This window comes from Galendromus occidentalis, unplaced genomic scaffold (assembly GCF_000255335.2).
Source record: "Galendromus occidentalis unplaced genomic scaffold, Mocc_1.1 scf7180000077487, whole genome shotgun sequence".
NCBI classification, from domain to species: domain Eukaryota; kingdom Metazoa; phylum Arthropoda; class Arachnida; order Mesostigmata; family Phytoseiidae; genus Galendromus; species Galendromus occidentalis.
In genome coordinates this window covers 666,425-801,649 of record NW_003805475.1, presented here as the reverse complement: position 1 = coordinate 801,649, position 135,225 = coordinate 666,425, and the positions used below count along the sequence as shown (strand labels likewise).

General features: G+C 51.5%; 17 protein-coding genes and 1 non-coding gene across 18 annotated transcripts; 8 read left to right on the top strand and 10 right to left on the bottom strand.

The window, feature by feature from the left end:
- Nucleotides 1-270: 270 nt before the first annotated feature.
- BRWD3 (bromodomain and WD repeat-containing protein) lies at nt 271-11,171 on the bottom strand. Its single transcript, XM_018640537.1, has 10 exons — nt 11,126-11,171; nt 6,556-6,644; nt 6,353-6,412; nt 4,064-6,236; nt 3,778-3,978; nt 3,491-3,648; nt 2,200-3,368; nt 1,890-2,110; nt 1,099-1,767; nt 271-944 (listed from the first exon to the last, which is right to left on the bottom strand). Exons 1-10 carry the CDS (start codon nt 11,169-11,171, stop codon nt 271-273), a joined length of 5,460 nt encoding a protein of 1,819 aa, XP_018496053.1.
- Nucleotides 11,172-11,490: 319 nt separating this feature from the next.
- tst (superkiller complex helicase subunit twister) lies at nt 11,491-15,417 on the bottom strand. The gene is made up of 3 exons (XM_029112227.1): nt 15,265-15,417; nt 14,294-15,105; nt 11,491-14,141 (listed from the first exon to the last, which is right to left on the bottom strand). Exons 2-3 carry the CDS (start codon nt 15,102-15,104, stop codon nt 11,491-11,493), a joined length of 3,462 nt encoding a protein of 1,153 aa, XP_028968060.1. The 5' UTR covers nt 15,105; nt 15,265-15,417.
- Nucleotides 15,418-15,964: 547 nt separating this feature from the next.
- On the top strand, nt 15,965-17,728 carry LOC108864568 (uncharacterized). Its single transcript, XM_018640535.2, has one exon. The coding sequence runs from the start codon at nt 15,965-15,967 to the stop codon at nt 17,258-17,260; it is 1,296 nt and encodes a 431-aa protein (XP_018496051.1). The 3' UTR covers nt 17,261-17,728.
- A 1,337-nt stretch (nt 17,729-19,065) lies between these two features.
- On the top strand, nt 19,066-27,136 carry Ack (activated Cdc42 kinase). Its single transcript, XM_018640534.1, has 8 exons — nt 19,066-19,332; nt 21,446-21,664; nt 21,798-22,033; nt 22,198-22,469; nt 22,579-22,851; nt 22,964-23,207; nt 23,300-23,599; nt 23,701-27,136. The coding sequence occupies exons 1-8, from the start codon at nt 19,066-19,068 to the stop codon at nt 26,381-26,383; spliced, it is 4,494 nt and encodes a 1,497-aa protein (XP_018496050.1). The 3' UTR covers nt 26,384-27,136.
- Nucleotides 27,137-27,317: 181 nt separating this feature from the next.
- Nucleotides 27,318-34,058, bottom strand: LOC100899930 (3'-5' ssDNA/RNA exonuclease TatD). Its single transcript, XM_003745980.2, has 5 exons — nt 33,902-34,058; nt 33,575-33,780; nt 31,659-31,780; nt 30,035-30,266; nt 27,318-28,615 (listed from the first exon to the last, which is right to left on the bottom strand). The coding sequence occupies exons 2-5, from the start codon at nt 33,739-33,741 to the stop codon at nt 28,270-28,272; spliced, it is 867 nt and encodes a 288-aa protein (XP_003746028.1). The 5' UTR covers nt 33,742-33,780; nt 33,902-34,058; the 3' UTR covers nt 27,318-28,269.
- An 8,193-nt stretch (nt 34,059-42,251) lies between these two features.
- On the bottom strand, nt 42,252-45,563 carry LOC114828373 (uncharacterized). The gene is made up of 3 exons (XM_029112243.1): nt 44,310-45,563; nt 42,914-44,270; nt 42,252-42,865 (listed from the first exon to the last, which is right to left on the bottom strand). Exons 1-3 carry the CDS (start codon nt 45,561-45,563, stop codon nt 42,252-42,254), a joined length of 3,225 nt encoding a protein of 1,074 aa, XP_028968076.1.
- Nucleotides 45,564-49,441: 3,878 nt separating this feature from the next.
- Nucleotides 49,442-72,566, bottom strand: Patronin (calmodulin-regulated spectrin-associated protein patronin). The gene is made up of 16 exons (XM_029112242.1): nt 72,426-72,566; nt 69,991-70,086; nt 69,677-69,895; nt 69,120-69,353; nt 68,596-68,929; nt 68,191-68,443; nt 67,960-68,069; nt 67,640-67,750; nt 66,933-67,520; nt 66,237-66,539; nt 65,846-66,123; nt 64,890-65,049; nt 62,682-62,969; nt 58,310-58,488; nt 51,752-52,042; nt 49,442-49,762 (listed from the first exon to the last, which is right to left on the bottom strand). Exons 1-16 carry the CDS (start codon nt 72,564-72,566, stop codon nt 49,442-49,444), a joined length of 3,906 nt encoding a protein of 1,301 aa, XP_028968075.1.
- Nucleotides 72,567-81,809: 9,243 nt separating this feature from the next.
- Nucleotides 81,810-89,963, bottom strand: Atg2 (Autophagy-related 2). The gene is made up of 12 exons (XM_029112241.1): nt 89,793-89,963; nt 88,310-88,560; nt 87,888-88,151; nt 87,583-87,763; nt 86,748-87,385; nt 86,301-86,652; nt 85,163-86,148; nt 84,761-85,051; nt 84,436-84,602; nt 84,031-84,317; nt 83,662-83,953; nt 81,810-83,526 (listed from the first exon to the last, which is right to left on the bottom strand). The coding sequence occupies exons 1-12, from the start codon at nt 89,961-89,963 to the stop codon at nt 82,127-82,129; spliced, it is 5,280 nt and encodes a 1,759-aa protein (XP_028968074.1). The 3' UTR covers nt 81,810-82,126.
- A 1,815-nt stretch (nt 89,964-91,778) lies between these two features.
- Nucleotides 91,779-94,802, bottom strand: LOC100899716 (dolichyl-diphosphooligosaccharide--protein glycosyltransferase subunit 1). The gene is made up of 4 exons (XM_003745978.1): nt 94,460-94,802; nt 94,277-94,329; nt 92,982-93,547; nt 91,779-92,856 (listed from the first exon to the last, which is right to left on the bottom strand). The coding sequence occupies exons 1-4, from the start codon at nt 94,688-94,690 to the stop codon at nt 91,919-91,921; spliced, it is 1,788 nt and encodes a 595-aa protein (XP_003746026.1). The 5' UTR covers nt 94,691-94,802; the 3' UTR covers nt 91,779-91,918.
- Nucleotides 94,803-95,783: 981 nt separating this feature from the next.
- Ipo9 (Importin 9) lies at nt 95,784-100,615 on the top strand. Its single transcript, XM_029112240.1, has 13 exons — nt 95,784-95,913; nt 96,197-96,387; nt 96,584-96,743; nt 96,897-97,039; nt 97,154-97,463; nt 97,659-97,795; nt 97,914-98,234; nt 98,321-98,448; nt 98,553-98,781; nt 98,903-99,130; nt 99,237-99,467; nt 99,591-100,220; nt 100,327-100,615. Exons 1-13 carry the CDS (start codon nt 95,784-95,786, stop codon nt 100,567-100,569), a joined length of 3,081 nt encoding a protein of 1,026 aa, XP_028968073.1. The 3' UTR covers nt 100,570-100,615.
- Nucleotides 100,616-102,145: 1,530 nt separating this feature from the next.
- Coq8 (ubiquinone biosynthesis protein COQ8, mitochondrial) lies at nt 102,146-107,782 on the top strand. The gene is made up of 10 exons (XM_029112239.1): nt 102,146-102,294; nt 102,427-102,582; nt 102,670-102,907; nt 103,006-103,190; nt 103,280-103,481; nt 103,589-103,736; nt 103,874-104,119; nt 104,204-104,416; nt 104,509-104,624; nt 105,928-107,782. The coding sequence occupies exons 1-10, from the start codon at nt 102,234-102,236 to the stop codon at nt 107,780-107,782; spliced, it is 3,420 nt and encodes a 1,139-aa protein (XP_028968072.1). The 5' UTR covers nt 102,146-102,233.
- Vha14-1 (V-type proton ATPase subunit Vha14-1) lies at nt 104,639-105,597 on the bottom strand. Its single transcript, XM_018640544.1, has 2 exons — nt 105,447-105,597; nt 104,639-105,219 (listed from the first exon to the last, which is right to left on the bottom strand). Exons 1-2 carry the CDS (start codon nt 105,520-105,522, stop codon nt 104,942-104,944), a joined length of 354 nt encoding a protein of 117 aa, XP_018496060.1. The 5' UTR covers nt 105,523-105,597; the 3' UTR covers nt 104,639-104,941.
- Nucleotides 107,783-107,924: 142 nt separating the features above from the next.
- LOC100899572 (nucleoporin Nup43) lies at nt 107,925-113,256 on the bottom strand. Its single transcript, XR_003777125.1, has 6 exons — nt 113,220-113,256; nt 112,786-112,958; nt 112,041-112,151; nt 109,100-109,171; nt 108,353-108,987; nt 107,925-108,205 (listed from the first exon to the last, which is right to left on the bottom strand). It is a non-coding gene; the product is annotated as a nucleoporin Nup43 (transcript).
- On the top strand, nt 109,505-111,721 carry Cog1 (conserved oligomeric Golgi complex subunit 1). The gene has a single exon (XM_003746023.1). The coding sequence runs from the start codon at nt 109,505-109,507 to the stop codon at nt 111,719-111,721; it is 2,217 nt and encodes a 738-aa protein (XP_003746071.1).
- Nucleotides 113,257-114,214: 958 nt separating the features above from the next.
- Ubc7 (ubiquitin conjugating enzyme 7) lies at nt 114,215-117,446 on the top strand. Its single transcript, XM_018640543.1, has 3 exons — nt 114,215-114,337; nt 116,561-116,770; nt 116,892-117,446. The coding sequence occupies exons 1-3, from the start codon at nt 114,259-114,261 to the stop codon at nt 117,119-117,121; spliced, it is 519 nt and encodes a 172-aa protein (XP_018496059.1). The 5' UTR covers nt 114,215-114,258; the 3' UTR covers nt 117,122-117,446.
- On the top strand, nt 114,749-116,312 carry LOC100905983 (charged multivesicular body protein 7). The gene is made up of 2 exons (XM_003746022.2): nt 114,749-115,842; nt 115,947-116,312. Exons 1-2 carry the CDS (start codon nt 114,955-114,957, stop codon nt 116,208-116,210), a joined length of 1,152 nt encoding a protein of 383 aa, XP_003746070.1. The 5' UTR covers nt 114,749-114,954; the 3' UTR covers nt 116,211-116,312.
- Nucleotides 117,447-117,575: 129 nt separating the features above from the next.
- Nucleotides 117,576-120,393, bottom strand: LOC100905690 (uncharacterized). The gene is made up of 5 exons (XM_029112245.1): nt 120,019-120,393; nt 118,900-119,140; nt 118,565-118,792; nt 118,274-118,427; nt 117,576-118,144 (listed from the first exon to the last, which is right to left on the bottom strand). Exons 2-5 carry the CDS (start codon nt 119,064-119,066, stop codon nt 117,899-117,901), a joined length of 795 nt encoding a protein of 264 aa, XP_028968078.1. The 5' UTR covers nt 119,067-119,140; nt 120,019-120,393; the 3' UTR covers nt 117,576-117,898.
- A 2,912-nt stretch (nt 120,394-123,305) lies between these two features.
- On the top strand, nt 123,306-127,680 carry Usp16-45 (ubiquitin specific protease 16/45). The gene is made up of 10 exons (XM_029112230.1): nt 123,306-123,509; nt 123,928-124,162; nt 124,273-124,502; nt 124,549-124,880; nt 124,961-125,242; nt 125,344-125,649; nt 125,755-126,055; nt 126,163-126,515; nt 126,832-126,962; nt 127,235-127,680. Exons 1-10 carry the CDS (start codon nt 123,443-123,445, stop codon nt 127,626-127,628), a joined length of 2,631 nt encoding a protein of 876 aa, XP_028968063.1. The 5' UTR covers nt 123,306-123,442; the 3' UTR covers nt 127,629-127,680.
- Nucleotides 127,681-135,225: the final 7,545 nt, after the last annotated feature.

Here is a 135,225-nt window from a genome sequence, read left to right as displayed (position 1 = left end):
ATATTTATGATTGTAGAGAATTTACAAAACACGCACGCACATCCTTACCAACCCGAATATAGAGTCTCTATCGGTACTATGTATATCAGTCTTCAAGGCTTTCTCTGTACACAAAACGAAAAAAAAACAGCCGATCACAGCCATGGCAGCAGTTTCAAGTCTTCGTCATCATCCATGATCTCGCAAGAGGTCAGAAGCCCGGATTTCTCCAACGAACAAGAATGAGAAATCTTGAAAGACCCAATGATGCGACACATCTCTCCCGCATCATCAATCAAAGAAATGGTTCGAATTGCTTCCGTTCGACATTCGCGTCCGACTCCGCTTTGGCCTCGACGACGCGATCTCTTCGTAGTCCTTGTCATAGTCTTCGCTGTCCTCGTCCAACGTCAGAAGGCGTTTCGATCGAGCTGCTCTTACAGGTCTTTCGCTCAGAGCTCCGCTACCGACGTTATTATTGACATTGCGTTTTGACGGAACGGGTTTCTTCTGTCGGGACGACCGTCTCGGGGGCGTCGAGTCGTCGCTCGTCTCCCGCGTTGTCGTACGACTAGCGGTTTGAGATCTCCGAGCTCGAGTCGAGCGTCGATCGTGAGCCCCCGGAGACTCCTCGGTGGTGATTTCTTCGGATGACGCTGCGTCGTCCTCCTCCTCCTCGTCAGCACCCGCTTCCTCTTCTTCTTCCTCATCATCATCGTCATCATCCTCTTCGTCGTCGTCTTCGTCTTCTTCTGTTGATACTTTGATCCTCCGTGGTTGAACGCGAGATCTTTCGTTGTTGGACGTTCTACGATTGTTCGAGGATGCTGACGCAGCCGGGGTCGCTGCCGACCTCTTCCGCGGACTAAGGCTGGAATCATCCGAGGTACTCGTCGTGGGACTATTACCCGAAGTATTGGACGCGGCCGACGAAGACGTTGAGGCACTTGTCGAAGAACGGTTGCCTAGAACTGATCATTCCGTTTTTTAAAATATTTTCAAGGGAAACAGAGGGGGGGAGGGGGAGAATTGATTCGACTCGGGGCTCTCCGAAACGGCCCGAGATTTTTCCAATGGGAAATTTCTACCCCACGGCCGTACGAAGCCTACGATACTCACGTTTGACTGTCCGTCCACTACGGGTGGTGAGAACCCTGGGCCTGACCTCCTCAGAACTCAAATCTTCTTTTTCGTCTTCCGTCTCCGTGGTAATTTTCCGTTTCCGGGATGCCATGGATCGGGTGTCGGTCCTCGTTGATCTTTGGCGGTCTTCGTGTTCTTCGTCACTCATCGACACCATATCGTTGAAACGAGTGGGTCGCACAACTCGCCCAGATCTTGTACTGGTGGTTTTTGTGACGACCTCCTCATCTTCTTCGGTCTCGACAGGGCGCCGGCGCTTCGTGAAGGAACTGCTGCTACCACTGCTGTGTGTCTGACTGCTGCCGCTGCTATGGCCGTTCGTCTCCGCAGGTGACGGCTTACTCCGCCTCGGATTGGATCTCTGAAGTCTAGTATGGCTTCTTTTGGAATACTTCTCTTCGTCGCTGTCCTCCTCCTCTTCATAAGTTTTCCTAGTTTTAGAGCGTTTCATAGCAGCCTTGTGATCGAGGATAATGCCGTGCATGTGGGTCTCGAACATAGCGGATAATCTAAGCGTCATCGTGTAGATCCGAGAGCGTTTATCCGTGTTATAGGTTCGCGAGTTAGCAAAAATTATCTGCATGTCTTTCGCGAAGTCCTCAGGCGTTCCGTAAATTCCATTCGTCAATTTGTCGCTCACAGTACCTGCGGAGAAAGGATCAATGACGTCATCCAGATGAAGTCATCATCTGCGGAAATACCTCATCGGGCGCGTCAGCGTCCGCTATCGGCTCGGATCGCAAGAGAAAGCGTTCGGTTGCACTCACTGAGATCCATGGGGGTTTTGATGAGTTCAGCGTAATCAGGGAACTCTTCGAGATCAGGGGGCGCTCTGAACGGCTCGGAATCTTCCTGCTGGATGAGCAGCGCCACGAGTGTAGCGCACTGTTCTCTCCAGTTCGAAGTCGTGCGTGTGGTCGGCCGTCGAATTTCTTCTCTGCTTTTCTTCCCTGGACTTTTCGAATCGTTGTAACCATTCAAATATAATCTGTAACGAAACCATCGGAATTAATCTCCGCTCAGGACGGCACAGCGCATAATAGCGGGACAATCTGGGGGTCATGGTCTAGGACTCACTTCCTGCTCGGGCCTGGTCCCCCGGAGTCGTCGGAGCTCAGATCGCCTCGGGTGGTCTGGTCTCCACTCGAGAGCCTCTGATAAATAGACAGCGGGTCTTCGGAATTCACATCGTTAATGAACTGCAGCAACACTCTTGTCAACAGCCTCGCTTGCTTCACTATCGCAGACGAGGATTCGTTGAACTTCTCCGCGTTGTATCCAATGTAGGATACATCGAACTTGATTCCCTCCTTGCGTCGGTAGAAATTGTTATCTAAACGCGACCTGATCGTCGTCAAATCCATCGGATAAGCCACCACCGTCGCGTATGCAGGATAGCTATTGAGATCAACAGGCACCAAAAACGGTTCCGCTATGGACAAGGTCATGATTACGTCGAGACCCTTCATCATGCGAGTCCGGAACGCGTCTCGGGACTCGGTGTCGAAGTCCTCTTGAGACGGAACGTACTGCAGAGCCTCTCGTTCTCCCGGAGTGATGTCGACCCCGCTGCCCTGGGTCACGGGCAGTCGAGTGTGATCCACGGGCTCGAAGTCCCAAGGACTCATCCGCTCTTCTTCGCCGTTGTCCCATTTCACCATGAAACACTGGAACATGGAGTCGGGGAATTCGGGCTGGATGGGTTCGTGTGTTTTGATGGTGCCCAACCACCACTGATCTTCGATGATTGAGCGGAAACGGTCTCCTGGTTTCCAGTCGCGCTCCCTGGCAGTTTGGAAAATTTGATGGAGGACTAGGAAATCGATGACGTCCGAACAATCGTGATAACGTATCCAGAAAGCGTCCGCGCTGTTCGGACTGCCCGGATCGGTACACTCGACCTTCACACAACACAATCTCGGCGGGAGGAGCTCGAATTTCACGTCGAGCACCCGAACCTTCTCCTGCTCTCGGAGCTTCTTGTTCCAATGGAATTGATGCTCTTTGCCCAGTTTGTACAGACGCCGACGGCGAACCGCTTCACAGTACAGCTCGTGCCCCTGCTGGAAGTACATGAGAATGTCTCCCACCTGGGGAAGGTAAGGCGTTCTCCGAGGCATAACGTCCGTCAGCCAATCGGGGGGACGGAACTTCTCCTGCAGCTCGCGAGGTCTCCGCCGAGACGAAGGTCCAGCCTGCTCGATTTCCTCCTCGTCATCGTCCTGCTCCTGGTCGTCTTCTGCCTCCTCTTCGTTCGATTCCGTTTTTTATCGGCACCCTTCTTGAAACGCGACGATTTTCTCTCTCCGGTCGCTGAACGACTCTTCGCTTTCTTCTTCGAGTTTCTTTGGCGAGCCGATCTTCGCACCGTGCTGTCCTGATTCTGTTCGGAGTCCGAACGCTGATCCTCCTCGGCATCGTCCTGGCTGCTGCCCTCGGAGTCCTCCTCGTCCTCCTCGGTTCCCGAGGTTGAAGTTGGCGCGCTATGAGCCTCTTCGCGGACCACGAGGCGGCGACTGCGCGTACCTGGACAGAGGGAACAACGTTGAGCATAGAACGAATTTATGGGGCAAACATACAGGGTCTATGAAAGGATAATGAATTTATGAGTGTTCATTCATAATTCATATTAAATAATAGCTCGACTGCTCTCACCTCCTCGACTGGAGCTGGCAGCTGCGGCGTGACCGTTCTGTCTGGCACCGTTCCTCTCGGTATCCCTATTGCGGGAGCGGCCGGTGCTGGTCCGCTCCCGACCAGGCGAGTCTTGCTCGTAGTCGGAGTCGCTCTCGCCGACCTCATCGAACTCATCGTCGTCGATTTCCATGTCTTCGATCGGGGCCGAGCTCCGGAGTGCTGAGGAGAGAAAAAATGTTTGAGACACGATCTCGACACTTCCATCATCAAGATGAGACTCATCCATCGGACCGGGAGAACCAACCTCGACCACTCGATCGGTGGAGATCATTGAGAGTGACGACCCCGCGACGACTTCTCGAAGAACCGTTGGTCAGAGAACTCCTATCCTTGTTCTGCCGCAAACCGTAAGCTTTGGCGCTGCTGGCCTCGAGCTGTTCCCGTTTCTTTTCCCTATGGAAATCTACCATCTCGAAATCAGCGAGGATGGAGGTCCGATTCAACTCGCGTTCGATCTCCGGCGCACTCAGGGGCGGGACCACAATCTTCTTCCTCGGGACATTCATGGCGTTGTTCGCTTGACCCCAATTGCCTCCCTGTCGAACTCCTTCGACCTCGCCTTCGCGACGCATGCCTCCTCTGCTCGAAGGCGTCGGAGGAGCCCGGCCGGCTCTCGCGTTGTTTCCCTGTTGATCCTGTAGTCTCTGGATCATGTCGTCGATGTTCGGCCGTCGGTTCGGGTCTTGCTCCTGATTTTGATCTCTCGCTTCGACGGGGATCAACAACTCGTCCGGGCAATTCTCTCTGCCTGGAACGAGCCTCTGATAATTCGGTGGATAAGGTCTGAGATCGATGTTGACGAGGAAGGGCGCCGGCATCAGATGCGGAGCGACCTGCGTTTGCTCGTCGAGAACGTTTTGGTTCGCGTCCCGGATTAGCGGTTGGTAGTCTGTGTGGAAAAACTGCTCGTCTGGCACTTTCGCGTACGCTTCACCATTGCCCAGGCCGTAGAGCGAGAGATGACCGTGTGAGTCTGTCGCACAGAATGTCAATCCGTCAGGCGAGACCTTCAGGTCGAACATGGCTCCGAAACCTTGGCCTTCGAAGAAGTTGAGGAACGTCTTCAGCGCTTTGCCTGCCGTCATGTCCCAGATGATCACTCTGCCGTCATGGCCTCCCGTGTAGAGGATTCGCCGATCAGTCGGATGACATTCGAGGGAATAGACGTCGTCTTCGTGGCCTTTGAGGACCCGGAGCAGCTGACCCGAACAGCTGTTCCAAATTTTGACCGAATGATCGCTGACGGTTGTGAGGACATTGCTGTCGTCTTTGGTCCAGGCTACCATGTTGACTTTCATTTTAATTTTCACTAGTTCTGAATGAGCGCCCTCATCGTCTCTCGAGGTGCCTTCGAGGTTGGTGGTCATTTTGAGCGTGATGTTCGTCCAGCGATTCGCCTTGAACGTCCAGATATTCGCGGTGCCGTCCCGCGAGCCAGAAATGAGTCTCGTATCGTTGTTGGCGAACTGTATCGAGTCCACGCGATCGGTATGCGCGGCCAGCTCCGCGATACGTTCCGGTTCCCGTCGACAGCTGAGAGTACCGCTCGGCTTGAAGATCTGATAGATGCGAACGAAGTGGTCCGCGGATCCTGTGGCCAGCAGGGACCCTCCTGGACTGAACGATTGACACAGGAGTTGAGCACCGGCTTTCGCGCGGTCGGTGAAGCGCCGTGGTTCTTTCTGGAACTCCTTCTTCTTGGCATCGTATTCCCAGAAGCACAGACTGCCGTCGTTGCCCGTCGACGCCAGGAAAGACCTATCGTAGAGGACCGACGGACAGAATTTCAGGGAGGTGACCATCGACGTGTGTCCGATGAGAACGGCAACCGGTCTGAGAGTTTTCAAACACCAGACTCGGATGGTTTTATCGAGGGATCCGGACGCGATCATGCTGTTATCGGGACTGAGCGTCAGGTCTGTGAGTGCGGACGCGTGACCTCTGAGGGTCGCCACGAGGCGGCCGTCGATTGCGCTCCAGATCTTCACCAGATCATCGTCGGCTCCCGTGAAAATGAATTTTCCAGTGTGATCGTATAAAACGCAGTAGACCGCTGACAGATGGCCAGCGATTCTCCGGAACAACGATGAAGAACTGTACATGCTGACGGGCGCGATGCCGAGCAAATTCCTGCTCGACGTCAGTTTCCGGGTCTCGGTCAGGAGTGCGATCGACGGACACAGGGTGGTTGCAGGGTTGAGAATTTTCTGACCGCGCCGCTCCATGAACGGTTCTGTTGAGAAGAAAGGCCGCCGTGAGACGACGCTTTCTTTCGTACGGAGCGCGCTGTGACGCCCGGTTCCGAGAAGAGTTCGCGGAGCCTTCGCGAGCGCTGTTGGAACAGCTGTGTTGAGCGCGGTACAGAGATTCTCGCATAGCCGTAGCAGATAGTCCGACTCGATCGGACAGAGCCGCTCCTGGAAGCGAAACAAACCATCCATCAATCTGAAGAACTCGTTCGCCAATTCCAACGGAGAGGAACTTCCATCGAGAATAAAATTCGGTTCTCATCCGCCGACTCCGGAAAACTCACCATGTACTGCACTGTGATGTCATGTTTGTTGCCGATCCAATCGGTGCGTTGAGAGAGTAACTGCGGTATTCGTTCGCGACTTAGTTCTGTGTTTTTCTTTTTCTATGTCCCTCGCACGATTCCTCCGAAACAACAGATTGGCAAAAAAAACACCGGAGCTTCACGGAGCCCGTCAGACCTTGCGATAATTCGCACATACGTACCTTGTGCTCATCGATTTCCTCACGAATTGCTTGAGCTGCACGCTTGCATGGGCCGCCCTCGAGGAACTTGGCAATCAAGTAGTACAGTTCTGGAAGCGAATAGTTCGATCAAATTCCCTTCATGGAGCGAATTTCCGGAGCTCCGAGGTCGAAACTTCATGTGGGAAGCCCGATGTATCAAATAGGTCACAACGTTTGTCTCAGCTCCCTCGATTCTCGGGCCGCGGAACAGCTCTCCTAGGAGTCCGGTATCATGACTTCACGGTCTCTGATGTGTCCGAGCCCAAAATGTCGCAGACTCTGAACAAGGTAGTTCGAGATTCGCATATTTTGTTTCAAATGCAATCACGGTGACCGTTAGCGAAAATTTCTCGTACAATCGGAAGCCCGCTCTCTACTTCAGAAGCGACTAATTTGCGTCGGTCATGGTTCGAGAGACCATGTGGAATTAGCTCCCCCAATACGCTCGCGGAAATCTCCGAGCCCCGTTCCGAATTCGAGCTCTCGAATCTCAAAACAAGCTGCTTTGTGGGTTTGTACAAGCCTAACGGACGCTTCAGGCGTCTCATATTTCTGAATCACTCACCTTGCTTCAATGAGTCAGAGTCCGCCATAATGGAGAAAAGTTTCACAACCCATTCATATTAAAGCCACCTATACCTGGAAATATCTTTTCCAACAGACAAATTCACCACAGATAACTTCACTCACACAGGGAGATTCACATTGACTACATGCACCACGGCGACCCGGCCGCGTCACAGCGGTCATGAGCGAACTGCGATGCAAAGTAGATCCTCGCCTCGAGGCTGTAAGGGGTTCTCAACAGACTCTGAACTCAATAACTCCATCGCGCTTGCTTCATCACGTCTGTTCAAAACCTCCCGTCTGAGAATGAAGACGATGAACGCCTTTCGACAAACAGCTTGAAAGCCTACCGAGGCCCTTCGTGATTTCGCTGTCTTGCAGGGCCTTGCTGGAAACGCACGTGCGTTTGTTTACATGCCGTACTCTGATTTGACTTCTGACCAATTTATAGACTGATCTAGTCCCCCCGGTCTGTGTCCAAGTGATCAGGGGAAGCCGGTGACTTCATTTGACAAAAATTACGTGAAAAGGTCATGTACTGTCATTTTCACGGAACTTGTGATAATTTCCCTTTCCCCCGAGGGTCAACGTTCGTAGAGGACGTCTTGGTCGTTTGGGTCGAACCTGTCGGACCCAGGGCATATGACCCCTCAAAATTCATCTCTCGGAACGGACAAACCAGCCTGGCGAATTTCGAGAATCGAGAAAATCGCCTGGAAAAAACGCTTATACGGCTCTTTTCTAACGCAAGCCAGCACCGCAGTGGTCGGTCGAGCCCACATAGCGAGAACCGAGCTCTTCTCTGTCCCCCTTCGCGAAAATACCTCTCCCCGGTACTCGGTAAACGTTTCGGAGGACTCCAGATTCCACCTACGCTTCATACATGAGACATCATCGGTGCAGAAAAAAAAAGATTGACTTCATGTCACCGATTGGTAAACTATTACCGGAGGCCAGGTAGTGCCTAGTACGATTATACAGTTCACGTGACCCGTGGGATACGCGAAACCTTGGAAGGGAGCCGAAGTTGCTTGGATGACGGACGGGGTTTCAGTGAGCCATCGAGCAATCCGGAATCAAACGAAGCTCGGATGGAAGCCTCTGCAGATTCCGATTCTAGCATAACCCTCGGCGGAGCGATATTCGCGGCCAGCTGCTCGTTCGCACCCTACGGATTGCTTTCTTCAACTAGGCAAAGGTCCGAATAATGATGACGATGATTCTTGCTGGAAAGTGTACCGGCGTCGGGCAGTCCCATTAGCTCAATTCCAACCCCATATTTGCGCCACAAACAGGAATTTCTCATCCAGTACATTCGATCAGAGGACCTCGCGAGTTGACACCCAAAGGACGAGACCGCCCAGTTCTATATCTTTGCAACTTCAGCTTTTAGTTCGGCAGGGGCTTTTGACACCTCGAGCTCTGGAGCCTAACAGACGGAGCTCATTGGCGACTGCATGCGGTGGTCTGCAGTGTTCGAATTCTTGTGCCAGGTTTCGGATGTGCGAGAAACTATCACGACACTATCATTTATTCTTTCTTTTGCGATGCAGTTGAATGTGGAGAAGGGATGTGTCGAAGGGGGAAATTATCCTCGCTCAGGGAGTGGGTTCGTCAGTCGAGTTCGGAGGGGCTGAGGAAGAGTTGGATTCTCCGTCACTCCGATCGTGAGGAATCGAAGGAAGTCTCGGGAGGAGTTCCTACAAGGGCGGCGTGGGTTCATCGCGCGGAAGAAGTTCCCCCCTTACGATCGTCTACGAGAGAAGGGAGCCCAAGTTGAGGCGCCAATTCGACGCTGGACTCTCTTGATGAGCGAGCCCCGGACTTTTAGGATACTCCTGCGGAAACACCGGGTCCTTACGCAGCGAGCGCTCTGTCGGTGTCCGCTGCGCTACGCAACTAAACATAGAGCCACTCCGTTTCCCATCTCCCTCCGGGTTGGCAAGCTCAAGTCCATCCGAATCCGGACGCGTACTTAATCGGGTGAGCGTATTGGGGACGAGATTCCATCCCGCCTGCAATAGGGATTGCGGTTCCGGCGGTGATCCAGCTTCTGGCGATTCCCCCTGACATCCTCGATAAATTTTCGTGTATCGAGACGTCGAAAGATGTACGAATTGCTGGATTTGCTGCATTTGCATCCCCACGATATATTTCGGCAGAGAATCCTATGCTTCTGCGACGCTCCTATCGCCGAAGCTAGGCACACGATGGAACTCAAGGTGTGAAATGGGGTCGGCGAACCCATGCTTTTGGAACTTATCTCGCTTGAATACCATCTCGGGTAAAATACGATGGTCCACCTGGAGGCAGACTATATTTTCGATGATGTGAAATGCCCGCATCAGGCCGGTGTCGAATACTAAGTGAAAGGGACTCCGAGTTCTCACGAAATTTTCTCGTGCATCGGCACTGACGAACGATTTGGTGCGGTTGTTCCCCCGCCGATTATGCCTATTTCGCCCAGTTTTTCGGCCTGTTCACTTGAGGATTTCCATTGCCATTCTGCCTGCCTTCTCTTGGTATTTTTTCGTGCTTGGACCTCCGAGCTCGAGCGAGCTCCGCTTCCGGGGGAGCTGGCTCGCAACTAGATCAGGGGCTATGTCACAGAGTTCGCAGAGACGCAGCTCGGGACTTCACTCACAGTGTTCGTGTTCATCTCCACATCATTAATACCTTAGCGTAGCTTGAATACAGATCCGGTGATGGGAGTGAGAGCTGTCCTTCGGAAGGATGCTCGATTTTTCCGGTTATTCAAGTCCGACTCTCAAGGGGTCTGAGCTCGAGGGCGAAGAACCTGATTCCGAGAATCGATATGGGTTTGCTTGAGAACGCCGACTCGATAATTCGATTATTGATCATCCGGGAGTCTGGAGGTCTGGAGTTCGACCACCGACATCCAGGCTTTGATATCGAGGTCAATTGCCCATATCTGCTTGCCTCGTCTCGCGCCGTTTGAAAGAAGCACCCTGTATAAATTCCATCTCCGAACTCCGAATTCGGGGTATCTTGTTGATGAGTATTTGAATCGTGCGCGCTGCCTGGCGCTCCCCACTGAGCGAGCCGATGCCTGGGGTTCGAAGTCGGAGTCCGAGTCCGGATTCCGGAGTAGTGATCGGCTGCTTGGACGCTTCTCACGAGCTCCTGAGCTGCGAGAGACGGGGTGCGGGCTCCGTCGATTTACTCCGGAGAATTCTGAAAGAATCGGGGGATCGTAGATTGGTGGGTCCGTAGATTCAGCACGACATCGAGACCCGGCACGGTGATCTATATGAAGGAGAGAGGGAGCGAGAGTTTCAAGATGGTGAAGCAAACACGCCAAGACTATCGGATCTGGGATCGGGGTCCTCCCCGATAATCGGGGACTCCCATCCCAAGGATCACTTTTGTTAGATTGTATCTTCTCAAGCGATTGAAGAATATATCCCATCCACCGGTCGCATATTCAGGCTCGTCTTGAGGGTCAGTCATTGCAATATTCTCGGACACTTCCGGGTGCAGGTGAGAGTCTGCGGCCTATAGCCACACGTTTCGAACGGCAAGCATCGAATCGCGCACCGCACACTGTGTTCCATCCGAGTGGTGCCGGATAAGTTCCTTGTCCCCTTGACTTGAGAAGCTCTGCAGGACCGCGATGTTCCTCCGGATAGTCCTGGAACTCAAGGGCTGCGCTAATCGACCCTTTTACCACATAATGGCCGCGAGAGTACCGCGCAGAGGCGGCCATCCGGAGGTCCTGGAACAAATCGGGAGTTTCGATCCGATGCCGAACGAGAGAGACGAGAAGTTGGTCAGCTTGAACTTCGAAAGGTACTTTCTCTATCGAGCTTCACAGGCATCTGGAGTGCTCAAGCATCGGCTCATGCGAGCCTCGTCAGCCCGGGGGCCGCGGATGTGAGCGGTTGCTCCTCATGTGATTTGATTGAACGATCTCCAATTACAGATTAAATTATTGGTTCGGACAAGGAGCAACTCCCAGTACCGGAGTCGGCCAACTGCTCGGCTACGCGGGCTATACCGGTATTCATCCGTACTCCTACAAGAGAGCTTGGGAAGCGCGGAGAGCCGCCCTGAAAGCAGAAGCCGAAGCTTCAGAGCCGGCTGTGCAGGAGGCCACGAGCTGAATTTCTATTCCCACGAGCAGAAAGTAATCTAGGATCCTGTAAATAAAAAAGATTTCTGACGCCTACATCGCGGGCTGTTTCCCGATTTCCTGGAACCTTCCGTGTGACGTACGCTGCGAAGAGTAAGAAGAAAGCGAGCGCAAACCCAGAGGCCCAGAGGGCACGACAGCTCTCTCATCCGCAAAACTCTTTTATTCGACTCTTTTCGCCTCTCTCGCATCCTTTACTCCAAGTACAGACTAGCAGCGAATACTATATCTCTCCGGATCAAAACAGAAGCCTGCTCTACTTTGCTATGCAGTTCTGGGTTGCCAATAACCTTTGCCGCGTCTCTGACGTGACCGAGCAGTTCGTCAAGTCTCTGTATACATCTCACTATCGTCCCTTCCTGCTGATTCTCCGCGATCTGCATGATCTGGCCGAAAGTCATGCCACTGGCCCAGTTGTAAACGACATTGACCAAGCCTCGGTTGTACTGGTCGAGGTACGTCTGGGGATCTTCGTCGAAACCGCATTCTCTACGCACCGCACCGATGGACAGCGCGAGCGCCTTGAACTCTTGCATGATTTCTTCGACAGGCTCCGGGATATCGGCCTCCTCGTTTTCGTCCGATTTTCCCTGATATACGAAGACGGACAGGAGCGCTGCCAATTCGGCGGGCTTGCATTTGATGAGGACATCCCCTACCAGAAGTTCCGAGAGCAGAATTTCATGGTTGCTCATCGCTCGAGCAATTCTTCCTTTGAGTTTTAGCGGTCCATTTGGTTCGAGATAGCCGAGCCTCTCTAGGAGCGCGAGATGTTTATGATATTCAGGCATCATCCTCATTCCTTCCTCGGACAACATGAGATTCACTCTATCCAGTTCCGACTGAACGGATATGACTTTTTGCGCCATTCGAGAATGGCTCTCGAACAACGGACACTGAGCACAGGAATGGGAAAGCACACGTTGTTCCCAATAGTTTGACGTTTGAAGTTGTTCGGCGAGATCGAGACCAGCTCCTTTCAGCTCCTTGGAGATATTGAATTTTGTGAAATCCCACCGCTCAACCATTTCGAAAACGTTCTGGCCCGCTTCGCGAAGACCTTTCGGCGTTCCGAGGCTTTTCACATCGATACGGACGTCGGTTGTTGAGAGATCGAGAATCTCGCCGGCTCCGATCGTGAGCTGCTCGCATTTCGGATTAGAGCTCGTGGTGATCTTTCTGGAAGCCGGCCAGTAGCACTCGGATTCCGCCTTCTCCGCCAATGAGACGACAGAGATCTGTTTCTGTTTCGAGTTGAACGATGCGATGACCCCGAGTCGCGGCGCTTCGCCGTCTCTGCGGAATACGAGAACTCTTCCGGTCGGCAGGAGTTTGGGGGCTGAGGAAAACTCGAGAATTTTGTCCCAAAGCGCTCTCCTGTTCGCCGCCAGTTGCTCCAATGTGCTCAGGCAACTCTCGATGTCGACACAGCTGTCGCATTTCAAGCTCTCAATGTTTTCGAGATCCGTCCTCAGCTTGTCGCGGGTCTTCACCATCTGATCGACTTGGGACTGGTTCTCATCCTCGATGAAAGATTGTCGCATCAAATCCTCAACTCTCCGCTGAAGTCCTGCTTTAAGATTGAGTATCATCGCGGTCGTCACTTTGAACTTCGATTGGAGACTATGCGGCTTGCCCATCATCATCGTTTGCAGAGAGCCGGAATCTGGCACATCGGAGTGAATCATGATCAAGACCGTTCCGACCGTGTCTTTCCCTCTGCGCCCGGCCCTGCCCGCCATCTGAATGTACTCGGCCGGTAGCAGATCACGGAATTGACATCCATCGTATTTCCGAATTCTGTCGAATACCACTGTCCTCGCGGGCATGTTGACGCCCATGGCAAATGTTTCGGTCGCGAAGAGAATTTTTATCAAGCCTCTCTGGAAGAGCATCTCGACCACCTCTTTCATGATCGGCAGAATTCCGCTGTGATGAACTCCGATTCCGTTCTTCAGAAGAAGCTTCAGCGTCTCCACTTGGGGAAGACGGCGATCCTCCGAAGACAGTCGCGCCGTACACTGGGCTATGAAGCGATGAATCTGCGACTTCTCCGTTGCCGTTGTCATGTCGACGTTGGCGAGTGACGCCGCATTGTCGTCGCAACGCTTGCGTGATAAAGTGAAGAGAATCGCGGGACAGGCGTCTTTCTTCTGAAGGTATTGCAGCAGCGTCAAGTAGCGACTCCTTTCGTCAGGCCCCCTCCAATTATTCGACGTTGACTTCTTCGCTGCGCAGACCTTGAGGTAATTTTGACTCTTGAACTGTCCGGCAGAATCCAGGATGAGCAGCGCCTGGTCCGGTAACTTGACCGCCTCGGGAGTGGCTTTGGCCTTCAGTGCTTGTTTCTGCTCGCTGCTGGCACCGATCCGGCCGACATATAGGTAGTGCTCGAGTGGGACCGGACGTTTCGTGGTCGCTATCACATGGATGCGCTTTTGCTTGATGCGGCCAATCCAGTCGGCGAGATTCAAGGCGTTGGGAACCGTAGCGGATAGCAGGACCAGATTAACGTGCGACGGCAACATGATTAGTACTTCTTCCCAAACTACCCCGCGCTCGGCATCGTTTATGTAGTGGCATTCATCGAATATCACCCATTCAAGATCGTCAATTATCGAGGCTTTGTTGTAGAGCATCGAGCGAAGAATTTCCGTGGTCATGATCAGGGTTGCGGCGTCACGATTGATCTGAACGTCCCCGGTCACGATTCCGACCTCATCGAATGTCTCGCGAAAATCTCGGAATTTCTCGTTCGACAGTGTTTTTATAGGAGACGTATAGATAGCTTTCGTCATGTGCCTTCGGCTGAGAGCGATTGCGTATTCCGCGACGACCGTCTTGCCTGCAAGGGAATAAATTTCTTGAAGCGTCTGGACCGCCTGAGGGAGACCGACGCGGACGGTCTCTGACTCGGACAGCAATAGAGATAGCTTGACCGCATTCCCGAACTTCAAAGCGAGATAGAGTGGAGTTCATTCGTGAATTTCAGGATACCTGCGGATGTGTGCGCAGAAACGAAGACATTCTCGCCCTTCTCCATGAGGAGTACGGCTTTCTTCTGAAAAGTGTCCAGTTCGAAAGACCACGAGTAAGCCGGGTTGGGATTGAGTTCTTCATAATTGGTCACTGGCTGCGAGATATCCACGACCTCCGCCCATCTGGTTTTGGTGGGAAGAGTAGGCATGTCGCTGATATGGAGAACTTCGTTCAGCTGAACGTCGGGGATACGATCCAACTCCTCGGATTTCTCGAGCTCAACCACATTGTCTGCGTCAGGACTAGCTTTGGAATCTTCGACGACTTCCACCAGATCCGGCAGAGTGGCCAGGATATCTTGCAAGTTGTCCAAACGGTTCTCCCTGGCTGGGCTGCCCCTCTCGACGATATCGGAAGATTTCTCGAAGTCCACATCACGCTCGAATCCCGGAGGTCTGGAGAGGAGCTCGTCGAAGTCCACTTCGACGGGTGCCGACGGCGGGATGACTTCAGAAATTCCTTTCACGTCCCCAGTCGCGAGATCTCTGATCGGTTTCAATTGGATGCAGGACGGCTGAACGTCGGCTCTCAGTAGATCGTACACATCGGGTATAACCCTGGGCAGATCTAAAGCAGGCGGCTTCAGAAGGAAATTGGATATGTCTTTTTCCAAATCCTCTTGCTGAGTCGATTCGAAGAGCGGGGGCGGAGGAAATGGGGTGCTACCGACGGTTCGCGGCAGCGATCCAGGCTCGTAGAAAAGGTCTACGCGGTCAGGATTCGATTGTGCGACCAAACGGAGATCCTTCGGGTCGAAAACTAAGTCCATCCTGAATACAAGATGAAATTTTTGAAGTTCGAACAAGTCCTGATTAGATATTGGGAGAATCTAATTTCGTCGCCGGCGTGTTCTATCCCCGGACATCTACCTACTGTAGATGTTGAGACGGGGTTTATGAAGCAGGAGGGAACTCTCGGAAAAAATTCACCTGTGGTGATCCCGGCAATGTTTTGTTGATAACGGATGGTGACGTCCTGTCAGAACGACGGAAGCTCATCAAGTATCGACTGCTTGTAGCAGGTGGCGAGCAAATCAAGCGCTCAAAAAAGTTTGCCGATCATCTCGGAGGATTGAAATCGCCAAAAATGCCAAGCGCATGCCAATCAGCTGTTTGCCAAAAGGGAGAGGGTATACGCAACGGAATACCAAACATTCGTTCTGACTCAGAACTTCTGAGTAACTGCCTTCCCAGACGATTCACAGCGTTCATTTTAGCCTGTGCCCATCGGATATGTGATTTTGTGTAAGTTAGACGATTCGTACATGGGCTCAGGCGCCAAGCACTTCCCTGTGCGATTTAGACGGTGAGCGCGCGCTTCATTCGAGTCAGACGACGATAACCGACAGCTCCGTGTAAACAGAATTCGAATTCCGTTCGGACGCGAAACGCGAACCAGGCCGCTCTCCCTCGGTTTGGGCCATCTGTTTCCCGTATGAGATCATATGGCACCCATAGAGGTATACAACAACAGAGCGTTGTGAATCGGCTCATCCTCCATCTCGTCGTTCGAATCCATGAGAAGTCTGCGAGGACTCGCTCCCTTGGAACGATCGAAACCCGCAAAGCGTGAGTGGGAGGGCATGTCCCAGCAGAGCAAAGTCGCGGCGTTTCCCAACTCTCACCTGACATGAAGAAACTACCAGTGAAAGTGACGGGCATGTGTTCCCTCTTGCCGTTCATTTTCCCCGCGGTTTTTGCGTCCTTGCAATTGGAGATTCCTCTATCTCATGGAGAAAGACTGCTCAACGAACTTCGTGAGAACATCGTCGCCTATGGACCTTGCTGGCAGCGCGCGGTTGAAAATCTTCACGAGTCGTGTTCTTCTCTGAGCGAAGATGCACAGCACCGCATGGCATTGGAATTCACCTCATGTTTCGTTCAGAAACTCGGTCATTCGGGATATAAATGCGCAAATCCCGGCAGCATCGAGGGCTGTGACGACTTTCGGGAACTGTCGTCGAGCCCCCATCTCGGAACCTACTCCAACTTCTTCACGCACAGTCAGGTGATCTGCTCGTTTTTACAGCAGCAGAAGTGGCAGGGCAACACTCTGAAAGTTATCAATGCCCTCTCGGATTCTTCCGTGGAGCTCTCTTCGAAACTCAACGACCTGAACAGCGTTATGGATTCGACTCGCGAAGATCAAGACCGTCTGCAAGAATTAACGCGAGTTGCGCTCTCCGCCAACCAAGAGCTCTCATCGAAAATCGTCTCCCAGGGTTCATCATTGTCGGTGATGCTCGACCAGATTCATTATGTGAACACGGTGATCGCTGGGCACGCGTCGACGCTTTCATCTTTCGCCTACTTCATCGGTGGAGTTTTGATCTCGTTCCTGATCACAACGCCCGAACAAACTCGTCAAGTCAGGTCGTGGCTGATTTTGATGTTCACAACGAACCTGCTAATAGAGTTGGCCATCCTTCAGTGGGCTCTGGAGTTCGCCGGTTTAAGCCATGAGTATTTCAAGGCGGAGAACCCGATCAATTTCAGATTACACCTCTCTCGGAGGGTATTCTGTTGTCTTAGCTTTGTCGCCTATATTTATAAAGCCATCACGTATCGCTCGCCGGAGGAGAGATCCCACTCGCTCTTGCTCGAAATGAGTACGGCAGTGAACCAATTGGATTCTAGGATGCAGCGAATCGAAGCCGCAATGACCATAGCGGCTTCCCGAATGCGGAAGACCTATGATTTCCACGATCAGCGCGATTCTCCCATGAGATTCAGAGAATCGACGCCTCTTACAGCGCCGCCAAAGAAAGGCTTCGAGAAACGATTCCGGGACGAACCTGAAGAAACCACAGAAAGAATCTTCAAGGCTCGCATTGAGGTATCGAAGGATCCGCCTGAGCAGATCCCGCGCTTACGGAGAAGTAATAGAGTAAGATCTCCTCTGTCGAGTAGCGCCATATGGAAATAGTCATCCTACGAGCGACGCGAATCTGTCGTGCTGTGTGAGGAACTAAAAACATTTTACGTATATGGAGGAGACTGGACATGAGTACATGGTTGCAGGATTAGCCTTCCTCGAACTTATCTCGATGATGGCCTGAGGGAAGGTGGGACTCATCAGGTGTCTCCTCGGGCCCCTGCATTTGATACCCAAATCCCCTCGGGCGCCGTCGAATCGTCCCGGTTGCATATTTATACACGAGAACTCTTTCGTACGGATATACAGTACCTTATCAGTTGACCGTTTTTGACTAACTCAGGCTTATTGCAGGTTCAGAGAGTGATCACGCTATATTTTGAGGGTTTTCAGTTCGGCCATAGTCCTGCGTCGGATCTTAGGGAGCTTATAGGGAACCAGAGTTCGCTTTTCCGGAGATTTTTTCCGCCCTGGCAGCCCCAGGAACAAAATCTTGTTAGTAGACTAAATCGAGCCGCCAAATATGATTTTGGAGGCTCTTATCTGGAGAAAAATAAATTTATTGATTCAGGGATAACTATCCGGGATGGGCTCATTTACTTGCTTGCCTGCTTGTTCGATCCACGCGCCGAGCTGGTGTGAAATCGTAGAATAGTCAAGGTCGCGACCGTAGGGTTTTGAGCCGAAACGGCGAGGACTTCCAGCTCCAATGCTCTATGCTAGTCTGGGGGGACCTCTGAGCCGAGTGCTCCCGCTCATCAACCTTGATGAGTTTTCGCTTATGTTAGCTGATAGGGGCGGCAACCGCTGCAAATTCGGGTGAGGAGGCACGGGGAGGGAAAATTCGGCTCAACTCCTGGATGTCCACTTGTTGGGAATTTTTTATCCGGCGAAGTTAGCGGAAGATTCGGAACTTTTTCTCGCTCATTCTTAACTTCTCAGTCCCTAGACCGCAAACCAAACCACCGCATTGCCTCTCAGCGAGAAGAGATGTGCGGCAGTGAAAGGTACTCCCAGAGTCTCCCGCATAGATCCTAGTTCGATTGGTCGCGCCGTGCCATCCAGCGAGCGTAAAGGCCTCCCGGTCCTGCCGCAAGTTCGGAGGATTGGGGAGGAGGAGAAGAAGGATTTCCCTTGCTGCTGCTGCTGCCGCTGCTTCTCGGTTCGTTCATTCATAGAAGCAGCACCGACGAGCAAATGTTCTCCGTGTAACGACAACGGCGTAATGCTCTGAGTGGGTCGCTGTCAGAGTGATAACTCTGCGTGAGAGAGATGTTGTATCCCTAAATGTGGCCTGGTCGAACACCCAGCTCCATGCCGGAGCAGCTCAATGACAGCTGAGAGCTGAGGTAAAGCTAATCCCGATCCCGCACCTGTATTCGCCTGCTCCTAAGATGCACCCAAATACTACCTGTCCACGAAAGAAGCACCCACAGTTTCGTTAAGTGGAACTTTAGATCCGAGAACTCGTCGGAAGCCAGTGAAATCGATGGCCTTCAGTTTTACGTCAAAACCCACTCCACCCCCGTCCCGAAACGTCCCAGTTTTTCAGGGCTTTGCCGTTGGGATTCGAAACGTGTTGTTCACCGGGGGCGAATTTGCGCGTTGTGCTCCGGTTGTTCCGATGTGGACTACTTGATAACTTGGGTCGAAAGCCCGTGTGGTGTGTGGTTTCGCACTTGTGTCCAAGTGGTGTTCGAACCGCAGAGGAAGCGGCTGTGCTGTTCCAAGCAGGTGCTAGACTCCAAGCTCCGGAGTCATTCGATCCCCTGCCTCCCCAAATCCGCGCTATCTCAAGCATGCTCCGATTTTCCCTCACGATCCCGATTTGGATTACAGCACCAGATATCGCTCCCATGGAGTCCACCGACTGGCTGGTGGATCTGTGTCGCGATGTTCAGTTGGAACAGTTCGCGACCAAAATTCGCGAGGATCTCCAGATAACCCGCATCCAGCATTTCGACTTCGTCGCGGCCGAAGACCTCGAGAAGATTGGCATAGCCAGGCCAGCCGCCAAACGTCTCCTGGATGCCGTCAAGAAGTGCAAGGGAGGATGGAGGAAGAGCATTTTCAAAAACATCAAACCGGAGAAGAATGCATCGAAAAGCGGCAAAAGCAGTCCAGTCAACGTGGTGAGTATCAACTATCACGCATCGTAGATGCAGTCCTACGACAAGCTCCCCCTCGCGTGAGAATCACGTAGTCGCTTCGGAGACGGTAGAATGTGCCGGACCCGCGACTCGGAAGAATTGAAACCGTTACGTCAGGGGTTCAGTGTTGTGGAAATAGAGTCTTTTCGCCGGTATCCGCTTCTGAATGAGGCAAAAGTTCCGCTCCGCGGAAGCACGCTGCCACATCACTATCGAATGAATATTGGTAGCGAATCTATCCTTGTGGGTCCACTTGTCAGTAGACACCGGGTCAGGGCAAGCTTGGCATAGTCGACCCGCCATTAATGTCACTCATATTGAACAAACCAACACCGACCACATGAATCCTGTATGCATTCCTAAATGACTGGAGCAATTTATCCGCTCGATTTTCGACCATGAGGCCGCAAATGTGATTTCGATTCTGCGGTTGTGCCTCCGCCATTTCCGGTTCATTAATGGTGATCGAGACCTGAAATCCCGCCCGATTATCGCCCTAGCCGTGGGTGACGCACCAGCTCAAGTATTTTCTCGGCGGAGCGTACCGCCAGATTTCTCGAGGTGGAGGAGCCGAGCGATAGATTCTAGAGCGAGGATCGCCATAGCCCAATATACACTTACTCGGGAATGCCGCAATCGTGGCTCAGTCTGTCGGAAGCGACTTTCTGGTCGGTAAAGACTGTTTTTTTATTTACCGAATCGGCAGCCAAGAGAGGCGTTTCGATGAGGGCGACGTAAACTACCGTCGGACGAAGGACGAGAACCGACGGATAGCAGTGCAGGCTCTCCTTCCAGTTTAGATGCCACCGGTTCGTCGGTGTGACGTCGGTCGGCTGTGTTTGTGGTTAGCTAGTCGATGGGATTTACAGGCGGATGGGTGGCGTGGGTCGCCAGTCGGTCAGACAGCTGGACTTGTTCCGGTGTGCGCGCGCGTTTTCCCACCTGACTATTCGATGTCTGACTGGCTTGCGGCGGACTTCATGGACTGGAACTCGATTCGTGGAAGCACTCGTCGCATTCGCGTCGTCTGAATCGAAAGAGAAGTTTCCGGTAGACTGACATTGAGAGCTTCAGCCGACATGAGAACGGCCGTATTCGTTCTCTTTTCACGGTAGGTTCTCATCACCACCACGAGCAAGACATCACATCGGTCTCTCCTCAAACGTTCTCGACACCAATCCTCTCGGATCGAGGCGGAGTACTGTTTGATGTGATTCATCGCCTCTATGATGGGACGGTGAAATGTTCGATCCGTCCCTCGACGCGGTCATTGCAGGCATGCCGAACTTGAGCGCGTTGACCGTGAGGAGTCATCCGTTCGATTCTTCGAGGTGGTCTACCATCGACTGTCGGTGAACGAGCCTTGCTAATTTCTCGCGAATCTCTGCCACGCTCAACCTTTGACAAGCCGATGTAGTCTAATATTCCGATTGTAAGGCGTCAAAAAAGACTTCGGTTCCGCGGGCTCGGGGAACCGCGGCGTCGACGACTATGATACGATGGCGACTGCAAAAGTAGTGGTGTTCTCGTCGGGATAAATTCGTAATTGCCTCCACAGTATAACTTTTTGCGATGGGTCTCACCCTGGCGCCAGACTCGATCTGAGAATGATCATTAGCTGTCGAGGTGTATCATTACAAACAAAACGAATTTCTATAAAAGATCGTCCAGGTCACGCGTTAAACTTGTTTAATCAATGCGATTTAGATCGTACACGGGTCGTGCCTTGCCGGAGTAGACTTCTTGTGGGCGAGGCTTGATCTCTATTCACGGCAGATATATGCTGATCGCGATTTGCTACGATGTGAGAAATACGCTGCCGTAAGAAGCAATGAGGCTACAGGTGCGCTGCCATCGAATCCATACGAGTCAGAAACTCTCCGTCAGAAATCAGTTTTCCGATGAGCCCGATCACTTGGCTCAGGCTATACTTTCAAATAATCTCTCCGAAATGGTCGTAGACGACCGGAGAGTGGCGAAATGTCCCTTGCACTAATATTCTCCGGGCCTCCCGTCACGGTCGATATCCTCCAGGTCCAATCCTCTCGCAAATAGGTCACAGAGACATTTCTTTTTCTATCCGCAGATTCAACCTAGTCCAGCTGGCGCGCAACCTTCTGAAAACTTGACATGTCTCATCTCCGAGAAGGAAATCACCCTGAAAACCAAATTAGGAGGTGGGACGTTCGGTGTCGTGATGATGGGGGAATGGACGACTTGTACGGGAAGGATTGTCGACGTCGCTTGCAAAATTCTCAAGGAAGATCCGAAGCAGACGGGCACCTTCGACGACTTCATCAAAGAGGTGGGAAACGTCGCGTTGCCTCGTCGTGAGGCTGGGTTCTGAAGCGATATCGATGGGACTGGACTAATTTTCGGAAAAGAGTAGCGTAGGAGATCGAGAAGGATTTGGCTCTTATTCTCTTCGCGATTCCCAGGTTGGGTCTATGCACGCGCTCAATCACCCCCATCTTGTCAAACTATACGGCATCGTACTGGGCTCACAGCTTATGATGATCACCGAATTGGCTCCCCTGGGTTCGTTGAGGGATCACTTGAAAAAGCACGGATCGAAAGTAGCCATCACCCGATTATTCGATTACGCGGTACAAATAGCTGATGGCATGGCATATCTAGAAGAGATGCGATTTATCCATCGAGATCTAGCATGCAGGTAAGTGATGTCCGTGGATACCTACCCGGATGAGGGGAGTTGCGAACAGCGCGTGGGCGGCACAAATTCGACGCTGCGATCCTATGACATTGAGGAGTTTCTGCCAATTAGCTGTGCTCCCGTCAAAACATCACGAGGCATAATGATGTCATCGCTATCTGCAGGAATATTTTGTTGTCATCGATAGAGAAGATCAAGATTGGCGATTTTGGTTTGATGCGGAATCTCAAGGGCGATCAGGATTGCTACGTGATGACGGAGCACCACAAGGTTCCAATGCCCTGGTGTGCTCCTGAAAGCCTCACGTCCAGAATCTTCTCGCACGCATCTGACACGTGGATGTACGGAGTCACCTTGTGGGAAATGTTTTCGTTCGGTCGGGAACCTTGGAGCGGGCTCAACGGGGCAGAAATTCTGAAGAGGATCGACGCTGAAGGTGGGTCCCGCCTGGCGATCAGCTGAGAGTGGCTCAAACTGGGATCTCGGCTTCCTCTTTCAAAAAGTTAGAAACAATTTCCACGAGGAATTTTCTCCCCATATTTCAGGAGAACGCCTCGAGCATCCTTCAGGCTGCTCCAACGACCTTTACCAGCTGATGCTACAGTGTTGGCATGAGACCCCGGAGTTAAGGCCAACTTTTGGGGCTCTTAAAGACTTCATATCCGCAAACCAACCCCAGCTGCTGAAACTTATCAAGCTTCCCCAAACCCCTGGAGGATCTACGGCGCTCCAGGATAATGAATTGCGTATGAAAGACGTCGTAGAAGGAGACATCATCGCCGTGATCGAGGGTAGAAACGATTACTACTGGTGGAAAGGTCGGCGAAGATTTTTTGCTCATATCATGCTCTATCGATCGCTGTGAGCGGCCCTCCCCCGCTCGAAGAACACTTCCAACTCTCGGCATCTAAACGATCTCGCGGTCCCCAGGTCAGAACCTTCGAACCTTTGAAGTTGGTCTCTTCCCCCGAAATCATTGCGAATCGACCTCGTCAAAGAACTCCAAGGATATCTCCGCCCCCTTGCGGCACTCGTTCATCCACACGGGCCATTGCGACGCCTCCGGCAAGAAATGGGGAAGTCCGGGGCACATCGATCAGATGTACCTCTGTAACCCAGCTCAGCCCGAAGACTTGCTAGGCCTACCCCCACTGCCAAAAAAGCCTGCCTCATGGTTCGCATATACCTACTCTCAGTCAATTCTATAGAAATTCAATAATGCTCGTGGAATGGCAGGAAGGCGACGGTGAGCTTCATTGATTCCAGGTTGAAGGATCTACCGAATAGATCCAAGAGCGTGAAACAGGCGAAGCAATTCAGTTATATACACCTAAAGAATGAGCTCTCGTCTCCGAACGAGCCGCCTCCTCCACAATCTGCGTCAAGCTGTTCGCCGAAAAATCTGGAGAACCGCAATTTCAATCAGCCAGCAGCGGTACCGAGCGCGGATCTACTGTACGGCGAGAGCGAGAGTTACTTCGGTTGCGATTCTAGTTTTGACAGCGTCACTTACGAAGCTCAGACCGAGTATCAAAACGTAGACTCGAGGAACGATCAGTCGTCAAGGTCAGTCGATGGAGATCTATCTTTGTGAGTTTTTTTTCGCGATTAGAGTATGTTCCACCGATCGTGCAAGCAGCTCACCCTCTTGCGGTTTCTCTCGACAGGTACTATAGCGCAGTTCCCGAACTGGAAAATTTGGCGAGTCAGGCTTTCGGTATGAAAGCTCTGGTCCACGAAACCAACCGGATCGATGCGGACGACGAGGAAGACAGAGATCACGCCTACATGAATGTGTGTGACGTTCCCTTGCCAAATGGAATGAAGAGGAACCCACAGGAACCGAGCAAGGTTATAAAAGCGCCCGCCCCGCCAGCCGTAAAACCGTCTACCCAACCGAGCACGTTCCAGGAGTTCGTCGCTAGAGAAGACCAAAGATTTAATGACTGCAAATCGCCAACCGAAGCATCGGTCTACACGGCGTACAGCTCGAACTTTTGGGGCACAGAATACGATCCTCCATTGACAGACGACGAGGGTTATCGGAACATTGAGTCAGCTTTGGACGAAGTCCCACCCGCCACCTACCTCAACATTCAAGAAGCTCTGCCTGACGATAATCGTAGGGAACGGCGAGAGTTCCCTCCCGATGTGGATCTGTCGAAAATCTCCGATGAAACCCCGCCCGTCGTATCCCGGCCGAAGTCCGAGACCGCTTCCTTGCCGAGACTCTCGTCCGAAATCGTAGCCCAGAATACCATGTCACGATTCAACCTCCCCTACCTGAAGAGCGGTAAGAAAGAGCCGGACAGCAGTACTGACAGCAAAGTGCCAAAAAATCAAGCACAAAACGGTCACAGGGATCCTCCGCCGATACAGCTCCCGAAACCGTCCCAAGTCTCAAGTCAGAAACCTCCTCGAAACTCTCCGCCGATGCAAGCCGTCAAGCCAGAACCGCATCAGATCCCATCGGTGATCCCGAACAAAACCGCCGATGAGCGCTGGACGGCTTTCGACGAAAGTCCAGATGATTCCCCCGAGGACACGAAGAATTTCATGGTGAACATAAGAACTTCGATGTCGCCCACCAAAGACCCTCTCAGAAGCTCAACGGGAGCGCCTGCAGTGATTCCGAAGCTTCCGCCCCCCGAAAAGAAGAAAGAGGCTACGAGGTCTTCGTCGTCTTCCGCCGTAACGGACTTGTCTGCGGTCGTATTTCCGTCGCCCCCGGTATTCGTACCACCAGCGAATGCACTCTCTCCCTCAGGTACGGCGAGTTTGTCGGCTATCATGGCATCTCCCGTCGCAGGCGAGAATTTATTCCCCGCTCAATTCGGAGCGAGTCTACCTGCTACGCCTCAGCCGCAGAACTTCGCTCTGAAGACATCTTATTGCCCAGCGCCGTCGAATCAGCCTTTGATTCCGGCGCCGCAGACCCCGGACAAGGAATCCCAGGATTTAGAGAACCGGCTCGAGAATTATCTAGCCGCCAAACAACGGACCAGAACACTCGAAGAGAAGGCGAAACGCGAGCAAGAGGCTGCGCGTAAGCACGAAGAAGCGCTGAAAGCTCTGCAAGCACAAAAGATCACCTGTCAAAAGCAATTCCTCTCTCAGGCCAAGTCGCTTCAATCCACCCAGCACGAGAGTTTACCTCCTTCGGGGAGCAATGGTACGGTGAATGGCTTCGAGGACTCCTTCAACTCGTTGCAGCTGGAAAAGACGAAACCGAATGCTGCAGCTGAGAATTCGAAAGCTGAGCTCCAAATGCGAGCCCTCGCGAATGACTTCAATTCCTCGGTGAAATCACCAACGGCATCCGCGGCCGCCGGGACCATCTCGGCTCGGGCTCCGACAAACCTTGCCGAGAGCTCGGCCTGCAAACTCAGCAAGGTTCTACCGAATGGTAATGCCCTTCTCCCGGCTAGCATCGCCAAGACTAACGGACACCAGCCCACGGCAACCGTAGCCTTGCCTACCGCTCCTATTTCTACGCCTGGCCCAGCCAAATCGAACCCGGCCTCGAAGACTCTTGCCGGATCGTCCGTGCTGCTCGGAGCCACCGCAAACCGCCCTCTACCTCCTTCGTCAGTGCCACTCGTGCCTACTCCGGTCCCGGCCGTGGCCGAAGTCAGGGGACAGAACCTCGGTGCTTTCTCTGGAAGCTTAGGTGATTTGTTAGCTCCCGGTTCGAAGTCCTCAACCCTCACGCTGGAGGATTTAGCTAAGGGCTCAAAACCCTTCGGTCAACTTATGAATTTCGGAAACAATTTGAGTCGGTCTCAGGAAACGCTCCACAAACCGGCGCCGCAGCAAACAGCGTTCGTGCTGCCGTTGAAATCAGCGAGCTCTGCCTGCAATCCACGTCTCGCCGCAGGACCCAGTGGTCAAAATGTGAATATTTTCTGCAACCAGCAACCTTTAGTTCCGACCCCTGTAAATGTGAATTCTCAGCGGAAGACGATCCGATCCTTCGACGAACTCAACGGCGCAGTGTCCCTCATGGGAATCGGGAACCCGACCGCCGAAGTGAAACCCTTCATGGTGAGACCCCCTCCCCCACCGCCGCGGCAACCCGAGCTCGAGAATCTCAAAACGTCTCCCACGCTCGTACAGCCGAGTAACACCGAGATTCTGGCGATGCAAACGCTTCTACCGGGCTCGTCAAGGGAGGAGTGTCTCGCCGCGATCATGGCGAACCCTGGTAATATCGAAGGAGCTCTACGTCAAATCAAACTGGATCATTTAGTGAGACTCGGTATCGCGCCAAGGCAGGTCTGTGAGAACGCTCTCAGAAACCATCAATGGAATGTCGATCAAGCCGCCTCCGCTCTTTTGGACTCAAGATGATCTTCACAGGCCAGTGCGAGACCGATTAGCGGTTGCCGTCGTCGGAAAAGCCGTATGAGCGCTGTCGAAACATGTAAATTACACGACAAGACACAGAACGAAACATACACATCGCTTCTTAGAAACAAACTCCTGTGATGCACCGGAGCTCCGCAGCCCAAGTTCATATGATCTCAATCCCAGTAGACGACTTTTTCTTCCAAAGCTTCAAAATGAGCGACCACGATTCCTCCCCTGAGGCGAGCAAGTGAATTTAGTCGCAAGCTCGTGGAGCGACCGCACAGCTCGTCGAGAATTCCTCCGGGTATAATCCCTCCTGCGTCGCGGTCACAGCTCTACCTGTAGTCGAGATCCAGGTTGTCCTCTCTTCGACGCTCAACGATCTGAGAATCCACCGAGCTCATCCGAGTGCCGCATCTCTACAGAGGGCGCGGAGAGCGACCTTGATTTTTTTTTATCATTGTTATCTCTCAGTTCATTTCGCTTCCGACCTGAACAATGTCAATAATTCTGAATCGATGTCTGATATGCGTGACGATGACGGAGCAAGTCCCTGTACACAGAGTCAACACACGTTGCCGAGTATTGGAACTTTTCAATCTTTCTGATAGTTCCGGAAATGGCCCCCTGAGAGATCTGATATTTTCGGAGACTCCCCAACACTAGCGTACCCTGTTTCGGAATCTCTAGTTCCTACGGTGGGAAGTCATTTGATCGCCATCGAGCGATTCTGCTATTGAATTGATCCCTCCTTGATCATCGACTTCATCGGCTTGTTGTCTCCTCGGTGAACATGAATAAATTAACACTTCTGTTGTAGAAGGCGGAAAAATTATCGCGAGTTGTGGAATCCCGTTCTGGTCGGGTCGTTGCTCAGAGTCTCGATTCCTGGCTCGAAGATGTGGGAGGGGAAGGCGAGTTCTCGAAAATTCTATGCGAAGTGCATTCATTTATTGCATCAAATACATTCCGACGGAATGACATCACCGGTGTATTGCAGCTTCAATAATGTGATTTTACAGGAAGTGGTCATTTATCTCTGCAAACTCTTTTCCGTCCCGAACTCTGCAATGTTGCGCAGAGATGATTTGGCAACGGTATAACTGATGATCCGGCGAGTCCTCGGACTCCACCGTTATTCCATGTAAACATTATCGCTTGAGAATACTCGGATCATTCATAAAATTGATCCGAAACCTTAAAATCATTTAGGTAATCCGTAGCTTCACTTTTCCTCTACGGGAACGCGGTCGAGAGAAAATACGGTAGACATCGTGGCATATCCAAGGGGTATATACTACTAACTATACCTCAGATTCGTTTCTATTGAACGTTGAGGAACACAACCTCAATAAAACTAAAGCCATCGGGTCGATTCGGATCGCCCAAACGTCCGAGTCGAAGGTATGGGTGCATTAGAAGCTCACTTGAATCAGAAATCGTTCCCATATTCGTTGATAGGGTACGTCGTTCCAAATATATCAATAGCTGCCATTCGGCTAGAGACTCCCCAAGTGCTTTCGCGAGCAAAAATGGCCTTCGTTTCTCCATGGAGCATATGAATAACAATCCGGAGTTTGAAACAACTGACTCCGCTCCCGCATATCTCATATCCTATCTGACAACCGTCGGAAACGCCTCAAAAATTCGCTGCCAGTTTCGCTGTAAGTACTGAGCAAAGTTATGAGTTTTGGTGAGACGGGAGGGGGAGGTAGAAACAGCATGCTCACGAGAAGTTCCCTGAGTTATTTCATCCGACTCATCCAGCGTTTGAGCGACTGCGATTCTGCCCAGTCAGTCACCGTCGCTTCGATCCTTTGTGGATGAGTCGGGTCGTAGTTTCGTATACTCGATCAGCGAGTCGGAAAAGTCGATCCGTTAGTCAATCAGAACTGAAGCTTGAAAGCTTTGAGCGCATTGTAGGTAGTCTTCATTGCGATGTCATGTGGACTCTGGTCGAGGATACCGGCCAGCAATTCGCAGGTCAGGCCCAGACTGCACGGTTCGTTCCTCTGGAAACTGCAGTAGCGACGAACCAGGGATTCAGAAGCCTCCGAGAACATTTCAGTTTTGTCGTCCTCTTGGCTTTTCTTGAGTTTACTCTTGGCGTTCGGAAAGAGGAAAGGAGCGTCCGAAGCCAGCAGCAGTTTATCTTGAACCGACGGATCTCGGATCAGATCGTAGAAGTCTTCTTTTTGCTTCCATAGGGCGCCGGTTATCGAGAGGAAGTACCTGAGCATTGGGAAAGAAATATTTTTTTTAGAATTTTCTGAATTCTGAGCCTACGGCAAAAATCTCGCTGTTTGTCCCGGGCAAGCATTCGTCCTTCTTCCGGACGGAGAGCCTTCGATGCCGAAACCCATCGAGAAAACGACGTCCGGGCGCCGGCTCAATATGTGTCTACATGTCGGCCGTCATAATAGACCCAGGCTTTACTTGAGAAAAAAAGCTCGACCAATAGGTCTCATTCTAGTTTTGCCATCGAAGCAACGCTACAAAGAGCATTCGTTTTGTTTATGGTGTTGTTGCATTGGTTAATGTTCACAATCACTGCGCGGCCTTCGTAGTCAAACGGAAAACAACCAATAAGCGAGCTGATGTCTCCCGAATTCCAACACCGCCTTTTTTTCAGCAACAAATAACAATTGCTTGCCAATGACGACAGCAGCAAACGTTCCGAAAGGGTCGGGTACTTCAACCTATCGAAACGAAATCCCAGTGCCCTACGCGCTTGTACTGGACCCTTGACACCCACAAAGCGGCATCTAAAACACCCTTCCTCCTTTCACGTTTTTCTGTCTGCCTGTCCGTCCGTTCGTCAGTCTGTCAATCCGGCTGTCTTTCGGCTCGTCCACAAATTTACGAGCAGGGATCGCTGTCGTCGGCGCCGCCGCCGCCTTAGCTGTTACAGTCGTCGTGGTTGTCGACGCTGATTGTGAAATCGGTGGGAGCAACGCCCAAACACCGACTGAGAAGCATTCGACTCCAGTCGGGAAGTTTTCTGACGAATTCGTCGCAACACATTGAAATGACAGCTCGGTCGGGGATCCTCATCAGGAAGTCTCGGCTGTTTCGTCTGTGGTCTAATTCCTTCGCTGTCATTGTTTATTCGTCTGGAGAAAAGTTCTGATCCCGTGAGCATCTACGACCTTGGGGAGTCATATGTTTGTTTATGAAGAGAATTTGCCGTGCTTGTTCGCGGGTGGTCAATATTCCCGTCCGCCCGCTGCGAGCCCAACGGCTCGTCCCATGAGCACGATTTGGTCGTCGTACGCGTCGAAAGGTGAAACTCAAAAAGACAGCGAATCGACGATCCGGAGTCAAAAACAGGAGATGGAATTCCTGGTAGCGATGGGCAATATTCCGATGGTGTGAGGAAATGTATCTGATTGTGAGTGGTTTCCACGCCTCCAGGTCTATCGTCTAGAGTTCATTTGAGTTTGAGAAATTCCTGTCGTTGGAAGCGTTTCTTGGACATCGCATCAGAGGGATGGAGCTTGCTCGGATTGTTCACCTCCTCCTTTTCTACTGTCTGCTTTCGCTCCGATCGGCTCTGGACTCAATGTCACGCACAAGTTGGAGCTTGATCTCAACACGAGGATCTAAAGATGATCTCCTGAATGCCCGAACTCTCAACCCCTCGAGACTCACCCTCTGTCCAAGTACTCTTTGGCCTGATCGGCGGATCCCGCGAATCCGTGGACTATGACCTGGAGCTCGGCGTAGGCCTTCAGTATTGGTATGAGCTCAGAAGCCCCCGCTTTTTCGAAAACAACCACAGGCTTGGCGTATTTCTTCGCCAGTTCGAGTTGAGCCTCCAAGCAAGATATTTGTTGCTTCAGGGATGAGACTTCCAGCTTCGTCAGATCCAGCCCGCATGCTCCTGGAGAACAGAAAGTTTTTTTCAGAAAAGTCACCATGATTCCTCAGCGTCCCCGCTCATGGAGAATATTCATTCTCCATGTTCGACAACGCGGACTTCTCTTCTGTGCCCTGTATTCCTTCGGAAAAGTTCCCATGGACGGGATGACAACTCTGACATAATCCACGGTTAGAAGCGTGTCAAGATGTGCCGTCCTAATAGGAACGGTGCCGCAAATTCCCACACATAGATGGAATCGCGGCTGAAGTGTCTGCGGAGCAACAAAAAACCTCATGGTGCCGCTTCGACATCCCATGTTTCGCGATGTCCTTCGCTTCCATATTCAGTAGGGACGCTTTCGATTGCAGTCGCCGCTCATGACTAACTGAGATTACTATGTCACAAAGGCTCTGAGTATTTTACCCGCCGATCTTACCCGATCTCGAATCACAATGTTCCGCGAGGCTCAATGAGTGATTGAGCAGAGAGCTAGCGGAGCCACTCGATTCGCGGCTGAAGTCTTCACCTTCGAACGGTCGCAAATGTGCATTTTCGTTCAGGGAAGGAGACCATCGCTTCAGAACATTTGATATGATTTTTCATCGGTCATTATTTACCCCTCCGATCGACCCCCCTCCCCCCTTTGATTCAACCCAGAACCGTATAGTTGGAGTCCGATTTGGGTTTCAGCTGAATTCCGAACCTATAGCAGTGAGGTCAACGGTCACGTGTCACAAGCGACACACGACAGTGTCGAAAGTCCAGAAAAAAAAGGGAATCGCTAAGTCTCACCAAATCTCTTTTATCCGGACAGTTTCCGTTTCTCCACCTAAAGGAACAGATGGCTTCGTCCAGCGAGCTTTTCGAACAAAGATGTCAATAAAGGTTCGTTCGGATGCCCAGACGCCTTGCGGTTCGAACATTTCCGGAATTCCACATCGGCGTCACATATATTCTTCCGCGCAGACAAAGAGAATCACCAAAACGTCGATCGTAATGTAAATTAGGTCGATCCATCTGACTCGTCGACGTTCAGTGATTGCGCAGACAACAAAAGAGTGCATCGACTGATTGTGGCGTAGTAAATATTTGGACAAATAGATAAACGAAACTTTCTTCCTTCATAGAGCGACGCCGCCGACCGCCAGAGCTGTGATCAAATGATCAAAAGTGGCAAAACGTCGACCAGAGAGCTTCGAAAGATGGTGGACCAGTATTTGCTTTCATATAGACATGAAGCAGAGGGTCGGCACAGAGCTGGAGGCATCCACTCATTACAAGTGTGGCATTCAGCTTCGACGAGAATTTTCGACACCGAAGTGCATATTCGATAGGAATGCATTCGGAAGGTGAAGATGAATAGAAATGAATCACTTGACACTGGAACCTATGGAACAAGGAGAAAATTCTCACCAATTGCAACACATTCGGCCTTTGGGAGAAGCTCTTCGAACGTCGCCTTGGTCTCGTCCCTCCATGATTGCGTTTCGAGAGGGTGGATCCCCGATGCGCAGAACAGCGAGCCAGGGTAAAGTCTGTAAGATGCCGTTGGAAGGAAATGCTTAGACGGAGCTGTCAAGAGTCTTGTGAATCGGAATATTTTAGAGCAAGCACCAAAGGGATTTATTCAAACGAGCCCCATCGGGTCGCTGGGTTCCCGTCGATGCTGAGGGTATATTCGGCCCATTTTCAGTCAATTTAATTTTGGGGAGTCTCGGGCTCTCGAAAGGCACTTTCTCCGTTCAGACGCGACAGGACCTTTTCAAAATTTCTGGATCGCTCTACGAATGGTCCATATGTCTGTCAAAGATGTTTCAGATGTCCATGGTTGTTCCGATCAGTGTCAATCCAGAGGAAATAATTCTTTTGACCTTCCAAGGAGATTGATTCATCAACTCTCGCGGGATCTACGGTCGCCCTTACGCCCAGAATTCGGAAGTTTCACGTCAGATCCGACCAATGTCACACTCATTCATTAAAGAAATTCCAGAGGTAGGCCTTGGTTTCGACCAGAGAAGCATTCCAGTTCATACGAAATACCGAGACGATGTGACATTTTCGGTGGATCGTAATTCACCTGACGTCGCGTATCTTTTACAATCCACAAACACTCGTTCGATACTCGCTTGGAAACGGATGCAGTCTGACAGCCTAGTGGATGGAGATTCAGGTCTGGCGTCTTTCTACAACGTCCGAACGAGACCCCTAATACTGATGTGAATTTCCGATGAGGAAATTCCCATGTATGCTTCAATCGAATTTACCCAACATCTCGACTGACACTCATACGGATCCGGCACTTGAGAGAAGACGTCGAGAAAACCACTGTGGCCCTCGAACGTCAACTGCTCACCCAGTGATGTTTCTGGAGCAGGATGTGTCGTTATTTGCTCGAGACCAGTGATACAGGGCACTGAATCTTCACTCTACCGAGAGGCCTCGGAACGGATACTCTATAGATCTGGGGATCGAACCTTACCCGAGAACAGCCTCGGGACTCTATTTGTAGAACCTTTGAGAGAAGAATTCTCTGCTTCTTTTCCCTGCAGGCTGGGACAAACCTTCACATTATCTCCGGGGTCCTCGATGAATCTGGAGGAGCTGAGAAAACGAATCTGCCATATCCATTCGGAGCGATCTTCGTGATTCGAGAGAAGGGAATCATTGCGTGAATTCGCTGCGCACACGGAGTCAAGTCTGATCCTTTGCCTCAGAAGGCAATCACAGAAGCGGTCTTGCCCTCAGAAAGGTTGAAATTGATCAGCGAACTCCCGTCACGCCTAATTATCTCTATGTGATCGACCAGAGCCACTCGGAGCCTGATGAGGCTCTCTCGTGGAGATCCCACGTCTAGAGTTCACATTGATGCTCCTCCAATACGCGAGACATCATTCGGAGAGCTCTCCATTTCCACGGTTCTCTTGGGCAATATTGGATATCGTTTGCGCCTTTACATATTCTGAGTTGGAGAGACGTTCGGCGTTTCCGGAGAAGAGAATCGTCCATTTGGCCTGAGCTCCGCGAACCGATTCTCATCCAATGATTCGAACGCTTTTCTTTTTATTCAATCAAAGTAGATCGGGCGTCATGTTGTGTGACAAGATATCAAATCGTCAGATCACTGTCACAAGTCACAACTGTTTCAAAACAGACCACCTTGACCCAGACTTCGACGAAGCCCTCCAAATCACGCTGAACTTGTCTCCTCCAGATCTATATATGTCTGAAGCGAATCACGCCTCCCACCGCCGCATTGCCCGCCTAGAATCTTCATACATGTGTATGTCAATAATTCGGAATCCTACATGAGCACGCATTTCGAGCCTCACCTGGTCAAGCGTAGCGCGTCACGCGCAGATCTCTCGGAACTGCTCAAGACGACCAGTTTCTTCACTCCTGAGTTCTGAGCTCGATCGAGAACCTGGTCGAGGTCCCTCTGGAACTTCTTATTCGCGAGATTCGCTCCCGAGTCCACGATGACATAATCGCTCTCCATCGTCAACCAGCGGCGTCTCAGCCTCCACCAAAGTGAAATCTGCAATCACAGTCACGTTTCTAAAACTCGATATCCGACGTCTGACGATCTCGCGTAGTCCGGCTCCAGGCGCTCAAGAGTTGCGCAACTGATCGACTGGTATCCAGATCCAGAGACTCACGGTATGGTCTTCACTTCAGACAGGACCCCGTCACGGACTCAGTCGAGCGAAATCGATGCACAAGAACTTCCGAAATTGAACTTCCCCACAGGGGCGGGGTCACTGAGTCCGTGAAGGGTCTTGTGGAGTAGAGAATCAGATGTTCGCCGCAGCAGCCGGCGCAGATCTTCGGGTGTGTCTTTCGAGACTTCCGATCTTTAGTCGAAGGTTAACTGAACGTGAAAGCCCAACATCTGACCGCCGGCAGGGCGGGTTCTGAGCCTGCGCGACTCGGTAAGGACGGATGCTATCCGGGGGAATCGCATACGGAGCGAGACGGGCTCGTCTGTCGGATGTCAGTTGACGAAAGATCGCCTCTCGTGAGGGGCCAGTCCATCGGAGATCACTCGGATCTCGGTGACGGTGGTGCTCTCTCAAAACGTCGCACCGTCATTTCAGCGGTTGCTCACGGCGCGCTTCCCCGAGCTGTTCTGCATCTAGAGCCGACGGAGAAAGCACGGAACGGTCGTCAGAACCGCTGCTGCCGAATAAGACAACAACATTCTTGAACTGATTGAGTCGGCGGCGACGACGGCGACGAGGGTCAGTCAAGTTCATATAACCGGTTGACGGGTCCACTATTAGCGGACATCGAAAGATGTAAGCTGGTGATGTCCAAATGATGTCCACAAGGCTAACTAGCCGTTGACGATCAACGATCCGCGCACGTATAGCCCCGCCAGGACTGTGCGCGGAGTCGTCTCTCCGCTGCTGCGGTGGACTCGCTCAGACAGCTGATCAAACGGCGAAGGGAGCCGTCGACTCAGTCAGAATTCGTTTAGGATGATGCTTCGAATCTCGTGCGTTTGCGAAGTACTCGAGACCTTTCGGATCTGCTCCGACTTCGTGAATTCGCACTGAGATCGTAACCGAGACTTGACGGCGTTACGGACCTTTAGCGACGAAAGTTCGATTACGATAATTCTCCGAATCGGCGGATTCGCGCCTTTACGGCTTCCAGGAATTGCAGAAATCGTGTATGCCTGGATGAATTACCATCCACAGAAATCCTGATTTTCGACAGGGTCTGGATTTGTCGGACGGAGAGATGTTATAATCGCACCCTTGTGTGATGATACTGAATTAAGCGTGTACTGACGTGATTGAGGCCGCAATCAGGCGGCTGTGGTGGCGGCGACGAGGCTCCGATTGGGACTGCGTGGACTAGATCTGTCGCGACGCTCAGAATCTGCGGCTGGCGTCGGTTCTGCGTATAGCTCAGTTTGTCAGTCACTTATCCCGGGAGGCTGACGACGATTTCGGCCAGAAAGAGTCAAGAGCCGAAACTCGAGCGAGCAGCTAATTCAGGCACGAACACGGACGAGTTCTGGTTCGGGGCGTTTCAATCAGAGCGACGAGTCTGGAATTTCTGGCGGCTGGCCCCACGGCCTTGCAGTAGAGCAGCAACACCGCTGCCGCCGTCTACAAAACTGACGACGTCGACAACACCGGTGTCTTCGCCGGCGCCGCCATCACCACGTAATCCAGTTATCGTGCCTCATCGATTTGGTCGTCTGTTCAACATAGATGAATAGCGCGGTAAGATCGCATCTCGTATCTGGATATTCACCGCGGTGTAGCGTTGTCCAACCGCCGGAACTCAACTGTCCAGCGGTCGTGAAGGAATCGGCGGCATGGAAAACCTGCGGCCGGCTTCCTCTACTGCGCGAAACATTTCACGGATACGCGCTTATCGCTTGAAAAACATCGATAGGCAAACGTGGAAAGTATTGACGATACATGTTCACATCCGAATCATAAAAATGAATGTGAGCCAACATCACTGATCATAGTTGACCAAGTCGGAATTCACATCAAATCTACGTATCGGCGCTCAGGTCGTCGAAGAACGTTCGGTAATTTTTCTTGATCCGACCGAGCGACCAGTGGCAAATGCAGAGTCGGCGATAATTTATGACTTTCGCGAACGACAAGCAGAGTTCGGAGGAATTCCGAGATCTTGTCGAGACTCTCGGAGAAGTATTCCGACTGAAAGATTACGAGCGGAGAATCTATTTTTCCGGTAGGGGCTATTTAATACGCTCCTGATTCCGGTCACGTTCGAGTTTTTGTTGCCTGCTGCCTGCCCGCTCCCTCTTGCTTGATCGGGACCTCAGCTCGTTCGGCGATCGACGACATCTATCTCCTCCGAGGGAAGCGAGATCGTGCTTCCTTTCGAAACAGACGCCACGGTCTCCCTCCGGGTGCGTACGGGCGTGGAACAAGCCCGGGAAATTGGACCGCGAAAGAAGAATGATTCTGTAGGTTTCCCGCCTGGAGTTCGGTTCTCTCAAGCTCTTGTTCATTCCATTTCTACTTCGCGGAACTAGATGAACGGACAGGAATCGAAATATATTATACACAAGAGTTCAATGAAGTACGAGGCTCGAGGTTCTCTCAGATTCGCTTTCGACCGTCGCAAAATAGGCAGTTCTCTCGGAATCCTTGACATCTTCTCAAAGATCGTTCGAGACAAAAAGAAGAAATATGAGGGCGAATCCGATTCGAGACGGATTACGTCGGCCGCTCCCAGATGCTCTGATTCTACTCTTCCTCGGGATTATATACTAATAAGAAAGCGAAACAAGAAGAAGAAGATATCGCCAGTATCTGGATGAATGTATACACACAAGCATTTGGATTGGATCAGAGCCAGAAAGCAAGCAGACGAGAAGAACATCAAATGACTCAGCGAAGATCCCGCTTGAATATATATAGCCTGAAATAAATCAGGCTTAAGAAGATCAAGATTCAGTTTCAACGAAAAATTCCATCGCCATAGAGCAGATGACAGATGATCACTCGAGGGACCCGTGTTGAGCCGAGCATCCGAAGATTGTTTCCCTTCTCTTCAGACGGTATCGAATCAACGCTCTCACTTGATGCTCGGACTCCTCTTGTGAGAGCTCGAGGATCGCTGCATGTAGAGGAAAAACTTGCACGACCTGCGGATTACCGAATAGACTTCCCTCGAGGAAGATCCCGACAGCCCTACGACGGCGCCGAGGGAGGGAAAGGGATCGCCAATGCAATGGGCTCAACTTGTCAGGTGGAAAACTTCGCCCAGCTTCCCATCGAACATGGAGGCCTGAGACGAAAAGGGCAGCTCGGGGAAGGAAACTGTGGAATCATCAGGACTTATAGCAACATAGAGTTCGCGAATCTTCCGGACCATTCCTTGTAGCTGCAGTCGCAGTCGATCGCCGATGACCGGAGCTCATCGAGTAGGAGGAACGAAGACGCAGAACCCGCATCGCGCCCGAAGACAATCAGGAGAACATCATTGAGTTCTTTTCCATTGATCATTCTCAAGAAAGCTCCGGACTTGATTGTTCCCGGATACCCATGCATCATACTGTCTTGCTCAGAGTTTTCAGGGCCCTGTGGCTAACGTCATACATTCAAGCATTCAAGCTCTTATCCTCATAAATACCTTCAAGCTGCCGGCCAGAGGAAAAATAGCGCTCCAATTGCGGGTGAAAGGTTAGTTTGATATGGGGCCATTGTCTGGGGCCGGCTGTGAATTGCTGCGACGTCAATGTTGTTGTAGTCAGAAGCAATGAAACTCAGTGGCTGGCGCCTGAAGTATAAACGGTTACGTCAAGACGAACCAGAAAACGGAGGAGACGATGGAGCCGGCAGAAGACGAAGCTCACAGCCGTTCTCCGTTAAATACCGCGCCGGTCAACAGCACCGCTGCCGACAGAATTTCTCGTATTGCCTCGCCTTCGACTTGAGTTTACACAGGCAGAGGAATTTTATTTTGAGAATGACCGAAGCACATCGCTACATCGTTAATTACGTATTCACTCCGAGCGGGACAACTCCATATATCTTTTTGGCGATTCGGCTTCTTTGGCTCGCCACATCTACTGCGTCTTCGTATTTTCTATCTCAATCTTTATCATTCTACTCTGCTCGCCCGCCAGTGGCTACCCGTTCGCTCCGTGTTTCTGCTGTGCCTACGGCGAGCAGAAAAGCCGAAATCCTGAAAATGTTCGGGGGGAGAGAGGGAATGCGTGCATCGGATTGGGGGGTGCTTGTGGTGGTAGTGTGGTAGAAGGCAAATCAGTTCGACGCAGCCTCGCCTCGGGCTCTGAATCACGGGAACCCAGAAGAGATTATCGTCGGAAAAAATGAGCAATGGTCCGAGAGATATTCGCACCGGAAAAAACGCACCGCGGAAGGAAACGTATCGACAGGTTCGCATCAGACGCATAAATCAAACGATTGGAAACACATTCGACCGCCATCGGCAGCGCGTACACTCGCGAGGGACTTGAGCTGAATGCAGAAGATGATGATCGGCTCGAGCATCGCGACGGGGGCCGCACCCGGAGGCCATCCTCGATCGACCTCAATGCTCTCCTCGATTCGGACGGGATATTCCGCGAGTGGAGCGCCTTCTCAGACCAGGGAAACGCATGGGACTCCGAAGTTGTAATCAATGGAATTTGAGTCAGTGAGAAGGTTTCTCTTCTGGATCCGTAAGCCAGCAGCTCAGCGATCGCATCGATCTGGGTGAACAATGAACACGACGCGACGGCAGCGCTTATTACGGTATTCGGCTGAGAAAGCTAACAGATTGTCCCGGAGGAAAAGCAAACCGCTCAAGAAGACGGACGGTCCGAAGAGCTCCTCTGAGGAACGTAGAAGAACGCGCTTTACAAAGGAAGGAGGGTCGATCTTCATTAGCTCGAAAGAATTCGTCGAACGTCCGTCCCATTCGCGGGCGGGGAACGGTCTTGAAAGATGGAACTCCTTGTCGATCCTACAATTATCAGAATCTCGCTCGGAACCCCGACTCGGATTCCGCTATGCGAGGAATTCTGTCCAGCGCGATTGGAATTCATGGTCACCCGTGATCATCCCATTCACGATCCCATGAGATGCGTCGTCCCTCCGATGATTTGAAGGATGAAAATCCTCTGGCCCGACCGTTTCATTCCTCATCTAATTATCGCGAGACATAAACAATACCTTGATATCCTTTGTACTTGGTATGTTGATGATGAGTTTCTGCGGAATGATGTATTTTGTCATCGGACAATGGGTGTTCAGGAGAAACAAAGAAGGGGCAAAAGGTTCTCATCCCTTGAGGAAAATATCCGCCGAGGCGAGCACTAACCGTTCGGTAAAACCACGGCAGATAATCCTGACTTCAGCGGCATCGAACTCTGTACGTGCTCCCGATCTGACGGACTGGCGGGTCTGTCGATATTCTTTTCTTTTTCGTTTTGTTTCCTCCGTCTGGCGGAGGATGGGTCTTCCAGAAGTAATTGGACCAACACCGCTCCGTGACGCCGACAGGGCGACCCTCCAGAAACCGAAGAATTCCGATGTGGATTTCAGAACGACGAAGGACGATCATGGGCCGGATTCCGGAGGTTGTTATCTTGTGGTCAGTGATGTTCGAGGATCGGCTGATGGAATCGGCAGCAAGCCGGATCTGGAGAGAAAAGTCACACCTTTTGGGTGTTAAGGTATCCGATGGGTTTGGGAGCATCGGTCTACTTCAAGGTTCGTCGTTCGTTTTCGTCGTTTGTCACCCGATTGGGGACTCGTCGCAGAGTCGAAGACGAGGGAACAAATCACGAACCAGAGCTTCGAATTACATCGAACGCCTTAGCAGCTTTCTCAGAATGACCATATCTCAATTTTATCTACAAATTGACAGACGGTCCACAAGGGACTCAGCTGCTGGCCAGGAAACCGCCAGCGTCAATGGCTCGTGGAATCAAAGCGGCCACCTCACGAAGTTCTCGGGGTAACAACAAACGCTAAGGATCTCGACAGTCGGAACAGACGGCTCTACATAAGGGTCGAAGCGGATCATATCTTAAATTCCGGTTATGATGACTTTTTCTTCAACCAAACCGTTATCCTAGCTCTGACTGACGTATCGATTGCAGCTGACGATATTGGGGTGAGAAGCGCTCGACTCCACTTTCGTCCGACCACCTTGAGCGATATTATCCTTCCTAATTCCATAGGACAGCAATATATGGTTTCGTAATGCCTCAGAGCTGAAATCGACACCCAGATCTCCATCAAGTGTTAAATATACTGGGGAAGGAATGAGCGCCTAATTAATGACAGCCATTCGTCATTGCAAGGTCCCTGCGTTCTCTTTACCGCGTTGCGATTTCTGTAGCCTCACGACGGCGACGTTGGGAGCGTTTCATCCCATGAGATATTCCGACTTGATCCTCCGGGACTGTAAGCCGAATCCCCGTCCGCCTACACGACCTGGAGATCCGGGAGGCAAAAGGGTTTTGATGGAGGATCTCGTGTAGGTATCTGCAGATTATCCATTTGTTCGACAGCTGATTCATTTGGAAAGGGTCCGGATCTGGCACCACTGAACGGTATCGTAGAGCCAGCGTAATCCGGTTGTACGAACCCCGTGATGATTCCTCCTCCTTCTACCACGATGGGGACAGCTACAGCGGTCAGAATGTCGCTGGCAACATCGACGGATGAAGGGACGATAGCTTACGAAAATTATCATTAACGAGGAGCCGATCGGTTGCATGATGAAAGTCCAGTCCTCCTGTTTTTGTTGATTCGAATCTCTTACGAAAGCGATTCTCACCTGGAAGTTTCGGCGAATCTGCTGTGCATGACGCTTCCGACCACATGTTCATGATATCAATCGGCGTAGCAACAATGTGAGTCCGTGTATAACAAGCGGCGGAGGATTCTCAGGACGGAGGAAGTTCCGAATGAAAGAGTTAGCGGACGTTGTGCGCATGGTTTCGGTAACCATCAAAGGGCTCCTTACTTCATCAGCATAGGCGGAACTTGGGAGAAGTTCCTCCGCACAGAAAGAATGCGTTGCCGTCGTCGACATCCCATGACGGTCATAGGGCTATTAGCATTTTTTTTCTGGTCATCATGATGCAAGCGAGCGCTTCGATAAGAGTGTGCGTTCCTCATGTTATTATTGAGAATCAGACGCGTAATGAAAACGTCACATCCGGAGGCATTTTGTGCAATGATTATTCCCTCATCGCGTTTCGCTTTCGGAGCCTCCGCTGCCAGTGGTTGTCGGCGGAGCCGGCGTCGAAACGTTTCGTCTTCCGCTTGGGAAGACGTTGTTCGTAAGTAAACGAATGAGTAACCTTCCCTCATTCCTCGTCCAGTTGAAGTCGCTTGAGAGCTCGTATGAGAAAGCATCGCTTACTCGTTCGCTCATCGTTCGGTCGCTTGCTGTCTTGCTCGATCGCGTAAAGCGGCGCTCGCAAAACGCCGCCATCAACTTTCTCGAAGCGGGAAGTCTTCGGAGAGAAATTCAGGTTCGGGGTCGTTCGACGACCACTTTGTTCTGCTTCTGTTTTGAACTTTGCTCGTTCGCTGGCGGCCATTCTTCCCTCATGTCAATTCACTCAGGATCTTGACAAGATCTTCCATTTTCGGCGTGACATTCAGAAGACGGCGCAGCAGTCGTTCGGGAACATGACGAAGACACCAAACTCAGATTTGAAGAATGTGTCCCTGTTTGCAGTGTCATTATTGAGAGGTGTTCGAGCCCCGTGCGGTGTATTTGAAACCCGATGAGACGACGACGTCGACCATCGATTCTCTACGGCAGGCAGAGCTGTCATTCGATTTACCGAAACGCAATCTTTCGTTTCCGAGAGCCTGGGGTGGGATAATTTCACTTTCAGCTCCCTTTGTGGAATTCTTCCTTCGGAACATCATCAGTCAAAGAGTCAGTCCGAACGCCAGGCATATTGTGCATTCAAGACGCCATCTGGAGCTGTTCACCCACTCAGATTGTTGTCGCAGTAGTAGGAGAACGATCGGAAAAGGATTTTAGATGGGCTTAGATCATCCGTGAATATTTATCGCCACTGATGGGAGAGTGAAGAAACGAGAGCTCTCTTGACTAAGTGTACACTTTATTCCTCATTCTTTCTAGAGCTGCTCGAGCTTCCCAGTTTCGCAGAGAATAATTATCATCAGATATTTTTTCAACTCTGAAGACGTCTCGACGGACGACGACGGAGACGACACCGATGACGTCCCACCTCCACCGTTCACTCATTAGGATGTGATCCGACGGCGCTTATCATCTACTCTGACTTCGCTCTATTTACTTTTGTACATTTTGGAAGCTGGTTCACACCCCTCTATCTCGTGCAGTTTCCGTGGGAGCTCTTCCTCAACAGAATCACTGTTTCAAGAGGCGAAGGGATGAACGAGGAACGACGGTGGCTTTGTTGTTGTGGTCGCTTCGGCTGCTCATCATTATCAGCTGTTGAATCCACAAGTTGAGTGGAAGCTGTTATGATCGTGACCGCGATTGTCACGAGAAACTGTCGAAATGACTGAGACGATTGTTGAGCTCTCGAGTGTCTTTCCGGCCGTTTTCTCGAAGGAGCCGACGTTTCGACGAGAGCGACGCCGGCAACGTAGCGCTCTGGTAGTCTCCCGCGCGTACAGGTTCTCGGAATCTGCTCGCTAGCCTCCTGACGTTGGGCAGCTTATCGCGAAGGTCCTTCTCAATGACGGCCTTCTTCATCGAAGTGATGCCGATTTCCTGTGAGTTCCCTAGTGCACACACAGGCGACGGGGTTCTTCTCGCGTCCACTCCACCGGGGCTTCGACGTCGAGGTCGAGGTTGGGGAGCCGGCGCCGGATAGATTTGAACACCGAACGAAGCCCCTTTCGTCCGAAGAGGAACCGCCTCCGGCTCGTCGGCTTCAGCGAGTACGGCTTGTTCGGGTGCTACCGCCAAAGGTCGGTGAGGGAAAACCTGCGTGAAGCTTCTGCTTCGGTTTTTTGGCACTGGGATCGTATCGACGACCGCCGAAGACGGCGGATAGATATTCACCTCCCGTTGAGAACTATTCAGCTTGAGAAGGTTTCGCTTCGCCGGAATCGGGTGCATCGAGGAAGACGAGCGCGAACCACGTTCTTCTCCGTAGAACTCGTCGTCATCACCGCCGTCATCGTTGTCGATCGCACTTCTGAAGTGACGTCGCTTAGGGTTTGGCAGAGTGTTGCTCTGGAAACGCTGGATCCGCTGCTCGATTTCTCTGTCCAGTTGCTGTCGCTGCATGGTCGGGCGCTCTTGAGGAACGTCGAGCTTCGACACCGGCAGAACACAGTAGATATCCTGGTCACGGTCCAGTTCCGGAGTACGTCGATTTCCCTCGTGACGAGCGCTGCCGCCACCGTCAACTTTGTCCTCTGACGCTACAGCGCCGTCGGCGGTCGTCGTAGACGGCGGTGTCGCTACCAACTCGCTCGCCACCGCTTTGGAGCTGCCTACAGTCGCTGTGCGCTCTGTAGTTATTTCCACTGCTTCTTCCAAGTCTGCGGCCGTTTGTAGCTTGTGGCTCGCGGTGGCGTTGACGTGCGGCCGCCGCTCATGCGACTGTTCCGCCGAGCTCGAAGGTCTCTCATCCAAGCCAGCGACGGCGGCGGGAGCGTCTGCGGTAGCGTTTGCGTGAGCGAGTGCGGAAGCGTTCGCCTTAGCGTTCGCGATAGCGAGCGCGGCTGGTGGGGTGGGGGTACCGACCGAAAACGAACCAGCGAGCGCACTTCTCGTCGACAGGAGAGGGTTGCAGATTATCGAGGGGTCCTGGGCGGGTTCGGCACTTATGCTTCGATCTCGGTCGATGCTCGCTTCGCTCAGACGAGAAGCCGTCTCTCGTTGGTTGAGCAGCTCGTATGACTGCACGGATGAGGCTGAGGTCGTCGAAGCCGTTGATCCTCTGCCAGAAGAAATCGAAACGCTCACCGTTTCCTCATTGGTAGTTTCCTTGTTCGACAGACGGGTAGTTACCGGTCGGACGTTCTGTGTCGCTTCGAGCGTTGATTTGGTCAGCGTCCGCACGATGTCCTCGATGGGCGATTTGATGCCCGACGGTGAACTCGACGTCCGGTCGTGGTCGTGCGAATCTGGACTATTTGACTTGCCAATGAACATACTCGTTATGTTCGGCGTGTTCGATTTCGAACAACCCTCGGGACTGCGACGGAACGAGAAGTCCGTCGAAACACTCGTGTGGATATCGAGATCCTCTTCACTCAGAGACTTCAGAGAACTCGTGGTGCCGGTGTTGTCGACCTGCTCCTCGAACTCTTCGAAACGCCGCTCCAGGCTGCGAAGGGTTTCTTCTTTGAATGCCCGAACTGATAACTCATCGTACGATGTCGCGCTTCTGCCCAAAGGAGTCCGGCGATCGCTCAATTCCGTCGTGGAATCTTTCGATTTGAAATAGACGATGCCGGCGCGGTCCGCTTTGACGTCGTCAATATTTTCCATGACGACTTTTCCGTCGAATGTCGCCTTCGCTCGGAGACCCACCAGAGGCTTCTCGACGTCGTCGTTGACAGGATCCTTTCCGGCGGTGACCTTTTTCTGGAGCCGGCCACCCCCCGTAATAACGGTGACGTCAGTTTGTTGCTGTTGTTGTTGTTGCTGCTGCTGCTGCTGCCGCTGTTGTTCAATGAGAACGCGGTCGCTTACGCCGTTGACCGTAACTACCGTCGTGGTACCGGATAGGCAACCGGTCGTTTGATCGCCGATTGTGACCTTGGGAAGTCCGGAGATTTCCGCGGACTTTACCTGTGGCTTCATGACAGCTCCTGTCACTTGCGGACGGTCGGACTCACTTTCCGAGGAGGAAAAATCCAGCGATGCGACTGAGTTGTTCTCTGAGAGTTCCGACAGCGCGTCGATTTCCAGATTCCCGAGAGTCACCCCTTCCGGTCGATTCGGTTTCGGTATAACCATCTCGACTGGTTCCAAATTGAAGGCACCCGAACGGCTCAGAGGCTTTTTCCGAAAAAGCCAATTGTCCTCCCAATCCGTGCTGGTCATCGCAACTGACGACGCTTTGGAATCCTCGGTGGCTTCGTTCACGGCATTAGACGAGGACGTTCTGTCCCACGCTGAGTCCACAATGTCCACGCCGTACTCGGGGAACGGCACTCCGCCAGCCGAAGCAGCGCAGAACTTCTTCAGTAGATCCGATTTCACGTCGCTGAAATCTACGCTCTGTGCCGCCGCCTTCCAATTCTCGTCGTGGTCCCTTCCTCCATCACAGTAAACAGTCAGAGACGTCGTCGACTCGTAACTGTAATCACCGCCCAGTTTCTGTTCTGGGATTGTAGACGATTTTTTAAGACTAGAAATTACGACTTTGTTGATACAACTCATCGCCAGCGCTCGTTCGTAGGTCAAAGAGCCTTTCGCCGTGTTGTCGGCGGTGGCGGCGGCGTTGTTGTTGTCGACATCGGCCATCATATCGGGTGGTTCGGATAGTTTGCTCAGCCAAGTATGACTGGCGCTCTTCAGTGAATTGACCACATTCTTGAGGCTTTCGTGAGCCGCCGAGAGGTCATAGGCACGGTGATCGATCAATCCTATATCAATTAGCGACGTTTTGAGCGCGTAAAGCAACGCCGAAAGGAACGAAACGAAAGCTTCGTCGAGCCGCGGCCGAAACTCCTTGATCAGCTCATCGTAGCTGGGATCCAGGAAGATCTTCCCGATCGGAGTCGAGTCGAGAGAGCCCCCCACAAAACCTTCGAGCACCAGCTCGAGATGGTGGCGCAGCTCTTCGACGACATCGCTCTCCTGATCGAGTTTTTCGAGGAGATTCATTAGGACGACGACGACGACGAACGTATTGTCTTGTGAGTCCGAAACGCTCCGTGACACATGCGTCGATGTCAGATCGCACGCGCGTGACTTGGCTGTCTTGGAGGCTTCGACAAGGCGTCCGGACCTGCGGTTAGCATCTTCCGCGAACAGAACACGAGCGACACCTGCGTTCGGGGACCGGACGTCGGTGGCGAGCGAATAGACGGAGAATCCGAGTCTCGCGCGCGCCCGGAAGCGTTCCGCGCCGAGTCCCGCTCTCACTGACTGAGCGGAGTCAATCGGTCACGGTCGACGATCCGCGCTCACTATTCCTTTCGATACGGTGGTAGGCACGATATCCATGGGCCAGCCGAGTTCACATCGTCAAGTTCGCACGAGTTATCCTTTAGGTGCACAAGTAATCCAAAGGGGGCAGCACGCGTGGAATTTTCCGAACCGCAACTTCGGTACCACCAGTAGAAACGTCAAACTTATTCCGCTCGCCTTAACGACCTGTGCTTTCCGCGCACTTGAAAGAGCTCCTGGTCGGGTAGACCGCGCCGGCACTTCTGATTCGCCCGCCGCCAGTCACTCCGTCAGTCAGTCAGTTCGTTCGCTCGCTCACCCGACTGGATGGCTGGCGTCGTACCTGCAGCGCCACCGCTTGTTTCTTGACGCGTTGTGCGGGGTCCACTCTAGGCACTAATTCGCGCACCCGCGGCAGCCGGGAATTCCGATATGAAAATCGCATTACGAGCTTCGTTGGTTAGTGATTTATTCGTCTGTATGCATGTGCTGGCGCGTGCGATTCGGTCCATCCATCAGTCTGCTCGCTTTTCCGCAGCCCGTATTCCCCGCAAACGATTGAGTGGATCACCTAGTGCGATAGATAACTTCGCAACGCCTGATGCACGGCGGAACCGACTGGCATGCGATCGCATTGCAAGGTCGCATGCCAGAATCGAGAGCAGGGTTGGCGGGCTCCGAAGCCGCCCCCGATCCGGCGGAACTCGAGTCGCGGCTTTGAACGCCGATCAAGCGCTAGATCGTAACATGAGAGATTCCCATAGAAGTGAACAGATGATCGATGCTGCGTAGCGTGGAACTCCATCGATCTGCCTATCTGTCCATTTAGAATCACAGAAGGCAGGGCCACCCCGTGTTTTTTCGGTAAGTTCTTCCGAGACGGGGGCCCCCAAGATGGAGCGCCTGAAGCGAACCGGGATGAAGGAAGCCTCTTCTGCTACGGCACGGAGACAAGCACTGGAGTAGAGAAAACGAACCTTTGAACGTAATCCGCCGGATCGTTCGTCGTCTTCGTCGTCAACCACACGAATTCTACGGTGAGGACCCTCTTGAAATTTCATCTATGCTCCATGTCCCATACCTGGCAGAGAATTCGATAGATTGGGAAACGAGAGGAGGAAACCCGATGCTGATTTTCTGTCGCGAGAATTTCCGTCGCCTGTCGAGCGCGACCTCGGGAGAGTCGAGATATTCTAAATGAAAAATAGGAACGATACGAAGTCTTCGACCGAGAGAACTTCCTTAAGAATTATTCCGAGTTCCTCGAATTGTGAACAGCTCCGGTTACGGAGAAAAATCGAAAACCGAATCAGAAATTCTCAAGGGTCCAACGATAGGAGTTCTTCGCTTTGAAATACTTCCACTCTTCATCGATTGCTCTCGGCGCTTCCCTAGAGGAGTATTCCTGGGGATATTGGTTAATCCTTTCTCCTCTGGGGATCTAATCTTAGGATAGAATCATCGGATCCTTAACGATCCGAGGGAATCCGGTTCCGTGTCCAGCTTCGGATCCCTCGATCCGCGCTCGCTGTGCGTGCAATGAGACGTTCGCTGGCTTGAACGAGCAGGATGTTGGATTCTTGAGCATGTATCCGTGAGTAGGTTGGCTGCCTCTTATGAGTGTGCTAGTCTGGAGTTAGTCGACGACCTGACCTTCTGTAGCAAGGCAGTCGAATCTGATCCATGCCGCTAGCAGAGCTGCAATCGCTGCTGAAAGTTGCCGCTGTCGAATTCCGTGGAATGATCGGATCGAATCGGAATTCGCCGTTCTCATCAGGAGCCTGACAACAGACACTAGGCGCTGCTCAGGGTCGGTCGAATCCACTTCCAATTGTCAGTCGCATTTATTCTCTCATTGACCTCGAGCATGGCGGCGGTGCTCGGGGTGACAGCTTGTTTTGAATGGGGAAAAGGCTCCGAGCGAGAGCTCTTTTCAAAACGAAAGGAAAACATACATCAAGACTTTCTGTATACCGAATAGCAATCGACGAAAAATATCGAAAGCCGTAAACACCTCACAATGAGAACACACAAATATTATTGGTAGCAAGACTTTATATAAAAGTTAGCATCGATTCCGTATCTCCGTGTTTTTGTTGTTGCAAGTGTTTCTCTTCTCTCGATGTTATCTCCTTGCGGAACTTTCGTCGGCGGGAAATCCCCGCTGGAAAACTCTGATAGTCGAGTCCCCCTCTCAGCAATATTATACAAGACCTCGGCTCGGCCGAGTCAAGACCGCATCAATTCCCAGACCGGGATTTCAGAGGTCGTAAAATTTCAATCATTCCTCAGATGTTCCGACCGCTTCCGAGATCGGAACGCGATTGGCGGAACGAGCTCGGCAGATTCCGAATTCAGCCCGGAAAGAGAAAATTCTCGAGGGCGCATCTCCGATCCTCATCGGCTCGGGAGATCATCTCAGTCTCTCGTTGAATTTTCACCGGCTCCGCCCGGAGCGGGATGGGTGGCCAAGAAGCGAGACAACCTTCTCACGACACGGGCTGGGAATTCCGTACTCGTTTCCTCCATGAGTTTGCAGTTTCCTTGAGTCTGTATACTCGTAAACAATGCACCTGATCTAGCCTTCGCGTGTTTTTTTTGCCCGGAAGAATACAACAGTATTCAGCCTTTACAGCGAATATGGGTTAAACATGTTTCAACAAGTGAAGGACGAGAAACAAAGTCCTCAAAACACATCACGGATATATCATGCCGTTCAGAACGGATCCAGCGTCGGCGGATGTTTTGATCATCTGTTCGTTATTCACTGCTTATAGTACTTCGATTCCGTCTAGTCTTCGAAAATATATACTTGGCACTATCGCGGAATGATCGGTTTCGAGCCTGTTTCGGTTGATTCCCCATCGATTAGTCGTCTCTGGAGCTTTCCAGTCACAATAAGGCAGCCGCTTGAGGATAAGCTTTGAGGCTTCTAGCCAGGCTCGATATCTATTCCCCGCTTTGCGGCTCCGAGGCCTCTGAGGTGGTCACCTGCGTCCTCGTCGTCGTTCGTTCTCACCCTCCGCCTCCGTACTCGTAAGACGACGAGACTCCTCAAGTCAGCCGGAGGATAATCCCGCCTGAATATTTTTCCGGTTTCGAAAGCCGCGCTAGTTCCAGGCGGCTTCCGCAAACCATCGAGGAGCCGAACATATTCAGAAATCATAACTAATGATAGAAGTTCCGTTCAGTGAAGCACTGTTGAGATTCTCGGCGACGGCGGGAATGAAAGGCGTTCTCTCCTTGGTGATTCGCACAATATGATTTAAAAGTTCGTCGTCTACCAATGAACAGCCCTCTCTCCTTACATATTCTAACTAAGGTTTTATCGCAGACTCTGTAGGTAGGTAGCTCCATAGTACTGGGATGTTTAGGCGCAGTAGTCATAAAATACACAAAGCTTCGTCCTTTCGCTCACTCTACCCCATCGATTCGAGTCGATGGGTTTTTCTCGCGAGGAGAGTGGCGAGTGGGTCGTTGTTGTTGTTGTTCTTGATCCTCCTTCCTCATCGATGCTGTTGTTGCTGCTCTTGTTGTGAATGTTTTTCGCTACGTTGAATCGTCAATGACTCAAAGCTCAGAAAACAGGCTATTTACATGAAATCGCCGGATCGGGCGTGCGAAGCCGCAAATTTGCTAGTGACACTCTTGCGGACGGTCCACAGAGCGTTCTGGATGGTGAACGCGTCGATGGTTGCCGATAGATGCTTCGTGTGGATCTGAGTGAAACCTTTCGAGCCCGAGTTGTACTTGTAGAATAAATCCAGCATGTTCGATGTGACGTTCTTGGGTCCAGCCCCGAAGATCTTGATGACCTCATCACGGTCGGGGTTGTACGCGTAGATACCCCGGAACTGGAGATTGGCTCCTCGGAAGAGAATCAGGAGATGCTTCGCATCTGTGGCGTTAATTTCCTGAAAAATGCCGGAAGATTGAATGGTGGGCTTGAGCGACGTGATTTGATTCGCTATCGTGGGCGCAAATCAGAATTCTCATTCGTGAACCCGAACGACGAATGTTTCCATTACGCGAGCACGTGGCCGCAGACAATAATCAAAGGGGCGAGGTTAAGTTGCGCGCGCGCGCCGGAGCGGCGTTCGGGAATCGACGCTACGCAACAGTACTACGCCCCGGAGCTTAACTCGGGGCAAATGGTTTTCCGAGTATTTTCTCAACAAAAACCTGCCCCTCATACAACGAACTCTTTTTGTTGCTTTCTGCCGCGAACGAGGATGATGACAACAACAACAGCAAGAACGACAAGAACCGTTGCTTCCATCATCGACTTTACCATCGTTGCTTTCCCTGAAGTCTCTTCCCGAAGTCCAGCCTTGCTACAAAGAGATCTCGGAAGACATTTTGCTAAAAAACGTTGTCTTGGGCGGTGAATTCGATTTCGAATGCTGAAGAATAAGGGAGGTGCGCTTTTGAACTTCAGAGACTCCCCCGATAAAGAATCGCGGACCAGACCGAGCACTTCCCCGTCTCGACAAAAATGCGAGGGAAGAGAAGAGAGCCATTAAAACCTCGATCGGTTAATCTCATCGGAACACTTTCACACGGGGGAGACTACCTCAAATGTATTCCAGCTGGTTACGAGTTTGTAACGAAGAGAAAACACTTGCTTTCAGCTTTAGAATTTTTCCCCCGCGAAAGTGGCCGATGGGATGAAAGGCCGAGGAAAAAAGGATCTTGTCACCAAATCTAACTTTGGCACGCATCCGGATCGCGTTGAGGTTGTAACCTCATCCCTGAGAGCCACTGCTAGCTTCTCGACGTCGTAGTAGTGCTTACGTAAGCGGCACTTCATTCCCAAGTGGTATTTGTCCCTCAGTATAAAAACGGATAAACCACCGAGGAGAAGACAGTGTCGAAAAAATCCCATGCTAACAAAAACCGCAGAATCGACTAGGAGCTTTTTCGATCGGATGAAACAAAACGGAGCCCTAGTTCTACTGGCCCGGAAGTTCGGTCGATCGAGAGGTATCGGAGAAGTTGTACTGAAACCGAGCTCCGCTGACGAGACAACATCATGAGTCCGTATCCTGCTCAACATCATGAACTCGGACGCTCCCTTTGCTCGGATGGACCGGCGGAGTTTTTGACTTAGCGAGCATGAATTGAGGCCCGCAATCATATGTTTAGAGACTTCACAGACTTTCATGAGAAAAAGAGGACATCGGTTCTCACCGCCACCCCTTCAGAGACCGCTGCCGAGAACATTCATTTCTAGTTTTGTTTCTACTTCGTCTTCCGTCGACGGGCTAGTCGACACCGCGATCGTCACGCTGAAAACCGCAGAAATCAGACACAGCTGAAGTCAAGTTCGAGTGTCTGATATACAGTTCGCAGGCCATCGCCATCAATATTCATGAAGGGTTCTTCTCTGACCGACAAAACGCAAGAATATGTCCGAAACTGAACTTCGTGCCCGCTTGGCGGGGATGCAAGCTCCGGACTCGTTTGATCGGATGACTCGTCTCGATTCCCGGGATCAATCAGAAGCCCTACTTGAAGAATCTCGATCAGCTCATGCACTATCTGTACGCCCGAATGTCTGCCTCTGTTCCGTCAGTCAGTCAGTCACTCATTCAGTCAGTCAGTGAATCAGCCAGCGCCGTATCTTATCTCGTAATAAGCATCATAAAGAGGCCTGCCAATCCATTGTGGACTAATAGCGGCCTGATGACAACAACCGGATGGTTACGAGCTCTTACGTCCCCTAAACGAAATGGCCTTTGATCCGTTGGATGGATGTCGAACGCATGCAACAAGTATGAAATCATCTCCCGCGACACTTTTCCCAAGACTCTCCGTGATGAGCGTCATACGTGAATGGGCGAGAAAACACTATTCGAACATTTATGCAATCACGATCAAAAAGCATGTTTAGCATGACTTACGTTCGTGGCCCGTTTTTTCGTGTCCGCATTCACTGCTCCTGCGAGGACAACGTTGAGCGCGTTGAGAATAATTGAACGATTGCTCTTCGCGCTCGGTTTCACGAACAGTTTCGGTCCAGTGTATTCTCCCGGGAACAACGAGGAGCTCGTCGACGCGGTGTCGGATGCCCCGTCTGAGGGTGGGCCGCCTATCCCACTTCGGTACCGACTGAAGTCGGGGTATGAAGGTTCGCGTTTCAGACCAGAAACTCCACCTCGGCCTACAGAATCCAGTCCCTGCTGAGATCCGCCCTGAAATAAGAGAGCACATCAGTTTCCGATTGAGTTTACCCTAATGAGGACAGATAATCGCCGAATTGAAAACTCTCCTTAGACTTCACGGTCTCCTTTTTTTTAAATAAAACAAAATTCCCGTCTCGGGGGGGGGCAGCCTCTTCTCGATTCATCATTGCCGCATGTCAAGCCCGATCCTCTGCAGAGCTGTATGCCCCATAGGATCAGAAGCGATTCCTGAACTCAGATTCTCTCGTCGGATTTCACCCGCTGACACCGAGCGGATTTCCGGAGAGAAATAATGCAAATCCCAGAGCCGGCCGCGGAACTTCTGGAGATAAAGAATTCCGCCGATTCCTAATACGATCAATCTGCCATATTGATGGGAACGAGACTTCGCCTCAGCAAACACTCTATCCATCTCCCCGGAAGGCAGCATTCTTGACAAGCCCTCCTAATCAAACGGCGACTCCATATGATTCTACGTGGATAGTTCAGAGGGCGCCACGGGTGGTCGAGTGGTTATCACTTCTCGTGCAATTGTGCACGACCGCGACGACGCCACTCGCGCGGGAAGCGGGAAGTAGCTTTGGTTAGATCCCTGTATGTCGCCGGCGGAATATTCCTAACGGTAGCGCAGGTACTCGTCCTCGATCTTCCTTGGTACATTCGCTCTATGGATCCGTCCTCGGAGGGTATGTGAATAACAGTCTCCGGGACATCCAACCTTGGCTCGGTGGTCCAGCCCGAAAAACATAGTTCGGAGGAGGACCAGTCCGAAAATGGGCAGGTTCTGTGACCGACGCATCTAGCTGTCCTAATCGACATCGTTCGTGTTCGTGCCGAGCGACATTTTTTCAGAGCTGAGTTCCTTTCCGACAACGGTCCCGACACCGAAATCTGAACGATCCTTTTACCGAAGCGCCGCTCGAGTTTCTGTACGGTGGTCAAGCAAAAAAGAGAACAGAAGCTTTGCCACACGCTCAATTCTCCCCAAGTAGAACCACTTCTCATTCCCTGCGCTCGGGCTATGGGTCATGGCTCAGTCAGTTGTATCTTCAATGAGTATCTAGTCCACATTGGGTTGCTCGGAACTCGGGACAGCCGACAACACTGTAGATCGCGGGAAGCGAATATGGCTCACACGAAAACGCGGTTACGAATGGCGTTTTGATTCGTGCGATAAATCTTGATTTCCGCCTCGCCACCAATAAAAATTATTAGAAAAATAGACGTTCGGAACAAAACGTTCGCAGACACCCGAACGCCAGTCGTTCAGAAGCGATGCCTGAACGTGACTTCGGCGTGATCTTATTCACAATTGAGTCAAGGTGCCCCGGACGGCATCAAGGCAACAGCCGTCGACCACGCTTTCGATGTGAAAAATTCGTCTATTTTCCCTCGGCGGAAGAAGAGCGTCTAATGAATTGGCGGAAAGAAACGGCGGAGGTCAATCGATCTGCTAGGATCTTCTTTTTCACGTTTCTCATCCCAGAAACTAAAATACCTCTTGTCCGTGTGTCTGTCTGGCTGGCTGAAGCGAGCGCGAACAACAATCATTGGATTGGCAGAAGAAACTTACGGAATCGCCAGCTCTCCGAGAAAGTTATGTTGTTGATCCGGCCACCGAACCAGTCGCAATCTTTCCCGAGGGAGATTGAGGTTCATCAGCACCGGACTCCGACGGGTTCAAAATATTTTTCTGCCGGGCGTTTCGTAACAGCAAAACAATCCAGGGACATATTCAACGGAGAGGAAAATTGCTCAGTCAGAACTTGATCGCTGTGCCGAGTCATTCTTAAGGTGAGAAACTTCAGCAATTAGAAGTAGAAATCCAACCGAAGCCGCCCTTGGGAATTCGGTAGTTCGGATTCGCGTTTTGGGCAACGAGAGCGAGAGTCCGGCTCCTTCGCCGGCCTCTGCTGAGAATATCGAGAACGGCGGCTCCGGCGTCATGGGAAGGTTCGGCTGAAAACTCCACGACGAGCTATGAAACACCGATTCATCGATGGATTCAGAAGTCGAGCCGATATTTCGAATGGCATCTGCTCTCATGCGAGCGCATCGATCGAACGGGGAGACCGACAGCTGAGCAGGCAGACGCCAATCTAGTCAACAAGGGTAGGGTCAGTAACGGCAGAAAGCATCAACAGACAATCCGAATGGAAGCGAAAACGAATGTGGATATTTCAGAACACGCGAAAAACTCGGTTAATTACGAGCATGTCAGGTCCTCGGACCTGCCGACCTTCACCGACGCTTCACCGTCGAATGTGTTATGAACTGTGATGTCTTCAGTGACGGCTAGAATGAATTTACGTCGTAGTTCACGCAGAGGACCCCATGCAAGTCGTTTGCCTCTAGGTTATTTTCAATTTTTGATAATTTCCATTCATTCATGGACGGCCGCCGCATCATTGACCCTGAAGTTCCTTGGCGGTCAGGGTTCAACGGGCCCTCATCGTAGACATTTTGTCTCGGAGTAATTCGCATGTTCCCCGATGGCTCGCCGAGGTTATTAGTGGTGGAACAAGGGACACGAGGGTCACAACAAGGGAAGAAGTCTCCAAACGTTCTCCGAAAGCATCGATGACTGATCAAAGCGACGATAAATGCGAATGGAATCGCGGGAATCGGTCGATGAAGCCTCGCGTACAAATGTTTTCGTCGTAGTTCCGTCGTCGTCATCGCCATGTGATGATGCGAGAAGCCAATGAATACTTCTCGCTGAGCGACCAATTTGTCAGACAGAATACGCGAACAATTGTGCCAGATGACGTCAGGCCCCCTCCAGGGTCCATTGTTCCTGCACTTTATCGGTCGTTCATTATGATTTCGTTTCTCTGGATATCGTTATTGTTTCTACCGATTTCCAGCGAGTATCCGACTAGAGTGATGCATAGACTCGATTTCCAACAAGGGTGACTGCATCGATCGGAAGACGGCTCGACAGAGAACACCCGCGGAAGGGGAATTCCGCAATGGACTCATATCATCCCCGGATGGCGGCATCGGCTCGGCGACGCAACGTCGCGAATCTCTGCGTAGATTCGGCTTCGGCACATCGGCGTGGAAGGGTACCGTCTCCAGATGTATGAATCACAGGATTCGGACAAGCTTTCGGAGCTTGAAAAATTATCAAGTCGTTCAGTAGGAGAAAAAGACACGACGACGGAAAGAAGCGAAGCGTGCGGAAGGCGTTCGAATCATGCTCCGGGATATCGTGTGCTGATTGGTATCGTCTCGTGTTCAGCCGGTGTAAGAGGGATCCGTATCAATCAAACGTTGTTTTCCTTGACAACTGGGGGTCAGCCCCAGAAATTCTCAATACGCGACCGCCAAACTCCATAGCTTCACTTATCCATTAGGAACTTACTACGTCGAAATCGAATGGCGGATTAGCGGATAATTCTCCGGCGCGTCATTTCCAGACCCGATTGAGAGGGGCTCGCTCACAAAATTCTTATATCGGAGGAAAAGGGAGCTTCAAAACAGAGATGAGAATTGCCCCGTTAATGGGTCATCTCGACCACAATTCACGATCGGCTTCGATCTAGTTGCCGGAGCAGCAACATTCGCAAGATCCTAATGGGCTCCAGCCCGGCGATGAAAGCGAAAAAGTTTATCAAATCTAATGGTGGTCCTCATTTTTTTCCGCTAGAAATAAACCTAAACCGTTGTCTTCCTATAAGTTCGAACAATCGTCAATGAGCGAAAGCGGACGCGGCAACGGCGGGGAACGGGCTATTGAAAGAGAGAAAAACGATCCGTCCGAAAGGTTTCAATTGAATTCTCATCGCGGCAATAATTGATTGAACATCGATGGCGCTCAATTCGGCAGTCAACTTGAGATGCTCGCCGCGAGTTTCTCGCGAGACGTTCCAATTACGAGCAACGATCGCCAGTCCTGCGAAGCTTTCAAAAGAAGCGCTGACTCAGTTCCTCGTTTGCGTACGATCCCGACGCCACAGAACCCTACAATCAGCTCCGGCGTCAAGGAAATCGAAGAGCGTGTTTCGGGAGTTTTCACATGTTATCGACCAATTGTCAACCCTCGCTCTGTCACACACAGAACGCAGATGGCGCTCCGAAAGTTAAAATCACGCATTATTTTCGGACGAAGTCTAAGCGGACCGATGTTCGCAGGCTCCAGCATATAGTGTTTTTCTCTTCATGCTACTGTTCGGGGGAAACGTCGCCGCCACCACCGCCGGCGCCGCCGCCGCAGGTTGTTGACCAGCATCGATTCGCTTTGAGTCGTTCGCAACGACCCGCAAGAGTCCGAGAGTCCGACTTGCGTAATGTGAGTAAGAAAAAATAAGTCATTGCCATCGGACAGAGAATGCGCGAAGAGACTATGGATGATTCACGACATCACAGCAGCAGCCGCGGCGGCGAGTACAAATGGGAGAAGATTCTTCTTTGAAGCCTTCTGGAAAACATATTCATGCCGATGAAAAGCAGAAATCGCAACAGACGTTTTGGAAACATTTCGAACAAAATCATCTGAGTCGGATGTTCTTCTCGACAGCCGATTTCTCTCGTGTTATTTTTCCGTTCGCTCGCATATCTTTCCTCCATGAATGGTCATCATGCCATGCCGTCCAGTGGTAGTCGGGATCGTACCATCGTCTGGCGCATCCGAGTCAATTAGATTCACATTAACCCCCTGGTATCAGTTCATTCGGATATTCAGCTCATCTAGGTAATTCAACCAAGCAAAAGGTTCGGTGACTCGCCGAATGGTGGTTACACGTAGGAGTCATACGTTCCTACGCGGGTGATGCGAGAAAAATGCGCACCGAGTTCAAATCGAGGCATGAATTTCGCTCCAACTTCGGAGCCAATCCCGAAATTCCGATTCTCTGCAGTTCCTTCATTAACGGCGGAATTCCTGCCGATCACTGTGGGCGTTATTCAGCCAGACTCGGCTGCTTCCATGGGGGCTACGCGTATTCAGAATACGAATTACATCGGCGTCGCCACCGTTACCACGCTCCGGGCTTACAAGAGCACGGATCTATTGGGAATTAGAGGACCTTCGAGCTGGACATCACAGACTTACCGTATAGAGCCGTAGAGTGTCGGAAAGGGAGAGCTCAAGTTGTCAAAAGTGAATTCCTGGAGCTCCGGCTCCATGAATTCATTTCGACTACCGCGATCATCATAAATGTTCCAATCAACACGCGAGGGAGACGGTCGAGCAGTGTTTAGCAACCCATCATTCCCGGAGCCGATATATGCCGCTGGTTCAGACTCCGCGGCACGATATGCGTGAGCCGCTCATGGAAATCGGACTCTGGGAGCGATGCTTACAAATGATGTCCATATGCTGAGACGGGAGAGCCGAATCGCCTTGGTTCTTCGAAGCTCTCCAAAAAACTCACGATGGGAAACGCTGACATTCGGTCTCGTTTCTGACAAAACATGCTCCCTAGCCAGGTTTCATTACTCGGCGGAGCTATTCGACGCCTGGAAATATCGCACACCAATGGATGCATTCGAAGCCCAGTTTTCCATTCCAAGACGATAATTAAAGCTTGTGACATGGCTTTGAACGATGGACGAATCGGTACCCAAACTACGCACACCCACGGCTTCAATCATGGACTAGGACAGGTGGCTGTCGATTGAATGGGATACATTCACTTCATGTACCCACACGAAGGGTATTGTTGGAATAATCTGATGTTGCGAATCCGTCAAATGACCTTCGATCATCGCACCTCGGGGTCCGCTATGTCGGTCGGTAAACTGGACAAACATAGGGGTCGTTGCTTCCACAGGAATGGACCGGGCTCGATTCGATTGATTTCAGGAGTGATTCATGTTCCAAACGAGAAAGCGACGAGGAAAAATCTTATGGGGAGAAAGAAAAACAACTCCTGCCTCGCCTCTCGAAAGACCGAGTTCCATCGATTCGGGCACTTCGCCCATTTGTGGGCACCTGCCAATGGTAACGAGGCGCCCCATACTCCTTTTCCTCGTATAATCACTATTATTGTAATCAGTAATCACCATTACTAGAGATATTATGAGACGTCAGTATCACATTGAAGAGTTCTCATCAGGCACAAGTTATTCCTCCGAAAGGTGAAAAGTCGGAACAGGGCAGTTTTTCTGCCGTAATCATTGCAGCGGGAGAAGAAAAACACCCAGGCAGCTGCTGTGGCGGGACAGGACCGATGGGCTCCGCATCATCAATAAAAATCTATGTTTGTCGATGTTCTAGACGCGAATGGCAGAAAATGAGGTTCTCTTGGATAAAAATCTCAAGTAACTCACCATGGACAGTCTCCTAGAAGGATCGTTGGAGGACGCAGACGAATTCACCGATGCGTAAGGTAGAGAGGAATCAGCCTGAGAATGTAGAGATCCTATATGAACACTTTTCGGCCTCGGACGCGTAACTGAAGCCGATCTGCTCTTGGGACGACGCTGGATCGTTCCGTTCGGAGTAGACCCTGCAACATCAATTAATTCATCGTTCTTAGTTGATCGTCTCTCGTGGACAACCTTGCGAAACCAAGCGTCTCCTGAACCTCTCGATTTCTACTCTTTGATTTAGTTCCCGGATTTGACGATTAGTGACAGGTCGGTAGCTAGCCGTTCGGCTCGCCTCTGAATCAATGGGGTAAACAGGAGTCTCGTGTCGTAGATTCGATTCGAATGGATATTCTGATTGAGGTCCATGACGGCGGATAACTCGGCAAATTACACCAGCCGATCATTCTCCGCATCAGTAAAACGGCGATGGACACACGATGTTGTGCAACAGTCTCATTCGTATATGCTTCGATAAATCGACATGACACGGTGACAAATTTCCCATCTCACGGTATTAAAATATCTCACAAGTAAAAAGGTGTGAATCGCTCATTCGTGGAATGCTCTATTCGTTTGGTAACGCGTATCGGTGGAGCATGCGCAATTGAACTAATGACGTAAAAACAATATTTACACGCTAGCCTTCCCCCGAAAAAGAAGACGAACAGCGGGGAAATCGACTACTCCGCAACGTTCGGGTTGGGATCTTCGAACGAGGATTTCACCTAATCTTCGCTGAGGCCGATCGGAGCTCGAACAGAGAGAAATCGGAAATCGCCCGAGGCCAATTTGAAAAATTCGACCACTAGCTTCGTGATTTTGATCGTCATCGTGGTGATGACATTGGCGGCGGCGGCAGGTTTTAGCCCCAGGATCCGCGAACCGATCCGTGGGTCTGCCGGCGCCGAAAAGAGCGCGCTACTAGTACTCCTCGGCGTCATTTTACTAATATGGCAATCTGCGCGATAGTTCCGTCGGGGTCGTACGAACCTTAAGCACCTCAAACCCGCAAGCGCGCTTCGTATACGTATCTGACGTAATGACCGGCGAACCCCGGTCGCGTTCTGCCATTACGTTCTCCGCCTCAAATGGCTTACGCGTGGTGTCAGATGAGATTGATGATAATCTGCTCGATTGGAGCCACTTCTGCTAAACGAGGAGCCCCTCGAGAAATCTCCAGAGGCAAAGAACGAGAAAACCCGCTGTGGCATTCTTCTTGCGTTTTACCGATCGTCAGAACGGCGATTCCATGACCGTGCTTCGATCCGGCAGCTGCGAGTCGGGCGAGGCCGCAACCCTATCGGAGCAGACGCGCGGCATATCTTCGGCGCTGCCTCGTCGTATGCATTACAAAACTGAAGAGATCGAATTCGTAACTAATGATGATCATTCACAAGGTAATCAGGCATCTCATGTGTGGGTTCTCAGGTGATTCCGGCTTCCGTCTGAATACGAGTGGATCTAATTTCTGTCGAGCTGTGGGTTCGAGCACGAGCACATGGGAAAAAAACCCACATGATGTCAACGAACCCCGATCAGTCGTCGGTAGGCGAGTTGATCGAAGCAGCGAGCGAGCAAGCGAGCCATCAAGCCGGCGATAGATCGATCGATGCATGTATCGGAAACATGGTCGGACCCGCCTCTGCCAAACATCTCATTATTTCGGGAGCTTTACAGCCTTTGATTTCATTAAATATTTCCAGCAATCACGCAGAGGAAACCATAAAACATCCGGCGCTCGCTCGGCGGGCAAGCCCGTCGCGAACTGTCGCGTTAATTTCCTTCAGTGACTTCGAAGCGATCCACGTCGACTTAGGCGACACCCCAGCCAATGAGCGATCAATTCAATTTTCTCGCCCGGTACCTTGGAAATCCCAAGAGAAAGCCTCGGTCGATTTCTCTTCAAGGAGCAAATAAAACTGAATGGTGATTCGTGCGGTGGACTCGTCAATTAACACCTTTCCCGAACACCATCGTTTTGGCACCATCGCTCTCCTCTTCGCATACGCCTACCGGGCGAGCTTTTCAATCGACCAAGTGAGGCGAAGTTCGTTCGAGAAGGCGAAGTTCGTACGAGAAGGCGAAGTTCGTTCGAGAAGGCGAAGTTCGCCCGAGTAGACGGAATCGAGAGGAAAATGCGTGTCGTCAATTTTTCGTCAAATGATTCATCGTCACCGACGTCGTTGAATCGGGGAAACGGAGTCGCGGAACGAAGAAGAACCGTGGAAATGGTTCAAATACCCCTTCCACCATGCCTTGTCGGGTTGGGCCGTTGCTCATCGAGATTTTTTCGCCACAACGCGTCAACCTTGTTTTTTGTCACACAATGGAAGACAGACAATGAGACGTTCATCCATCCATCCATCCATCCATTCATCCAAGCGTCCTCCGATCGATCTATCGATCCATCTATCGATCCATCTGTCCATTTGTCCGCTGACGACTCCGTCATTCCTCCAATCGCTTTGCGACATATTATACTTTCGAGCACACCAACTACTAATTCCGGTCCCAGAAGAATAAATCGGTGACTATATTCAATTTTTGTCCAGCGCCGGAGGTGTCGAACACGACAGCTCCTCCAGACGCCGGAACTGTTGTTCCCGTCACGTTGAAACAAGACGCCGGCCATAAGTAGAAGCGACATCCCCAATTCGATCCGATGTGCGGCGTCCCATGTTCCATCTCGGAGGATAATTACAGCTTGTCCCCAGAAACACCATTCAAGGAGCATGACAACACACTTCACCATGAACGAGCATTTTCTAGAGAGGCTACGTCGGCGTCGGTACGTCAATCTCAACGAGACCTGGTCGAGTGTTATCGTTCTCTTTCCCGGTTCCATTTTTTGCATGGTGTCGGCTCCTTCGGATCGAGAGAAATCCTTCACGAGCCGAGGCGTGCCGCCGACCCTTGGATCACAACTGACTTTTGAAAGATCCGATTCGCTGCAGAGGGATGATCGAACACCTCCCCGAGTAATTTGCCAGTTTATTCATGCAGTTTCCTCGGTCCCAGAACATGGAGTCTCGCTGTAGCTGAGATGCGAAAATTCGAAGAGCCAGAGGCGAACAACTCTCTTCCGAAATGGGCAGGGATACGCGCTGCGCTCCGAATCAAGAAAAAATATCCACGAGAGATACAACAACTTCTTCATCATCGCTCCAAGGTAATCGGAGGAAAATCTTGTCCTACTCAGAACAGAAATCCGGTGGCCGCCGACATTGCCACAGCGTCAAAACGTGGACATTAGGCAACGAGTCTCCGCTGCGTCAGTCGACGCAAACGACTGCGACAAAAACCGCAGCGCGAACACGAGCATGGAGTCCGTGTGCCAGGAACAAACTCATTCCTCGATTCATTCAATCGTCGACTTGTCGCGAACCACCCTTCCTATTTCCGAATGGGAAGCCGCCTCCTATGAGCCAGCTTTCTTCTGTAGACTTGGGTAACTTGACTCTTAACGCAAACCTTCACACCTCAGAGTTTTGCAGATAGTTAGAAGATCGTTCGATCATAATTTCTTGGCTGATGTATCGAACCTAATTCTGTCGCTCTCGTGCTGGTCCATCATCGCAGCGACAGCACGGATTTTTTTTGAATACTCCTGGCTCTCGCTCAAACTCCGACATGGCATATGGCTGCAAAAGACCCTCAATCCACCGCCGCATCACCGATTTGGGAAATCGTATGGGACACGAGTTAAATAATTGAATGAGCATTCCGTGGTTTTGTGACTCAGCAACGACAGGGTCAGACACTCGCGGTTGAGCTTGGCATGGGTTTGAAGTATGGCGAGCCAGAGAAAATTGGAAGATCTTGTTCAGCAGTCCGTGATTGGTCTCGCCCCATGTAGCTCTCTGACGGACGTAAACATTCATCATTGTTCTTCTCTCTGTTTCTGCCCGTTTAGTTTCAAGCGTTTTTAACCAAACAGAGCGCGAGAAGAGCGGACCCTTCCTTCAATTCAGACTGATCTGGATCTGTCAAAATAAAGCGACTCTTGCGGCGGTAGCAATTGCGTTGTCACGCCTTCTAAAAGAGAGAGCAGCGTCTCTTGTAGACCTGTTAGACGGGCCAGAAAAGTACGGCGCCTTCCGGGGAATGAAGCGATTCCCAGCCCGTCGCTCAATACTTCGGAACTTTTGTTTCCGCGGTGTCACTGACTCGGATTGATAGCGGATTTCAGTCATTCCGGGAAGAGAGAAACTGCTTCTCTGCCTCCATAAATGATTCGGTGCCTCGTCCGGGACGTGATATCGAGTTGAAATATTCCGAAAGCGGAATGGATTTCCTGCAAACATGCTTATTAATTCGAAAAGAGACTTACCGGCCTGCAGCTGTGCGTGCAACAGAGGAGGCGCTCCGTTTTTCTCGGCTTCCTCCTGAGCTTTCCTCAGTCTATACTGTTCGAGAATGAGCTCTCTACGACGTCTTTCCTCGTCTCTCTTGCGATCGGCCTCGTCGCGTTTAGCCTGCTCGTGAGCTCTTTTCACGGCAAGCTCGTGCTCCTTCTTCAATCGTAGCTGTTCCTGCTCCTGGCGCCGCTTCAGAGACTGCATCATGATCATCTCTTTCTTGCGAGCCATATCCGAGTCGGACATGTTCCTGGGGTCACCTTCGAAGGAAAACGGCAACAAATGTCAATCACTGCGGTTCGAGCAGCGAAACGAAAACCTTTCAATCAAGGAAGAGACGAAGTACGTCGTCGAGCGATCTTGAGGAAGTCTCTCCGTCAAGCAGAAATTTCTTTTTTTTCCCCGACGGATCATACCGATTTCTACGGTGACGGACATTGTAAAAAATGGAAGGGAGCACGCTTCTTGACAAGACCGCAAAGCGTTCGAAGAGCGTTGACCGCAAACATCGGCGGCGAGCTTTCGCTCTGGAAGGAAAGATCCAGATTTGTGCCGGGAAATTCGTTTCGGAACCGAATTGTTCGAGACTGTCGATCGATACAAAACCTCCTTCACGTTACGCGTGCATGAACGCTTGGGAGCCCATAGACAATTGAGTCGCTACGCAAACAGATTGTGGATGACTGACATCTAAGCCTGACGGACGGGCGAATCCGGGAACATCATTGTGGGAAACGCTTGCCAGCGAATGATGCTCGTGAAGAACGAATGCCGCCAACCGTAGTCCGTCAATGGGATTAGTCGTCAGATGAGCGCAAGCGATGAGATGTGTGATTCGTGTGTTCGTCTGATTCTAGGGCGATTTCTAGCGATTCTCGACATATTGCGAGCGGAGTCTCGTATTCTTAGAGAACCGCGAAAGGAAGCCAGAAAACCTCGGAACTCCGCGGAATCGACTCTTATCTACGAAGTAGAGGAACGGAAGCGTCCCGGGTGGAGCACTGCTCGGATCAGAAGGTGCCGGATCGATATGTCTAGTGGAAATTCGATTCCGGACAGCTGTCGAAAAATACAGCGAATCGAGTTTCGGAATTCGAGCTCAATTGGACTTTATTCACGGATGAGAAGAGAATTTTCTACGTCGACCTCCCTCGTCCGAAACGCCGCAAATTACAGCCTGTCTATGAGAGTCAACAGACGCGCAACTTCCAGGATACGCTTTCCGAAGTGCGACATTATTCTGTCCGTATCCGCGACCTTGAAATGAATGCGACGCATTCACCGAAATTCTCCGGACGGGCCTACAGAGCGACAGCAGCAGCCGCGGCGACCGCCGGCGCCGCGTAAATCCACGCGGATCCTGTTGACACCGGCCGCGACTAGTCGGCTACTTGGCTTGCCGATCAAGGCGGCGAGGAGCTAATTTTTCTCCGATCTCCTCCATGACGAGAGAAAGAAGGAAAAACCACTTCCGAAGCAACCGGACTTTTTAATAAGCCGGCGATCGTCATGTGCGCAAGAAGGCTCTCGCAATAGCGTTCCGTCCGAGTACCATTTATCAAGACGGACGACGTACAACCGGACGCACCAAGCTCCAGGCGACGTAGACGGAATCACGAGCGTATAGATAAATAAACACATTTACAGAAGCGAGCGCACACTCGTCCGGCACACGGAGATGACGTTGAGCGGAACATTTCTGTTATCGCACATAATGATCGGTGAGGAAGGCATTCTGCAGACGGACGACGCGACGTCAATCTCAAATTCGGTTCCCCGTTCAGTATTTGTCGTTCCAAAGATCAATGTGCTTTACTTCCCCGGGCTCCGATCTTATGGTCGGATGAGGAAAGAAGCGGCGCCCCGATATCGCGCTTTCGTGCCACGCAAAGAGAATTTCTGAATTTCTTCTCGTCCTATGATCTGTTGGCAGCACGACTGGACTCGCTGCCTCAATTTCTGTGGCGGTCTCGATTTTTGCTCCGACACAAAAAAATATCACATTTTCCTCATGCTCCCATCCCTCTCTCCGAAATCAACCAGTCTCTTTATCCCAGAACCCCGATCGAACCGGATCTGCATCGGTCCGAAAAGCTCGACTCCTTAGCTGCATGAAAATGATCATCCTCGATTTGTAAGACGCCTTACGAGTTCGAGAGATCGAGGAATATAGAACTTACCGATAGTGAATCCGTCTGGTTGTGGCTTGCCATCGAGACTGACCTCCAACTTGGTGGACAATCGCTTGCCCTCCGACTTGGTTATGGTCGCTGAATTGATTTGAGCAGCCTGAGAAACTACCGATCCTACGTTTCGAAGTTGCACTACAGTCGCGTCGGCCTGGAAGTAAAATAGTCGAGACGGGCGTGAGTCGGAATTCTCGAGCAAAGCAATAAGTTTAGCGCTCATTGGAGCAACGGGAGATCGAGAGCAACCCAGAAGTGTTTGGCGAGCGTGGAATCGAACGTCTTGTGATTGCTTTCAGCCAATTCAGTGGAAGCTATAAACTCATTCCTATTCTTGATAGTAACTTCTAGTTTCATTTCCCCCCCTTCTCAATTAAGCTGCCACTCAGATTCCAGATCGCCGTCACGCGTCGAGCCAACACCGATCCAGCGTCTCAATCATCGTCAATCACGGACAGCAGTCACAGTCTGCCTTTCAGACAAGGTTGAATCGGAGATACGTCCGGACCGAAGAGCGACAATGGTGGTACATGACCAGCCACGCGACGAGCGGGAAATCGCAGCGTGAGCGTGGACGACAGCCAACCGATGCCCACAGAAGTTGAGATGTCAATTCTGATGTTGCGCCGGCATATCGGAAGACACAATGCTTTTTCATTTTTCACGAGGAAACACTAATGATTCGGATGTCGTCTCGATCTCCGTGCATAGGTCTCTGACGACAGGCGCGTATTGTATTCGAAATGAAGTACCCGGACAATCAATGAAGGGACAATACGCGCGGTCATAGAGAATCGCGCTGAGAACCAAGCGAGGACGTCAGAAGTTCGTTTTTCTTGATTCATTCGTTTACTTTCTTTTCGCTCATTCCGTACCCGAGCGGAAGCTTCGCAGAACCGAATGCTATGACGAATGACTGATGAGTTTATCGACATCTGATGCTTTCATACCTCATCTCGACTGGGTGGAATGCGCGGCCTGAACTTGGGTTTCGGTTTAATCATCGTCCCTTTCGTCTCCCCTCCTTCGTCACCGAACGAAATGAAGAAAGCGCCTTTGTCCTTCTCGCCACAACTATTGTCCTGACCCTGCGGCGCCGGAGGAGTGTTTTCTTGTTGATCCTTCTCCTCGCCTCCGCCCCGACCTGCTTCCTTCGCGTCTCTCTTCCGACGTTCAGGTCGGGCTGGGGGCGGAGGTGGCGAAGGAGAACCGTTCCGTTCGACGTAACCTATAATGAGAGACATGCGATCGTTTTTGATCCGAAATCAGACGCCTCGTCGCAAGAACCGATCTCAGCACGAGAAGCCAATCCCTCTGATGCAAAAGCGCCACATCTCAAACCTTGTTGCTGTTGCGTTTGCATGTTTTCTCTCGCATGCGAAGATTGTTGAATGTTAACTTGTTGTATTGGCTGCTGCTGAACAGGAGGTTCATGCAAATTGTAAGGGTGTTGCATGAACTGAGGATGGCCGGCAGAGCCCTGGGGCTGCACCATTCCCTGCTGGTTCATCGCTTGCTGCTGCATCAGGGCATGGTTCAGGCTCTGGGGAGGTTGAGACGCTCCCCATGACGGGTGCGGGGGTGCCCAATAGGGGATCATCGGTTCCGCATAACCTCCGTAGCCATATATCGCGGTCGGCGGAGCTGGAAGCACTAAAAATTAGCTCGCGCTAAAACTAAGCCAGCCCGATGTGCGGTGTCGATCTGTCCGTATCGAGACTCCACACGTCGGCAGCATCATTCTAGATGGAGCAGGTGCTCATCGGGCTAAGCAGAAGTGTCTATCTCATCGAAGTAGTGAGCCTCGGCCAGCGAAGTGAATTCGTTCATGGACCGCCGAATGCTCAAAATTTCCGCATCCCCTCAAATTCAGGGAGCCTTCGACAAGGAGGACGAATAACAGGCTCGGATAGTATGAAGGAAGCCGTTCCAATCTTTGCTCGGTCGAGAAGTGCACGTGACAAAGTGCGAAGCTCAGAGTGCGAGGAAAGATTTCCAGGTGAAGATAGAGTGAAATTCGAGGCTGCTTCGACTAACCTGCGGGGGGTCCCCACTGCCTCCTCATGACGGGACTCGGATAACCGTGAACGGGGGAGCCCGAGTCATGCAGGAAGAACGTGTTTGGCTGTGCGGCTTGACTAAGATGGTTCACATGGGATGCCGATCGCGAATGAATCAATGAGTTCAATGCCTGCTCTTGTTTCGCGACCCGTTCTGCGCTGTTCCTCCGACGTTTCTGTTGATCTTCCGGAGGAGGCGAAGGACTTCGCCGATCCGACTCTTCAGAGGTCGAAGTTGATTCTTCTCTACCATTGGTTCCGTTTGATTTTCCTCCACCGATAACTTGTTGGAAAACTTGCTTATTGGCTTGAGTGCGCTCTTTTTTAGCCGTTTCCTGTGCGGCTCTCCGATCCTGTTCTATCCGCTGCCGTCTCTCTTCCATTTGTTGCCGGACGGCAAACATTTCCTCAACATCCCCGTTTTCGTCACCGGTGGGCGTTTGCTGGATCCATGTCGTCGTCGGCTTCTTGGGTTTCTTGTCAGCTTTATACGTGAGGTTCACCTGCGACGAACTGTCCTGAGCCGAAAGCTGTGAAAAACTCGTTTGCTTGTTGTCCCGGGCTCCTGGAAGACAAACCTCTTATTTTATTCCTGTCCGCGGACACGAGAGAAAGGAGCCGACCTCGGAGGCCTGTCCAGTTATCTCAATCCCATGAGGACGATCGATCTCCCGGGAGATTTACCTTGGAAAGGATCAGGAGCGTCTGGGTCCATCATCTGTAGAGCGGCCTGGCTTCCCGAAAAGTTCTGGATGTGCGATTGCGATGGAACCCTTCGTAGAGGCTGAGCACCGTCTGAAAAAACACAGAAGTGCAACAAACGTTTTAGACGCATGTCGTTGGGGCTTCAAGGGAAGAAGAACAACCTCGAGGTGACGTCACTCGGCATGACTCACACTTGCTCGGTTCCGAATCCGCTCTGCTAAAAATAAGCCTCTCCCTCGACGAGGAGAAGAGAGCTTATCACGAGCATGCAGATCGGACTCGAGTACGAGCAGGCTCACCTCCTTCGTGCGATTTGTCTTCAATAGAGTTGAACTGAGTGTAGTAATTTTCAAGCGTCGAGCTCCCATCCTGCGACGACTCTCGCCCAGTTTTATCGGGACTACCTCTTCTGAAAACGAGCAAGGGTCATCCTTAGAAATCGCGTTTCTTCAGAGCTGAGCGAGGGATCGACGATCATATCCGATAAACATCGACATGGGTATTTGTTCGAAGTTTGTGTCTCAAGTCACCTATTCGATCTCTGGGCGGGGCTAGCGTTCGCTGAATGAGAGTTCCTCTCCGAGGTGGAAAGGTTCATTTTATTAAAGTAGCCTGAAAATTGCTCGATCTCTTCAGGATCACTCTCCTTGTTGGGATCGACCCGACGGCCCTTCTTGTCTCTCTGGAGCATCCCCTCTGGCTGGAGGAGCAAGTCCGGGATATGCGAGCACGAGTTTTGGAGCTTCCTAGCTTTTCGGAGCGTGTAGTTATACTGAACCTCTTCTGCAAATGAATGCGAACGAAAATCTATCAGTCTGTATGTTCAACGATTGCTCTGGAGTCGTCTGGGAGACAGTTCGGAACCTATCGCCGGGAGACGTGCCGAATTCGAGAAAATAGTTTCTTGTTCTCGTTCCCCGAAGCTCCTGACCAACCTTGTGGTTGAGGCAGATCCTCGCCGAGATCCCATCCAGGTTTCACAACACACTTGGCAGGTCGAATTTCGAATAAATACATCAGGTCCGCTATCAACGCCAACATATTCGACCGGATTGTGTCATTCATGAACAACAGATCTTCGAGCGTCAAAAAGCAGATATCGTTGTCCAGGTTGTGTTCACAGAAACCCTGGATCAGTTGAAGGTTGCACAGCGAGTCCGTGAGGTTCATGGAATCGTTCAAACACAGCTCTGTCCAAGGAAGCGCATCTGGACAATAAAACGAAAGCAGCGATGAAAGACCGCAACCATCCGAAAGCTCCACCATGTCCTGAAAGAAGATGAGGCTTTAGTCGCATTTCTCCGGAAATCGTGGATAGGTAGCATGGACAGCGACGACGAGTTCCAAGGAATTCCTCGGATCATCTAATCCGATTTAATCGATTTCGCGCTTTCTTCTAGCCTTCCCGATGCCTCGGCGCGGCGCTAGGGAATCTCGTTGTGAGAGGCGCTGACCGTACCTGCATGAGAGTAGCCTGCGGAACGGCTTGTCCAGTCTCCTGTTGAATTCGATCCCGCAGAGCTACAGAGCTAGCGTTTATCCATAACAAGGCAGCTTCTTCAGCGTTGACCGGGAGCTCGTCGGGATATTGGACGTCGCTGAAGCGACGAACAACTTCGAACACTTTCAGTGGAATCAAGACCTCCTTGATGTACAGGTCCATGATCGCTTCGATCACCGACATGTGGGCTGCCTGCAAGATACAACTCGCTGTACTATGTCGCGCGTTCGGTCAACCTTGAGTCCGTCGACAACAGCGAGCTTCTACGACACGTATGGGCGGGCGATTCGGAAACCACGCACCGGAAATCCAGAAGCCCTCAGAAAATTTGATATCCTGTGTGATATGCGAAACCGCCTTTGACATCGGTAGTGGTATGCCATGCCGGGACTGAATTCGTCTTTGTCGGACGTGTATGCGGAGAAACGCGGAGAAGCTCACTCTCAGCACGACTTTATCAAATTCCGCGACGATTCGCCCAGTACATCCCGATGACGTTCCCCCTTACTCCTTACCATGCGGATAGGGGCGTTCTGCGTCAGCATCGTCTCGTTCAGGCTCGTGCCATCAGTCGGTTGCAGGACTTCGACACCTTTCCGTTGTAACGTCGATATGATTCCGACGTGGGATAGTGTGTGATAGTTCGGATCCGCGTATATCGAAGCTAGGGCCATGCAGTACAACTCTCCACTGGACAGACCTTGAACTATCTGGGGCTTCAGACGGTACTGGTCCTGGAAGGATAATTTTACGTGAGATATCCGCCCCCCGGAAACCACTGAGGCGGGCTGAGGGAATCCGTCTTCGGAAATGGAATCTAAACACTAACCTCGTGGTCTCTGTAATAAGGGTCTCGAAGTTCGGTGGGGACCCCGTTGTTGTGGGCTTTCGAGACAAGCCATAGTACACTGGCGCGTTCTTTGGCCTGCAAAGAGAAGGACAATGATTAGACTTCAGAGATCGGGAAAACTGAAAGCTCTAACCGGACGACGAATTCCCGCCCTCCAAGAGTTTTGAGCCGCAAAAGAAACGATAATGAAGAGCTTCCCACCGATTCGTATTCGTGCACGCGCAGTATCCCACGACTTTGACCTGTTGTGACGAAGTTCACTGACTGTTTTACGGTAAGTGAGTCGTTCTATTGCTGAGATACGCCCTATTCATGAGCTCGCGGACCGTTATGCTAGAATTATCATCATAAGTGTGTCGACGTACAGGGACTTCTTGGCTCGTGCACGGAGCGAAAGCAAAGGAATTGCTCCCTTGAATGGTGAACGAAAGTAGAAGGGCACGTAGTAGCTCGACCGATCATTAATATTAAACTCTCACAGTAGTTTTGTTAAATGAACCGAAACGAATATCCGATTATTCGCACTCCCACGGGAATCGCAGCTCGGTATATGTTGCCCAAAGGTCATGTACGTGTACACTGCCGAACGATTTCTTTGAGCACCGAATTCTTGCGGAATTTTTCTTTGGGAGGAAATCGACTCGATACCCTCCATGTGTCCGGATACATGCTTCGATCTAATTGTAAGATGAGCTAGCCGTCGAGCGCCCTGGCTCGCAGCGCCAGGGTTTGATGCGAGCCTTCTATGAGGCCTATATAAAGTCCTCGAGGAATCTAAGTAAGAAGCATCGAGGGCACCTAGGTTATCTGAAATCTGATGCGAACACCGTTCAGGTATGGTCGAGATTATTGCACTCCTATCCAACGCGGATGTAGAAGCCCAATCTGACCAGATCTCTGCGAGATGATCAGCCAGTACCCTCATCGGGACGGAGGAGTGTGTATCTCTCGGGTCGAAAGAAACGTTGCAGAGCGAATCGCATCGCGTTCGGCTCATGTCTACACACGGAGAGTAGCGTTCTGTTGCAGTGCGATCCGCCTTTCGATCGACCTTGTGACCTCTAGCCGATCATCGAAGAATCGAGCGATTCCGTACATGCACGATGGAAATTCCGACGGGGATACAATGCTTCGCTCTTTCTTTCTGTGGAAATTTTGTCGTGGGCGACCTTTGACTGAGCTCGAGCCTGCATTCGATTCCGGGTTTGTTCCGGTTTAGTTCATCCCTCTTACTGAATGAGAGGCAATGCTTCACTCGGAAGCACTCGAGAGGACCCGGAGAGATCATTGTCGATAGGGAGCATTCGCGAAGGAGCAAGTCATTATCGCACGCGGGGGCGCTCGACAAAAAAAATGTGCCCCCAAATCGGAACGAGTGAACTTTGACGACAGGTCCCAGGTTACCGCTTGGCGTCCGGGATATTTGTTTTTTTTTCTTCTGCAGCCGACGCTCTATGGTTCTGGAGATGCCTTTCGGAAGAGACGCTTGCTTTAGTGACTGCTGATTCAATAGCAGTTCCGACGCGGGCGAACGGACGTTGTGACTGACCGAAGCCGCGTAAGTGCGGCTTCTCCGGTGAGTAGCGGACGACAGGTGGTCCTTCCACGCAGACGCTAAGCGAGCGGACTTCATTCGACTTGAGCTGGGCATCTTCCAACTTCGTCTAGGGAGAAAGAGCTTCACGATCGGCGATTCTCCATGGGGAAGGTTCGAACGAAGCGACTTACAGGGAAGCGACCAAATGAACAAGCATCTCAGAAAACTAAGCAGCATGTCGTCTCCCCGAGTAGAAAGTGTCATCGCTCAGTTCACGTGACCACCACAAAACCCAATATTCCAATGATTGATCTGAAGCACCCGAGATGTCCATGCTCCTAATTCAGGAAGCGGTTAGCTCACCCGGGGAGGCGATTCGATGGGAATCCTACGGGCTCTCAGTGGCATGGTATAACAACGCGGCCGACTTGAAGACAGTGCCGCAATGTTTCTCGACTGATCATTTTTCCAAGGGGGAGTTCTGCTGACGTCATATGCCACGTCAGCTGCGGCTTATATCATGAGGGACTCTCGAGAAGTGTCGGACTCCAACAAAGCAAGTCCAGAGAGCTTCTACTGAGCATTGACATGTCTCCACTTGCGGGTTGCATTGGGTTGAAATGAGCCCAAGGTCTCACGTCATAGAAAGCCTCCGTAATTTCGGTGAGACAATAGTTCACGCGGATATCTTTTTGCGTTGAAGCCCCGCGCAGAGATTTTCTCTGCAGTGTCTGCGGCGGAATCGAGCACCGCCAGAGAGGGTGTGGGTACAGAAATCGAGCTCATGATTCCCTGGAACGCCTCATGGGATTGATTCCCCCCATGAAACATGGCTCCTTCAACAAGCTACCTAGCGTAGTAGAAGTCAGTCCGGTACCTGTATAAGGAGTTGGTGCGTGACGACGTGCGCTTTTTCTTTGAAGATTCTGTAGCTCTCCTTCAGATCGCCTACGGTACCTCCGTTCATCAAGGGCGCTACGACTCCCACCGGAGAGGTGATGCGCTTCGCCAACAGCATCACGAATTCTCAATGAATCTACGAGCCACCGGGACTTCGACTACGACAAATAGACTCGGCTCGACACGAACTATTCAAACTCCATTCAGCAGCTCTTCAAAGCGACGAACAAGGACTGGAAAAACGTAGCGGCAAGTCAAGCGATATACCGAAATACAGAAGATCTGTCAGCGGTTTTCCGTTGTATTGCAGCAGCGGCAGCAGCGAGCGGTTCGCGATCGCGATGGTTTGGACCGATATTCAATGATGTGCCGGGATTCCCGACAAAGGACTCGACAGCGGTAACGCTGTCTTGGTGAAGGGTTCACGAGGCAATTCTGTTAAGTCTCGAGGTTCGATCCACTTCTCCGAAGAACTGGATCTTACCACATAGGGAACGAACTAACTCTCAGTCAGTGAGTGGACTTCAGCAATGATCTCGTTGGAGCGACTTCAACTTGAAAACCAAAACAGACAGAAGTGAAGTGGTTCCGAAGCGCTCACGCAACCAACGTTCGATCAAGACGTCGACGTCGCGTCGTCACAGTTATGAAAATCGGACGGAGTTCAAGTCTCCCAACGAGCACCACACGATTGAGGGGCGATTACGTCGAAGACAGGGCCTTCAATCAACTAGGATTCCAGAACTTGCATTCAGTTTCCGAAAAATGATACTCGGGAGCCATTCTCCATCGAATTCTCACACCGAGCTCTCTTAGTCAGATATATCCAGCGAGTCCCGGAGTTCTCCAACCTCGAAGCCTGGATGAATGGAAGAAGGACTGAAGGATGAAGACAAGAGCAATGGACGAGAATATCTGACCCAGGTTCAGGTGGGACAGGTGTCTGACCGAACGTGGATCATCCGCCGCCAGAACGCGGCGACCGCGCACGAGCCCTCAGCTAATAAATACCACCTACGGAAGAACGTTGCGCCGAAACCTTCCTTGACGCTCCACTATCGTATGCAGATCTTCCAGCCGGAGCAAATTAATTTCGCCGACGAGCCATCTCGATCGCCGAAAGGATACAAGCCTAGGGTCTCGACCTAAATACTGCATCGATAGTACAGAAGTTCTGAATGCAGCGAATCTGTACGCAGCCTCAGCGAATGGGGAGGATCTCACAATCCGGGGAGAGCGCAAGCTCACTGAACTTTGAGCCGTAAGGAACAGCCGCCGCCGATCATGCGGACAGATGGAATAAGCTGACACACCCTCTTTAAGCATATATCGAGGCAATAATTCCCGAACCGCATCTACGACAATGCTCCGTAGACACGCGGAGGAAGTGACGCCTCTTCTGATTGGGTGCGGAACGGTCAGAATGGAGGGAAGAAAAATCAACCGAGGAGCTTCCAAACGAACGGATACATAGTTCAGAATGAACCGCGTTGGGAAGCCGTGGGCGATAAAGGCCATCACCCTTGGCGCGTGCGCGTACGCCGGCGGCCAAGCCACTAATGGTTACTGCGAGCTATGGATGTAGATCAACAACACTCCTCGGCGCTTGACCACCGTCCGCCGTTCACGCACGCGGGCGCGAAAGCCCTACGGTGATTCAAATCCGATAATGTTCGAGGAGGTACTGGATGAATATTAGGAATGGTCGCATGGTACGACCCCTCGATGGAAACACGGAGGGGACGCGTTAGATAGACCCCTGAGACCGCTATGAGACACCGATGAGAGATGATGAACCGGGAATCACGAACAACACTGCAGGTCTTTCAGTGATCATGCTCGAGGAAGGGTCTCGAACGACATGAGGTCTCCATTTTCTCGAGATGGCAAGCCCGATAAGTATACACGGTCATTGAAGGAATGTGAGTAATCTGGAGGCGGATGAGACATCGTCATCATCCTGGAACAGGGTGATATTGGGTTCTGGCATCTTCACAGAATTTGTCAAAGAATTCCTTGCCACGCGGGTTGCTTTGCTCCACGTGGGTGGCAAATGTGGGCAGGGAAGCCACAATTGCGTCGATTTCGACGGCTGGAACCGATTGTAAGTTTCATAACTCGTACTATGCTCAGGCTCACGAATGATTTCCATTGATCAAGGTGAGAATCCATCAATATGAGCATGATTAAGGGAGCCGCCGGAAATCAGCCTTAATACGGTCGGGGGAAACGGCTCAAGGAAAGGCGCACGTCCCTACCAACGGTCACCCCTTCCGCGATTTGCTCCACGGACTAGGCAGATCCTACGAAATGATCACCGGTGAAATTCCCAGTCCTTAGCGTGATCAAAGGATCAATGCAGAGGGGAATCAAATTCTCGAAGACCAAACACTTTCTGTCCGAAGTACTGCTCCTCTCATGCTCGAGACACGAATTTAGACAAGGCTGTCCGACCATTCGTCGGGCACTCATTGGCTCATGGCTTGGAATGACTGACTCAAAAGGCCTCGACAAACAACGGAGTGAAACAAAGGAGTGATGCCTTGCCTTCGAGCAATTGCGGATGTTTTAAATAAAACGTTATCAGCATGAAGACTTCGCTCCAGGACCTCAGCCATCTTAGCCCGCTCAGGGCGCGGAACAAGACTGGTCGATAAAACTCGCACCAATCTTTCGGTTTGGTTGTCTGTTGGAATGACAAGATTCCATCCTTCAGTCGATGAGCCTGAAGCGCGACACCCTCCCGTTGCGCCGGAATTCCGTCATGCATGGCCACAAAACCGATACGACTTCCGCAGCCGCTGGCGGCACCGGTGTTGACGGTAATGCCTCCTTAATAGATAACACGGTGTTGATGAATCGCGCTACGATGAACTTCCCTAAGCGAAGACTTCGGCGACCCAGATCGTGACGAGCGTACGATGGTTGGGAGACGTTCAAGTTCCCATCGGGACAGACTTCGCCGACCGCGCGAACCACGAGACGTTCTCTGCATGTCAGAAGAGCTGCACATCTTCGAACCGCTGACGAGATTATACGATGGAGCCTCGACTCGATTGCGATGAAGGCACCTCGGTTGACGGATTCAAGAGAGAAAACTACACACACTTGAACTCCACTGGAATTAACGAAGGCGAACGAACGATTAGCTCGCTGGAACGTCCGGAACGATGCACACAATTCACCGGTTATCCGCAAAACAAGCGCACTAGCAACATGAGCTGACGACGGCAATCCTCGCGTATCGTTGTTGCCGAAGTCCCTCTCCCTACGTAGGCCGAAGCCTTGGCTCCCTCTGAAGTACTGCCGCCGCCATCGTGCGGAATCCCGTGGGGGCTCGCTTGCTTTCCAATAACCCGTAAGGACGAGCGACCGTCGGAACTTATTCGTCGACACCGTCCACCCATCAACAGACAATACAGAGGGGAACATAAACAAAATGCAGGAGCGACTGTATTTCTGTAATTTCTGTGGATTCGGGCTCCCTCGGACAGGGGCCAGGGGAATTCCATCACATTTGCAGGCGGGGGCGGATCTTAAATTTTTTCTTGGGAGCGCAGGAGGGGGCAAGGGGTTGTTATTTGAAATCTAAACGATTACGCGCCTCCTCTAGGCTTACACCTGACTGTTATGACGGATTCATGAGCGGTTTATCGCCCCTTGGCCCTATCCTGAATGCGCCTTTGATCCGCGAGTCGCTGAGGTCCTGCAGTTTGATCAGTCGAGCAAATCCGGAGCCAATCACAGATTCCAGATCAATCTTCCGGATGACATGCCACCATTGGGATATTAATTAATCCCACGGTTGGCTCTAACGGAATTATCGCATCTAACGTCCATTCGAATGAAAATCCCATCGTCTCCGGATGCGGTCGTAAGCAGAATCCCATGGAGACACCAAAGGACGTAGAACGGAGATGATCGATTGACTTATAGATGATGACGGATATTATTCCCGGACGTTTTCCTACGTATGCGAATACTGTTCTCGAATTCGTATTCGCAATACTAGTGAAAGAATCGTCTTAATCAGCCGATTTCGGTCTTCGATTGCGAACACGCGGGACGGCTTGTTCTTCCGGGAAGCTAGCGCGGCACAGAATCGTATAAGGAGCTAGCGGCCGAGGTGTGACGGCGACTGGTTCGGATGAATTTCTCGAAGAAAGCTAGACACCCTCGACGGGCGAGGAGAGATTTATCCGTCTCGTCACGCGTCTCGATATGAACTAGAGACCCATTCTCGCTTATGTGGAGCCTCGAGTCATATTCGTACAGAGAATTCCGTAGGGTGACCTGAGCTCAAACATGTAACTGCAGTGGACGAAAGAAGCGCCCGACGTCTCGCTCCTCCGTCGATAGTCGAATATGTATGTCTCTCAAACTCAGCTCATAAATGCACCGCGATTCCTCGGGGGCCCCTTCCCACAGTACTCGAATGGCAGACACGGTTTTCTCAATCCGTCGATATAGAAATTCCCCCCGATCGCTAGTTCGAGGTCTCGCTCTTTGACACGGAATTCGATCCGAAATAATCCCGTTTCAGACCACAATGCTCCGGTGCATACGATTGAAGTGAGCAGGAGGAGGGGATCGAATGAAGCGCCGATATGATTGACTCTTTCGTTACCACACCGACGGCGGCTCAGGTTGAGGGAATGGAGTAGAGAGCGCCATCAATTACTGAAGTACCGATTAGTGTTCCATTATTCGAATTTTTGAAGCAGCGGTGCGGGGCACGCGATGCGTTGAGAGCCATTCCGATGATCACGGAGGGATTCGATGACCCCAGAGCTGTCTCGTCGACTCACACAGTCAGCGAGCAGATACCGGCTGATATATTTAGCATGGCTGGAGTCTCTACTGAACATCGCGGGACACGCCCAGAGTATCAAAAACGCCATGGGATAGCTTATCTCACATTAGTAATACGCCCAGCTGTTGCCGGGGAAGCCCTGGGCATTGTTTGTGAATTAATTGCTCCACCTGGAAGAGCCGTTTCGAGCCGACGCAGCCCGCCGAAGCGGATGTTCCGAGACCATCAGCGTCCGGAATTCCCGGTGGAATTACTCAAATCTGATAATTGTGACTGACACCCTCCATTTCTCTGTAGGTCCCAATCAGTTGGTGCCGTGACATCCTCCTTGCTGCAGCCGAAAAAAGAAGCGGTTTTCTCGAGTGAAATTCTTCGCTCGCCTTGCTCATGACCGTTCCGTAGGTACGCAAGGTTATGCTCGCTCTATGCTCGTGTGTGACCTTCACCATACTTCTGCGCCTTAAGGTCGTGGGCAAAGAAGTACAGCCGCAGATCAGGATCTCTGATTACGGACCAGAGATGACGATCCCCGCTATCAGAACGGGTACCCAACTATCGCAAGGGCTCATTATCCACAGCCCAGAAATGGATGAGCCCATTTTCGATGAGTGATATGTTTATAGAGCTGACCAATCTACCGACCTATCGAATGCTGCTGACAAAAAAATGGCGCCGCCGTTAGACATCTGACGTCATGATCCGAACATGCGCTGGAGAATCAAACAGATGAATGCACATGCATCGTCAACAGCATCGAAGAGTCTCACGGAGCAACAGAAATCGGAGAAGCAGAGTTGGATGGAAAGCGGGAACTTCGGCTCAACACGGACTGTTCGAGAGATACCTGGCCCGAGCCTCCAGCCTGACACATCGCGATCGAAATCCCACCGAGGCGGAGGAGCAAGTGGCAAGTCATCAATTCCAATTATGACCATCGTACACCACCTCGACACGGAACCTGTTGCTCTTAGGGTGTGGTTTGACGCCGCTCGTATTGAGACCGACGAAGCCAAGCAACTGAGCCGGGGAGCATGCCATTCGCCGAACATTTAGCGAGAGTATATTCTACGAAACACATTCGAAGCGGCGAGAATCACAATCCTCACGACGACTTGAACAAACTACCGCTCATCTATTTAAAGCAATAATTCATCAGAATTATGATAGCCATTATTTTCTCGGAATATGCTCCGATCCATGAAAATTAATGGACCGAGAAAACTCATCCAAGGTAAACACGTTTTCTCAAGGATGGAAGGAGAGCCGAGGGTCGATGGAAAAAATGAAGGATCAGCTTCCGATCAATTGTTGGGGAGGCTCTGTGGAATTGAGCCCTCCGGCTGGCTCGCACTCAGTTCAGTATGCTCTCCGATTGTCTGCTGGAAGGTATTACTCCTGCCACCAGCAGTGTTGTTGTAAATCCAAAGTTATAATCGTCGCTTCCCACGCATGAACGTGAGCACAGTGAGATACCGTTATACCGAATAGCAATTACCCAATGCTGAGTCGGCGTCAAGATAGGAATGATCGGATTCTATCCAGAGGAGTCACAGAAGTGAAGGTTCGAAGCCCCGATTCCGAACTCTATTGGCGCTCATGCGCTCACCATCGGAGTATGCAGCATACCCGGGGACATAGGTAACTGAAGGAGATCACGCTCCTAACGGTATGCCGGTGCCTGTCAAACATCGCTTTCCCCGTGCATTCCCTCGTGAGTCATCTCTGCCTCGCCAGAGATGCGGGCCGGAGTAGTTGTCACGGCTTTCCTGAGTGGTCGTTCCTCGGAAACACAGAGCTCTTCCTCAAACGTGGGAAATCTCTTAATGACGGGAAAAGCCCTGTCAGCGACGTGATCCGTCCCCTATGAGAAAGATTCCCTATCAGTGGAAATATTCGCTTGTCCCTGCCGCTTATCGGGAGCTTTCCGGTCAGAATCATTTCATAGAGAGCATCGAAGTTTTCCCTGCGGTCATCGGCAGACTCTTTTCCACATCTGTCACTTTTTTCGCCGGTTCTCCAAGTCTCGGACCTCCCTTTCTCCATCGAGTCTCGGATGTCGAGTTATCGCACGAATGTCAGCGAATGATGTTCTCGTAGAGGGGAGATTTCCAACTAGCGAATAGCTTGATTCATGCTTCCCGCGTTCGCCTACCGACGTCTGTGCGTTCGGTTTTGTTTGTGCCTTTAGGTAAAGAGATAATCTGGCGGGCACGAGATCCCCTTCGTACTCACACAAGCTCCTCTACATCACGCCAGAATTGGTTCTTTAAAAAACGCGGATCATCTGCAGATTACCGTACCGGTGCTCGCCGTTTCAGCCGACTTCGACAGCGGCGATCGTAACTGAACAGGCGGTCGTTTGATCGAAGACGAAGGGAGAAATGGGCCATCATTCTTGAATTGCCGCGTCCAGATGCTCGAACATACCTTGAGGAAATTGTACTCGTCCGACGGACAGAGTTCCAATGTCTCCAGATCGGAATCCATACTATCCGGCGTTTCTACAGTCGGATTCCTGTCAAGAGTTCGCTCTTGCTGCTACACCACTCCACGGAGAAGTTCCACACCCGGGAGGAGGTACATCCCTGGACAGAGCCAATTTTATTCTGGCAACGAAACTCGAAGTAGAGCTCCACTCTGACAGGCACGAGGATGAGTCGATCGTCGCTCCCCAGATTCGACACTGGCCTGGAAAGCGGCCTGGGGGCTAGCGGACTCGAGTCCGATTACAAGATCCTATCCGGCCACCACCTTCCATAGACGACGACACCACCACCACAACACACTACTAGGTCGCCATCTTGCTTGTTAGTCGTGACGTGCAGACGATCGTGGACTACGCCCCCTGGCGGGTGTCAAATTCAACTCGCTGTCAGATGGACCGTCAGCCAGGCATGAGATCGAGCTCTCATTCACCGTTACAGGCTGAGAGCCCGTGCGTTCCGATGCGTGCAGTGGAATGCCATGAGATTCTCGTGCATTTTCTCAAACGTGAGAAGTCCGAGAATTGAAGAAATTGGTCAAGGAGTTGGTCTGTCGATGAGAGCGCGAATATAAAGAGACATCGGGGCTGATGATCTTTTCTGAGAGCCTGAGTCGAATCGGGCGCTCCCTCTCCCTTGTTCTGAACGAGTTGGGATTCCTAGGGGAGGGAACACCTAACATGGGAATTTCTTGATAGTTCCCCCCGGACCGGGCTCTGTGTGGGAGTTCGCCGATGGATCGCATCTCGTCTCTGCGAGAAGATCACACTGATTGGCACGACGACGCAAGCGGACGACCCCAGCTTCCGATACGCTCCACCTCTTCTTCGGCCTGCGTCCCTATCATTCATCGACGCGTCTTAGGGATTTGAGATCCTCAATCACCCCCTGAATGAATAGGTTCCGACGGGTGCAAGGGAGGGAAAGCTGGAAATGGCCGAGTTCTTGATCAGCCAGGACGGGCTTTTCGTCTGACAGCGGACGGCGCGCGGCGCGAGAAGCGCGCGGCGCGAGAAGCGCGCGGCATCGAGACGTCGACTGGAAGCCGCAGGTTACATGCTTGTTTGACCTTCGCTTCTCCTCTCGTCTCATCGTGTACAGACGGATTTGAAGCTCCGGCCGAGTACACCGAACCTCCTCCACCACGGGGAATATGGTCAATTGATTTCCTCTGTCTTCCCTCTGTCCATATTCTTCCGAACCCCTCCGAAACCCTCGATGGAGAGGAACTGAATCCGGCGTTCCCCCAGACACCGGCGCGGTACTTGAGATAAATCTGAGGCTTCTGTCTCGAGCTGCCGACCCTTCTCGTGACCACCGGTCCAATGCCATGCGATGTCTGATTCCCGAGTGACAAGCGCTGCAGGAGAAAGACGGATCTCTCTCGATCACGTTCGATACATAGGTGATGAATTTTAAATAGAGCTCGGAAGTCTAGGCACTGAAAAATGCCGAGAATGGCAGGCGAAAAAGCACTGGAATACCCTACCTAGAGTAGGCATCAGAACTAGGCAGGACAGGCGTGATAGGCAGGGCGAGCGCCGCATCAAACCGTTCGTCGGTGCCGTTTGACGAGAATTTGACGCGTTCTTCCGGAGTCCCATCGGTGAGTAAACGAGGCTGGTCTGATAGGTAGCATTTAACATCATTTGAAAAAAATTTGGCGGGCCATCGGATTCTATCGGGAACAAGATGTGTTCTTGGAGCAAGGGTTCGCCGATTCTCTCTATCGCCGAATCCCTTCGTATACCCTGAACCGCAGAATTCCCGGAATTCGGCCTCTGGGTGGCTCAAAAGGCTTTTCGGTCGCGGGCAACGGGAAAACGAAAGGTTTATTCGATGGAGAAGACATAGGTATCATAGAAGAATGCCTGAACGTCCGAGCTCTAATTATAACCCAAGGGAACTTTGTCTCGCGATATGGCTCGAAAAATAGGGATTCGTTTATTAATCCTGCTCAAATATATACATACGAACATTCACAGAGCAGCCACGAAAATCTTAAAGTCCACTTTGCATCGAAGCTGAGTTATTTATCAACATATTTAAGAATAAGACTAGTTTCCCACCTCTTCTGCTCAGTTCGAATCCTTCGTCCAGTGACAATTCGAGGTACAAAAATGGAAAACGTATGTCGCGGAGCGTATTTCACTCACTCTCCCTTTTTCGCGGCCGGAGTCGGCATGCCTGAACTATTTGCTTAATCGTATACAACGCTGCGAAACTACACTATTTATCAGGTAGCAGTCAATACTATGAATGAGGCCGGTGGTCTTCGCACAGATAACCCCGCTTGAATCTAATCCGTACTAAGAAAGATTGGATCACCTCACAACACCTTGCTCATGCACCTCCCGGGAAGGTCAATGTACAGTCGACTGACTACTTAAGTTCAGACCTCTTCCACGTAGCGATCTCTTCGTCTCGGCATTCAGGAGCCAACTGATACTTGACTCCGTTGATGACGTTGCTCGTGGCCGCGGTCACGTCGATCACAGGTTTAACGAGCGCCGGGGGAACAAGGCGGAGGACCTCGCCGACCGCGCCAGTGATTCCCCTGGCTCTCGTGTCTGTGGCTGCGGCTTGCACGATGTGGCGCGCGGTATCGTTTATGCCGTTTGCCATGACGAGGTAGGCGTTATTCAAGCCTTCACGGATGTCGACAGGCTGTTCGGAAATTCCCGATGAAATCGGTACGTTGGCTGTTGGGGACAGGAGGTTGTACGCTAACTCGGCGGCGTGCTGGATCGTACCGATCGCTTTCCCGGTGAGTTCGAGGAATGCGATGGCGGCGTTCGTGGTGAAGCTGTGAGTGCCTCTCTGGAGGCCGCGGACGATCTGACCGTCTTTGCGATATTGTTCGACAGGCAACCAGAAGAGGTCTTTGACTCCGCTGCACAGCTGCACGATCGAATGCATGGGACCCACGCCGCCGATGACGTTCTGGACCTGGTGTTTCTTTATGTCGTTTATCCACTCCTGAATGGCGTACTGCACGAGCCTGTCGAAGCCGAGAATGCCATGCTTGTTGACGAGCCTCTTGAGTTTGAGCTCCAGCCACGTGAATTGTCCGATACCCATCAGAACACCAGCGATCGCTCCGCTGTCGAGGTCGACGTGTCTACCGTGGTAGTCTAGACGGATAGGAACTTCAGGAGTGAACTCAAACGATCGAATGTAGATTCTCGGGGGGCGTCGAGATCCGTAGTTCGAAGACGTCGGGGGCGACGGACACGGCTGGTTAGGGCAAACGTCTTCCCCGGCCATGGCTTGCAATTCGCCGAAGAATGTGCGGAGAAACATGAGCGCTTCCTGATCTATGTTGAGACGTAACGGTTTGAGCGACATGAATATAGAACACTCGTTGTCGGAAGCAATGTGAGTAATCTTGAGCGTCAGCATGTTGGCGTTTGACTGTTTCGGTAGAGAATCGTTGCTGAACTGGTAGAGGAATTTGTTCATCTCGGATGTGGCAACTTTGTCTTTGATCTGGATATCCTTGATGAAGAGACACTGTCGCGAGGTTTTCTTCTGATCCGGGGGGTAGACTTCGTGCCGGAACTGGACTTTCGTCATGGTCAGTTCCATGAGCTGGTCCGCGTTCCGACCCGCTCCGCCCAATGAGGGCAGCGGACCGAGTTTCGTGTCTGAACATCGAGCCTGTCCGAAATCGCTGCCACCGTAAATGTGCCAAATGAGCGTCATTTCCTTCAAGGTGTAACTCTCTACAGGGTCAGGATATCCGGTCGGAGCTTTCAGCTGATCTGTCTTACCAGTCGGTACTGTAATCAATGGCACGCACGAAGCATTAGCGAACCCACTCGACGCACAACACCGAAATATTGGTTGTTGTCACAAGCTCCGAGTGGCGGGAAAATTAATCGAGTCTAAATTTTAGAGTTGTGGCGTGAACTTACTTTTGAGGAAATCATCTATCATGACGATATCTTCACCGTTCAGGACCCGGACGTCATCCTGCCCCTTCTGCTTCAACAGTCCAGAACCGGGGAGATCTTCTAGCAAGAGAAAATCGTCGTCTTTCGGGTTGTAGTAAACTTTGGGTCCCTCAGGAGGCGAAGGTTCTCGACCTTGCTCCACGTACAGGGACCTCGAGGAGCTATGAGAGTCGACAGCTCGTTCGGAGAAGCTCTCGCACATGGCATCCTCCATCATCTCATTCATATTCAAGGAAGGTTCCTCGGACAAAGCCTGTGGATAGCGTACGATTAGATCACCGAAACGATGGACTTCCTTACGAGAGGGTTCGTGCCGAATTCCAAGCTCACCTGGTCGAGAGGGGACGCAGGTGGAAATTCTCGGAGACCAGATTCGCAGGGAAGACTCTCGGAAGGCTTAGGGCTTCTCTCTTTCTCAGGAGCCAGATCGCCATCCGCCGCCAGATATGTTATGAGACTTTGCAGAGCGAACAACGAGTCTGAGCACGTTCTGACATGGATTGCGTCGTTTGATGCCGTGAATGCAACGGTCGGACAGGTTTTCGCTGCAGCCGAGCGCGTTTCAGTGATAACTAGACAGAGATTCACCAGGCCGGCGTTCACCAAGCACACATAGTCTGGAAGAGCGGTATGGGGTGAAGTAGGCTGATGAACGAGCTCGGCTATCGATATTCCCTCAACAGACTTCAATCATTCACGACACGAAGTTCGTTCCGTCGTGGAACGGAATCCCACCTCTAGGTATGTTGGTAGGCGACACCTTATCCGAGGAATTCGCGACGAAGAGAGAGGTATCCTCCAGAATCAGACGCAAAGTTGACGTTGTCGCTTTTGGCGTTATGTTGCTTGATAGCGAAAAATTCTCCATGCTAACGATCGTGTTATAAGGTATATGCAAAGGGCTGGAAGATAAGAGGAAAGAGTTTTCAGAGGTGGTCGACGGCCGTATCGATCCGACGTGCCGCCTCACGTAAAACAGGGTCGCTCGGTTTCATTCCGAGCGAATCAACTCAAATAAATAAACTCAGACCATCGAGCGGGGATCGCTGCCGGTCCTCACCGGTAATCAATGATGGACTTCTCGAGACTGAAGTGAAGTTCAGTTATCACAGACGACGGTATATGACCAGCCACAGGGAAGTCCCTAACAGTGAAGAGCTCAATCAGCTGGGTAATCCAGAAATGCCGTGCGGGCGCCGCTACGTGGCGCCAAACGGTATCTGCGATGCTGACAGCTAATGTGACGTTCTTCAACTTCACGTTGGGATTCGCGCAAATTTTGACCGTGATGCAGAGCATCTCCTGGGGAGGGTCGGTAGCTCGGTACCTTCCGAACGTTTCCTTCGGTATTCTGCAGACGGCAAAAACGACGCTTAATTTTGAAAATCGAATGAACATACAGTAGGGGAAGGACTCATTCCTTGTGATATTGGCTGAGGGAACTCTCCAAACGGCGACTCACCGACTCAGAAGTCGACGACTCCCCGAGCTTGGGAGCACCATTCCCTTGTCGAGTTTCTCGTGCGTGGGCTTAGGCTCGCTAGTGCATCCTGAATGGAACACTTCCGTATCGGTCGAATGGAGTAGCACGAAACTCACGTTCGGGTCCCCTTGATAACCACTAACAAGATAGAAATGCAGTTGTCTGGGATTCAACTGGAACGAATAGAATTCCTCCTTGTCCGGATGCCCATGGCCTAGAAGCACACTCCCTTCATTGACGGTCATCGACAGCGAAAGTAGGTTCTGTTTGACCGGTTTGTGGGCTTGGAGATCTTCGGTTCCGTCCGTCGTCGAGTAAAAGAACTTCTCATCGATGTAGCTCTTTTCGGTGTTCCCGAAAAAGTTCTGCCGTACTTCGAACTCGTGCGACTTCTTCGAGCGCTGACTTTCCGAGTTTGGTATGTAGAAGAGATCTGTCAGCACCCTGTTGTAGACGATTTCAAAGAGTTCACGGTTCGCGAACTCCGTCACTACGCAAGGGAGTGCTATATCGACAACGATTCTCGAATAACCCGCACAGTTTTCGAAGAAAGTTTGCATTTGCTTTCTGTCACCGGCGAGGATCACCTCTTCGGTTCCCGCCTTCTCCCGGTCGTACATGACTCGTCGGGTCACGAATGGACCCTCTTCCTGGAGCTTGCCGTAGAACGACATGGACATTGTGTCGTGCGCTTTCATCCGAATCGAGCTTTGATGCATAGAATCGAGCATGTAGCCCTCGTTCAGAAGGTTTCCGTGTTCGGCGGCGTTGATCTGAATTACTATGCTGGCGTTACAACGTGCTCCATCGTCGACTTTGGTTTCGGAGAACACGCGGGCAATCTGTATGAGATCGGCCTCTCCACCCATTCGATAGTCCACGTAGCCTTCTTCGAAGAGAATTTTGATTTCGTTGCTCACGTCGTTCGATATTTTTCCATCAACCGTTATCGTCTCCAAAGTCAGCTGCGGCAAAAATGGATAAATTCATTCAGCACCGAGCCCCAAGAGGCGGGAACGACACACGTAGCCCCGAAATAGCCGAAAACCCACTCGTTCGGCGATAATGATAAATCTGGCTAGAATCTTCAGGCTAGAATTAGTTTTTTTAAACTCACGATGAGAACATCCGGTCTGAGTTTCCGCTGCACATTGGCTACTTCAAGTGCTTGGAAACGTAGTTCACAGCTCAGCTGTGGGCACGTTAGGCTCAGATTCAGCTCGTGCGCTGGACCCGAAGAGCTTCCGAACTTCTTTGGTGATTTCTTGCTATGAGCTGGCGTCGCTTCGAACATCTCTATGATTCTGGATTCCAGCAAGCGATCGTATTTCATGTGGATAGCCCCGAAGGCGCAGCTGACGTTCGTCACCTCGGAGGACATCGAGTGGTCTGAGACATGGTTGACTTTCAGTCTCATGAACGGACTATCACCACCTGCATAAACGTCGGAATTAGGAATGGAGGAACTACTAACGTGATCCGAGAGTTAGACAGCAGCGATTCAATGGATAAGACACTTCCTGACAATCGTCGCTACTCACCTTCATCAGCTGCGGCACAGAGCTGACTCGTGAGGATGCTTTCGATCCACGTACGGTCAGACCGTACCAGCTGCGCGTTGGCTACCGTCGCGCCGATTTCGAGGACCTTGTGAGAGCTTGACGATTTGGTCCGTCCGTTCAACGTGACCGGATAGAGAGCTAGTCGAAAATGTTTATAGGGTAGGAAGTCGGGAGTCGCTACCATTATCACATCCCTGAGGGAGACCCCGTTCGTTTCATTGAAGAAATGACCGCTCTTATCTGGCGTGTTTTCTGTATCCTCGAGGATCACCATGAAAACGATTCCGATCTTCAGATTGAACTCAGTTTGGACACTCATGGGATGCTGCGAGGTGAGCGATATGGTCGATTCATCGGCCGAAGAACTCATCGGGAAGTAATGAATTTCTTCCTGCTCCCCAGCCCAGGTATGGAGTGTGCCCAGGGCGCCCAGCGGGGGGCTACCCAGCATCAAATTGCTCTGTTTCAGAGCCTGGAGATCTTGCTCCATGAGCGCGAAGTCGGCTGAGCTCAGAGCTTTACAGGGCGACTCTTGATGAAGATTCTCGTTGCTCGTTGCGCCGACGAACGAGCCTATGAGGGCACTCAGCATCATGATCTGCCGCGGCTCTATGAAAATCGGCAGCTCAGAGAGACACACCTGAAGCGGAACAGCGCGAGGTGACGTTTGGGGCGATCGTCCACGACCTCACGGAGTATGAGATTGAGGGGCAAGGGCATCATGGGACGAAGACCGAGAGACCCCGTCGGCCCCGAGCTCGAGTTGCTCCCCCCGGAAACAGGGACTTGTGCACTCCCTAGCCCAGCCGAGGGGATCTCCGGCATCGCGAAACCTACCTGTACGCCAATTTTAGGACTCGAGTCGTCTTCAGTGCCTTTCTCGATGCTGATTTCGACTTCTTGGTCGCCTTTGAGGGAGGCGAACAGAACGGGTTTCGAATCGATCTCGGGACTGTTCGCGCACAGGGCTCCGCATTTTTTGTCGGGGTTGATTTCATTACGTTCAGCGCTATTGAATCTGTGCGGAAGGAGGAATTCAGTTATCGGAAAATCGAAATCTGCAGGAAGCATTCAGGGAGAAAAAATCCTCCCTAGCTGCGCAAAGGTGTCGTCTATCTGCAGTGGGTACCACACCGACTTACTTGTCAACCAGCAGCTCCACGTTGCGGACCGTGGCCTTCTTCGTGGAACGAGTGACGTGTTCCTCCGGAAGCGAAGTATCCTCGCTGCTAGCGAGCGCGTCGTGGTATTCGAACCGGTCGATTCGAACTTCCAAAGCGGTCCAGTAATGCGACTGATTCGAGTGGATGAGGTGCTCAACCCTCAGGGTCGTGTTCTCAAAAGTCACAATCACTCGATTGAACATTGTGTCAATTATTTGCTCCAGGCCGGTCAGATATTGAGGTCTTTGCATCTGTGGGGGCATTATTCGATCAGAGGAATAATTCTTAACATGTTTATGGACAACGATCGTTTCTCTGGGTTGGCTCAGCCGACCGTGGTCCTTTGGCGATTCTAATCGCGAGACTACCCTCATCCCTTGATCTCTCTACTCACGTCTTGCTCTGATATGCTCTCCTTGAATATTTCCTCGGCCATTTGCTTCGAGCTCATCATCGATGAGTACATGCTCTCGAAGAGAGAGAGATCTTCAGCCCAGCTCTTGGGCTGGACTGTGAGTTGAAGCCCTTCAACTCGGACATGGGAATTGTCTTTGAGCATCGTGATCCAGGGAACCTCGACGCATACGGAGCCGATGAACCCATCGACGAACAATATGGGCCAATGGTTTGCTTCGCTGAGCTCATTGAGACCCTGGAAAGAATGAACACCTTCAAAATCCGTCCGTGTCGCTCAAGCATCTCTGGCTCGGGTGTTGATATGATAAGGTCGAACCCCATTCGGCTCTCCAGGCGCACGCCACCGTCGCTGTTCGCATCCGTGTCAAGTATTTTCATCAGCGATTCAGAGGGACAGTTGAACGCGTTCGATCCTCACGAGCCGTTTACGAGAAAGATCCGAGCCGCCCGAATAGGAGCAATTACGAAAAGCTGCCCATCTTGCTCAAGCGGGCTCTGAAGAATACTTTGTAGCGTACTCAAGTGCGTAGGGGATCTGAACTCCGGCGGTTCGGCTCCGATGTATGATAATAGTCATGATAACAGTATTAATTTACTAAAATCCATGAGACGATTCCGCCCTGTTTGGGAGCTCGAGCTCCGAGTACCCGTGATCTGTATTTACAATCAGGGATTACGAATTCCTTGTTCAACTCTCAGTCATTCCGCAATCGGATCATCGACTTCGGACCGAAAGGTTTTTCTCGAGATTTGATGGGATTGCTCAGCCATGCTCTCGTTCCAGGATCTTCATTCGACGCAAGATAATCATGTTATGGTTTTCCGGAACGCGGTCGAGGAAGGGTCAGTCTACATCGAATATCGCTGAAGTTTCGCTATCCCGCTATTTCGCATTGTAGTGTTGCGATACGCGCTGCATGTCTGTGAATCTCCGCGGCAGCTCGAGAACGACCTTCGGCAGAAAATTTCTGGCAAACGATATGAGTGCGCACTTTGGGAGTTTTTTTCCTCGCTCCACGAACTTATTCGGGACCTGAGCTCCTGACCGATCGGGGTCTCTCGACCTAAGCAACGTTGGAGCTCATGCCATTGTGTCATTCGGGTGGGGATGCGCTACTGAATTCGAGCTCAAGCAGCTGATGACTACGCACTGGATATCCAGAAACGGCGTAGAACAACGCAGATGACGGTCAAAACCACGGTTCGAACATGAGATTCGAAATTGCGAATATTGTCTTGAACAACTCCTTTCCTACATCAGACTTACTAGAACGCATCGACTGCTGCGGGCAAGCTTCAACGTACGCTTTTAGAGACACATCGCCGAATTCTGACGGCTTTTCGAAAGAAAACTAAAAGACGTCGGGTTCATTCTAGTGCAACAGTTTACGAAGTCTCTGCTCGGTCTTCCTCAGATAAGGTTCGATAGGAGAGTTTGACGCGACTACAACCTGTACGACAGCATACCTTGACATCCAGGTAAACGGATTTGATTTCAGCATTTCCACTGCTCGATGACAAATCTACGCTTAGCTGGTCCAAAGAGATTTTCTCGAGTAGAAATTGTCCCAAGTATCGTTGAAGCACGTAACGACATAGTCTGATTTGAACAGCTCGAGTGACACCCTGCCAACTCATTGTCTTTTTCGTTCAGGACGAGCCTCCGATGAACACCATAATCACGCACCAAAGCTTCGCTTGCTCCCTGTGGTTTCTTCGCTCTCACACTGAGAGTACCATCAAACACAACTCCACCAGATGATCGCTGGCGGCTAGATCGCTACAGCGACGAGCGAATGCGCAGCATTTAAACTCTCCATCTGAAGCGCAAATTAATCCCGATTCCGTCGGGTTAGCGACGTGTGAGGGTCACCATTTGATTGCGGGGAGATTTTTCCGACTCGCCGCCGATCGATCACACCCTCACGTCTTCTTGTCAAACCGCAGATGATGGCTGCAGCGATTGAGGCGAATGCTATCGGAACTCCGAGCACGCGCCGATGAGCCACCGACTGACCGGCAGCTGGCTGACCAGTGCTCCGCCAGCAGATCGCGAACTCTGCCGGAAACCGTCGCAATGCGAAGAACTTGAGGTGTTTCTTGGCAGCAAGCAGATCGTGAGTCGCACCTGGCGACGCAGAACGTTTGACGACCTAGATTTTTTTCTCTCGAACTGATAATCCAAACAGTGCCGCCCTAATTTACTCTGAAGGGGTCTACCGGGTAGACGATAATTCCCACAGCGAGGCGATAGTCTTTCGGGATGGGGGAGTTGAGAATGGGAATCTGAAATAACGAACAGGTTGTCGCTATTGGTCTTTTTCTCCGTGGATGACCGCGAGAAAATTTCCGCTCTTAGCGAGCTCGAGCACTTTTCTTCCTCTCCTAACGAGCTATCCCGAAGCTTTTGCCGTCATATTCTGGGTTACAGAGTATTCCCAATCACGAGACGGGTGACCTCCATGATTTCTGACTGAGAAGCATGAATCGGGATCCCGACAAATGGAGTGCCAAGCGACGTCGCTCGCCAATTCGTTATTAGAACAAGCAGCCCAGACAGAGAACGCCTGATCGGCTCGGATCTTGTTCCGTCGAATCCATAAGAAGTAGAGCGGGAGCCCCTCAATGAAAACAGAACAAATGATCGATTTCCAATGATCTGGATGCTTCTTTTTTCTTTCAAAAGGCACCTCTTGCGGAAAATGACAAGGACTTCCGCAAACCTCGTTTGGTCCGCACGACACGCTGCAATATCGGAACATATGAACGGGCTGGGGATAATCAATCATTTTCTCGAAGAGGTTTGCGGAAGTCTCTGTCATTTTCCGTGACTGACAATTAGTGCCAGTTAATACCGAACAGGAGCGATCTCTTAAATGCTCTCACAATTGAATGACAGTGAATGAAAAGCGAGGGGGAAACAAGCTCTTTTTCCCAGCAGAGGGAAACATTCACTCTTGTCATTCAAGCCGCTCTCCCCCCGGTCTTTTAGAATGAGTCCTCCATCTATCGATCAGCTCCGAGACAGCAGTACCTCGACTCGGAAGGGCGTGCTCCGAAGTTAGAGTCTAATCCGATTCGAGTTCGTAGCCAGCCTCATCTGAAGCGGGAGCTGTCTCCCGCCGCCCCCCTCGAATCCGGAGACGCTCGTTGGGAGCAGTCCTTCGTGGAAGCACACGGAACGTTCCGCCTTTCATCTTTCTGAACGCCCAAGATTCCTCCCCGTATTCGAGGTTCCCCAGCAGTTATGCCAATAGAGGAACTCCAGCTTCCACTAAGGACCTGGTCGAGGCTCGAGGGGAACGTCATATGTCCGACGAGCCTCGTCGCCTGAGCGGATTCGGGAGTGGATCAATTGATTGGTCGATTGAAGAACGGTCCGTGAGCGACTCATGACGATACAGATGATCGGTAAGCATAAGTATTGATTTCCACATTGATGAAAAAATCTTCTCCGTAAATAGCAACAGTTCTTTGCCCGACTATATTTTCAATAAATAAAGCATTTGAGGAGACAGAAACGCAGTTGGAAAACTTTCACTCATTCACGGCGAACCACAGTCATCCGGACTAGAATTTCTCCCCCCGCTCGTCTAGAGTTTACAGATGATGTCCCGAATTTTCTCGTAAGTCTCGTGCTTCTTCTTGCTCTGGACCATCTCCTGATCTGTGTACTGTTGCTTGTTCAGTTTGCCGGCGATGAATTTCTCGAGAATTGACACTTGGTAGTTTAGGGTGTCTCGGAGAATTTTGTCCAGCTTATTCAGCTCGGCTATGGTTTCGAGAGCAGCGTTCATTGCCCCAGCCTTCGCTTCCTCTTCGTGTTGAGCAAACTCTTCCGAGATGAGCTTCTGCGTTGGGAGATTCTTCTTCAGGGAAGCTTCGAATCCCGCCTGGTCCTTGGATAGTTTGAACTTCGCTAGACTCTGATCAATAGCCGCGTAGATCGCATCCCGTCGGTCTTGAGAGCGCGCGATGCGCTCCTGCAGTGAGAGGAGCTTCCATTTCTGCTCCTGATTCGGGTCGCTACGGATGGAGAAGTCCAAGCGGACGTAGATTATGACCGTCGTGAATAAAATGAAGAGAGCCACCGCGACCAGCAAGGGCTCTTGGAACATCCTCATTTTGTTGAACTTGTAGTGGACTTCGAGCGGTTGAATGTGGTCCTCAACGAGGTTCTGTTTACTGAGGACGACAACAACGCGACCCGTCGTATCCAAATAGGTGTAATGTCTTTCGTCCGGGTGTCTCTGTGCTGAGAAGGGGAGTTTCAGGCGGATTTCCCTAGAGCCTTCAGGCAGAACGATCTTGACGACAGCGTTGTCGATCACGGCGTCGTCGAAGATGTGGTCAATGAAGTTTATCTTAAGGACAAAACCGTCAACTCCGTCGTGCAGGAGGAAATCGGTCGTGGGAACAGAATATCCGAGGAGGTAGTGGGTTTTCCAGCCTCCAAACAACGGGAAGCGAGGTCGGAGCTCAACTTCAACCGCATCGAAGCGCTTCCGGAGGTGGGACGTCGAAATATTCCCTGGAATAGGAGAGCAAATTCATAGGATGAAGAATGGAAGATTCAGGTAATATAACCAACTCGAATTCAACGATCGTCTAGTCTTCCTCCACGGAAAAAACTCGAGGGGGCGAAGTCCTACTCACCGATCTCGTCCCTATAGTACACATCCCTGGCTCCGGACGGTAAGAAAGTTTTGAAAGTTTTCACCGCGGCTGAGGGACTCATCTCTCGTTGGAAGTCGTATCGGCTGAAGCTGCCCTTCAAACGAGCACCTTCGTGTTTGACGTCGACGGTCTCCTCGACCTGAACCGTTCCCCAGTGAGAAACCTCGATCCATCGTTTTAGGTTCTTCACAACTAAGAAAGAATTCTGGTTTTCGTAATGGACCTTGAACGGTTCTTTGGTCAGAGCCGCGATCTTCAGGTAGGGTCCGTAGGTCACAGAGGAGTCCGATTGAGCGTTTGGTTTCAGCGTATTGGTGTAACTTTCAACGCGGTTCGATGCAAGCTTGACTTTGGTCGTTTGCTTGGCCGTGGTATACGGCGAGAAGAGATAATGATTCCCTCTGTAGATGACCAACTGCTTCTCGTCCTGTTGCACTTCCGACGGGAACGGCTCCAGCCAGTGCGTCAAGACGTAGACGAAATCAAGCTTGATGGTCTTGCCCGGCGATATCGATGTTGGTAAGGTGACTTTGTACAAGGCGACGCTGAAAAGAACGATTTCATTGAATTCGAGTGTTTCACTCCGAGAGAAACGCCGGAAAGAGAGCGAAATTCGCGGTGAGGAAGGGCATCCCGACTCGGACGAACAAGGGAGCATTGAAACTTCCCCATGGAATCGAGCTGATGCGATTCGAATCGCGCGAATCGAACGTGTCGTAGGGTAACAAAGCTGCGGAAACCAGGAAATGAGTCTCCGCAGTGAAATGCCCAACGTTTCTTTCGGAGAATCTTTGGTAGGAGAGGCTCAGGCCAGAACGCACTCCGTGTGTTTGTCTCCGGCACCACTCATATCTAGCCGTACGAATATTCGACTATACTTGGAGTACAAAGGCACAAAGTTCAGGGGCAGATCCTTGTACTGAAACATCCAAAATTGCTTTCGGAGGATATCTGTCGGGGGCGTTCTACGCGAAGCATCCCTCGTATGATATTCTCCCAAGATACTGATTCTTCCCCGACTTCGAGCCTTGATTCGCCGATTCGTGGGATTGATCCTTGTATCAGTCAAGGATCAATCCTCAACACACTAGCGATTCCCTGTGCCTCGTAACATCTATGTATCGAATAGGGAGGAACCGTAGGATGAATCAGGTTGAACTTTCCGAGCGCTCCCGTGGTTGTATTCGGGGCTCCTTCCGAATATTCATGCAAGGCTACACGATCGACTCCACTGACGATCAAACATCAACTTCCACGAAGTTTCGAGAACTCACTCTTTCGTAGATGCAGCTTTGTCGAGAACGACACCGAGGGGTATGGACTCGCTCTGGAAGAAACGATCCCATTAACTAAGGGGAGCCTATCGCCGTGAAATCGACAACAGGTCGCGAAATGAGAGTACCTAGTTCCCAACGGATGACTTTAGTGATTTCCATTGCTCGGAGTTTCAGACTCACCGTGGCTGATATGTAGCTCAATTGTTTGGCTTCATCAGCGTCTATCGCTACATGGTAACTCGAAGCTGCGGCAGCTCCTTTATTTTCCGCGGTGATTTTTGCTGTGACGCGAACCAATTGAGACGATACGTCTATATTCCTCTCAACGTTGACGTTCTCGAATTGCTTAACGGTTTGGGCGGTCACAAGCCCCCAGCAGCCCAGAAGCACGACCGCTGCAACGCGGAGCATTTTTCCGTCGCGGAAAAATCGATTTGTGAAGATTCGGCCAGACTCCACAAATCTTCAACAACAGAGATCGTTCCCAGGTGACGGCCACCGACGACACATCAGCAGAGACGCCGGTTGTTTGTTATGCAGGACACGCTGCCGCAAGGGTGCCCGCACTGGGATTTCAGATAAACAGTTCCCTTAGTCGGTGTGGAGAGGCGGCGAATCGATCGACAATCCGGTTCGTGAGAAGAGCCCACCGGTACGAGTTCAACTCCAGGGTGGAAATGGAGTCAATGAATGTGCGACGGGGAAAGACCTCGAAGGAGGATCTACTGTCAATTCATTCACGGAGATTGCTGCTGAGGATGATCTTTGATGACGGCAGGAGATCGAATCAGGCGCTTCCATCCTTCCTCTGACCGCTCGCCGCCCGAAGTCGGTAGCGGCTAGCTGGGCTCGTCCGGAGTGCGGTTGAGAGCGCGACAGAGACCAGCGGAGCTCGAGCGGACTCGAGCCGCACTCTGGATTCTGGATCCTCCTCTTGGATCTTTCCACAGGATGCTCGTGTTGGCGTCGGCAGGATCAGGGCTCTGGCCCCATTGAGATACGGTACTTCTGTCCCATCTCGTGATCAGTTGCGTGATCGGTTGGTGGGCATTCGGAGCTTTCGGGAATTCTTCTCGGAAGATCTCGAATCCATTTGAATATTGACAGCAGAAGCTTGGACGGAGTCGAACTAGGCTCGCGTCCCTCTGAGGGAGAGGAGAGGGTACCTCCTTTAAGGAGCCGGTGGCGGGAGTTGGCCGCTTCCGATTGAAGGCGAGGAAGGTAGAGATCTCAGCTGTCACATGAGATGGGTAGGAGCCGGCCCGAGATACAATCATGATTGCTTCCGAGCGCCCATCTCTCCTGCTGCCCAAAACCAAGGGAGCGACCGACAATCATGCTCGGACCCGTGGCAAACCGATTCCGCATCCGCATTTTGGCGCCATTTCGGCTGCTCGACACCGCTCTGCTCCTCTTCTCGACCGTCGAACATATACGCGAGTTTTTCTCCCCGGCCGTGTTTATCTCAAATTGAATTGAGTTCTGAAACGGATTTTCACGCGGCATGGGAGGTGATTCGACGAACCGCGACCTGCGGCAGGCTTTGATAGAGACCTTACGTCAATTACAAATTGCGGACTCCAATGTCAGAAGCCAGGCCGAAGCGAAAGCCAAGGCACTTGAAGTTACCGACGGTGAGTGCGCATTTCTCTGGAGTGAGCTTCTCCCGGATCGATCCGGAGGGCAGTTTCTCCTCGGTGTGGAGTTTTCTCCAGGGTGAAACGTCTTCGTCCAGGTGCCAGAACTCCAGTGGTGGGCTGTCTCCCTCCGACTCCCGAGTGCTCAATGAATGGAAGTTAGACACCGTGTTGACTTCGGATCGTCGAAGAAGGCCACCGCTGGCTGCTTCGGATTGCAATGAAGAAAACCACATCCAGTTCCACTTCTCTTGAGGATAATTCTTTTGATTGCTTTCAGACTACGCGATCCATCTTTGCGAAATTATTTTGGATTCCAATCTGGACTTCGCATCCCGTCAGCTAGGCTCCGTTCTCCTGAAACAATATGTCGATGTGCATTGGTCGGTCGACGCTGAACAGTTTATTCTGCCCGAGTGTCCGAGCAAGACGAAGGAGCAAGTCCGAACGATTCTCCCTCTGGGTCTCAAGGCGAGTTTCCGATGAGTCCATGCTTTCGAGCATGACGGGGTTCGGCACCCCTGCGACAGGAGGAGCGATCGGAGGGAAGGATGTCCCCCGGTCGCTCGGCCCCAATCTTCCTATCTACAAATCGAAGCCTCGTTCTCCGAAAGCCGTGCTCGATAGCGGAGCCATGTCATTGAGATTTTGTATCTTCACCCTCTAGGAACCTCACAACAAACTTCGCTCAACTATCGCTTACGCCATATCCACGATCGCACATTATGATTGGCCCGAGAACTGGGCTCAATTATTCATCGTACTCATGCAGGCTCTGAAATCGAATGAACCCCACGCGGTAGACGGTGCCATGCGCGTACTCACAGGTGAGTGCGCCACGGTCAGGGGATGGACAGGCTTGAAATTTCCCGGTCGCGGGGCGGCGCTGAGCTCGATTGGAAGAGGCAACGAGCGCCGACAGCGATCGCCTTTCCCCGTCTTCGTTCCGTCTTGAAATCAAGTTCTGCCTGCATTTCCAGAGTTCAGTCGGGACATAACAGAGGCTCAGATGGTCCTGATGGTTCCTACAGTCCTCCCGGAGATGTACAATCTGCTCACCAGTCCTTCGGCGAGCATAAAAGTGAAGTCGAGATCGATACAAATATTCTCGACATGTGCCGTGGTGAGTTGGGAAGGATCTCGTCCGCCCTCGACGGAATCCAATTGGACCCGAACACAATCTGGATTCCTCTTTTCCGGAAACGAACCTTCTTGATGCATATCCCATCCTCCTCAGATGCTCTCGTCCATGGCCCACGTTGACAAGAGTGTCATCAAGACCCACCTCAATCCGGCGTTGCCCAACTTCATGAAAGCCTTCGTCGAGATTCTCTCGGTGCCGACCGCCCAGGTCTTCCATCCTGCACTGAAGATCGAAGTACTGAAATGTCTCACCGAAATAGCTCGTCACAGTCCGCGCAGCTTACAGGCATTCCTCGGGGATATCCTCGGACCGGTCTGGGCGACTTTGACCGAGACGGCCGCAGTTTACGTGAAAACCCAGGTCAACAACACCGAGGATTTGGACACGGATGTAGATTCAGATGGTTAGGAACGTCGTCAATGATTGCAAGAGCGAAAATGCGCCCCCTAGGTCTGCTGATCTGTAGTGACGAACACACTCGTTTGCTCCTGCTCAACGAAACGCTATCGTTTCTCGGACAATTAGAGGCATGGAATCGGCTACATGGGGTGGGGTTATTGAATCCTCGATCGAGCTCAGTCGTTCTCCCATTCTTCAGGTGAAATGTACTGCCTTTCGACCTTGATTCAATCGATTTTCGAGTTTGTGCAAGCGCTGGTCGAGAGCCCGAAACTCAAGGATCCGGTGCACAAAGGAATGGATGAGCTACTCTTCTATCTCATCATATACATGCAGGTGGGTATTCAACTATCCCATCTCCCCACGCCGATTCTGTCTGATCGCGAGCCCCTCCTGAGGAAATTCGATTTCGGAGCTAAACTGACGTCACGTTTTCCATCGTGAATCTCTCAAGGTCACCGAAGAGAAAATGCAAGGCTGGCTGGAAGACCCTGACAAGTTCGTCGAAGAAGAGGATGAAGAAACATTCGCCTACGGTGTGCGGATTTCCGCTCTCGAAGTGCTGCTTGCTCTGATAGCAGAATTCGAGGACGATTGCGTCCTGCCCATTTGCTCAGCCGTCACCCGCCAACTTTCCGAGGCGGCTACGCTCCGCACGGCCAACAGCCCATTCTGGTGGAAACTTCATGAAGCTTCGATGTTTGCTCTACAAAACATGTCAGGGTTACTGACGAACCAGTACCACTCGAAGAAAATGCCACAACAATTCGATTTGGTGAGACGTCGAGGTTCCATGTCGAGCGATTCGCATGCAATCAAACTCATCGATTCGGAATCCTCATGCGGAGCTGTCCATTCCAGAGCTCAATGCTGGAGACTGTCGTCGCGGAGGATATGAATCTGCCGGGTGCCAATACTTTCCTCGTCGGCCGATGTCTCTGTTTCGCTTCAAAGTTCCCTTCTTGTATGCAACAGTCTGTGTTACAGAGGTATGAGAGGTGTTTCCTTCCTCGGTATGCACACATACTCCGGAAACTGAGCAATGGGATGGCGGTTCGATCGGATGCGTTAATTCAGCTTTTCCGCTTTGCAGCTATTTAAGCACGACAGTGACCGCACTTCAGCCCTCACAACCGGCAGTTCTCCGGATTTCCGCGGTGAAGGCGCTGTATGGTTTCTGTGATTACTTAAAGAGCAAACGAGCAGGCGCCTTGATTCTTCCCTTCCTCGGACCCTCGATTGACGGACTTCTCCTCATGGCGGAGCAAGCCACTCCGGAAGCTCTATCACTCGTTTTAGAAGCTCTCACGCTTGTCATATCGGTAGGAGCAACATTCTCCATCCTCGCTGTCGACCCCCGGGCCCCCTGCGGCTTGAACGAATTGTCAAGGAAACGTTCCCCCCCATGCTCACCCCACGCTTGATCCTCTGTTGAAATTCCAGATCGACGCCGACTTCACTGTGATGGTGGAGCCGAAAGTCACTCCGTTAGCGATCGGAGTTTTCCTCAAATACAGTAACGACAACGTCCTGGTGTCGTTAAGTCAGGACATTTTCAAAGAATTATCGAGAACGCCCGGATGTGCAGCTCAGCTTCTCCAGCGGCTTCTCCCTATGCTTATCGAAATCCTGACCTCATCTGACAACAAAATGCCGTCATCCATGCACGGCGTGAGTAGTCGCCGAGATATAATCGCCGAATTAGTCTGGCTCGATTCTCCCAATTCTACTCCTTATCTTCTCTGGACGGCATGATATTCATCCCGCTCCTCCGCAGGTGGCTCTGGATGTTCTCGCGACACTCGTGAAGTATTCGTCACCGCCACTCTGTGAAGCTCTCATTAATCAAGGGTTCCCCGCTTGCGTCGCGTACGTGCTCTCGACCGACGACATCACATGCATGCAGAACGGCGGCGAATGCTTGAGGGCCTACGTTCTCAACGGGTATCCTCAGCTCGTTCAGTGGAGGGACGAGCGTGGTCAGAACGGAATGCATTTGGTTCTGCAGGTGAGTGATCAAGGCCTGTCGAGCTCGCAAAGGTCGTGGGCGAGGTTCCGGCGGTGCGCTCCGAATGAGAGAAATTGCTTTCTTCTCTCGCTCGTCGTCGGTCAGATCGAATTCTTTCGGCAGATATGCGAGCATTTGATGGATCCCAAAGCTCCGGAATCAGCTGCAGCTCTCGTGGGCCGACTTGTCAGCACCGTGGTCTCGCAAGGGATGGGTGACTTGGGCCAAGAAGGCATAGAAATGCTCTTGCGGACGGTGCTCAGCAAGCTCCTGCACACCGAGACTCTTTCGGTGGCTCAAAATCTCATTCTGGTGTTCGCTCGTCTCGTCCATTCCGATCTCCCTGCGTTGCTGAATTTCCTCTCCTCCGTTCCCGGTCCGAAGGGGGAATCAGCTCTGGCGTACGTCTTGACCGAATGGTGCAGCAAGCAGAATTTGTTCTTCGGTCACAACGACACGAAGGTCACGATGTTGGCTCTGGCGAAATTAGTGGAATACGCTCTGAGCGAAAACGACGAGAGGCTCCTCAACATAACGGTCAAAGGGGATGAAATCGTCGATCTCAACCACGTGGGCTCGAAGACGAGGTCGCAGACGGCCAGAAATCCCGTGCAGTGGACCGAAATACCCGTCGTAGTCAAGATGTATAAACTTGTTCTTAGAGAACTTTTCCAACAAAGCGAGGAAGCTTGGCAGGATGACGACGAGGAGACAGATTCCGAAGGCGAGATCGAAAACAGCGGCCCGGGACACGTAAGCGCAAGAGCCGAATAGAATATCGATCGAATGATACATGATCCGATCATAATCTTATTTGAAGGGAGCGCACCTCAAGTCGATTTGTTCGGCTCCATTCCAGGTGTTCGAGGGGCTCGATGCCGATGTCGCAGAAGTTCTCCGCGGCATGGAGAGCGGTGGATACGATGACATGGACGACGACGATCCGGAACGGCGGAGCGACCCGATGTATCAGATCGACCTCAAAAAATACCTTTCGGAATTCATCCGCAACATCATTCGACTGCCTTGTTATTCAACTTTCAGCCAACATCACACGCCAGCAGAGAAGACGGCTCTGGCTGCCATGGGTCTTTCCGTGTGAGGAAGCGCGGGGTTTAGAAAAAATAAATTCATTCGGGTCCTGTTAAGGTCCACCAGGGACTCTCAACATTATGGGTCATGAGGCTGTGACTGTCGGTGCTCTCATCGGAATTCGGAAAGCTCGGAGGAAGTGACGAAGGTTGGTTCCCTTTGCAAATATCAAGACTTAGGAACGAAATTCTGTGAACGATATCTACTGTCACTCTCGAAAAAGCCGGAGCTTCGCGACGCTTGCCGGAATGTACATGTTAAAGCGTAGTCCTCTCGGAGGAACGTCCGACCTGAGCTGTTGGAATGAGTGACGCACCCTGTTTCCTGGAATAAAGACGACGTTGGGGATGATTGCCTGGTGTTCTTCCTTCTGTTTTATCGGGGACGCTGACTCCGAAAACGTGTGGAGCAAATTTTAATCCTCTCGGCGTGTATCGTGGGTCCAGGGTCTCAATAGGTTTCCTTGATGGTCGTACAATCAGATGGAAATCCGCCTGGATGGAGGCCGTTTCTTGTGGAGGCCGTCTCCTGCTGCTCCCCGATATCGGAGGTCACATTGGGAGAGGCGTCCGCTTTCACTGGCGCATTCCACCAATACAGCAATCCTCTTGGATTAGCATCGTGTTGCGGATAGACTGCGCATTTTGAAAGCGTATCGTGCATTAGCTCTGATCCCATCGAGACAGTGAGAGGAATCGAATAACGACTGCGTGACGGCTTGCACGGCAATTCGCCCGCGTCCGCCGATTGGAGAATTTCTCTTCGACCATAAGTTGAGGGAGTGGTATGTTTTCTTCGGTATGCTTCGATCATCAAGCTTTGTTTGGGGAACGGTCATCGTGCCAACATGGTTCTAGTCACGATACGTATCAGGAATCACTCTGGCAATAGAGAAATTTTTCTGCGCAAGGATCGACAGCCGAAAGTTCTTCCGAGCGAAGACACGCAAGATCTGATTGTGTCTTGGCTCGAGCCAGTATTCTGCTGCGCGAGTGTCGCTCCGTTCCTCTCGGGATCGAGAGGCCTCGGGGCAAAGGAGTACCAATGATTTCCCATGATTCAGTCTCTGAGAGAAGTTCTCCAGGATCAGTAGTATTCAATATCAATAGATCAAAAAACAAGAATCGTCGGAGAAGTTCTCTACCGTCCGGTAGCAATCCGCTCAAGGCACCAAGATCGCCCGCGAAAATCCCTTATGGATGGACCGGTAGACGCAACTCATAGGGAACCTCAGATTTATCGAGGCATGATTCTTCTCGAATGTTGCGACTGAAATACTCTGAAATGATTGGAGACAAACGAGAGGGAATCTTATCGACGTTCTGACCACGATATCAAGGAACCCTGGCCCGGACACCACCGGAACGCGGTACGCCGCTGCACGAAAGCAAATACCGGAGCGGTCCCAAACAACTCGGAGTGAAGTAGATGCCGAAGCGACCGGTCTTCTGAGGATATCACGAGTCGGCTCTGCAGTCTGTGAAGACTGCAACATCTGGTCGCGGGACACACAATGCGCTTTCTTCAAAACAAGTTCGCTCCTCTCTCCACTCGGAGACAGCACCGCTGAAGATCCGAAAACTCACACGCCGAAAAAACGAGACTTCAGCAGGAGAATCTTTGGGCTTCTCGATGTACTTCCAATCATAACTTGAGCAAAGTCACACATAAAGGATGACAAAGCTCCAGATGAGCATGCGGGTTCTTCGCCGCGCGCCGAGTCTTCGTCAAAGCTGTGAGTTCTACTTGACTTGTGAGCGTTTCTGTCTCGGAAAATTTGGCTTCCCCTAGGATGCTCAGAGCTTTTCTACCGTCGAATATCACCAAGAATCATCTTGAAGCAGCTCTGTTCTCGAAAAAATTTCAGCTTCGCTCAGTGTACGATGTCCCGTCGCAGAAACAGCAACTTCACAGCATTCGCCCCGAGACGAAGCGAATGAGCCGGTTCGACCCTTCGAGGAGATCCCCGGCCCACAACCCTTGCCGATCGTGGGGAATATATGGAGATACATTCTACCGTTCGGTGAGAGAAAAGAAGACTCGGTCGATTCGTCAGATTGATTAGGAGTCGCTCCCGATCATAATCCGATGTGCCTATACGATCCATCAGGTGGCTTCGATATCACTAAGATGCACTTGAACGCCGCGAAATTAAAGAGAGAGTTCGGTAATTTGGTGCGAGAAAAAGTTGTCGCGGACCGGACTTTGGTGCACGTTTTCGATCCACGCGACATCGAGACAGTTTTCCGCAATGAGGGCCGGTATCCTACGAGACTGAGTCATCGAGCACTGTTGAAGTACCGCGAGCAGAGACCAAACACCTACCGGAACGGAGGAGTAATCCCGACGTTAGTAAAATAGCGTCCAAAAGCTTCGCTGAATTTAACCATCATCGTGATGTGATCCGGTTGAGAGTTTCCGAGACTACAGCCGAGTTTCGTTCCAGGAATGGAGCAGAATGGGCAGAGCTGCGACAGAAGTTCCAGATGCCCATGCTCCGCAAAGAGAGTTTAGAACTTTATCGAGACGGACTATTCGACGTGGCGGATGATGTTCTGGATATCTGCCACGAGTTCGGCTCGAAGGCGGAGAAAGATTTCGTGCCGACATTGTACGTTTGGGCGCTTGAAGGTTAGCAGAGTTGAAATTCATGACTGAAACTACCTGTCTTCAACGGTTCTCGAGAAACTGACACCTTCGGTGGCGTCTCCTTCCCCCAGCAACAGGTCTACTTGCCCTCAACACCCGACTTGGATGCGTGAAAGCACCTGAGGATCCATCGAGCCGTCAGCGGAGACTCATCGAAGCGGCCGCTGAGACCAACAGGGTCATAATGCTGACCGAGAACGGGCTACCCTTCTGGCGGTACTGGGACACTCCAACTTACAAGAAGCTCGTGAGAGCTCAGGACACGATGACAGTGTACGAGATCCCCCGTCGCTTACCGACGCCCCGGTCCCAGCGGGATCCAGAGTGATCCTACCAGGTTGGAAGTTCCAGGTCCTAAACTTCCCTTATCGACCTTGCAGAATTGTCAACCAGTACCTGGCGGAGAGTGAACCCGAAGCCGATAGCGATGAGTCCGCGACCGTACTCCAGCAATTCCTTTCTATGCCAGGAGACAAGCGCGATGTGTATACGATGATCACGGACATCTTCATGGCTGGAATCGATACGGCAAGTTCTCGAAACAGTATCTACGTATTCTGAGAATATCCGACGCGGCTGACTGGGCTGTCGAATGTCTGAGAGGTCACGCGATCCACCGACTTGTGGGCAACTGCTGACATTCGTATCGTTCCTTCTCGGATCAGACTGCGTACGCCATGACCTTCCTGCTGTATCACCTGGCCGTGAACCCTGAGTGCCAGAATCGACTCCGCGAGGAACTCCGAGCACTCTTCGATCGGGTGGAGAAACCGACACTGAGAGACTTAGATGCATGCTCATATCTCAGAGCTTGCACCCGGGAGAGCCATCGGCTCCTTCCTGTCGCTCTCGGAACCGGTCGAATTCTTGAGAATGATATCACTTTATCCGGGTATAACGTACCGGCAGGGGTAGGTTTCTCTAAAAGAACGTAGGCTCCGCGTATTCGAAGATCTGAAGCCTTCAGGTGACTTCAACCGAATGGAAACTTCCAGACCATGATCGTCCTCCACAATCAAACGACGTCGAGAGATCCTGAGCACTTTGTGGATCCCTCCGAGTTCCGGCCGGAGAGGTGGCTCCGGGTCGGAGGGAGCGAGGAGTGCCGTGGGAACCATCCTTTCGCATATCTCCCCTTCGGTTACGGTCCGAGAATGTGTATCGGAAGAAGATTCGCAGATAACACGATAAATGTTCTCATTTCAAAGGTGAGATCGATAATGATCATCAGGATGATTTTCATACCGCTTCGCCGAAGTCCAGCGGGAGGCCTAAGTCTAATTATTTTCTCCTTATTCAGATGATACTCGAATTCTCTATCGAATATCGTCATCACACACCGATGGACTGCTTCACTAAACTGATCAACGTTCCGGATCAGCCGCTGAAGCTGGCGTTCCTCAAAAATAAAGACCTTTGAATATTTCGACTCATAACAGAATGAACTTTAATTTCTCATGAGCTCCGCGCACAGGCGGTAGCGCGGAATGTCGATTCATAACGAACAAGCGAATCAGTCAGAGAGACTCGGGTTGAAACTCTAAGATATCACATTTATTTTCCGGCGTGAACGAAGGTGGAAAGCTGAGCTCGGAAATCTCCAACCAAAGACCATACACTCGTTCGCTTCGAAGTTATCCATGTGAAGCCTCTAGGAACCTATCTAAGCGTCACATCTTCCCGCGGAATCATTCACCTCGCAATAACAGAACTCACACCTTAAGATGAATCGTTCAATCACTACCTCCGAACATTCCCTTAGCTCTCTTGAGGATCGAGTCCTTGCTCGGATCGTAGGGAGCATCCTTCGAGGGGATCTCCAGCACGGCGGGGATCGAAGAAGTGTGTTTGTCGATTTCATGACGGATCATCTCGGCAACATTCTGATTTATGAGGATGATGGCTATATCGGAGCGCTTGACGAACGTTTTGAACGTTTCCTCAATCTCCGACACGGGGGTGTCTTTATCGACAACCTTGAAATTTGGTTGTCGCTCCTTGTTCATCTCGCCTAGAATTCAGAAAATACTTCCATCAGTTCCCGGAGGAAACCTGAGCCAGGGGTGCTCTATTTTTTCCTAGTCGACGTTCCGAGCGTCGGAAGAGTTCGATGCCTATGGCTCAAACGGGGATTAGAGAGAAAAAAGGCCACGAGAAAAAAGGCCATGAGAGAGCAGCCAGAGCCACTCCGTATTTTTTCGACCGAGACCTCCCCCACGGACTGGATTGGGAACTCACCGATGCCTCCCATGAGGAAACCGACGCAGGTTTCCTCATCACCAATAATCGAAATCAGCTTTCCGCGAGACGCCATCGTTCACGAGTTCCGTTCTGACGAGAGCACAAGACTAGGAGTCCGTGGTCTCGTGATCTCTGCTCATGGATGTGTGACAGCACCAGCTAAATGAGACGGATCATTGAGAGGATGAGCGAGGCGGGAGAGGAGCCTTCCGAGCGAACAGATTGAGGCATTTACTCCCTTCCCCCCTTACAGATCGGAAGAGTTCACGAAGTTCTCCTGACCTTATCTCCACGAGATTCCCCCGGAATATTCCGGATGAGCGATCCCGCTCCGGGCTAGATATCCCGTAAACACGACCTAATCGTCGGAACATGTGTTTTCGTTGGAGCCCCAGTCGGAGCGGCTGTGCGCGATTCGAAGGCTCCGAACTCGGCATGTTTATCAATCGTCTGAGGTGAAATCGCTGTGATTTCCAAGAAGTGCAAGAGTTCCGACACTCGCTCACACGGAGATCGCCATGCTCCGACCGAGGTCACCTTTCCTGGCGGGGCCGCTGGTCCGCTTGTCGGCGACATCGTCGAACTCACCCCCGATCGCCGATTCACGGAGGGTCAATGACAGCCCCGAGGAGCATCTCTCACAAGGTCTGGCGATGATTGCTCGAGGGATGTCCGAAGTCAGTCAGGCTCTATTGAAGTATGGCCTACCAGCGAGCTCGACATCTCCAGCGTCGTCGTCGCCGCGAACCGTTCTGAGTAGAATCGATGAAATTTCTCCGAAGGACTCCTTCGGCCTGAACAATTTGTGCGTCGTTATCGAAGGCCTCCGTCAGCTACTGGAAATGACAATCGAGTACAATCTGAGACAAGCCGTAGGCACTGCATCTCGGAAGGAACCGATAAAATCAAATGAGATTCTGGTGAAAGCAGTGAACGACACGAAACGATTCGAGACGATTTCCATCAAGGACCCGGGTCTTGGAGCGGCTTCCAAAGCGAAGAAAGTCCCGGCGACGAGATTCCGGAGAGCTCTGACCTACGGAGGACTTTTCGCCGGCCTCGGAGTCGGAACGGCGAGCGAGGTTGTGCGGAGACTGACATCGAACGATGAAGCTAAGAAACCTTTTCTGTTGAGTCAGGCCAACGCGAACCGCATTGTGGAGACTCTCTGTCAGGTTCGGGGTGCCGCTCTGAAGATCGGGCAGATACTCAGCATACAAGACAGTAAACTCGTACCGGAGGAGATATCTCAACTATTCATCCGGGTCCGAGACGCGGCTCATTACATGCCCAAATGGCAACTCAACCAAGTTCTGACGCGCGAACTAGGAGAAAACTGGAGGGAGAGGTTCGACAGCTTCGATGAGATGCCTTTCGCAGCGGCGAGCATCGGTCAAGTTCACCACGCAAGTTTCGAGGGTCGAGACGTTGCGATCAAAGTGCAATATCCGGGAGTGGCGCAAGGAATTAATTCTGACATCGACAATCTCATGATGGTTCTCAAGGTTTGGGATATTCTGCCGCGGGGGTTCTTCATCAACAATCTCGTCGAAGTCGCTCGCAGAGAGCTCGCCTGGGAAGTTGATTACCAGCGCGAAGCCGCGGCATCGAAGCGATTCAAAGAATTGCTTCAACACGAAGAGGTCTTCATGATACCCGAGGTCGTCGAGTCTATCACCACTAAGAGAGTGTTCGCGTCCGAATACGTCAAGGGCGTCCTGCCCGTCGATCGTTTGGAGAACGCGAGTCAGGGACTCCGGAATTATGTCGCGAAGAATCTTCTGCGGCTGACTCTGGAAGAGATTTTTGTTTATCGATTCATGCAAACCGATCCGAATTGGTCGAATTTCCTCTATCAGCCTGAGACAGAGAAGATCATCCTTCTGGACTTCGGCGCATCCCGAGGATACGATGTCGCCTTCATCGACCTGTACATGAAAATCATCGATGCCGCAACACGCGGCGACGTCGACACCATAGTGCGCCACTCCAAGGAAATCGGATTCCTCACGGGAGAAGAGGAGGAGCTCATGATCAAGGCTCATTGCGACGCCGTGCTCATCTTGGCTGAGGCTTTCACCGTGGACGAATTCGACTTCGGACGTCGGGAGACCGAAGAGAAAGTTTCTCAACTAGTGCCCATTATGCTCAAGCATCGGCTCAGTCCACCTCCGGAGGAGATCTACTCGATTCACAGGAAATTGTCCGGGATCTTCCTCCTCTGCGCGAAACTGAAGGCCAAGTTTGATTGTCGTCAACTCTATTTCGATATACTTGCGAATCTGAAGCACAGACGGGAAGCCGTCGAGCCCATACTCAGTCGTGAATTGTGATGGGAGGCTTGAATGACTCATTATCATATGGAGGTACGACCTCATATTTTTGGATCAGCACTCGACTTATGTTCATCTAGAGTAGTTGGCGATGACTGTTGTAATAAACTAGAAGTAATACAGACACTGTTTCGATCAGAGAAGAGGTGTCTTTATGGATACCAATGTGGGACTGCCACCAATATCCGCTCTCATGAGAGAATATATTAGAACATGGTGTCACTCTTTCCGCCGTCGCTCAGCTCGGATAGCAATATATTTACACAGGAATAGAAAAAATCTGTAGCATCTCCGAATCACCACCGACTGCGACCAAATCGCCGCTAGAGTCGACTGAGTTCACACAGAATATCGACGGTTCCTCGAGTCTCTCAATTTCCATACGGTCCTTCATTACATCCGGCATCAGCCAACCACTCGTGTCTGGAAAGAAAAATTCGGTTCACAACTACGAAGATTCCGACGCGCGAGGGACAGAGGTCGATGATGAGAGATCTGATATCGGCTCCGCTGATATCAGACATTGTATGACGCTAGGGGGGCGGGGGCATTGAGCTCCGGAACGCCTACCGGAATTCTCGGTTCTCTTCAGTTCTCGGTAGGACGCGAGATCGGCCGTGGTCTCGGATGGACTCATGAGTTTGCTCGCGTTCCACCACAGAGCGGTTCCGTCGTAGCACACGATCATGAGATGGGAAGTAGACAATGCGTGGAAACGTAACTCGGGAATGAGAACGGTATGGCAGTTGTAGAACGCGGACGGATTAGGTTGATCTTCTTGGCGGAGATCCAAAACGCAAATCGAGCCCGCTTCCGTACCACCGAATACCAAATGGGGCTGATATGGGTGCTGCAGTATGCATGTGATGCCGACCGGGTCGTCTTGACGCATCCCGGGCGAGTCACAGTGAGCATGCTCGAACTTCTTTGGTATTCTTGAGGTCGAAAATTTTGACGCGACCCGCGAGGTTTCCCACACTAACTTCATTCTGACCGAGGTAGGCTACGCAGGTGAGGGAGCCGGCTCCCGACTCGATCGACTGGGCGGGTTTGTCTTTGGGATCTTTGAGTATGAATCTCTTGATGTAACCATCCTCTCCGACCGTAACAACTTCCGCGCCTTCGGTCCCTTGTCTCACGGCGAGACCTGAATAGGGCATCGCGCATTCGATCGCCGCTGGCCATCGTCGGGTTTCTTTGATGGACTAGAAACGAAAACATAGATTTTTCCCTCTTTGGAGGAGGAGTTTTCCCTCCCCCCCACGAGTGAGTTTCAAGCGATTTGACTGGAGTTCTGGATGAGGCGAGCAGTTGCGCGTACCGATACAGAGCATTCAAGACCAGCTCGCTGGCGGATGTAGCAACGATGAGGTTTTCGGGATCGATGAACTGAAAAGAGAATCTCGCTGTGAGATTATTATCCTGGGAGGATCTCTCTCCCTCGTTTCTCGTCCTCGAAGGCTGGTGTCGGTGACAGCAGTGGAATCGTTATGGGGACAGGGAGAATACTGGGTTTGAAAGTTCGCGCTGTCGCCATTACTCCCCTCCAGACTCCAGACCACGTTCGAAGACTTAAACGACGGAGGCGGAAGTAAACAACCCACGTCGCTGCCGCCAGCCAGAGCCGTCAAAATATAGGTAGTGTCGATGTTTTTTCTACCTGTCAAAATAGTGAAGAACCGTACGTCTCTCTGCTGAGGTAGAACAACGGTTGATCACACAATGATACCGAACGAAGATTCGGTGAGCACCGGTGCCGATGCCCTGTTTCAACAGCATTCGATCGCCGAGATCGTGGAGATACGCCAGAGGATTCTCCAGGACATCACGAAGAAGAATCACGAGGTCCGAGAGTTGGTCGGAGAAAGGTATCGAGATCTAATCGATGCCGCCGACACGATACAGAACATGAAACGAGTCGTGGATGAACTACCGGCGAAGCTCCAACAGCTGCCGCTCAGCTGCGGTGAATTCAATCCGTGTCCTCTGGAGGTTCCGAGCAGAGATGCTCAAGTTTTCACCAATTTCGCTCAAACGAAGCTGATTCTGGACATATGTGCCAAATTGGGAGCTCTGATCGAAGCCCGCGAGATGATTTCTTCCGCTGCACTAATTGCCCTCGCTCAGGTGGCTCTACGTGATAACAACCTTCCCGCTGAGGTTCTTTCGTCCACGCAGAAGTCGTTGAAGAACTCGACACGACTCCTGAACAAAGCGTGCCTCGCCGCCGTGGCCGATCCGGTTTGTGATAAGGATGCGCTCGCCGAGACTCTCTGCACCCTCTCGATCTTGGAAGGGAGGAAACCCGAGCGTCTCGTAGAAACATTCTTCCAGGAACGACGAGCGCGCCTGGATGAGATTCTCGACAGTCAGATGATGTTGACCAAAGACAAATTCAGCGCAATAGCACAATATCTCATCAAAACTCTGAGTCTTTCCGAGTGCCTATCCTCGGACCGTCCGTACTTTCTCGAGTATTTCGAAAGACACCGAATCAGCACCGAAGGCATTGTATCTCTCGTCGAGGACCCTCTTTCGCTGTCGACACACTTCCTGGCACAGTACCTCAGCGAGTTCCGCTGTATACTTCCGAAAAGCCTTTACGAGGCTAAACTCACGAGTCTGACGCGGGAGAAAACGAAATCTTTCATCGAGGACATACGCCAGAGCTGCCGCCAGAAACTGGCGCTCGAGCTGCAATGTTTCTCCGATTGCAGAGCAATAGCGAAAACCTATGATCATCTCGTCAAGTCGATCGAAGAAATCCAACTCTCGACCGTTTGTATCAACGGAACTCCGAACGTTTACGAGCTGTTCTTCCGTGACGCAATCGTGCGACGCATAGCTGAGATCTTCGAGGACATTATCAGTAAGGCCACCGAGCAGATGCTCGTCTCGGTTCACGCGAGTTTCGCCGAGGCTTCTCGCATCAAATCGTCAAACGTTCCAACTCTATGCAGGAATCTCGATGCAGCAGTCAAATCAGCTTTGGATCAGCTTGCGGAGTTCGCTCCCTACGGCGAAGTCACTTCGGACGAATACCGCTCCCTCGCGGAGTTGACGAGCACGGCGACCGAGCAGAAGCTCACTCAGGTCCGCGCGTTTGTTTCGCAATGCGTCGAGAGCGGAGTTCGCTGTTGTTACTTCCTGTCGTTGTTATCGCATCTTTCAGCTAGTTTAACCGCCTGCACGAATCTGCAAAAAGTCTTCGGCAGTACGTGGACCCAACGGAGGGATTTCCTCATGGAGAGTCGGGATCTTGCGGCGTCCACAGCGATGAATGTGTTGGTCGACGAAGCCATGGGAACGTTCCGAAAAGCTTTCGAGGAAACGCCGGTGAACCGCATCCTCCTGGAAATGTCATCCGTCAAGGCTCGCATCGAGATGAGCGAAGAGGGTGAGAGCGGGCTACAGTCAACGTCCATACACGTGCCCCAGCATTGCCTGTTCCCATTGAGTCAACTTCTGTTCTCGATTTCGGTCTACATCAGGGACAGAATGGAATGCGCGGTTTCGGTCAAGGTCGTCGCACAAATCAATCTGACCATAGCCAAAGCCGTAGAAGACACATACCAAAAAGTCCTAGACTCTCGAGCTTGTCTCCCGCAAACGGCGCAACAAGAACTAGCTGTGCAGCTGTTGTTCGACATGGAATACTTGGAGAAACTTCTGTCCAGCAGCCTCGACGACGATTTTCGCAGCCAATGCATCGCGTTGATAGACCCGGTTGATTATCACATGGCGCGACCTCATCTCGATGAGGGCGTCATCGGACTGGTTGCTCAGACGGCGATGTTGTACGGCCTTCTTTGCCCCCGGTGCACGCCAGGCAAGCCACGGAAACAGACGAGTCAAGACCACAATGTCGTTCCTTTAGCCGAACAGACTATCCAACGCTTCAGTTCGCTCCCGGTCGGCGTTCCCTCGCTCCGCAGATAGACATATCCTATCTATATTCTAATATAATAAAACATTTCAGTCACGACCACCCGACTTTCGAATTCATGACTCCGGGTATCGATCGGATACCTAGAATGAACCTGTCTGATGGATTTACCCCCATATCCTCCATCGCGACGTTGACTTGATCAGGTCAGGGGAGCGTGCCCCCCTATCGCATCGGACCCTAGCTTTCCCTCGTCGGGGAAGAGAACTCATGGGCAAGGAGGGAATTCATCGACCAGGAGCTTGCGGAATGATATACATACCACTTGCAGAGGAACGGTGAGCGATGCGGTGAAACTTAATAGGGTCTCACCTCCATGGCGGCAACATCGCCCTTCATATTGGCTTGAGCAATGACGTGGGTCTCGCATTGTTCGTCGGTTTCTTGGTCCCGTGAGATGCTCCAGAGCTGGATGACACTGTCCTGTAAAATGGAGCTCTCGACTATTCGCATCCGAGCAGCATTTCGAATCAGTCTAATCTCTCATGTGACACGGGGATGTCTGATGCAATTCGTCACGAACGATTAGCCGTGCGGTCGATCTAGATAGATATCCGATACTGATGATTCAATTCATGCCCGGAGTTCACCGACGCATCACTCAACGATCCGCTTCCGTGGGAGAGATTCCTCTAAAGACTTGATCCCATCAATCATGAAATCTCCGATCATGATTCTCAAAATATGACCATCATGGAGAGAGGTCGATGACGAACCAAAACACCGGAAGGAGCTTCGATATACCTACATGTCACTCGCGCCCTGATCCGAAAACTATTGAGCTCATATGACTTCGGGTCTCGATGGATATCTGCGTACCTGACAGTGCCGGGCGAATACGAGACTTCAGACTGGGAAAGCCAGTCGCATTCGATGGGAATCCCAGCGATATGTGTAGCTCCGACACCAGTTGCTCATACAGTAGGGGGGACCGGGTCGGGAAAGGGAGGGCGGGATTACGCGCCGGTCCGGCGCGGAAAAACGCAAATAGCTCCGAGTGAGAATGTGGAGTTGTGCTCTAGATTCTCAAAACGTCGCGGAGCTACTATTTACTCACGTCATCGTCCCAAGAAGCCACGGCCAGGATCGTTTCGCGCTGGGCTGCTGTCACCTCCTTGATGGGCATGAAGCGCAGCTTGGCGATTTTTTTGCCAATTATTTTAGACGCTCCCAGAGAGCTCACGACTGAGCTCTTGGACTCCCAGGGCACGAACCCCTCAAGGTTCCCAGCTGGAGCAGTCCGAACCTCAATCCATGCGTCGTCAACCTCGTTTGCATAAACTCCTCTCTGGAGACCGCCATCTCCGACACACGGTACGACCACAACAATTCTCCTCGCTCAAATATTGTTCGGCGCCAGTAAAGAGAGAGAGCAACCAGAGCACTGAGAGGGCAGCGGTCGGATCCGTGCGCCGTCTCCTCCGACGTCACAAAGACTCAGCGGCGGTGTCCCCCTGGCGTCTTCTATGCTGAGTGAAATTTTCCACGAGCCTCGAGCTATGCGGGGGGATGGACCGCATGTGAGCATCTTATTCCGAACTTTCTGTCACAGGCGATCGCAGACGAATCTATCCCGGATGCTGATGACGTTGATCCCAGCTTAGAACTCCTGGCACCCCCGGAGAATTTTTGAAGGATGCGCTGTCTTCTTCCGGAGGCTGCGGGACCAGAAAAGGGAGATTTCGCAGACCCGTCTCGGATTATCGCGTCAAGGCACCGATGATGTTGCGTTCTCCTACACTCACACCGACGGTGTGGTATTTCAATGATAGCTCTTGTTCTCCTCCGCTTGGAGGAGGACTCCAGCCCCCTTCTCCTGACGAGTTTATCTTCAACCCGGAGATCTAGCAGATCAAATCCAATGCTCCATATCGTTTATTGAACCGCCCAGGAGCTACCTGTGCGTATGAGAAATTTTCCGCCTCTTTGACCCCTACAAGCAATCCTCAACCCTCATTCCAAAATTGTCAACTGTGCGGAATACGGAGAATAGGGGGAAAAAAATACCGGGGGTTCGCAGAAATCGTGAGGGAGAGTATTTCTGGAAATAAGATAACCAGGGCTCTTCAAATCGAGCCGAGATAATCAAGAGACTTTTCTCACATCGCTTTCCGGGAACCTCCTCCGGTATATAACCTTCGTTCAAGGCTCCCTATGCGGCTTACGGGAATTATTGCCCTTGGGAGATAGTCGAAACCGGGCCGATCGAGAAGGGTAGATGGTTACTACCTCTTCACTGTTCTGGCAATTCGCATTCCTCTGACTACTGCTCGTCTCTTATGCAATCGCAAAACGAAGAGAAACGAATCGATCGCGATAACGGAAACAGCGGCAGCAGCAGCGATCCCTGAACACTGGCAGTTCCGTTGATTAAGGATTTGCAGAACGTCGAGAACCAGCTGGTCTTCTGCTAGTGATATTATAATCGAAGGGAGACACTGAAGGAGAGCCCTGCGAAGTTCCGTGCGTGACGTTTTCCCCTGTGCTCCGTCCTGTCCTCCAAGTTTGATTTGTGCGTGTCGTGGGGGAAATGGCTCGGTCTGCGCTCCGACGTCTCATGGCGGAGTACAAGCAACTCACGCTGAATCCTCCCGAAGGAATTATCGCAGGTAGGTCCGCTCAGTGGCCCGAGAGCAGTCGGGATCTCATCCCCCTTCTTTTTTGTCGCGCCATGCATCCACTCACACTCCGGCTCTGTATCGACGTGGTGCCTGCTTTGGGAATGTCGCAAGAAGCGGTTTTGATCTTAATTTTTAGAAGATTCGAACACTTCCTTGTTTAGCCAGGTGTCATTCTAGCTGCCGAAAGTTCTCGACGATAATCAGCCAACTATTCATGCGAGGGAGAGGGGTAATTCCTCCAATGCCTGGAAGAATCATCCCGGGTAGTCTGGGTACCATAGACATGGCTGTCGATATTTTTCCGTTGAGTAATACATTCACATGACGACGAGGAGGATGTGAACCACACTCGCAGCAGCCGCTCTCTGGGAGCGAACGACTCTCCGTTGTTTAGAGAAAAAAGCCGCTCCACACGACAGACGAAAGTACGGCTCGCTGTTCGCTTCTGAAAGCGACAAAATCCGTGAAGCGACCGGATTGTCGGCGATGAGCTGATGAAGTTGTTGTGACATCCTGGAGAGTGCACGCCTGCGCGCCCTTGGGCCCCGAAAACATCGTTCCGATCGGTTTCGCATTCACCGGCACGAAGTTTCAGAGGCTCGAAAATGTTCGAATTCCCCAAGGACTGGGACGATGACGAACGGATGGCATTTTTGTTCCGCGATCTGAAACCCCGTCACATCAACCCTCTGGGTCACGATGAGAAATTGGATTTCTGGAAACGTCTCATCTTGAAGTTCACGAAGCAGCGGAACAAAGCCATATTTTCAATGCAGAGCCTGATGGAAGACTTTACGAGGAAGAACTCGCAGCCGGTTTGTCTCTGGCCGGTTTTAGAATCCCTGAAGAAGGATGGCTTGATCAGGCCTACGAGAGCGCCTGGCTGGGGTGAATGGATATCGAGTTGGTTCGTGTCTCCCTCGCCTGAGCAGGGAACCGTATTCGTGAACGCGAGAGTTTTCGATAAGACTCTGAAGGAAGTCCGCGACGCTTTGCGCGGCAACAGATATTCGGGCACCCATATCCCGTACCAAGATATGTGGAACTCTTGTCGAAGAACATGTGACGACAACGAAGCGCTTTTCAAGCTTGTCCTGGAGTCCATGGCCGATTTAACCGTCAAGGACGATTTGGTGGTTTTCGCTGCTGATTCGGACCTCATAAAACTGATGACAGACCATGACAAAGCGCTGCTCTCGATAAGCGATGCGGTAAATAAAATCAGCGAGAAAATTGAGCAACACATTCAGCAAATCAAGGATTTGAAGGCCTTGGCCTTGAAGCACAAACATGAAGGGAACCAAAAGTCGGCGATGGCAGCTTTGCGTCGGAAACGACGCACCGAAGAACGCCTCGAGAAACAGTACGCCGTTCTCGACCAACTCTATCAGATGCACAGCGATCTGGAGAGTCAGAAAGACATGGCGAAGATACTCGACGGCTTCAAGCTGGCTACTTCGGCTCTGAAGTCGGCCAATAGCGACATTGATAAGGTGAGGAGATCTATCGATCCATCCATATATCTCTCCTTCAGCCGCGAAGGTCGGACGACCTCGTCGGGATGCATCTTGTGCTAATAAAGCATTACGATTTCCAGGCTCATAACATTGTGGATGAATTACAAGATGCCGCAGCGGAACATCGAGATATCGAGGAAAGCATCTCGAGTGCCTTGACTCCTGAAGCACAACAGTCAGAACTCGAAGAAGAGCTCCAGCGGCTGCTTGAGGAATCGGAACCGATTCCAGAGTTGCCATCGGTTCCTTCGGTGGAGCCCGGATCGAGCAAAACCAAAAAGGACTTCGTCGGGGATACAGAGCCCCAACAGAAGAAGAGGGTGCCGTTAGGCTACTTCGACTGAGATGGACCTGTCTTGTTGGGTCGAAACTATTGGCATATTTTTTTTATCCTGTCAAAACATGAGTTTGGTACAACAAGTGCTGCTCGACGTGATTCCCGAGCCGTATCATTGTCGAGAGCACGAGCGCGAAGACACTGACGGTCTCGATCCTCTAGAAGACGAAATATGAGAGCAAATGTAATCTCTTGTGCATACCGCCGCATCAAATAAATGTCTGGATCTCATTCATTGTTGAATAAGTTAGGAGAGTTCGTGCATCAGTAGTCCTAGTCGGGAAGTCTCAATAGTCGGGGCGGAGTCAAAGTATGTAAGTGCTTGGTGTTCTGATCAACCCACGCTGTCGCTTTCAGGTCCGATCAATGAGGAGAATTTCTTCGAATGGGAAGCGATGATCACCGGACCAGAGGGCACATGCTTCGAAGGAGGCGTGTTTTCCGCCAAACTGACGTTCCCGCCAGACTATCCTCTTGCTCCTCCGAAAATGCAATTCACTTGCGAAATGTATCACCCGAATATTTATCCGGATGGACGGGTCTGCATATCTATTCTGCACGCCCCGGGTATGAGCTCTTGTCCAAGTCACTCCGTCTAAGCTTTCCCCAGTCGCAACGAGCTTTCAAATTCGTCATCAATTGTTGAGAAATTAACCATATGCTGACTCCACGATATTCTCGATTCCAGGTGAGGACCCCATGGGCTACGAATGCTCCTCGGAGCGTTGGAGTCCCGTTCAGTCCGTGGAGAAAATCCTTCTTTCCGTTATTTCAATGTTGGCGGAACCAAACGTAGAGTCTGGAGCGAACGTTGATGCTGCGAAGATGTGGCGCGAGGATCGAGATCAGTTCAACCGAATCGCCGATCACCTTGTCCGAAAATCACTCGGTCTACCGGATACGTTCTCCAAGGTCTAGGAGCTCCTCGCAGTTCGAACGGAGTTCCCTACCCGGGATTTCACTCCGTCCCTGCCAAATTCGAGGACAAGGATGACAATGAACGATTCGGAACAGCGTGGCACGACCTGGACACCTCAATGGGGGAGAAACGGGGCGAGCTCCAGGCAGCAAGGAACTCGACGAGGGATGTCACGGCTGTGAGGAACCATAAGCCATGTTGAGGACGTTTTTGTACAGAATCGCAGCCGTTATACTGATCGAATGTATATTTTCACAACAGCACGAGAGAATGATCAGTGGGAGTCGATAAAAAACCCCGAAATCATCCTGAGAAGGAGAACGGAATTTATTTTTACTTGCTTTGCTTTCATTTAAATAAATTCTATCACCTATCGCGATGGGAGTATCACAGCAGTTCATTCGGTATGTCAGCTGTCGCTTCGGGCGTGCCCTGAGCGAACACCCTGTAAAGCTCTCCAAGTGCATGCTGTCCGAGCGTAGGGCAGATGTCGCGCCGTCAGTTGGGGACAGTTTCCGCAACGAAATTTTCAAACCCCAGCTCCGGGTCCTCACTCGGTCCATCTCCGAACGGCGAAATATGGTCCAGATCCGCGCAAGTGACGGCGTCTACGAAACATGAAAATAGTCTCCGATTCTGACTACGGTCCGATATCTCCGCCGAGACGACCAGTAGGAATCTGACCAGACGCAGCCTCCGCAAGATATCTGCGGAATACTCCTAGGACAAGTGACAAAGCGTGCTCGATTTGGACGACGAGTGTCTGCGAGTCTCGGTCAGTCTTTGGGGTAGAGAGCTCGGAGCCAGGGTTGCGGAACGTAATTGCGGCCATTGAATTCACTGAAGTAGCTGATTGTGGCGGGATGTACTATTTGGTGAAAGGCCGCGTTATCCAGCGACAGGCGAACATGATGCCGAATGAGAAGATATTGCGGAACATATATCATTTGTGGCTCCGGAAGATCCCTGATGTCGACAAGCACGGCGTAGTGCGGCTCGGCTCTGATGTGGTCCGCCACCACCTGTCAACGAGCAGACGCCATAGTCAGTGACTCCTCCGAAGCTTTCGTAATCGGCGAGAAATCATGCATCGAGAAAGCTCATCGTTCCCGTTTCGATCACTCCCCATGGGGAGGTACTCAGATACTCACTTCATCTGAATCGTATAAAGCTTTGAACCAGTGCTCGGGTGCCTTGGCCGTCAGATCCCATCCGACGATGACCCCCCTATAACCTTGGATTTGATGCTGCACCATGTTCCCCACCCGGAATTTCACTCCGTTCCTGCGAAATTCGAGGACCACGACGATAATGAACGATAAACGCAGGGGTAATCCATCTTCGGAACTTCCGTAGAGCCTGAGCTTCCGTAGATCCGGAAGCTCCTAAATACTACTCATTCCTGTAGCGACTATCTGGAGAAGTGCTTGAGCGGGAAAGACCTGTTATTGCGAGGTTTGTGAGACTGCCCGTAATGGCCCTCTGGGTAGCGCAGTTTCATTACTTCTGCTGCGGGACACTCTCCCATTGGATCGAACGTTTCCGGATAGAGGGCCCCGGGAGATCCGTCGATCAGTCCCAACTTGATGCGTTGCAGATACAGCCGACGCCACAACTCGAGTGAGATCAAGGTAGAGCAATGGTCGGAGAATATGCGACCGGGGAAGCGGCTGTAATCGAGAATTGTCGGATCACGGATCATCACGGAACAGCGCCGATAGGGCGGGAGAATACATAGATGAGCTGAGCGAAACTTCCAAAGTCATTCGGAACCTACTCTTCGGGACTCGAGCTCGGATCCATGGCTCGCGCAATCTCGTAAGAAACGAACACTTGCAAGGGCATGATCAACAAGACGAAGACAAGGTGCCAGACCTCTGCACGGATTCTCCGGCTGAACAAGCCCCAGATGCCTCCGTGATGCTGGACCCAGTCCGGCATCATGTTGTTCCTCTTACCGTCGATCAGCTCCGGCTATTCACCGAACCCGCGAATCAACTCACGGACTCCTTCATCACCTGGAAGGCAGAAAGGAGCGGTCGAATATTCGTTTTGAGAGGCCTCCTGTAATTCTACATGCTTGCGGATGTCTATTCTCCAGGAGCTTCTTGTCCTCGGGCATCAAGTGAGTGGAGCTCTCAACAAGCCGCGAAACTTCCCATTCCCGCGAAAAACAATTTCGAACCGGGCGAAATCATCACAGCGGGACGTTTCGGTTCAGATGGAGCGAGTGACGATTATTATTCGAACAAGCCATCTCTAGAAGGCTCGGTTAGCGACTTAATGGGAACGAGCGAAGCACAACTAAACACAATATATGCAAGCACAGTTGTCTGGCCGGAGACCTTTTTTGTGGTATCCGCTCCGCCGCCGCAAGATGCATGACGAAACAGGCAGGCTTTGAGCTGTCAGTGAACGATCGATACGGTCAAGGGCGGTTCTACGGCAACCATTTTGTCCACCCGGCAGACCGCGCTCGAACTACTGCACAACGATTTCATAATACATCACCGAATGGAGTCGGTTCGAGCATGCCTCCCGGAGCAAATAAGCTCAGGGGATGCCTCGAAGCTCAGACTGTAGTGGCGGATTTTCGAAGAACTCATCGTGAGAGAGCTTATCGAAAATGTAGATGACGATACGACATCGTCCACAGGTCGAGTTGCGAATTTTCGGTACTTCAGAATTTGACAGCCTCGATTCAACATGACGACGACGGATCTCAATCATTTCCATCGCGATGCTTACGATCCTCTACTGTACTCGGTCACTCTGTGTCCTCTTCCAGATCCCTTTGCGTTTACTCGAAATCGCGAGACAGCTCGAGTGATCATCACAGGGGGGGGGCGAAAAAAGTCGAACCTCAAAGCTGGATTCCCCAACACGCGCAACTTACCTGGAATCTCCCGGTCGGAGGGTCCTTGTCAAAGCTGAGCATAGTTCGAGGTTGGACAGGGTGAAGCCAGGGATCGTCGCTACAGCCAACGTTCGAACTGTGGGTAAGGATCCGAGGCTCTGGCGCGTGAGTGCGTCAGCAAAAGCGATTGCATGAGAGGGGGAGCGCTCCGCGAGTGGAGCGTATCGGCTAGGAGAGTGACTCCGGACTGTCACCGCGACGGTCGCCTGCGAGTCTTGTCCCGATTCCCCTTTAGGGTGACGAAGATTTCCGGATCGTCCGGGAGCAGAGCGAGGAGACCTCGACGGGTACGCTCCCGAGGAACAGTGGGGGAATCGGGCGCGAGGAGTCGCGACTAAGAGGTATAACTCCCTCAGTCAGATGGTCTGATCTATAGCAGACAAGTTGGTCCCGCTGACGATGATCTCTGCTCGGGAGCAGAGGACTGCGATGAGGGGACTCGCTCTAGGGACAGACGAGTCGAGCGCATGAGGCACACCTACATTTGTTCCAAGGACCTGTCGGGGGAGAGCATTCAGAATCGAGCATTCTAGCTGACGTTTCTAATTCCCTTCACGAGCTCCATGAACCATAGCTGCCTACACCCTTCTCTTGTTTGGTGGCTTCTCAGAGGGGGAGCGACAATAAAGAAATGGAAGGGCTTGAAATTATACCAGTTCCAATTCAAAAAAGGATTACGAACATTATGCAATGGAGCTCTTGATAGCCTTCAGAACTCCCCGAAACCAGAGCCAAGAGAATGATGCAGATTTCAGAGATACACAGTGATCGCGAGATAAAAGGGACCGACGGAAACCTCGTTCCTTCATCACACTGTTCCATTCCACCACATATCCGGATATACATATGTATATGTATATATGTATATGTATATGTACATATGTATTTACATCGACAAAACGAATCATGAGGCACTGAATCAGCGTCCGGCCTCGGGAACAGGCCGGAACAGTCGGGTCATTCCGAGGCAGCGCACATCGCATGTCGTAATGCGGGGGTTTTACGTGACTCTCCTTCCGCTGAGGTCGAATGCGAGGTAGCGAAGGAGGGAATCATCCGCGGTCTCCACCTGTGCCCACAAGAGTCAAGAGGCCGCAGAAGAAACTCAAAACGGGGCAGTCGGAGTAGCAAAGTTCGATATCGGTCGGTGAATCCCACACGAGTAGCGTGCATAGGCTCGAGAACAGGGATTCGATTTTATGCTGGGAGAGCTCATCTACTGATCTCGTTGCTTCCTCCTGCCGTGCCTCCGGAGTCCAGGGGGTTGCAGAGCGTCCGGAATATCGGATGACCCCCTGACTTTCCATTAGCCAGAAGTTCAGCAGGAGAGGCGTGAGATGAGCGAAGGAATCGAACTCTTTCCATCCTCGACATCGAGCCATTTACGACATCATCGTTCTCGATTTTTTCCTTGCCCGTTCCAAGTGATAGTGTCCTAACGAAAACTCCCCTGAATAGTCTGAGGGGTGATCTTCGTCGCGCCATGGGGTTGAAAGGGAGGAAACATCAGGCAGACCGGCGCGCCTTCGGCAGTTGGCCTTTCTCTGGCTCTTCTCTTGTGTCGACATGGTCGGTGTTGATGAGCGGTGGAGGGTACTCCGAAGTCGCGGAATGGCGACCAGCGAAGAATGAGTTTATCTGGTCTACAATTAACCATTTGTGCACGAACGGACCCGTCTTTGTAGATTGCATGAGCATTTCGGAGATAATCACCTCTTTGATGAGCTCCTCTGAACGAGCGAGTGGGAAGATGCGGGGACTGGGGTCGAGCAGTAATGCGAATTCACCACTGTTGGGCATTAGCTTCCGACATCCGCCGAATTCCTCTACAGATTCCGGAAGACAAGAAAGCGCAGAGGATTTGATAAGACGTCAGAATTTTGCTCGCGTTCGGATCTCGTCTCGATACAGCATGTGATGGCATGGATAACATGTCAGGGAGCCGTTCCGCCTGGCGGGTCTTCGACCCTGGGGTGTCCCTGAGGGGAAGAGGAAGATTCATTGCTGAACATTTTCAGGATCGTCGTTCGGGAGAGCATGGGGCCAAAAAAAGAATCAATCATCCTATCTCGGCACATTCCTTCTTCTCCCCGCCGGGTCCGGCATCAACTCGGAGCATGTCTTGCTCGTCCCGGCGATAAGTTCGCGATTCCTGCGATAAGTATCGATCCACGCCCGAGTAATATCTCCAAGACTCTGCGACCAGTTGGGCGTTGAGCGTGATGATCTCAGTGCTCCTCACCATATCCTCTCCAGTCGGATCGGAAGACCCTCGGTCGCTCTCAACGTCCCTCGCCGTCGAACGCGGCATCGTTCTTGTTGCAGGCACCGGGGGGTTTCAGAACTCGCACTCCGATCGAGATTGGCGAGAGCAGCGTTTCGGAATGACCTGCGCGCCATTCGCAAGCTCTGTTCATTGCGCGTTCGATGTTAGTGACGGGGGACGGATTCCCTCCGGTTGAACTTGCTTTTCGGGTTTCGGACCAGATCGAGATCACGTAGGAGGGAGAAGGTCTTGGCAAATTCTTGGAGTGCGTGACTGTAGGCGAGTTAATCCTTGAGTTTCGCCACTCGGCTATGAGGCTTTTTTTGTGTTGAGAAACAGCCTGTACGGCGTGATACAGGCATGATCCCGTGTGGTCCATGGGATTCAAGCAGCATACAGCTTGATTGTTCGAGATTCAGCGAGATCCGACTGAAGTCCGAGGAGACCCTAGTGGAACCCGAATCTTGGATCGAGGACTAGTTGGAGGAACGGCCCGATCACGCTTCAGCTGCCAGCAGAGATCATTGGCGTCATTGTCTTCACTCTCCCGCGTCGGCGGACTTCCTTTTCGTAGGACTTTACCCCGCGTTCTTCTTGTGCGCGTCCACCCGCGGGGAAACATACGTACAATTTTACGCCATCTTAACCACCCGTAGAGCCGTAAAAAAGTACGCCGGATATCCGAATGAGCGTACAAGCCATATTTCACGTCTATCTGTCTCCCCCGACGGTATGTTGATTCCTACGAAATCCCAAACACTTGCCAAAAGCATCGGACTTTCTCCATGAACCAGTCGCTCCACGCAAGGTAATACCCTCTTGAAACTTCTTGCCTAGCTTGCTCGAAATGTTTTCAACGCTGATACTCGCCGGAGTCGGTTGACAATGCAATTTGAATCCGGTATCGGTGGTCCCCATGCTCTGCAGTTAGCGTTGGAATCTACCGCCCGCAGAGCCACCTGGTGGTTTCGCTCAAAGTTCTTGTTCTTGCTTTGCAGCAGCCCCCGACGGAGAAGTTCCCGAGACTCACCTCACCAGTCAACTCACCAAATTACGCTGATCCCGACTAAGCGGCCTTTTGATTTGGTCGAGGCTGATTGGAGTGGACCTTCGGGGTCCGCGACCACGACTTGTAGCATGGCGAAGACGAGTCGAAGCAGCAGCGAGGATCGAAATGAAGAAGACTACACAGAAATCGGCCTCAGTGAGTAGCCAATCAGTCAGAATTCCCGAACGATGCGGAAGCATCTCAATTATTTCTCGTACGGATGACGGATGAGCTATCGCCGTCACAGAGCTCCTGGGAGATAGCGGCGAGGGAATTCGAAGTCGGAGTATTTGCACATCCGAGCGCATCTGTGAAGTCGGAGGTTCGAGAAATCGGGTTCTGTGACATGTGATCCCGGAAGCTGCTGTCGAGAAAAGCCAAGTCAATTGGAGAGGTTTTGAACGTCATTTCGATGACTCGCAGCAGAACGGGAATACCCGCTCCGAGCCCGCTCGCGGAATTGCCCCGCGACTTGTCTCGAGCCGAGAACTATCTTATATATTGCGAATTAGCCGAGAATTTCCCGAATCACTTCTGTAGTCAGCAGGGTGATAAATTCTTTGTGAAATTCCAGTGCCGGTCTGTTCGCACCTGAATAAGGCTCTGTCTGTGCCCCATCTAAGGAAAGCAGCGAATGGAGGGGAGCTCGCCGATATGACGAAATGTAAAGATTGTGACAAAGAGGAGAACGACCGGGAGAAGGAAGTCGAAGAAGAGAAACCCAATGGCGCCGATCTACCCGAAGACATACAGAACACCATGCAGGCAATCTGGGTCTGCCTACAGTGTGCGAACCGGGGTTGCTCAAGGTAGTGTAGGCTATACATACTCGATCCGAAGGACCTGCGTTGGAATCTACCGACGAGGAACATTGCCGCACAAAACGGTGTCGCTCAAATAAGGAATAATTCACCCCCAGATATACGCCCCATCGCCATGCAGAGCGACATCAGAATAAGCCTCGATCCGATTCCCACGACGTCGCGGTCAACATTGCCTCGTGGCAAGTGTGGTGCTACCGTTGCAACGACTACATAAACCCGGCTCAAACGAAATCGCTCGCACAGGCAATCCAGATGCTGCAAAATCTGCAAGCGAAACCTGACAAGTCTAAGAGCGTGAAGGCCTTCCAGCAAGCGCCGACCCAACGTAGGTTGAAGATCATACCCTGGGTTCAACCGATAGCAGAAATAAGGGTGTTCCGCTAGTAACGCGAGATTTCCCATGTTTGCAGAGGCCAACGCTGCAGACGGCCAGCCGAACACCCTCGCTTCGGACCCCGGGACATCGGCATCGGAGAAAACGGTTCCCGATGTGATCGGCGGTGTCAGAATTAGAGTACTCGAAACGCAACTAGATAATCTGAGGAAGCCGAAGGGCTTGTCCAACTTAGGCAACACGTGTTTTTTCAATTCGGTGATGCAGAACCTCGCGCAAACGCACTTGCTGACCGACGCATGCCTCGCCGCCGTCAAGGATGATAAACAGTGGACGGTACAGCCGCTGGGGAAGGCTTCTGTCATAAGAGTGAGTCGATCAGCCACTTCTCTTCTCGATGACCTTTGATTCATGTTTCGGAGTTTCGTCTCAAACCTCGACTCTTCCAGGACATGAAGACTCTCGAGTTGGCATTGGGGGAGCCGGGCGAGCTCACTCTGGCTCTAGCGGAATTTTTTAAAGAATTCTTATATGGATCGAAGGAGGTTTTCTCACCCGGTAGTTTGTTCCACGAAGTTTGTGTCAAGTCCCCTCAATTCAGGGGCTACCAGCAGCAAGACAGCCAAGAGCTGTTGCGACACTTGTTCGAAGGAGTTTTCAACGAGGAAAGCAAACGCATGAAGTCGGCGATTCTCGCCAAGTTTGGATTGAAGAAGAGCGTCGCACCCGAGGTTAGTCCTGAGAGGAATTCCCGACCACTTCTGCTGCCATCCGCTCGATACATGGTGCTGGCTCTCCTCCATCGATAATCCACTGGTTTTTCACCCCCCAGAGTGTGAAGCCGCACATCAAGCAGCAGATCGATTCGTACAAGAAGCAGACGCATCACACTTTCCTAGAGACAGTGTTCGGAGGTCTCCTGATAAATACAATTTTGTGTCTTCAATGCCGGAAGTCTTCTCAGAACTTCGAGCCTTTTGTGGATCTATCCCTGCCGATCGTTGCGCCAAAGAAGAAGATCGTTCCTCAACGGAAACCCGATCCGATGATGGACGAACTAGAGGAAATGTACAGTGGAACTAGGAAAGATGGTCCGTCGAAGCATCAGTTGAAAAGCGCTAAAAGACAAAAAAAGAAGGTGAGGACTCGATCAGCTCAATGTGTATGCTCGAGAAGAGTGACGAGTTGACGAGCTCATACCGAAGGATTAGCGACTTCAATCGAGAGAATTATGTAATTCCAGCAACAACGGAACCGTCGCGATGCGGCTCGCAAGAACTCGCTCTCGTCCGAGGTGTCGCCTTCCTCGAAAGAGGGGAGTCCTTCGCACTCGAACTCTCCGGACGACGATCACAGGGACAACGGTGACAGAAGCTCATCCGAGAAGAGTGCCAGCGATGCAGAAGGCGAAGGAGAACCGAACGCGGCGAAGGCTAGCGCGGACGATGAGCCAGAGGTTAAAGAAGTCGATTCCATCCTGGCGAAGGTCGGTGAGATCGGAATCAATCAGCGGCGACGATCAAGTAACGAAAATCAATCAGAGAGTGAGTTTCCCCACGGTCCGGATAACGAATGTCCAGGGATCTTGAGCAAGTATGATGATCGATTTGAAGCCTTCCGGAGATCTGCTACAACTCTCGTGCCCTTACAGTCGACAGCGGCGTCGGATCCATTTGCCCGGACGACGAAGAAGACGAGCTGATACAGAAGCACAAGGATGTTTGGAAGGAGCTTTCCTTGTCGACTCTAGGCGACCGATCTCATTGCACGAGCTCAGAAGCTCTGGGTCCTGCGGATCACTCGGTGGTGTCCTGTCTGGCTGCGTTCACAGATCTCGAGGTTCTGTCCGGCAAAAACAAGTTCGGCTGTGACCATTGCACTGAAGAACATGGCAAGCCGGGAAAGAATGGCAAGAAAGAGCGAGTTTACACAAATGCTCAAATGCAGGTCTTAGTGCTGATCCCTCCCGCGGTACTGACGCTTCATCTCAAACGATTCATTCAGGTAAGGGAGCGCTCCGTCGCACCTTAATTATTCGAACATAACTCTCATGATTATCGACCATACTACCAGCAAATGGTGACGTTCGTCGCGGCCGGAAAGAATCCGCGATATCCCGCGGAGTTCTGTGCCGTCTCTCCATAGAAGTTCTATCGAACCTGGGACAATGCGCGAAACCTCGGCTGAGCGGCTGCGACGGACGCTAATCTCCAGTAGTCGAGAGTGATCCCGGTACCCTTCTGCATGGGACAGCTGGAACAAGGATAAAATTATCTTCATGTATCATGACCTAATCGAACGCATCCTAATTTCTCTCCAGTACGGCTTCCGACTGAGTAAAAACAGCGTCCAAGTGTCGTTCCCAAAAGTACTTGACCTCGCGCCGTACTGCAGCAAAGCTTGCATCAATCTTCCGTCGATGAAGCCTGGCCAAACCAAAATCCTCTACAGGTGAGCGGAATCAATCACCCAGGTGAAGGATGCTGGCCTACGAACATCGATCGAATTCGAATTTTAGTTTGAATCGCTACAGTAGGCCGTATAGTGACTGCCTCCATCAGGGAACTTCTGGGAGAAACCATGCCCGAAGATTTAGTATAAGGAGGCTACATATCTTCATAGAGAGGGGAGAAGACATGCATGCGAAAAAAAAATCATCATCGTAGATAGCTTATGAAAAATTTAAATGTCAATATAACGTTTTCTTTGACTGCTTTCCTCAGTTTGTACGGTATCGTGAAGCACGATGGCGGACTCCATGGTGGTCACTACGTCGCCTACGTCAAAGTAAGACCCAACACGAAAGCAGGAGAGAAGTTCCTCCAGCCGCTGCCTCTGAAGATGGGACTCGATGACCTGATCCGTGAAATGCATCGGAGATGCGAGAACCAGGACGCCGCCTCCGAATCAGCCAGTCAGAGCACCTCTCAAGGCTACGCCAGTGACGAGGCGAGCGATGGGGCAGCAACGGCAGATTCGGTGATCGATGACGAGGAGGAAGTCGCGATCCCAGATGGACGGTGGTATCACATAAGCGACTCAAGCGTCCGCATTGTTCCGGAGTCGGCCGTTCTCAATGCGGAGGCGTACCTTCTATTCTACGAAAGACTCACCTAGGCTTATACGAACGGAACCAATGAATAATTCACAACATTATCCTGATTGAAAATCGATGCTGTGCTTCTCCGGCGGGCCGCTGTCTGCGGAGTTTGCGACCGGCCGAATGAGACTGTTGCGTGAAGTTTGATAAATATATTCCAACCAAATTTAATAGTTGTTCAACGAATCGATTTGGTTTTTCATTGTGAATACTCGCTCTCGAGTGATCAGCTTTCTCATCAGCTTCCGACGATTAATTCACCGGGACCAAGCAATTGAGCAGACAACGAGATCAATTTCTCACCCGGGTAAGAGATTCTTCGAATGCGCTCTCCTCATCGCGGGCTCGCGGGTTATTCGGGTGGGTTTCGATGAAGAAAGCAAACTATTGCCATGTTTGGAAGGAGGCCGAAAGGATTCGGGACCACAACGACTTCGATTCAAGGCACCGGGGTCGTCTCGAGTTCCGCCCTCTCGTCCGGAGTCGAGCCACGTACTCCAGCCGTCAAAGCTCATTGAGGCTCGAGCAGCCGAAGCAGCCATCGACAAGTCGGCGAATTGCCGTGCTGTTTGCCTCTACACTCCGTCTAGGTCACACGCATGGCCCGGCTCGTGGACGTCATGCAGAGAAGGAGCGGGAAGGCGAGCGGGTGAACTGGCGAAATGATGGCACGAGACGAGAATGAAGCTGCTTGCACGGTGCCCCAGTGGTAGTAAAGCTGTCGTACGACTCCACCATTCAGGATGTGTACGAACGAGCGTGCGTGCGCGCCCTTCCTCACGCAACGATACGCCTCTACCAGCTGAATTGATGATCACATGTTCAGAGAACCACAAAGCCTCGGAGCGAAGCCAACGCAATTCCACCAACGTCTTTGTTTTTGTTTTCTACGAAGTTGCACTCGCTGTCTCGATCCCGGACTCTCTAGACTCTAGACAGATGAAAAAATCCATGTATATCCTGGAAGGAGTCTTGTGTTCACTTTCTTCTCCGTTCGTCGCGAGCGGTCCATCTACGGTCGAGCCCGAGGCTCCGTGAGGAGGAGCGATGTTCGGAGTCAACGTCCACTCAAACGTCCTTGAGAAGGCTTACTCATCGCAACCCCGGCATCGCGGACCGTCGTTTTCCGAGTCGCATTTGCTTTTGACGAGGAAACGCTCCAACCCGAAAGCTGACTATTGCGATATACACACTCTATCCTCTACCTCATTTACCTTCGGCACCTTTCGGCCTGATTTCAGGATCCGGAGGTGCCAAGCATGCCGTTCTGGGCTCTGACTCCGCGGCAAAGTCTCCGAAAAACACCGTATGCGGCGAGGCGCATCCGGATTGTCATTCTTGGAGGGAGAGAGAGAGAGAGAAAATCACTCACTAAGGCACAGAATACTAAGCATAAGCCTGGAGCGTATTGTTCGTCGAATGAATATCATGGTTTTCGACCAAGTCCCGCAAGAGGGGGCGGTAAGTAATTCCGCGCTAGCATATATGGACTCGGGGACCGGGCAGCGTCAGTTCAGCTCCCCGAAGGAGACATGAGACTCCACATATTCGACGACTTCCGAGACGTTTCCGCGTCGAGAACCTTGAATCCGAGATTGACCCTTCCACTCAACGGCTCATCATAGAGCCTGGAATGCACGGCTTGAGCTCCATTCTGCCTTTGGGATTGAATCAGTCCATCGATATGACTGACGGTGTTCGGGAGGAAGCAGTGAATGGAATTCACTATGACGACTTTGGAACAGGAACTACCCGAAAGCTGAATGCCGCGATGCCTGCTGCACGACTGAGTTCGCTCGCCGCAGTCGGTCTTCGACTACAATGGCAGCCAGCTGGTGGCAGTGTTTTCGAAAGCTGGTGACTTTTGTTGAACGGTGTGGGGGCAGAAAATAGTCTTCCTGTAGTGATTATTTCATTCGCCGAAGTCCACGACGACGCCGATGACTAAGATGGTGGTAGTAGCGATGATGACGACGACGACGACGATGATAATGCCAGCAACACTGCCAGGTCTGTCTTGTCGTAATGGGCGAGGTAGGTATTCGCAAATTGCTGCTCTATCGTTTGTCAAGTCTGTCTTCTAAGTCGTCGTAGGGCCTTTGACCTCAGCTCTGACAGTACCACCGTCGTCGTCTAGAGACCGCTCGCCGGCTCGCCATAGCTGACGCCTGCCTGACCGTTAGTAAGATACAGTTGGTCGCTCGACAGACACTTCACCATTGTTGAATGGAAACATCGATAAGCAATCTAAACTGCGATTCGGTCTATTCATTTAGCGGATTCGGACTCGCTGAATGCACTTGAACGTTTTCTCTTGCAAATTTTCAAATTAGCAGCGACAAAAAAACAAGGCCCGCTCGATAACAAGGGAGGGGTACGCTCCAAGATAAGAACCACCGAGATAGGAATGGCTTGCCCGCTTGTCTGAGTTTCCATTACGAGATTTTTCCCGGTAGAATACCACGGTTTCATTAAAAGAAACTTCTAAGGACGCTCTTCACCAGATCACCGCTCCTCGACGCTGAATGAGATGAGTCATGTCACGAGATATCCGGTACGATTGAAAAAAAAGTTATTTCGGGGCTTCCCTCCCAAATTTTGGGTTCCGGCGGACGAACTCATCGGATCTGTGGCTCGGAGCATGAATAGCGAATACTACGAAAGGCGGATGTTTTCTCACCGTTTCAAATAGTTCACTTTGTGTCATCCGAAGAAAGTACTAGTTTACGATCGAACAATGAGGCTTCTTTAGCATCTCAGATAGATCTGGTATCTTATGTAAGCGTTTCCCCCGGGGCGAAGTGCCTGGTTACGCGCTCGCTCACTCGGTCCGCTCCGACAATGTTCCAGTACAGCGACCCGTACACGGAGGCGAACGACGACGGACTGTGCATCCCCTCCAACCGTTCGGAAGAAGCGAAGATTTCCTTCCTTCGACTCCCCATCCGGACGACACGCCGACTAGTTAGCTGATCGGGTCGCCGAGGAGGATGATTGCATAAATGCGACGCTCTGCTTGCGACGCTCTCCGTTGATATAACAAGTTCTCAGCGAAAAGATTATCCAATCGGAATGAACCGAGCCGTCGCGAGACCTTACGAGGTCGCTATAAACTATAAGCTTATCCAACCGGTCGTTTCTGAGAAGTTAGATGCCATCCACCGACCGATATACGCTGGGGAGGATCTCACAACGACGATGAAACTTACCTGTTATGGGTTATGACGTAAGAGATAACTATCCCGCTTCTTGGAATGAAAAAACCAACTTTCTCGGTTGCCGATCATGTAAGTGATAAGTTGGTTTCCTGGCTAAGATGGTATCCTAGTGTCGTCGATATTGTTGGGGACAGACTCCTCGACTCGAATGGATATCTTGAGAGCTGGCGGATGCTCGGTCCATGAACATCACCAAGATCAACTCGAGACTCGAGACCTTCGACGCCGCTGTGGTTTTCGTTACGAGAGAGATCTCCTCCTCAGATGATGAGCTCCTCCGTTGTTTCCATCATTACGATCACCTTCCCTGCAATCGGATTGGTAATGCATCGGTTCCTCGACAGGAGGTCGGGAGTCAAAATCCTCCCCATCGCGCGACCGATGCTGATAACATTGAATATAATATCCAAGCGCGTCATGCTCCGAGGGACTCGGAGACTAAGCTATGGCCGTGCGTGTGGCAGAATATTTCGCAGCGGAGCTCTTCTCGCCCTTACGCTCTTCATAACCCATTCGTCGGCTCGGGACGCTGTAAAATCACCGGGACGCATCGGAGACGAATGAATTTGCCCACAACTGCGTCTTAGTTTTGACAGGCATGTGAGAGCGGGAACAGATGAGCTGACAAACTTTCTCGTCGCTCCTGATTCACTCTCTCACACTTGCCCGCTCTTCGCCGTCGCTCGCAGGGAGACAATGCCATAATTGTTGACCTTTGACATAACACCGTATGATTCGATGTCAGCTTGAAGAAATCTGCATGAGTCGTAATCACTGATCTCGGCTTCTCGCTCCGTCGATCTGTCGATCGATCCCATGTATTCAATATGTCATCGAAATCACAGTCGAGAGGTTATTCGTCGCTCGTATCAGGGGAAGAAAAGGGCGCTCTCATGCCGTCGACTGCCGCATTATCCGGGCTGACAGTTGCGTTGGTGGTGCCGGTCATTGCGTGATTATTCCGGAAAATCTCGAATTCGCGGAATCCGGCCTCGCGGTCGCAGTCGAGGGAGGTACAATGATTCAATTGAACTTTCGGGAGCGGTCGCTAATACTGAACTCGTGAAGGCGAGGCATCGAAAGAGCGTCGCGATCCTCAAACCAAGATCCAATAAGACGACATCCTGAACTGTTACAAAATTGACAAAGTCCCTATAGGCCGAAGAGAACTTGAAAGCAGCTCAGACGGTCATTGTGTGTGACTTGCCCGCGCGTGTCGGCATCGCACTTTCGGAAGCAGCTCAGCGAATTAGCAAAACGAAGACCTTCGACGATTTCCCCCTTGAACGAAAGCGATCGGGACGCAACGGTACGACCTCCACCATGCGAACTCGCACCAAATCGTACACCTCTCGAGGATGGTTGAGTCCACGGTGGGAATCTGTCTTCAAACACTCATTCCAGCTCAACATCCACAGTTACAATGAGACAGAAGCGACTGACGGTCTTTCGCGCTCGGAGGCCATGCTTGGACCGAGGTCCGTCAGCTCTGATCGGCTACGGCAATGCGGTGAATTACCGTCGTGATTAGTCTACGGATGAGGTTCATCAACCAAGAAACCCTAATGTCCCATATCGTCAATGAAAAAGAGCTTCCCCCAAGCTGAGAAAACACAGACGGCGACTGCGGCTGTTCGCTGGGACGAGCATCCGAGTCGGTGTACCATCAGCAATAACGTGGATGCGAGCATGGAAGTTCGAAGGCGATAATGAGGAATACTTTCCCGGGTTCATTCTCGATCGTGCTGGATTCGAAGAAATTAATCATCAGCCCACGTAGCTTTCGCAAATCCCCGAACTCGGAGTGCTTGCTTCCATAAAGACGTGTATTTCTTCTGGATTCATTACTATCAGTGGTCCGAGATGCTCGTGGTGGCGTCATTGTGAGTTCCAGGAACTGGAACTTTCCGGTGCCGCGCGGGCGACCCGAGTCAGGATCCGATGCGGCTCAGGTAAACCCCGTAAGAAAGTCCAACCAGGTGTACAGCCGAGAAAGACCGTGACTATATGGTGGTCAAGTTCGATGCGCTCCGAATCAATCAACGATCGAAATGAAGAAAAAATCCGGGTTAAAATCAAGTCTGCTCTCAATTTGCCTCCGCGCTTGGATCGATACTGCTCTCATTAAGTGGCTCCTGCGCTCAGATGAACGATGCGCTCAAATGGCATCGCACCCGTTAGAAAGAAAATCCCGAATCTGCTCTCGGCAGCCCGAATCCGATTCCAGTCCCATCAAGAGCGAGGAATCCCGATTCTACGAGTGGATCAGTCGGAGATGTAAGGTACGTGTTTACCGCCGGAGCGGGTGGGCAGAAAACAGTTCTCTTGATGAATTCAAAAATCAAACTCGCCGCTCCTGTTAACCGGAACGCGGCTCTTTCTTCTCCAGGGAGGGGGATCTATGGTGAGGAAGAAAGCTTTGTCTGCGGCCCGCGTTAAAACCTTGCGCGCGCGACTTTTCGCTCCGTGTTCCGTGTATGTTAGCCTGTGAGTGACCCGTCGCTGTTACAGTCAGTATACTGTTGTGTTTCACCCGTGGATATATTCATCGAAGTCCGACTCACACCGACACAAGTAGGCCTTCAAATCATGAACGATAGAGTTTAAGGAATGAACGATTACATCCCTGACGTCACGACACTCCTGATCCTGAGTGTAGAGGTGGAGACTCCGATAAGCGCGTTTATCCCTCCGAGAGAATAGAAGAGGAAAATTCTGTTGACAAGGAACTCGTGAGCCATGATCTGCGGCCGCTTGTTCGCTCGCTCCCTAACATCCCCCATCTCGCTCCTGCATTTCTTTCCCTAGAAGATGAGTTGATTTGGTAGAATTCGGTGATGGAATGTACATGTATAATCAATACATATACCTAGGACTGGTAAGTTGGCGCGGTCGCGCCAAAAGCCCTGAAATTCTACGATATTTTCAGGCGATACTCCGTAGGAAGTCAACGAGGGTTGAAATTTTCCGTCGATTTTCCAGAAAAATGCCGTAAATGATTCCCAGCCTCACTTATGTATATCTATTGGATTTCGCCGGAACTCCGAGCGATTGAGATCCTCCTTGACTGGCAATGCGTGGAGCATTCTCGAATGGGTGTCCCATGATAACGTCAACAAGTCCTGGTGTCCCTTAGTGTGAGAAAAATTCGCACGTAGGCGACCCTCTATAAAGGAACCATAAGACAAGACGGAAGGGCTAACTTCCGCGGCGCTTCATAAGCTCGCCAGATTTCTCTGAAAACTTTCGTGAATGCCGTGATTTAATCGTGTGTTGAAGATCTTACGAATTGATAGAATCTCGCTGCTATCACCTTTGGATAAGGGGCCGGCTCCCAAAGATGAGCCACAAGGCACTACGAACAGCTTCCGACGGGAAGCTCAGAAGAACAGGGCACCTTACGCTTATCACATAGAGAATAATACCGACCAACGCAGGAAAAGTTCACTGTTGTGCATTGTCACGCACCCTTCACAGAACGGTTCTTCGGAAGCGCGGTTCCGAGAACGGCGAGACAAGCATGATTCATGATTGCAATGATGTCCAGTGACATTCGTCTTCGTTTGTTTCGTTATGCACCATCCGCCGTGGGGCTCATCATGTTCGCTAAGGTCCGGCTTAGGGAGTGATGCACGGATTCTCACCGAAAATCCTAAGAGCGGGTCAGAATCGATTCCTAATCCCTACTCCGTCATCGGAGAGCTCTTCTTCGGTGACACAGAGGGTAGCGTTCGGCAAAAAGTAACCGGAGTGTCACTCGTTATTCAGCTAACCTTCCATTTCGCAGGTGGAATGAATTGCAATCTCTGTCGTCTTCTCGTGGCGGTGGTGGTGTTCATGTTGGCTTGTGAGAGTCGGGGTTTCGAGCATCTCAAGCATAAATTCAAACTGAAAAAACTCGCAAAACTGGCCCTCGCAGCCAAGGTTCTGGTCCCGCATCTTATACCGCTCCCCATTCCGTTCCCGATCATAGGACGTCACAAACACAAAGAGTCTTTCAAGGTCTGCTGTCTCAATTATTCCACGAAAACCTCATGTATATGTACTTCGTCTTGTTATCGATTCCGAAAATGTAATAATTGATGAATCTCCCGATGGTCAGCATATTAATTCGTCTGCCCTTCCCAGATTATCGAAGAAGAGGATCCATGGAAAGGACAAGGATGGGATATGAATGAAGGATGGGATTTTGGCGCTGATGCGGGTCAAGACAAGTGGAACTTCGAGGGGACAAGCGGATGGCATCAAGTCTCGGGCTGGCAAAATCAAATGGCTCCACCGGAGAGCTGGGCGCCCCATCAGAGTCTCGACGGACAGTTTCAGAAGAATTCCTTCCCTCAAGAGAGCGTTCCAACCTTGAAGGGTGGCCAGCGGGATACCTTCGGGTCTGCTGGGC

Excerpts from the sequence above, each read along its gene's own strand:
- BRWD3 (XM_018640537.1), bottom strand. The coding sequence starts at position 11,171 with ATGAATACCGGTATAGCCCGCGTAGCCGAGCAGTTGGCCGACTCCG. Across the intron at positions 6,237-6,352 it reads ACATCACAGTGCAGTACATG|GAGCGGCTCTGTCCGATCGA; the intron begins GTGAGTTTTCCG and ends TTTCGCTTCCAG. Across the intron at positions 2,111-2,199 it reads GGACCAGGCCCGAGCAGGAA|ATTATATTTGAATGGTTACA; the intron begins GTGAGTCCTAGA and ends GTTTCGTTACAG.
- tst (XM_029112227.1), bottom strand. The coding sequence starts at position 15,104 with ATGGACTTAGTTTTCGACCCGAAGGATCTCCGTTTGGTCGCACAATCG. Across the intron at positions 14,142-14,293 it reads TTCTGCGCACACATCCGCAG|GCAAGACGGTCGTCGCGGAA; the intron begins GTATCCTGAAAT and ends ATTCCCTTGCAG.
- LOC108864568 (XM_018640535.2), top strand. The coding sequence starts at position 15,965 with ATGAAGAAACTACCAGTGAAAGTGACGGGCATGTGTTCCCTCTTGCCG.
- Ack (XM_018640534.1), top strand. The coding sequence starts at position 19,066 with ATGGAGTCCACCGACTGGCTGGTGGATCTGTGTCGCGATGTTCAGTTG. Across the intron at positions 21,665-21,797 it reads TCGACGACTTCATCAAAGAG|GTTGGGTCTATGCACGCGCT; the intron begins GTGGGAAACGTC and ends CGCGATTCCCAG. Across the intron at positions 22,470-22,578 it reads GAAGAGGATCGACGCTGAAG|GAGAACGCCTCGAGCATCCT; the intron begins GTGGGTCCCGCC and ends CCCATATTTCAG.
- LOC100899930 (XM_003745980.2), bottom strand. The coding sequence starts at position 33,741 with ATGGAGAGCGATTATGTCATCGTGGACTCGGGAGCGAATCTCGCGAAT. Across the intron at positions 31,781-33,574 it reads GACGCGCTACGCTTGACCAG|ACTTTACCCTGGCTCGCTGT; the intron begins GTGAGGCTCGAA and ends GGCATCTTACAG. Across the intron at positions 30,267-31,658 it reads GGCCGAATGTGTTGCAATTG|GAGCATGCGGGCTGGATCTG; the intron begins GTGAGAATTTTC and ends TCTGTTCTCCAG.
- LOC114828373 (XM_029112243.1), bottom strand. The coding sequence starts at position 45,563 with ATGAATCTCCTCGAAAAACTCGATCAGGAGAGCGATGTCGTCGAAGAG. Across the intron at positions 44,271-44,309 it reads GTGGCCGGCTCCAGAAAAAG|AAGCCTCTGGTGGGTCTCCG; the intron begins GTCACCGCCGGA and ends GACGACGTCGAG. Across the intron at positions 42,866-42,913 it reads TAAGCGACGTCACTTCAGAA|AAGAACGTGGTTCGCGCTCG; the intron begins GTGCGATCGACA and ends AGTTCTACGGAG.
- Patronin (XM_029112242.1), bottom strand. The coding sequence starts at position 72,566 with ATGCTGTTGGCGAAGCGCATCACCTCTCCGGTGGGAGTCGTAGCGCCC. Across the intron at positions 68,070-68,190 it reads CCCGCCCAGAGATCGAATAG|AAGAGGTAGTCCCGATAAAA; the intron begins GTGACTTGAGAC and ends GCTCGTTTTCAG. Across the intron at positions 65,050-65,845 it reads TTCCACCCAGTCGAGATGAG|GCCGACGCGACTGTAGTGCA; the intron begins GTATGAAAGCAT and ends TTTTACTTCCAG.
- Atg2 (XM_029112241.1), bottom strand. The coding sequence starts at position 89,963 with ATGAGTTGGCAGGGTGTCACTCGAGCTGTTCAAATCAGACTATGTCGT. Across the intron at positions 86,149-86,300 it reads TCAGACCGGATGTTCTCATC|CTGACTTTGGAGACGATAAC; the intron begins GTGAGTTTAAAA and ends TTTTTGCCGCAG. Across the intron at positions 85,052-85,162 it reads AGTCGTCGACTTCTGAGTCG|AATACCGAAGGAAACGTTCG; the intron begins GTGAGTCGCCGT and ends TGCCGTCTGCAG.
- LOC100899716 (XM_003745978.1), bottom strand. The coding sequence starts at position 94,690 with ATGCTCCGCGTTGCAGCGGTCGTGCTTCTGGGCTGCTGGGGGCTTGTG. Across the intron at positions 94,330-94,459 it reads TGAGCTACATATCAGCCACG|AGCGAGTCCATACCCCTCGG; the intron begins GTGAGTCTGAAA and ends CGTTTCTTCCAG. Across the intron at positions 92,857-92,981 it reads GTACTATAGGGACGAGATCG|GGAATATTTCGACGTCCCAC; the intron begins GTGAGTAGGACT and ends CTCCTATTCCAG.
- Ipo9 (XM_029112240.1), top strand. The coding sequence starts at position 95,784 with ATGGGAGGTGATTCGACGAACCGCGACCTGCGGCAGGCTTTGATAGAG. Across the intron at positions 97,464-97,658 it reads CACGGATGTAGATTCAGATG|GTGAAATGTACTGCCTTTCG; the intron begins GTTAGGAACGTC and ends CCCATTCTTCAG. Across the intron at positions 97,796-97,913 it reads ATCTCATCATATACATGCAG|GTCACCGAAGAGAAAATGCA; the intron begins GTGGGTATTCAA and ends GAATCTCTCAAG.
- Coq8 (XM_029112239.1), top strand. The coding sequence starts at position 102,234 with ATGACAAAGCTCCAGATGAGCATGCGGGTTCTTCGCCGCGCGCCGAGT. Across the intron at positions 102,908-103,005 it reads AACGGAGGAGTAATCCCGAC|GAATGGAGCAGAATGGGCAG; the intron begins GTTAGTAAAATA and ends GTTTCGTTCCAG. Across the intron at positions 103,191-103,279 it reads GTACGTTTGGGCGCTTGAAG|CAACAGGTCTACTTGCCCTC; the intron begins GTTAGCAGAGTT and ends TCCTTCCCCCAG.
- Vha14-1 (XM_018640544.1), bottom strand. The coding sequence starts at position 105,522 with ATGGCGTCTCGCGGAAAGCTGATTTCGATTATTGGTGATGAGGAAACC. Across the intron at positions 105,220-105,446 it reads TTTCCTCATGGGAGGCATCG|GCGAGATGAACAAGGAGCGA; the intron begins GTGAGTTCCCAA and ends TCTGAATTCTAG.
- Cog1 (XM_003746023.1), top strand. The coding sequence starts at position 109,505 with ATGATACCGAACGAAGATTCGGTGAGCACCGGTGCCGATGCCCTGTTT.
- Ubc7 (XM_018640543.1), top strand. The coding sequence starts at position 114,259 with ATGGCTCGGTCTGCGCTCCGACGTCTCATGGCGGAGTACAAGCAACTC. Across the intron at positions 114,338-116,560 it reads TCCCGAAGGAATTATCGCAG|GTCCGATCAATGAGGAGAAT; the intron begins GTAGGTCCGCTC and ends TGTCGCTTTCAG. Across the intron at positions 116,771-116,891 it reads ATCTATTCTGCACGCCCCGG|GTGAGGACCCCATGGGCTAC; the intron begins GTATGAGCTCTT and ends TCTCGATTCCAG.
- LOC100905983 (XM_003746022.2), top strand. The coding sequence starts at position 114,955 with ATGTTCGAATTCCCCAAGGACTGGGACGATGACGAACGGATGGCATTT. Across the intron at positions 115,843-115,946 it reads CCAATAGCGACATTGATAAG|GCTCATAACATTGTGGATGA; the intron begins GTGAGGAGATCT and ends TACGATTTCCAG.
- LOC100905690 (XM_029112245.1), bottom strand. The coding sequence starts at position 119,066 with ATGATGCCGGACTGGGTCCAGCATCACGGAGGCATCTGGGGCTTGTTC. Across the intron at positions 118,793-118,899 it reads CCGAGCTCGAGTCCCGAAGA|CCGCTTCCCCGGTCGCATAT; the intron begins GTAGGTTCCGAA and ends TCTCGATTACAG. Across the intron at positions 118,428-118,564 it reads CACAAACCTCGCAATAACAG|CGTGGTCCTCGAATTTCGCA; the intron begins GTCTTTCCCGCT and ends GTTCATTATCGT.
- Usp16-45 (XM_029112230.1), top strand. The coding sequence starts at position 123,443 with ATGGCGAAGACGAGTCGAAGCAGCAGCGAGGATCGAAATGAAGAAGAC. Across the intron at positions 124,163-124,272 it reads GCGAACCGGGGTTGCTCAAG|ATATACGCCCCATCGCCATG; the intron begins GTAGTGTAGGCT and ends ATTCACCCCCAG. Across the intron at positions 126,056-126,162 it reads TAACGAAAATCAATCAGAGA|TCGACAGCGGCGTCGGATCC; the intron begins GTGAGTTTCCCC and ends GTGCCCTTACAG.